Genomic DNA, 144,179 nt, shown 5'->3' with positions numbered 1-144,179 from the left:
GTGGTTGCAGCAGGTTTTGAACACTTCACATGACCCTCAGACACTGTGACCGTCATAAATATGAATCAGTTGTCAAGCATCTGAATGTAAATCACAAGACTCTGGAGATGCTGCAACATTCCAGCTGATTGGCACTTTTTCTGGGCTCAGAAGCACCAGGATCAGTGCTGAGCTCCAGCTGGAGCCTGGTGCTGATCCTGGCACTTCCACTGAGCCCTGACAGCCCCGAAGAAGCACTGATACTGGCGCTTTTGCTGAGCCCTGCCAGCCCTGCAGCTCCAGCCATCTCTCGCTCAGGCTTGTGCGGTTCAGCTCATTCCCCTCCCCTGCTACCACTTTTCTAGGATGCTCGCGTACCACCTGCCAGATGCCAATGTACCACAGGTGGTACCCGTACCACTGGTTGAAAAGCCCTGTTATAGAGAGCCCTAAACCTCCCAGAATGGTTAGAGCCAAATTTGGAGTCCTGCTCTAGCAGTTTTGCCAGTTTAAGGAAGGGAGTTTGAAGGGCAAAACTCTAGAGTGTCTAACTCTTTGAAATACTCAAGATCTCTATTTGTTGTTCTTCAGTTGCTAAGTCATATCCAGCTCTTCACGATCCCATGGATCACAGCACATCAGGCTCCCTGTTCTTCTCTGTGTCCCAAAGTTTGCCCAAATTCATGTTAATTGTGTCAATGACACTAACAATGTCACCTCTTAAAACTACTAAACCCTCTTTCTAAACTTGGCCCTGACCACCCCTCCCATTTTTGCAACATGATCCTAATGTAAAATCTAGGTGCTATTCTTGTGCAAGTCAAAAATGACTCAGCTAGCCTCATCAATGCAGAAACAACTTCTATCTAACATTTTCATCTATTGATCATTGAGAAACCATGAAACTCTAACATTCTCTAAAAAGCATTTTGATGAGGGGGGATTGATTGAAAGTTTAATTGGTGAGAAAGCTGATAAATCTGAATGAACCTGTTTACTCTGTTCTAAATGGGGTCTCAGTTCCTCTGAAAGATCAGCTAGGAGTTTTCCATGATTTGGGGCTGATATTTGTAGTAAATCAAACCAACCATAGTGAAGAACTATCTGCAAGCATGTAAAATTTCACAAACATTAAGATCTATCTTACTATGAGTTATAAAACATTTTTATTCGTATCCCATTATTTGTGCAACTTTGCCTTCAAGAATACACTTGTCCAGTACAGTATCTATCCATCATTAGTTAAGGAGGCTTATGAATTTAATGAGTTTTTAAAAAGTACTGGTTTTGAACATGGAATTGTTTTCATGTTTAAAGATTGATGGCTAGTTACTACTGTTGCTTTACTAAGTGATATGCTTTCTTAACATTTAAATTTCTGATACTGTAAACTGCTTTGGAATATTATGTTGAAAATCAGCATGAAAGCATCAAAAGCCTACTTTTTCCAAAATTCTTAAAGTTGCCCAGCTGACTCCACTGGAAATGAATGACGGCACTTCCACTCAGCCACCAGTTTCACTCCCCAAGCCCACAAAAATACTTTGAACTTGATCTGTGAATATCTCTGCTTCTGCCCATTTGAAATGTTGAGAAGGCACACAAACCACTGTCCCACTTCAAACTGCTGCAGAGCCTGTAATTCCAACAATCTACACAAAGGGGGAAGAAAAAGAACCAGTTATCTGCAGATTGGCAGATCGACTGGTTCTGTCTTTAGGGAAGAGGAAATTGATTAAACAGAAACCAGTTTTACTGTGATGGTTTTATCTGATCTAATTAGAAGTTACTAAGTCATCAGCTAGCATTTTTATTACAGTAAGTGAAATATAGGAGTTAGAAATAAGTGGCATACAGTCCTCATCTCAGGACAGTAATGGAGCATGATGATGATGATCATAAGTTATGAAGGACATAAAACAGGTTGGGCACTTGACTGACCTGTTTTTATGACTTTTTTGCAGCAGTTGTTAAGCAAATCACCATATTTTTTTAATTAATCCATGAAACTACTTAGGTTTCTTTCTACAAATGATTCCATTCAAAATTTCAACACTAGAGGGTGTTTTTGTGCTATCGTACCACAGAAGCTTGGACATTAAACTTGTACATTTTAATGTACCATCTTGTTTGGTTCTCAAAAGATACTGTATTATGTATTTTGAACAGTATATTAGCTTTCACAGCTCAGAAAACAAAAGTGCCTGCATTCCAAGGTAAAACACACATACCTTACTCTTTCTTCCTCCAGTTTTCTCAACATCTCGTCACGGCAAAGGACATTTAGAACAATTTCTTGCTCCAGTTCCTTAAGTAAGTTAAGGTTAAATTCTTGGGACATCTTCTCTTCTGACAATCACAAGACAATGCAATGCATTGTTCTTTTTAAAAGTGGTAAAAAAATGTAAGTGTATATTCCAGAGAAGCCTTTGTTTTCACAAACTCATTATCTGTTTAATACATCTGCTCTTCTTATTAATAGTTGTCTGCTTCCTCCCATGAAGAAATGAAATTCAGGCTTCTAATCTTCTGGAGATAACATTAAATTGAAAAAAGAAATAAATTAATAATTCTGGTAGAAAACTGGTGTGGCATGAAATGTAGTTTATCATTGCTCAGTTTCTCTGCTTATACATCGTTGTGCAATTTGTTACGGATAGCTTTCAAAAAAGTATTTAATAGCCAATTACAATAAGCAAACTAATAAAAGGTACATGGAATTAAGGGCTATTTCCTAGTTTCATGTTCTGTCTGTCTGTCTGTCTCTGTGTGTGTGTGTGTGTGTGTGTGTGTGCGCGCGCGTGTGTGTGTAGGGGGGAAGAGAGAGAATTACGCTTTGCCTATGTCTCTACAGGCACATAAAATGGCTTTGCATATGCAATTCTGACTGACCACACCTTTCTCATAAAAATCAAGAGGATCTCCTTTTGTTATTTTCAGCAATGTGCACTCATATTGCATCATGGATATTGATTCATGAATTGATGTCCAATAAATAGGAAAACCGCGGCCATCATCGTCAAGCAAAAACCAGGGAAAATTTCAATTATGTGACTTGAAGAAAGAAATAATAACAGAGATCAAAGGAGGGAGAACTGTCTGAAAAAAATCACCATTCACCTGGAGTTTGCGTATATGAGAAATAAACCTCCAGGCGACCATGTTTTCTAGGGAGCTTAAGACATGCAGTCTCCAGGACGATCATTGGTTGGCTCTAGGGCGGCAATAGGTTCCTTCAAACCTATTGGCCGCCACCTAGTGGCCAGCAGTATAAGTAGCTGCGTAGAAGCCTTGGTTACTAGTTCAGTTCCTGTTATCCAATAAAGCAATGTTCCTGTTTGAACTCTCTCGTCTTGCCTCCTGCTTACAAGAAACCCAGTACACAACATTTCCTTTGAAGGATTTTGTCTTCTGAATTTACTAATAGCTCTCCCAATATTATTAACAATATTTATGTTAGATTTTGAATGTTAAATCATTAGATCTGAGATTGATGGCATGGTGGTTAAGGCACCAGGAGACTGTGAATTCTAGTCTGCCTTATCCCCAAATCCAACTGGGTGACTTCAGATCAATCACTTGTCCAGAATAGTATAAGGTCTCCTGCTTGGTCCCTTACGACCCTATTATTCTATGTTCCATGTGCTTTCACTTAGCCCTAGGAAAGAGGCAAGTGCAAACCACTTCTGAAAAAGCTTGCCAAGAAAACTGCAGGCAGTCACCAGGAGCCAAAGCTGACTCGAAAGCACTAAACAACCCCAAAATAACAAACCCAAAATAAAAACAGATCAGACAAAATTCCATGAAACTACTTTTTCCCATTAATAAAGAGTGACTTACCTGTTCCTTCCAAACCAAAAGAGAGAGCCTTGCTTTATTGAATAAGAGCTTGTTACCACCTTCTCATATGATTCGGTCTTGCTGAACCAGAGTTAACATGGAGTTTTCTCTGTGTGCTTTACCGGATTGTCGTTCAGCCATCTGCACTGGAAATCACCATTACTAATACAATTTGCTCTCAAAGAGAGGCTCAACAGGTTTTGGAAGAAGCCATTCACTCTGGGGAAAAACAGCTGTTCTCATTAAAATGGATCTGAAACGTCTAGTCACTGAACAGGAAGAGTAATAGCAGTTAAATGTGATACTGACAGTGTTTCCTCCTTCTTCCTCTCTAATATTAGATGTGTGCAATACTGCAAACCTCAGTTTCCGCAAAGCTTCAGAATAAGAAACATAAAATTATGTCAATATGCCATTTACAAGAAAAGATTGGGGGTGGGAGGGGTTTCTTGACAGGCAATTAGGCAATATTGCAGTATTGTTAATGTGGAGGTGAAATTGCTTTATTTTGCTGTGAATGTGCATAATAGCCTACTTTTAATGGACAGAAGGATTTTATCTTTGTTATACGACCAAAAGCAAATTCATCACTCATCAAGAACAAGCAGCATCTTGTTATTATTTCAAAACAAATATGGGACTAAAAAGTTCCATTTAGCTTATGAGTAGATTTTAGTGGGATATTGTTATTGGTACGTTGTTTGTAGTTATGTTAAAAGAGAGTTAAAGCGCATTATGAATTTGGTTAATTTTATATTATGCATAATTTTTATTTAGAATATGATTATTGTAACTATAATCCTGTATTTAGCTCTGGGAAGTGGGGGGGGAAGTGGGTGGGTTTGGGGTGGGAGGGATTTGGGGATATATTGTAAAATTTTGTTTTTGTAAAACTCTTTAATAAAAAAAAAGAACAAGCAGCATCTTAGCTGGAGTCTCTATCTTCAGTGTCTATAATCACCTATATGTCTGTTTAAGAACCCTGTCCATGTTTAAAGAAAATACCTTGGAATAAATGGGCTTTTGCAGCATTTCTCTTATTAGCTCAATGATCCATCTAGACTAGCATTCTGTTTCTCACAGTGGCCAGTTCACACTGAATCTGGAGATTAAAGGAGCCACCGTGACTGTAGGTCCATTTTGTTGATATGAAGAATCACAGCTTTCCCAGAAAATAAACTTCTTGGTTCTTCACTCTCATATTTCCAGTCATATATTTTTCATCTTTGCTGGTGAAAGTGATTCATATAGCAAAAAACGTTCCATATATTCTTGGCAGCCAGATGGAGGAAGGTTGCCATTGCTTTCTGGGTTATTTTTTCAACTTCCCAGTCTAGACTATAACTTTAGGATTTCCTGGTTTACATTATTCTTCATCCTATTATCAATCAGGCTTGGACTTTATCATCTCTTTGGGATCAGCGTTTTGAATCCAGTCAAAATCTACTTATGAATTCTAGGTATTCTGTAGGGATATCCCTGCATTGTGTGTTTTTTTGAAGGAGATAGTGCCAGAACCAGATAAGGGCTGAACAAGTCCCTTCAGGAAAGATTTTATTGTAATGTATTTCAGAATAAGATTTTTCCTGTAAAACAGTCTGTTCTGTTATACTCTTCATCCACTTCTACTTGTTTACCATATGATAATCTATCCATGTACTATGATGCTGTAGAATGGAATGGAATGGAATGGAATGGAATGGAATGGAATGGAATAGAATAGAATAGAATAGAATAGAATAGAATAGAATAGAATAGAATAGAATAGAATAGAATAGAATAGAATAGAATAGAATAGAATAGAATAGAATAGAATAGAATAGAATAGAATAGAATACTTTATTTGGCCAAGTGTGATTAAACACACAAGGAATTTGTCTCCAGTGCATAAGTTCTCAGTGTAAATGCAAAGCAATAGTGCAATACTAATCATAATAAATGATACCAGTAAGAGGGGCTAGTAGAGGAGATGAGAAGGATAATAATAATAATAATAATAATAATAATAATAATAATAATAATACAGCCACACAACATGGGTGAATAGACAGTACTGTGAGGATTAGGTGTTCAGCAGAGTGATGGCACAAGGGAAAATTGTCCCTGTTTCTAGTTGTTTGGCCTTGAGGAGTTGAAACAGTTTATGGCCAGGATGTAAGGGATCTGTACTTATTTTCTCAGCCCTTCTAACCCATGCAATATACAGATCTTTTATGGAAGGCAGGCTGGTTGCAATTGTTTGTTTTTTTTCTGCAGTCCTAATTATCCGCTGGAGTCTGTATCTGTCCTGTTTAGTTGCTATACCAAATCAGACAGTTATAGAGGTACAAATGACTGACTCAGTTCCTCTGTAAAACTGTATCAATAGCTCCTGGAGCAGTCTGAACTTCCTAAATTGACACAGGAAGAACATTATTTGTTGTGCTTTTTTTAAAAAATGATGGTTCTAATGTTAGGTGTCCATTTTAAATCCTGGGAAATTATAGAATCCAAAAACTTGAAGGATTCTACTGCTGATACTGTGCTGTCAACTATAGTAAAAGGAGGTAGAATAGAAGGGCTCCTCCTAAAATCCACTGTGATCCTAATATACTCACTATTCTTTCCCATGACATGTTCCTATTTAAACTGTGCCAATCTCTTTTTGCATTTAGCTCTGCCTAGACCAGGGGTGGGACGCGGTGGCTCAGTGGGTTAGGACGCTGAGCTTGTCGATCAGAAGGTCGGCAGTTTGACGGGTCGAATCCCGAGTGCCGCGTAACAGAGTGAGCGCCTGTTACTCGTCCCAGCTTCTGCCCACCTAGCAGTTCGAAAGCATGTAAAAATGCAAGTAGAAAAATAGGGACCACTACGGTGGGAAGGTAACAGCGTACCGTGCGCCTTTGGCGTCTAGTCATGCCGGCCACATGACCACGGAGACGTCCTCGGACAAACGCTGGCTCTTCGGCTATGAAACGGAGATGAGCACCGGCCCCTAGAGTCGGAAACGACTAGCACGCATGTGCGGGGGAACCTTTACCTTTACCTTTTAGACCAGGGGTAGGCAATCTTGGCTCTTTTACGACTTGTGGACTTCAATTCCCAGAATTCCTGAGCCAGCATGTTGAAGTCCACGAGTCTAAAAACTAGATTAAATTCAACAATCACAAAAATTAAAAGTACAGAATAGAATAACAGAATTGGAATGGACCACGGAGGTCTTCTAGTCCAATCCCCTGCTCAAGCAGGAGATCCTTCCTATGCCATTTCAGATAAGTGATTATCCAATCTCTTGTTAAAAACCTCCAGTGATGGAGCACCCACAACTTTTGAAGGCAAGTCATTCCACTGATTAATTGCTCTGTAGTACGGCAGCTCTTCCCAACCTACTGCTCCACAGTTGTGGACATTTTGTGTGTTTGTGCTTTGAGTCATTGTTGACTCCTGGCAACTACTTGGACAAGTCCCTGAAATTTTGCTGGCCAGATTTTGCAGAGACGGCTTGCCCTTGCCTCCTCCTTAGAGCTGAGAGTGACTGGCCCAAGGTCACCCAGCTGCTTCATGCCAAACGTCTTAGAACTCAGGGTCTCTCAATTTCCAGCCTGATGCTTTAGCCACTACATCAATCTGGCTCTTCTCAGTTGCAATCTATAATGTTTTTAACACCTGTAACAATACACCCCATTATCATTGACTACGGGAGTTAGAAGTCAATATATGCCTGGAGGGCACAAAGCTGGCATAACCGGCTAGATCTGGAACAGACACAACTTTCAAGCAGCAATTACACTGATAATTCCATAAATGGGGCTGATTGTTTTTGACATCACTAAAGGAACAATATTATTACAGATACCAAATACATGGCAACTTTTTATTTGTACATTAAAGGTAAAGGTTGCCCCGCACATGAGTGCTAGTCGTTTCCGACTCTAGGGGCCAGTGCTCATCTCCGTTTCAAAGCCGAAGAGCCAGCGCTTGTCCGAGGACATCTCCATGGTCATGTGGCCAGCATGACTAGACACCAAAGGCGCACGGAACGCTGTTACCTTCCCACCGTAGTGGTCCCTATTTTTCTACTTGTATTTTTATGTGCTTTCGAACTGCTAGGTTGGCAGAAGCTGGGACGAGTAACAGGCGCTCACTCTGTTACGCAGCACTCAGGATTTGACCCACCAAACTGCCGACCTTCTGATCAACAGGCTCAGCGTCCTAACCCACTGAGCCACCGCGTCCCTCATTTGTACATTATCTAAGGATAAATACAGAACCTTGACCTAGAAGCAACTTCTAGTGACTATGTGGATAAATTATTGTTTTCTTCCTAGATGGTATGCATGTGAGAGACTTTATATCTTCATCTCTTCCACAGCCCTTGGATCTCCTGATGACTTTTTCACTTAGGTATCAGCCTGGCCTGATTCTATATACTTTTTTTTCAATATCGTTTCAGATGGCAAATGCTGCTATATTTTGAGTTGTAGACCTTAGGAGTGCACCAAAATGCAGCGGTGAAAATCATGCTCCCCACCTTTAAGTCTGGTCACTTTTTGTCCACGACTGTTTTGGATTTGCTTCGCCTCTTCTCACTGATGGTTGCACATCAGTGTTTTTCCAACTAGGTAAATCTCAAGATGGGTGGATTTCAGCTCCCAAAGCGTTGAAAGTCCACCCCCCACCACCACCACCCCGTTTAAGATGCCAAAGTTTGAAAAACCCGGCTGTGCACCCGCCACCCTCCCACCTTGGAAAGACGAGGACTGAATGTGAAAATAGGAACCGTTTAATCTCTCTCTCTCTCTCTCTCTCTCTCTCTCTCATTTATAATTTATTATTTTATTATTTTATTATTTATTTATTTATTTATTTATTTATTATTTATTTATTTATTTATTTATTTATTTATTTATTTATTTATTTATTTATTTATTTATTTATTTGGACTTATCCGGCGGTTGCGAGCAAAGCCTGCAAAACCCCACGTGAGACAACACGTCACAATCCGAAAGGGGAAGCGGTGACAGAGCCCGCTCGTGTCCGCGGCGCAACCCGCGAGCAGAAAGCTTAGCCCAGCCACCGCCCCCCCCCACCTCTCCGGGCGTGCCCGTCTGCATCGCCTGTGATTGGCTGGACGTCTCAACCGCAGTGCGCAACCGCAGAAGGAGGAGGAGGAGGAGAGGAGGAGGGAGCTGGTCGCGTAGCGGCAACGAACGCGCCGGGCTTGGAGCCGAGCTGAGTCAGAAAGGAGGACGATGGATGAGCTCCAGTCTGCCGAGGAGGTAACGCGTCTCCCGGAGCAAAGGGGCTGTCACGTCCCGGGACCTTAGCTTCGTGGCAGGCCTGGCTGCAACAAACCTTCGGGAGGAAGAGAGGCTCCGGCTGGCTTCTCCGGTCGAGACACGCCCCTTCCCCATTGTTGCTCCTCTTCCCCACCTTCCCAAAGGCGGCGGAGAAAGAGCCCGGTTCGCTTCCGGGCTTCCCTGCCTGCGCGCTGCTCTTTCCCGGCTTACGCGGAGGCGATGGGTTGGATACAGCAGCGTTTCCCAACCTTAGGAACTTGAAGATGCGTGGACTTCAACTCCCAGAATTCCCCAGCCAGCTATGCTGGCTGGGGAATTCTGGGAGTTGAAGTCCACGCATCTTCAAGTTCCTAAGGTTGGGAAACGCTGGGATACAGACTCCTTCTGCGCGGCTCCTGTTAGAATTCAAGAGGTGTTTTTTTTTTAAAGAAAATTAAAAATAAGTCCTCCCTCCCAATGGGTTAAGCTGGATGGATGCAGGCGGTCGGGAACCCGTTGGGGTTGCAGCCGTGGTTCCTGCCAGAAAACGATTCTTCCTTGAATGAGAAAAATAGCCCTTTTTCGGTGAACAATTGTCTGCGCTGTTTGATTATTTATTTTGAAACTGATTTGCGGGGCTTTAAGACGGCCGCCCATCTCGTAAAATGATTTCTAGGCAGCCCAGAACAATCCATAAGAACAGGACTGAAAACCAGAGGTTTTGGGTTTTTTTTTTCCCCCTCTCCCCCTTGGCAGAGCCAACATCTTCTCAGCTCAACCCTCATCCTAGGTGAACGATTGGGAGAAGAACAGGGTCTTCACAGGCCTCTGGAGGACTATTGTTCTGTTGGCTGATTTATTTATTTATTTATTTATTTATTTATTTATTTATTTATTTATTTATTTATTTATTTATTTATTTATTTATTTATTTATTTATTTATTTATTTATTTATTTATTTATTTATTTATTTATTTAATATACCGCCCTTCTCCCGAAGGACTCAGGGCAGTGAACAGGGCAATACATGTTAAAAGACAAAATACAAAAATTAAAAGAGATTAAACAAATGCCCACAGCTCTTACAACAGGTTAAAACACATTAAAAGTAATAAAAAACCCAGATATTGCTGTATCTGTCATTGATATGCTTAAGGAAACATGGAGCATCTTGCTCCTTGCTTCTTTGGGAGAGGCTAAGAAAGTGATACAGCCCCTAGTAAGTCAAAATAAGCTGTAAGTACTCAGATCTATGATCCTATTTCAATTGAACTGAGTGAAGTATTTATTTGAGTGGCACTTTTCAGTTTTGCATCATGTAATTTGAATATTTCTGCTTTATTTTGAAAGACTGCATTTGTTGTGGACGAAGTAAGCAACATTATAAAAGAGGTAAGCTTATTTGGCCTTATATATGAACACGATCTTGCATCATTATTACATCTCCTGTATTCCTCAACCGAGTTGTTTTTAAGAAAGTGGTTCTGCCAGTTAACTGGCTTTATTAATAGCTTATATTTTCATAATGCCAAACAACTGTGTCTCCATTCAAAAGAAAAATTTATCACTTCTACAACATGAGGAATAACTGTTTCACCAGGATTTAAATATAAGACCACTTATTAATGGGAATAATAACTTGCATAATCATAGGAATATTTCTTAGTAAAGTGTATGAGTGTATATGTGCACACATAACAGAATAACAGAGTTGGAGGGACCTTGGTGTTATCTAGTCCAACCCAGGCAGGAAACCCTATACCATTTCAGACAAATAGTTATCCGGTCTCTTAAAAACTTCCAGTGTTGGAGCATTCACAACTCCTGGAGGCATGTTGTTCCACTGATTAATTGTTCTAACTGTCAGGAAGTTTCTGCTTAGTTCTAGGTTGCTTCTCTCCTTGACTAGTTTCCATCCGTTGCTTCTTGTCCTGCCTTCAAGTGCTTTGGAGAATAGTCTGACTCCCTCTCCTTTCTGGCAACCCCTGAGATAGTGGAACTTGCTTCATTAAACTAGACATACCCAATTCCAGCAACCATTCTTTGTATGTTTTAGCCTCCAGTCCCCCAATCACCTTTCTTGCTCTTCTCTGCACTCTTTCTAGAGTCTGAATATCTTTTTTCCATCGTGGTGACCAAAATTGGATGCAGTATTCCAAGTGTGGTCTTACCAAGACATTATAAAGTGGTATTAATACTTCAAATGATCTTGATTCTATCCCTCTGTGTTGGCTTTTTTGGCAGCTGCAGCATGCTGCTACCTCATATTTAAATGATTGTCCACTAGGGCGCCAAGATATCTCTCACAGTTGTCATAAACATGACAAAAAAAAGTGAGTTTGCCTAGCTAGTAGTTTGGCTCGTACATTTTGAAGAAGCTGCAACTTCCAGATAATCTCTAAAGGCTGCTTTGCATTCCAGCCAAATCATAATCAGGGCATCTTGTCATTACCAGGGCATCTTGTACCAGGTAGGACTGAAACCTGCACACTATCTGGAATTGGACAGACCTCGTTTATGGTTTCCACTGCTTTTAAAGCAGGAATTATAAGCCTGGAGGAACCCACCACCACCAGTCACAGATAACCTCCTTTAGAAGAAACATGATCCTGACCAAAGTTCATTCATTGAATGCATTTGTTCAGCGAACTCTGAATCCATCCATAATGGTAGCAAAGTCCAGGTTATATTTTAGCATATTCCATATGCTATTCCAATTGCGGTACAATTTTTGCTATTTCACTTGAGACATTTCGAAGAAATTATAACTTATCTCCATAGTAGTCCTAACTGTAAAACCACTTTCAAGTAATGCTGTGGAGTTCTTAAATGAAAAAAAAATCCATAACAATTTTTTATATATATATGTGGAAAATGTGTAAATGGAGATGGACTGCTGTTTTAACTGCATCAAACTCCCCCCTTTGGGGAGCACCTTTATCTTCAGGAATGGGTTTTCAGGGTTTAAAAGGAGCTGCATACAATGAGATAGGAACCCTTGGGTATACCTTCTAGTAACATTTTAGGTGGACTTTAAAGCTCTGTATTTCCTTCTCCTTTTCTGTGGAGGAGACAGCCAGGCAGCAACAACCCAAAATAAGTGAAAAAGGGGAAATATTCTAAATGTCAGGAAAATGTTCGCTTCTGACTTATTTTTGATGCTTGCATAATGTTGGTTAACATAAAATAACTTTAGGGACAAATACCTATATAGGTTTTCTGAATCCCAGCCAATGTTTATCTTTTGATGTCCTAAGAGAACTTCATTCATAACAATACTACTATTGTTTGAAATGATTAAGCATATCCAGCTCAGGGCTTTGTCTCATGTAATTATTTTTATTTATTTATTTAATTTAATTTGTATACCGCCCTTCTCCCGAAGGACTCAGGGCGGTGAACAGGGCAATACATAATAAAAACAAGATACAAAAATTAAAAATTATTAAAAAGTAATTAAACAGCAATGCCCGTAATAAATTAGTACAGATTAAAAGTTAAGACCGATTTATAAAACCCAACCCATCCCATCAGGCCAGGCCAGTTTGTTCAAAAAGGTAGGTTTTAAGATCGCGCCGGAAGGAGCGGAGATCAGGCGCCGTCCGGAGCTCGACCGGAAGATGGTTCCATAAATCCGGCGCGCCCACAGAGAACGCCCTCCCCCTGGGGGCCACCAGTCGGCATTCTTTGACCGGTGGCACCCTGAGGAGGCCCTCTCTGTGGGAGCGTACTGGGCGGAGGGAAGTTGACACCGGCCGCAGGTGCTCCCCAAGGTATTCCGGACCCATGCCATGTAGGGCTTTGTAGGTCATTACTAACACCTTGAACCTCACCCAGAAGACAACTGGAAGCCAATGCAGCTCGCGGAGCAAAGGTGTGACATGGGAGTGTCGGGAAACTCCCAACACAACTCTCGTGGCTGCATTCTGTACCAGTTGGAGCCTCCAAGTGGTCTTCAAGGGTAGCCCAATGTAGAGAGCGTTGCAGTAGTCCAGACGAGAGGTCACGAGCGCGTGAGCCAATTAGACTTGGCCTCTAACTTAATTTGTAACCTATTGAATCTAGATAAATAGTGGTAGGAATGAATTGGTTTCCATGCTTGTGGCTTACTCAGGCAGAATAGGCTATTTTGCCCTATTTAATTCCAACTTCAGGAAAAAAATTGTTAGCAACTTTTAACTATAGAATCTTTTTTCTTCATATTTAATTTTAATTTAATTTAATAATATTTATATACCGCCCTTCTCCCTGAGGACTCAGGGCGGTTCACAGGGCAGAATAAAATACTAAATACAAACGTTAAAACAAGATTAAATAATTGCCCATATTAAAACAGTTGGAATCAAGTTCTAAAACACCAAGTTAAAATTAAAACACAAGACTAAAAACCCCACCAATCCCCATCAGGCTAGGCCGGCTTGAACAAACAGAAACGTCTTGAGATCGCGACGAAAGGAGCGAAGATCGGGCGCCATCCGGAGCTCTACCGGTAGCTGATTCCACAGCTCCGGAGCGCCCACAGAGAAGGATCTCCCCCTGGGGACCACCAATCGACATTCTCTGATCGGTGGCACCCTGAGGAGGCCCTCTCTGTGGGAACGCACAGGGCGCAGGGAGCTTGATGCCGGCAGCAGATGTTCCCCAAGGTACTCCGGCCCCATGCCATGAAGGGCTTTAAACACTGTTACCAGTACCTTGAATCTCACCCGGAAGACAACTGGCAACCAATGCAGCTCACGGAGCAGCGGTGTAACGTGGGAGTAACGGGAGACTCCCAACACAACTCTCGCGGCTGCATTCTGTACCAGTTGGAGCTTCCGGGTGGTCCTCAAGGGCAGCCCCATGTAGAGAGCGTTGCAGTAGTCTAGACGAGAGGACACGAGCGCATGAGTGACCGTGCACAAATCATCCCGGCTAAGATAGGGCCGCAACTGGCGCACCAGGCGAACCTGGGCGAAGGCCCCCCTAGTCACAGCTCCTATATGGTCTTCCAGGGTGAGCCGTGAATCTAGGAGGACTCCCAAGTTGCGAGCCCTATCTACGGGGGGTAATAGTTCACCCCCCATAGCCAAAGGTGGAACATCCGAATAAACCCGGGATGAAGGTATGCAGAGCCACTCAGTCTTGTCGGGGTTGAGCTGGAGTCTGTTCCTCCCCATCCAGACCCGAACCGCCTCCAGGCACCGGGACATCACGTTGAGGGCATCACTGGGGTGGTTTGGGGTCGAAAGGAAAAGTTGGGTATCATCAGCGTACTGATGATACCCAACTCCAAAGCCACGAATGATCTCACCCAGCGGTTTCATGTAGATGTTGAACAGGAGAGGCGAGAGGACCGACCCCTGAGGAACTCCACAAATGAGAGACCTCGCGGTCGACCTCTGCCCTCCTGCCAACACCGACTGCGAACGTCCCCGGAGATAGGAGGAGAACCACTGTAAAACTGTGCCTCCCACTCCCAATCCCCTGAGACGCCGCAGCAAGATACCATGGTCGATGGTATCGAAAGCCGCCGAGAGGTCTAATAGGACTAGAACAGAGGAATATCCCCTGTCCCGAGCCCTCCAGAGATCATTCACCAGCGCGACCAATGCCGTCTCCGTGCTGTGCCCGGGCCTGAAACCCGATTGGTACGGGTCTAGATAATCCGCTTCATCCAGGACCAGAGGGAGCTGATGCGCCACCACACTCTCAACAACCTTCGCAAGAAAGCGAAGGTTGGAGACAGGACGAAAGTTGTTTAATACAGCTGGGTCCAAGGCAGGCTTCTTGAGGAGAGGCCTCACCACCGCCTCTTTCAAGACGGCGGGGAAGCAACCCTCACTCAGAGAAGCCGATATAACTGCCTGGAACCAGCTGCGTGTCCTCTCCCGGGCTGCATAGACCAGCCAGGAAGGGCACGGGTCCAATAAACACGTGGTGGTGCTCAGCCTCCCCATGATCCTGTCCACTTCCTCCGGAGTCACAGAATCAAACTCCTCCCAGATGATATCGACAAGACCGCCAGTGTCCTGATCGTCAGACTCTGCCCAGTCAGAGTCCAGACCGGTCCGAATCCGAGCGATTTTGTCCGACATATGTGTCTCCTGCAGACAAATTACATCATGATTCAGCTTTCTCAGATAATGACAAATCTTTTTTTTTAGGAGCTTTGATTCCATTTATATTCCATGTCATAACTTGTAATCCATACTTAGGCAAAAAGTTTGACAAACTTTTTAGCTGGGGCTCCCAATTCAGTGTCTTCAAGTTATTGCTGTCCGTGTAAACCCTTTTCCTCCATATCCATTAAGTCTTATTCTAGTTTCATATTTCGTAATAAAATCCTTAGCCTTTTGGACAGAGTTTAGTCTAAACCTTTGTTGATGGAAAGTAAAAATTATATCTTCCAGTTTATGCCTTTGGAATGGAACCTTTTTGTGCCTCAAAGTTTTTGTTAGTATAGAATCTATGTAGTTCATTATTTTAGCGCAGATTATAGTTTGGCTAATAGTTGTCAAGGTACCAGTGTCATATTTGCTAATCCCTTGTTGTAGCAACTGCCTTAACAATTCAGAGAAAGTTGAGAACATGCCTTGTTATGCTAAGCATTACAGTACAGAAAGCACAAGGCATCCCTTTTAAAGTTAAGTTATAGTTGATAATTTACTAAGTCTAGGAAAATAATCTCAGACACAGTCATTTCTGTGATTTCCCAGGCTTATCAAATGTAAATGTTTCTTAGTAATAGTTTATTAATTTTAAAAATCCTTCAGGGGGAAAAATACCCCTACCAACTAAGGCTTGTTAATATGCAGTGAATGACTGTCAAAGACTCTACACACTAAATGCGTAGACATAATCTCTATGTAAGCATGCCCTGACAAGACCCATTTTATTTTAAGAGGGGATTAATTGTGGCTGATCTGCATTGAGACTAGAATAGAAAGGTTTAATTTCATTGGAAGAGAATAAGAATAATCCCATTTGGGTTGGTGCAATAGGTTATGCTTTTTTTTCCTCTCCCCCTGCTAAGGACAAATAGTTGTTTTTTTTTAAAAAAAAGTATTAATCTTGTTTGTTGCAAAATGAATTACCGCCACACAAGTTAAAACGAAAGAGATGGCAAGCATGATAGAAGGAAGAGAAAGAAAGCAAGGGTTGTCCCCCTTCAATAGAGTGGGGGCCATCGGGATCTTGGGAGAATCTCATTCTGGGGACAGGGACTGCTACAGACAGGGCATGCTTCTGGGGTCCTTATAGATGACAGTGTTCAAATTGCTAGGCAAATATTTGGGAGACAGCAATCACTCAAATAATCAGACTCTATGCCATATAGGTACTTTCATAACCAGACAAATGGAATTGTTACTAGTGGAAGCCTGTTTAGGGGAGGTAGTGCCAGATGGTGGAATGGGATATAACTCACTGCATTCTAAAACAAAAATCTCTTGCATAAGCTTCCTAATTGAATGTGGGGAAATTCAGGAGTTGCAGACAATGGAAGGGTTAAAGGAAAGTTGTTTAACTTATCTTTCCAAATAGGAAAAGAGCAACTGAATTCTGGGGACCAAACTCTGAGGAATCAATTGAGAGGTGAAACCCCTCTCAGGCCATCTTTTAATAGAAAAAGAAAAAAAAGAAGAGCCACTATTTTTGGTTTTGTACAGCATTGTTTATGCCCAAATAAGCATGATGGGTATGCAATGATTATATGAATCCAGGTAATCCACTATTTTTGCCTGCTTTTTTCAATTACGTTGCAATTATTTTTGTTCTCGAAGTTTTAACGGCAGTGCTGTTAAGATATTATCATTCTATGGGTTTCCCCCCCCCAATGCCACGGATATGGAGAGTTCATCCTCACAATAAAAGTTCGTGGTTGTATGTCTTATCAATATTTGGATGGGTAGGGATATTACTCATCTCTTTTTGTCAAAAATGAATTAATTGGGGAAAAGTTTGCATACCAATTCTAATTTCTGAGGCTGACGTGTGAATTTTAAAATAGAACTATAGGAATTTAGTTATCTATATTTAATCTGTAGGCCATAGAAGGAACAATAGGCGGCAATGCATATCTGCACAGCAAAGTAAACCAATGGACTACAACTGTCGTGGAGCAGATTTTAAGTCAGTTGACAAAGCTGGGGAAACCATTCAAATATGTTGGTAAGTTAATGCAATCTTATCATGTACTTTTCAGAAATGCTTTCAAACAAAATTAAAGTGGTGGGGAGATTCTAATAGTAATTAGTCTGAACATTTGTGGTCATGCCACGTGTACTCTGTATCCTTTGCAAAATCAGGTATAATTGTGTTGCATAGACAAATGCTTTTTTTCTAACAGTATTTTGTCTATAATTTATAGTGACCTGTGTGATTATGCAAAAAAATGGTGCTGGACTTCACACTGCAAACTCTTGCTTCTGGGACAATGCCGCTGATGGTATAAAACTCTTTCAAAATTGGTGTTGCTGAACTTTTTTACAGAAAATTTGTGTAACTCTGGAAGCTCTTTCTTTTGGGTAAAATAATTTGCATTGAATTTACAAACTTGATTCCAGTGCATTCACCTGATCATGGCTCATGGCTGTGATGACTTTACTCTCCCTTACTGTTCAAAATAGGCGATACAGTAAACTGTAAATGGGTGTGCTTCCAAACAGTTTAAATAGCAGTAGAGTTTGTCTACAAGTACTACTTAAACTTATGAAGAGTTTTGCCATAGACGTAAATCCCTGGATTAAGTATGGATGCACTAATCTATATCTTGTGTTTATGTAGCTCACCTAACTGGTTGTTGTTTTTTGTAGGAGCCTGCACTGTAAGATGGGAGAACAAGACTATGTACTGTATTGTCAGTGCCTTTGGACTTGCAATATAATTGCCTTGAAATTCTTCTGACCTTGTCGTTGCTTTAAGTCCAGTAAAACTGTGAATTCGGTGAATAACTAAGAATTCCCCATTCTTTCTGAGGAAAAACAGAAATTTCAGTACTGTTATATAAGCATGATTCCTTCTTCACAGCCAAACTCTGTCTTAACACTTTAAGGACTCTTTCTCAAGGTGCTAAAACCTGAAATTTGCTGCAGTTCTAAAGCTTTACTCCACCTGTGTGGATAAGACTGATTTTCACTCTAGATTTGTTTGTTATTAAATTATTGAAGCTCTGAATATGCGTATATTCGTTCCTAAAACTTAAAAATTTAGAAATGAGGAAAATATGAGCACAGCAGTGACTGACCTTTGCTGGTTTTGGAAGTAAGCAAATTGGGGCCAGATTAGTATTTGGGGTCCCCCATGGAATTCCCTTAAAAAAAAAACAACAAATGCTACCAGTGTGTACATGTGATCACCAGGAACTGAGTTTGATTTGGTATCTTTATCCTAACTTAATAGTCCAGTATTTAACATGCTGAAGTTCTGAAAGAGTATCATTATTCCCTAATCCCATTAGCTTCCTGGGTATTTTGTTTTGGCTGGCATTCCCCTGTAAAGCCTGTAAAGAAAAATCAAAGAAAGGCTAATTGACATTGATACAGAAGTTCAGTATAAAATTTTATTATGAATAAATTGAATTTCATGATTTTAATTTGCACTATTTCTAGTACTTACTAAAAAAAACCCTTTACATTAAAGTGAGTGTTATTTTTATGCTGTGGGAAAATTCTATCCCATATTCCAAACCTCATAATTGCAAGCAGCCAGATTCCCTGAAGCCCGGCGATTACATATTACAATAAACCATGCATATCCCTTCTTCAAGCAAAATTAAATTTACAAATAAATGTACTCATTAACATAGCCGTTTTGAAAAAGCACTAGCCACATTTTGATATAAAATTTTCTATATTTGCCTTGTTACATCTGTTTAAAATAGTACTGAAAGGATTTTTCCATATATATATTGGCACAAGTGGAGCATAAGACAACAAACACAACAAAAGAGCCACAGAGCTAATGTGCAATGATTGCACAATTTCAGGTAATTTTTCCCTCAAATTTTGTATCAAATGTGAACCTAAAGCTTGATAGCATGTATTTCTGAATAAACATGCACAAAATCAGAATTAAAATCACCATTAAAATAATTGATTTTTTTCAGCATACCTACTAACCTTTCCAATTCCCAGGCATGTTATATACATAATGGTAACTTATGCTGCTCTTGTTGGTACTGAAAAAGCCTCAGTTTTATCCTTTTCAAATATTTCCATGAAAACATGTTTTTTTGATGGGCCTCACTAATAACAAAAGTTAAATCTGATTGGCTTTATGGCAGTGTAATATGACATTATCTCCCTCTCCTATACAATCTGCTTTCTGGTTTAATCAGGTTATTCTATCCAATCCTTTACTAAAAGAGCAGCTGCTTTCACTAAAGGAAACATGGCATTGTCAGAGGACATTTTAAAACAAAATATTCAGGCTTGGGAGGGGGTAAAATTCCTACTGCTAACATCAGAATTATTGGAATCCAACTAAAAACTGAGTACATTAAAGGGATAGTCTCGTGTTCCCATAATGCTTGGCAGCCATTTTATAATGAGAACTACCCTAACCCCCCAAACAACAAGAGACCTATAAGTGAGGGTAGTATTTAAAACCCTCTCCTTTTACTAATAGCTCCCTAGCTTCTTACTGGGAAAATATACTGGTATCCAAGTGACTGAAGTAGTTCTCTCCCATTATTCCCTTAACTAAAAGGGTGAAATAGATCCTGTCTCATTACACCATTATATACTGCACATGCAAAAGTATTCTGTGATTAATAATATGCCTGAAAAATAATCTCAATTTCCAATAAGGAGTGAGATACAAAAAAGAGCAGCAGCACTCATCTTTGTTGGATTTTCCAAGGTAGATGTCATTCTGTATGTTTTGGAAGTTTCCTTCTGAACTTTCCAAAACTTAAAAAATACCACATATGCAATAATACACTTGTTCTTTGCAAAAGGTTTTAAAGTGATCCCCATTGCACTTGCCTCTTTTCAAAGATACAGACAAAAAGAGAGGGGAAGAGATGCCTAATTCATCCCGTGCAAATTACTAAATTATTTAAAGAAACCAATCCACGTAAATACATCAGAAAACTTTTAACTCATAATACAAGTTTACAATTTATAAAATTATGTACAAAATAAATGGCGTACAGGTAGTCCTTGACTTACGACCCCAATTGGGACCAGGCAGTCTGTCACTAAAGGGGTGGTCATTAAGTGAGTTGTGTCCAATTTTGACATCTTTTTTTGCTGCCGTAGTTAAGGGAATCTGGATTTTAAGTGAATCATGCAGTTGTTAAATGAAACCAGCTTCCCCCATTGGCTTTGTTTGTTGCAAACTGGCTGGGAAGATTGCAAATTGTGATGACTGCAACAGTTGCTAAGTACAAGGACCAGTCGTAGCTTTTAGTGCTGTCGTAACTTTGAATAGTCATTAAATGAATAGTGTTAAGTTGAAAGCTACCTGTACCACAATTCTAATCCCTCATAGAGATTTAAGAAAGTGCTCGATTTTCTTGCTGAGAATGCCTCCTTAAAGTAATAAATCCAGGATGGATAATTTCTAGTTATGTACTTAAAAATCAAAGGTCAGACAAACATTTTGCAAATAGGAAAAAGGATCAAAACATTTAGGAAATAGTATTATGCTTGCTAGACATTTTCAACTGGCTGAAGTGGTGCAAGCAAATTCAGTGATATTCAGTTTACAGCTACATTACTAAGTGAAAAACCAAAGCTGCCAGAAATTCCCAAGGTCAAATGAACTTCAGGGGCATTGAACTGAATATACAATTCTAGAGAAACATCAATGAATTCAGGATAAAATAACTTGCGAACCACATTAAATAAAACTTGGACATCTTAGTGTTGAATCTAATGCCATTTGTCAGCAAGATACTGCTGGAAAGAGTCTACTTGTAGCTTTCCCTGTCATCAACTTCAAATGTGCCCAGAGAGATTTAAGGAAACCTCCACAGCAAAGCTGGGATACAGAAGGAGGAACAGATTTTCTTTTATCCTTTTGCACAAATTGAATGCAAACCTTAGAAAAGCAACTGAAAATAACATAAAACAACATATACTTCAACAACTTTTCATGAGTAGGCAATACAAAAAAGAGGAAGATATTCTGTCTTTATCATTTTACACTATAAGCTTGGCACAGTTAAAATATTACCATAAAGGAAAACTGGATCTTTCACATATACCAAAGACATGATTTACAATAGTGCACAGTATAGAACCGAGGTGATCACATAATTTTACATGTGGGATGTTGAACTGCAACCCGCACTTCATCTTTTTTAGATATCTGTTTTGAGTAACTTACAAAAATGAGTTTATCATTATATCACTAGCTTTGGGTTATTTCAGTTTTTATTACATTCTTGGGTATGTCTGGGATCCAGTCCCTGCATGCCTATTAAAGCATCCCCTTACTATAATTCCTTGCGTGCATTGAAAGACCATCAGATTTGCATGTGATAGAGCGGAGAATATTGTCTCCCCTCAGCACAAAAGGAAGTGCTTTTTAATTGAGGCCCTGGAATTAAATCATTAGGCTGCTCCCGAAGCTTAAACGTAGAACAAGACCTAAAGCAAGAAATGACTAAAACGTGAACTTTGGGAACACATTTAATTTTAAAAAGGTAAAGGTTCCTCCGCACATGCATGCTAGTCGTTTCCAACTCTAGGGGCCGGTGCTCATCTCCGTTTCAAAGCCGAAGAGCCAGCACTTGTCTCCGTGGTCATGTGGCCGGCATGACTAAAGGCCAAAGGCGCACGGAACACTGTTACCTTCCCACCGGAGTGGTCCCTATTTTTCTACTTGCATTTTTTACGTGCTTTCAAACTGCTAAGTTGGCAGAAGCTGGGACGAGTAACAGGCGCTCACTCTGTTACGCGGCACTCGGGATTCGACCCGCCAAACTGCCGACCATCTGATCAACAAGCTCAGCGTCCTAACCCACTGAGCCACCGCGTCCCTCATTTAATTTTACCTTTAACTTAAACAAGGCTTTAATTCTTAGGTATCATTCAGGTTTTATTTCGCAGGTGATAAGAGCTTCATGTGTTTTAAGAAGGTTACTGGAGTGAACGAGAAGGAGGAAGATGTACTATGAAAGCACAGAAAATAGAGATCCATAAGGTTAATCTGATGAAATTAATTCATAGAATCCTTCTAGATGTAAGAGTAAAAGGTATTTTTAGTGCAATGTTAACTGGTATCCTCATTTCAGTTAGCACACTGAAGTTCAGTAGTTTATTTTTCTAACAAGGATCAGAAAGTTGTAGAAGAGGTTATTTTATTTATGTTAGAAGCTGAGATTAAAAAAGTCTTCAGAAATACCATTCAAGACAGTTGCAGTTCAAATCAAGAAATCGCATCATAATCCCCAGACACTTGCTGTTTGCTGCAGAGCTCTTCATTCGTATTCTATATGTACAATAGGAACAATGGTACTCCTTATGATAGCCCGCACATAAAACAGCGATGAAGCAAAGGCCATTCTAAGAAAATGTCATTTGACCATATTTTAATCATATAATTCTTCCAGAGTTTTGTAATCTGAATGCAATTGTTTCTGTGCAAATCTGAAAGTTCTACCTAACTCTGCCAAAGTAGTGTTCAATAAAAATAAATCAACCACCATTTTGGATCCTGCCAGGTTATAAAATGAGCAAGTGCTCATTTTACTAGTCATCATACTGAAAATTTACTGTTTGTTTCTAAACTACAGTACTTAATAATGTTCGATTTATTAAAATATTCAGAACATTTTTTCTGAAGGAAGAGTATGTGATTGAAGTATATGTTCCCTTCAAAAATACTAGCAGCAGAAGCCTTTGCTTTGAATTCAAAATTGCCATGCATTTAAATGTTAGCATTATTTTAAGATAAATCAGCTTTCAAATAATCCCTTCTCTCAATTTGTTTTGTTTTCTAAAACAACACAACTACACTGGTGTCTCAGAGAGAATGAGCTGCTGTGGTAATCAATTGTCCACAACAGAGAACAACAGGGATAAATGTTTGTTTTATGAATTCAAGGCCCTGGTTATGTATTGAGTTATTATTGGGAGTTCCGAAGTATGTCATCTCTGCATGCCTGTGGTAATATTCTGCTCTTTTCTCGAGAGCCAAGAAGACCAGCCCAATTTCCACCTAACTTTGGAATCTAGAGATGTCGGGAGATGGTGCATTGTCCTGATGCTCAATATGCAACTACAAGATAAATTACTTTGGCATTTTTAAAATGCAAAGTATTGCCGCCATTTAAATAGTAACGAAGCACAGTCATAAATAGTAACGAAGCATAGTAATTAAAACAGCCTAATCAAGAAACAATCAAGAAGAAAACAACACTCCCACCAACACTGACAGGGCAAGCCATATATAAACAGAACAGATCCCCACTCCCCTTTAGCACTGAAGATGTTATCTAATTGGGCAATGAAATGTCTTCAAGGGGGGAAAAAAACAAGCTCAGAGAGCATCAAAGACTCCACAGTTCAACCCTGAGCTGCAAATATTCTCTTATATTAGTAATGAAGGAATTAGGAAATCCGGTATTCAGTTGTTAATCCATAATAAGCTAAGACTCCCCCCAAAACATAATTGATTTAATAATCTGATTCCACAGCATTCCATCCGTGAATGCATCCTTTTGCTACTGAGTTTTACAAGAGGGGAGTGGGTAAACCACAAGTGTCTTAAAAATAAATGTTACTAAACATTCATTTCTCAGTCCCATCCATTTTAGTTTTGTAAACAGAAAATGACTGGAATAAAGGACATACTTCCACCAAAAGCAAGGTTCAGTTGACTATAGGAAATATAACATTACTCTTGTTCCATATTCTTGGCTGTTCCTGTGCAAATTTAATCACTGTCCGATTCTTCTTTGAATTTGGCTCTGATAGCCTGGCCATTCTGAAGTGGCATTTCTTCATAGTCACTCCTGTCCAAACATATTGAAGAAATGATACTTTAACACAAGCAGCAAAAATATTACAATTCCATACCATTTAAATTCTGGAATTCACTAGCTGAGCTCTTTCCAGGGAAGTACGCAAACTACATTCCTTTATTTGCTTTCAGCCTGTTTGGAAACTCCCATTTTTGACGCTTTTAAATTTGAATTGTATTAGAAGCATGGTATAATCAGTTTAATTTTAATGGTGTTTGTTTAAAGCAATATTTATTTCAAATTTTGCAGCATCAAAAACAGATTCCAGGAGAGTAATAAAAATCCTGAAAAAAATGAGCCACACAATTTTGACAGGGCTCATACACTCCACAGCTACTAATACTGCACTTGCCTGAAAATGGATAGCTTATAAAGCTAATTTCAAAGATATCAAACTCGAGACAAGAAAAAAAAATCAGGTACCAATCGGCATAACCCAAAAAGAATCAAGGTTAAGATTGGCTAAAAACTGACTAGGATCAGCCATAAAATTCCCAAACCTTTCTTTCAACCAATCTAACTGACTATTTACAGTATTTTTTTTAATTTTACAATATTTACAAGCTACATTTACAGATCTAAATAAGAAAATTGCTATTCTGCCTTATACAGTTCTTTGCTTTCAACAAATTTTGGAGATAATTCCACTGGCTTACTAGCTGCCTGGTGAACTTCGTAGATTTGCCATCTTTTTATAGAAGTTTTATTCCTTTTTGGGCAAAAAACCACGCACAACAGCAGTTTAACAATTTATGCCTACCTTTGCCACATATTCATTCCAGAAGTACTTCCTTATCATGTTTTTATTACAAAAACAACTTCCGGGACAGGATAGGTTTTTTTAATATAGGAAATGGAGAGGTCCGACAAAAAAGTGACAATAGGTTTTATAGAACATTACAGAAACAAAGTGGGATTGGTGACATTATTGCAAGTCTTACCCATAGATAACATCGTCATCTGAATCATTCAACATGGAAAAGGCTGGGTTGTCTTTCAACTGAGACTCTGAAAGATGTTTTGAAGGATATAATCAATAAATGCATCTCTCTTCCCCAAAGGTCAGTCATGTTATTAAAAGCCATTGAGATTCAAGGTGCTGGTAATGACCTATAAAGCCCTAAATGGCTTGGGTCCGGACTATCTAAGGGAACACCTGCTGCCGGCATCATTTATTTTATTTATTTATTTATTTGATTTGTATACCGCCCTTCTCCCTAAGGACTCAGGGCGGTGAACAGTGACATAAATAACAGAATGCACAAATACAGATATTGAAAACAAATTAAACCCTAATTTTGCTTAAATGCAGAAGATAGTTACCTTAAAACAATAATTACAACAGAACCCGTCAGACCAGACCGGATTGCTCAAACAGATATGTTTTTAGGTCGCGTCGGAAGGAGCGAAGGTTGGGAGCCATCCGGAGCTCAACCGGTAAACGGTTCCATAGGTCAGGCGCGCCCACAGAGAACGCCCTCCCTCTGGGAGCCACCAGACGGCATTCTCATGTTCCCATCGTCCTGTGCGCTTCCACAGGGAGGGCCTTCTCAGGGTACTGCCGGTTAATGAATGCCGGCGGGTTATTCCCAGGGGAAGGGCGTTCTCTGTGGGTGTGCCTGCCCTATGGAACCAACTACCTACGGAACTTAGGACTGCCCCCGACCTTCGCTCATTTCACCGGGACCTGAAAACTTGGCTCTTCGAGCTGTTTGGCCCAGACTGAGGTTTTTTTTATTTTAATTGGGTTTTAGATTTACTTTGGGGGCTTGAATTTAATTAATTGCTTTAATTGATTTTAAATTTTGTATTTCATGGTTTTAACTGCCTTGTAAACCGCCCTGAGTCCTACGGGAATAGGGCGGTATACAAATTCAATAAATAAATAAATTCAGGTCTCTTCTTCCTTGTCACTCTTTGGTGCCAACTGAGTGAATATTAAATCCTCCTCTCTGCTTCAGTTTTCATTTATTTATTGTTATAGGTTGGAATTGGGCAATCATTTGGTGTAAAGGGAAATGGGCATCTTACCTTTGTTGATTACTGTAGAGTGGGGAGGGTCACACTACATATGTTGGGACTGAGATTTTAGGGATAGTTTCGGATTTTGCATCTGTTATCAAAGAACGGTGCTACTTTTTTAAAGGGTCATTTTTCCCCCTCACATTCCTAATCTCAAAACACCTGGAAACTGCCAAGTTCAGATTGCCTAACAAATTTAGTTCTGGAAGGTATAATAAAAAAATACCTGATATAACATGAATGCCTACAAAGAATATAATTTTACTATGCACTGCACCATTTGGTACTAAACTTCATAGCTTATCCATAGGTTGGTCAAACTGCATTTCAAGCAAAAAAACAAAACAGAATTTTGCCAAAAGAAGTAACAGAAATTAACTTACCGTACAGGGCATTTTTTGATGGTGAATACACAAAGGCTAACGTGTATAGATAGAAATTTAATAAGCCATAGAATGATAAGAATTCTGCAGGTGATAACTGTCAAGGATATCGTTACTTATGAAACAATTCAACATGTCATCAAGATCTAAAGAACCATTCAAACAGCTGAATGAGCCCCATTTTATATTCCTCACCCAACAGTGATTTACACATTAAAACACTGAGTAAAAAGCCAGCCTCATAAAAACATTTGTACACATTTCTTTCCTAAGATCTTTTACAGCAGGGTCCACAACTCTGGGTCCGTGGACCGGCACCAGTCTGCGGCATGCCAGAAACCAAGCCGTGCAAACAAGTGACGCCCCATCCATGGGATGCCGGCAGCACATGAAACCACACCCTCTCCAGTCTGGGGAAAAAACCTTTCTCCATGGAACCTGCCCCTGTTGCCCAAAAGGTGGAGGGCTGCTGCTTTACAGAGGTTTGCCAACTTCCCACCAGCATTTAAAGCTACATTTGTTTGTGTTGCCCAAAGGGTCTTCCCTGTAGTTGTAACTAGCCTTTGGAAGTCCTGACCTTGGAAATTCCCCTAACCTTCAGTATGAAGATCTTCATCACCATGATGAAAAACAGATAAGCAAACAATCCTGAATTGCTAGGTTTTAATCTTTGTGCATATCGGTCTTTTTATCTGACATGCTTTAATTTTTAACTTTAATTTGTATTGAATTTTAAACATTTTTTAAAATTAAGCTTTGAGCCAGTAAGATATTTTGAGGGTAATCAGTGTATTCAACACATAAATCAAGTAAGAACTAAATGATCAGGAAGACTTAACAATATTCCTTATTATTTTAGTGACTCAAATGACACATTGCACAAGAATCTAAATTTATATACGTGGAATGTCTATGGAGATTCTCAGTTATCCAGGCCACGGTTGTCCCAAACGAGCTGTTCAAAAGGCAACTGGACTTTCTTGGGTGGGGGGGGGGTTTCTTCAAAAAAAAAAATTCACCTGTCATTCAAGAAGCTTTCCTGGGTGAAAACTGAAGAAACCATTCCTCACCATTCAGCCAGAACTGAAAAAACTTCTTGGATGAGAAGTGAAATGTCTTCAAGGGAAAAAAAACAAGACAGTCTAATTGCTTTTTGAACAGCACCTTTGGGATACATACATGGAACTGGAGAATATTAACTGTGGGCTTCAGGGTAATAAGGATGCTTAGTCACTGTTGATTTTAGAGACTACATAATGGACTATAAAGCCCTACCATTTGACAGAAACTTTGAGCAGGATGTCACAGTAAAAGGATATAATTATGATAATGGCTTGAAAGCTCAGCCACAAAATTGTCCTGAAGAACCTGTGCTCCAAAACGCAAATAAAATATAGCAATGCTGGAAGAAGAAAAGAAATGAAATCAAAGTTCATTCTGGATTTTTAATTCCAAGATCAATTAAATAAAAATCCATATTTAAAATTAATGTTAGGAAACTATTTCCCAAGTAAGCTGTGGAAAATTGCAAATGGGCCAATTACAAATATACGCCTCCAAGATTTATTATATAAGTGCCCAAGTAAAGTAGGAATAAGTTATATAAGACATCAAAATAGTTTATGGCAATTATGGGGAGGAAAAAGGTTGTGTTTAATCTTGTAGGATTTCTTACACACAAAAAAAACCTACATTATTGACAGCTGACTGCTGTGGTGTAAAATTTGCACAGTAAGAATGTCTAGACAGATTGTTTTAATTCTGTTCATTGAGTTTCTTCATTTTACCACCAATACCACCACTTAAAAAGAAAATATTACCAAAGTGCACTTTCTAGTACAATGGTACCTTGTAAGGAATAATGCAGTTAGTCACACTTCATTGGATCAACCTCCCTTTTCTGACATAAGCAGATACAGCGGTACCTTGGTACTCAATTGCTTTGAAGCTCATTGAATTTGGTACTCAATGCATTTTGACATGAACATTTTGTCCTGTGGCTTGTGTGATGAGTACAAACAGGACAAAATGTTTGTGTCAAAATGCATTGAGTACCAAATTCAAGAGCTTCAAAGCAATTGAGTACCAAGGTACCGCTGTATCTGCTTATGTCAGAAAAGGGAGGTTGATCCAATGAAGTGCATCTAATATCTTGCACAACATCTTTCATATTTCACAGAGTATTAGGAATGTGCAAAAAGCTCTAGTCTGATAAATGTCAAGAGATTGTATTTTCCTTCCAGACTAAGTTGACCCAGCCATTAAAGAGTGGGGGTGGGTGGGTAAGGAGGGGTTGAGTCAATTTAGAGACATATAGCTTCCAAAACAGGAAGTAATTTGTGTTTCAAACATGGTCCATCCCCCCAAATGGAACATTTGGCACACTTTTAGGTATAACTGAATAATATCTTCAAACGAATAATATCTCACCTAATGATAAGCACTACGAATGTCAGCGCAGTCAAGAATTTCAACCTGAGATCTGAGAAAAGAAGAGCAAAGAGTTATTTGACAAATAACTTTCTAGAAGAAAGTATCTTTCTAGAAGAACAACACATCATCCAAAATCACAGGTGAAGAATAGAGCTTACCAACGTAGGGCATATTCCGAAGCTCTGAGCATGCCCGGATTATTAGAAATAAAAGGTACAAAATGTAGACTGTCGCCACCACAAGGAAGAAGATTTTCATCCCCTGTTACAAAATACATTTAAAACTGTTTTAACATTATTTTGATAGCATCACACTTCTTTTCTCCCACATTTGTGCGTTCTACCAGGAGTTGACAACTGTATTAGGCATTGAACCCAATCCTTATTTTTACATGATTGAAAATTCAGGAAAGCACCAAAGTTTGTAAGATTAAAATAATCCCTCCCCAAGGACTTCAGTGACATCTTGACCATTTTAAATTTTATTTTCAGTTATTGGGAATGACTTAAAATGGAGAAAAGATGAAAAAAAATAGCGATTGCCTTTGTAAAATTGAGCAGTACTCTGGAGTTAAATGCACAATTCTTAAAAACTCATAGATAGAACTTCTTTTCATAGGAGTTACTTATAGTATTTTTGGGGGGGGGAAACATAACTGGCAATAAATAAGAGAAAAAGGAAAAAAAGAAAGCAAAAGATATATTAGAGATACCAGAAACTTACTGGGGTAAATAAAAAGGAAAAATCTTGAGAATAAATCATAAATTTAGGATCCAAATAAATGAAATGCTTACATGGCTCAATTTAGCTATATTCAAAGTAGATTGCATGCACTGCCAGAGAAGTAAACCAATTTTTAAAAATCTTTTTTTGCAGTAGTAGCTTTGAAAATAAACAAAGTTTAAGCTCTGGTACAGTTCTCCCTCATACATACAAATAATTTTAGATGTGGAGTAAGCAATTTTTTTACACAGTTAAATAGACAGGTAAAAACAGCTCTATTTTCAAAATCATTTCCTATGCAAATCCAAAACTGCTTTATGCTAACACACCTGAAAGTTATTTGTGTCAGTCTCATATTGGTATGTTGGATCGTGTAGTTCATTGACCCTAAAAAACAAAACATGCCATGATCATTAATCTAAACATTTATCTGTAACAATCTAAAGGATATGATTTTGATATAGTTGGCTTTTTATTCTACCAAAACTTTTAAAATATTTTCTAAGATCTCTTTCTGGCCTTTTCAAAATTAATACTTAGATCCCTTTTCCATTTATTGGTATATTAGTATTCATTCCAATATTATTGCTGTCTCTAATCTGAATTTTATAAATTGTTTTGAATTAGGAAAGGGATAATTGGTGTCTAACAAATAAAAAACAAGTAAATTACTTACGTCTGCCATATGCCTAGCGTAACAGAAGCCAGCCACAGGAGACCAACAATAAGGAATTTGGGAAAATAAAAGGTCATGCATTTCCTTTCTCCCTAAATAAAATGGAAAAGAGAAAGAAAAGGTGACAACCATATTGGATTTGCTTTACAAATATCAGTTAAAACTCTATAAAATATTTTTATTTAAAAGAGAGCAAGAGTTCTATTGCTTCTATATTGATGTTAAATGCAAGAAGAATGTATACCTCCCAAAAATTCTTTTTTCCCTATTAATAGCAGAGGAAGAGGTCAGACTGAAGTTTAATTATTCTTTGAGGAACAGCTGTCAAATCTCTGTCAGTTTCTTTGGAAAACACAACTAATCGATGCCAATGTTTCCAAAATCTGGCAGATCTCACTTATGGCTGCAGATGTTCCTCTGCAGAGCACAGAAATTCTGCAAATTGTTGCATACTTTTTGGAGAGAAGTGTAAGTATTGAATCATTCAAACGTTTATTTTCTTTTAATGTGTTTTTTAGATTCAGGATTGTAAAACTTGGTATTTTTTTCAGAAGGACTTGCAGAACGGTGATCAGTGTAGTCAGCCACCTGACTATGGTACTTCATATTCTAATAGAAACTTGGTGGAGCAGTGGGCTAATGCCTCCTTAAGTAACACCAGCTGCCTGCAATTAGTGCAGGTTCGAGTCCCACCAGGCTCAAGGTTGACTCAGCCTTCCATCCTTCCGAGGTAGGTAAAATGAGGACCCAGATTGTTGGGGGCAATTAAGCTGACTTTGTAATAATGCCGCTTGGGGGGGACCGAAAGCCCTAATAAGCAGGCATATACATAGAATGAAGGCTATTGCTAAGCACATTGATTTGTGCTTTAGATTGTAAGCCGCCCTGAGTCTTCGGAGAAGGGCAGGATATAAATGGGATTAAAAAAATGTTATCATTTATGACACACAGTTTTCAGTGTGAGCTCTGAAGAAGGAATCAGCAAGTAATCAACTATGTAATTAACTTGACCAAGGGCAGAACCAAAACAACAGATTTACACAGCCAAGACTCTCAAGGCCTTCCTTCACTAAAAGAAGGCACATCATTTGTTACCCAATGAATAATGGAAATTCTTTTGGGGTTGCTGGCCACATAGAGCTAAATCCAAAATTGTGTAAGTGGATTTCCTCTTGAGCAAAAGAAGCTTTCATCTTCCTCCTCTTCTTCCTCCATTGCTTATTCCATATTTTTTATTACACTTATTCTGAAGATTGCCCCAGTATCCCAGAGGCAATATACAAGGAGCTAAGGATAGAATTCTGTTCAGCAGTAATGTTCATTTCATTAGCAAAAGACCAGCATTCAACACCTGTTAAGTACCACATGTTGCTAAGTGAAACAAGCAAGTTTCACAGAAAAGTTTTAATGACTGGCTGGGATTTGGGATTAGGAGGACCCTTGTTCAGCCATGAAGATCAGTAGATATTTCTAGACCAACTGCCATCTCTTAGCCTAGTTACTTTGCAGAGTTTGTAGAAGAGATAAAAATTATACTTTGTATGTGTTTAACAAAAAGAGGATTATCACAGAGCATAAACCACATTGAAATATTATTTATTCCTGTCATAACAACTGTGCTAAATGAAAGACCCAACTTTTCCAGCAATCTTCACTTACATTGTTCAAGAATATGTACGATTCCCTTTTATAGGCAACCAAATTGATTGCTTACTACAATCTGCAGCAGTAAATTTTATTGCTTAATTTCACGCAATGTAATTCAGTAATTCCTCCATTTCTTTCCTGAGTTTCCCACCATTTTACAGGAAGAATGATCCTGTTCACTTTACCCATTCCACTTTCCTAATCCCATCCTTCTTTATTGTATTAATTGTAAAAAGCTCTAATTACTTTTTTTAACCGTTGCATCATTTTGAAATGCAGAGTTCAGAACTTTACTCACAGTCCAAAATCAGTCCTCACCTGTACTCTGATCCCGTGGTAGACACAAAGCCAGAACAGCAGCAAGGCACACAAGAACAAAGACTGAAAGAGGTCATCTAGCATTCCAGGAAACCAGCTGTTGATTAGGAATGAGAGGGGGAAAAATGGGTCTGTAACAGAATGGGAGAGGGAGAGAGTCAGTAGACATCATTGTTCCTACCCACAAGAATATTCTGCCTTTTCTACAGCACACAAGACCTAGATGTTACTAAACCATATCCGCTCAAGCCAGCCTAGCCAATATTGGTGTATTGGCTATACAGGTAATACAACATACAAGACAGGTATGCTGGAAAATACAGATCAACACATTTGAACTCTGTGCAATCATAATAGTCTAAGAAAAGAGTGTGAAACATGTGCTAAGTATTTTCTATATGGTATTTCTAACATACTTTGTTATGGATTTAAAAGATGTGCATTCTAAAGGCAATTTACTGAGAAAACATTTGCTAAACTTCCCAGCTTATTACAGCAGAATTCAACTGAAGATGGCCAGGAATTGGAATTGAGCAGGAATTTTCAAAAATTGGACACCAAGCATGGAAACAAATATTGGAAAATAAGACTACCAAAGAGGACCAATTTTGTGTAGTGGTTAAGACACCAGGCTAGAAATTGGGAGTGTGTGAGTTCTAGTCCTGACTTAGGTACAAAGCCAGCTAGGTGACCTTGGCCCAGTTACTTTCTCTCAGGCCTAAAAAGGAGGCAATGGCAAACCATTTTCAAAAAAAACTTGCCAAGAAAACTGCAGGGCCTAGTCCATGCAATCACCAGGAGTCAACACTGACTCAAAGGCACAGACACAAATAAAAGACTAATAAAGGAATGTAAGGTAGTTAGATTGTCATCTCTGTTTCAAGTTATATGTAAGGCTACCTGCCTGATGCATCATCGCTATTGGTTCCTTTTGCAGAAATGATCGTGCACCAAAGGCCATGCTTGTGCCTGGAGAAAAACTGGAAACTTCCTAATAGCTACCTTGAATTCTAGAACTCCTTCTTAAGCAAGACATCAATCTCCACTCAAATTGGTATGTTATTTGTTACTTCTGCTCATTTGCAGAAAACACTGTGCAGTGTACAACAATATCGAAAATGAAGGAGTAGGCAACCTCGGCTCTTTTATGACTCATGGACTTCAACTCCCAGAATTCCTGAGTCAGCACAGCTGACTCAGGAATTCTGGGAGTTGAAGTCCATGAGTTATAAAAGAGGCGAGGTTGCCTCCCCCTGGGATAGCCACACTGATAACAACTACAACTCTGATGGGTCAAGTTTTCTTGTTTTTCTAAGAAGCCATGTTTTCAAAAAAAAATTCAAAACTGTAATGGGAAGGCACCCCAGAAATGGAGGGCTATCACCAATTTGAGCATAGGCTCCCTGAACATTATATTTTAGAAGAAATGGCTTTTTGCCAAGCCCTCCATCTTCCAACACTTCTTTTTAATTAGAATAAGATGGTGGCCTATTTCACTAATCAGCTTTTTTGCTGTTGAGCGATAGCAGAGGTTAACTTGGTTCCACATATTAAAGCTTTTCAGCTACTTCAAACACTCTTAATTGTTTTAGTATTAAACAGAGGGAACAATCATGCAAAAGATTTTTTTTACCAAATCTGAAAATGCCATCAGATTATGCCGATCGGCCAAGCCTTATGTTTCCAAATGATTTCAGTTGGAATTTTCATAAAGTCGGATAAACCCCCCCCCGAATCCCATCATATCAAAATATGATTTGAATAAATACCATTATAAAGTAATAGCAGGGGGAGGAGGATTGACATCCACTTCTGCTCTATCCCCCAATCTCGCATGGAGAACTTGCGCAGGGAGTGAGCAAAGAGACACTGCAAAGAAAGGAAGAAGAAACTTGTAACAATTATGTGGTATCTGTTCAGCATAAGAGAAGGGGTGCAATTTGAGAACATGTGCAGCATGAGTGACTTATACACCCAAAGCAGAATTCCTGATTGTAGAGCAATGACTAACCATAAAATCTCATGGCTACATCTTGCTAAGGATAATGGGAGATAATGGGAGAGACCCATAACCAAAATCTCCAACCAACATGGCCAGTAATAAGGGATGTTTGTAATAATCAGTAGTGTTTGAACATCACAAATGTAACCACAAAACAACCACTAAGCTGAAACACAGGTCAAGTGTATGTGCTGCATCATCTATGAAGACGACACACATGATGTAACAGATTTCTTCTATTACATTATTTTCTTCTCTTATTGCATGTATATTGTCTCATCTTCAACTTTGATCATTTTTCTTGCCTCCCTCACTCGATAAAGAAATATTTTCCCACAAGATTGTTTAACAAAAACCTTCCAGCATCAAGCAATTCTAATCTTTTGGATCAAGGAGAATAAATAGTAAAGCAAAGCAAGAGAATTAAACCAACAGCAGGTGTACCTAAACAGATACTGATTTGTCAAAGACAGGCAAACATACCAAAATATCTTATCAAAAACTAAGCAGAAAGCTGATACTCACTGTCACTATAAAAGTAAGAACCACAAAGACAAATCGGAACCAGATTTCCACCTGGGAGAAGGCTGGGTTATAAGTTTTCCACTGAAAAAAAAAGATGTCAGAATATTAACCAAAAACTTTGTGAATAAAAATACTTTGCACATTCAATATTCTTTTCCCACTGAGTGCCCTTCAAATGCAAGTACATGTGTACCTTTATTATGGTAATTGATCAGAATACAAATCATAGCAGATGAAATAACATAAAAGAGTTGGTGATTAGTTTATTGATGTGATCAAAGTATACCTAATTTTACAAACAGTATAATAAAGCTTGGCCATAGAAGTAGAATCTTTCCAATCTGGTAATAGCTGCATATAGAATAAAATTGGAGTTGCCTGGTTATTTGATTAACTGGGAAGTGATAAAAATGGGTCCTTGCATCCTTATAAAAAGTACACAATATTGCATGGTCTTTGGCAGGGGTCTCCAAACGGCAATTTTAAGACTTGTGGACTTCAGTTCCCAGAACTGTGCCCATCTTCACAGGGGCACAAACTAAGTTCATGTGGAATTTGTTTCTATCTTCCCTTAAGAACTGCCATAGGGTGTACATTAAAGCATGATAAGGTTAGTGCCCTCTGGAATTTAGGCCTGGTTTTGTGGTGTAGTTGTCTTACTGTACTGAAAAAAACAGGTCTGACAGCTCAGGAAAATCTTCCTGGGTAGGGCAGATTGATCCATTTGGGCTTCCAGATCTCAAGGAAGTTGCTGAGTCATCATCTAGAAAGACAGTTAATTCTCCCTTCAGCAAGAGAGAATCTGCTACAATGAACCAATAAGGAGGAGCTTTCTTCACAGAGAGAAAAATGTTAATCCACACATTACAATGCAAACGTTATTTTGAGGAGATCTGAATCGTGTGGACAGAATTAATTTCCCTTCACTTGTCTACTGTTCTTTAGATGCAGTGGATTACAAATCCCTGGCAAATGAATTTTCTCCTGAACAACAGGCAAAATCTAAAGTCCCATCAACATTTGGGAACTCACCGCCATTTGTTAACTCCTCCAATCCTATTTCAAACTAAGCTTCAGAAATACAGCTCACAAAATTAAAGTATAGATAATAATACTGAATGGGCCCCAATAGGAATTAGATTCTTAAAGACTCTTTCCACTTTCTACCAAATTCTGAAATGTGCCTAGAGAATTAAAAAAATAAATAAATCCCCTGAATATACCAGTAGTACCTTTGGACTGCTTTCCTTCCTATGATCTGCTTGCTGCTTTTTTACAGTCCATTTCACTGTGAGGCAAATATATCATTATTTAGACAAGGCTAATCTATCTGATTACCCAATTCTCTTTACTGCTCTATGTATTTTAATTAACTGTTTTATTGCATCGGTCAGAATTTATCATATTTCAGAAGAGAAAAAGATAAGAAAATAATTTTCTCAATTCCTCTTTGCAATCTCCAATTCCATTCTCCGTGCTCTCCAGTAGCTTATCCAATTTACTTTTTTTTTGTAATTACACTTAGCACAAGACTTTTTTTCTTCAGATCAGCACTTTACAGTTTGTCTTTTTTATGCAAGTCATATGTCTGTAAGTCATATCAGATTCAGAATCAAGTCAACTGTAATCATGTTTAGTATGTAATCTACTTCTATTCAGTTTTTTTAAAAAGGGATTTCTTCCACTCCTTAAAATCAATGCCAGACAGATATTTGCAATTCTCTGCCTGGTAGCTTATTCAGAAAGATTTTATAATTACTGTCAACTGCTTCAGGATTTTCTGTAGAAAATCAACACAAAGGGACTTCCATATAAAACTGAACCTATATTTTCTGCTTACTTTTACAATTTATACTTACTGTGAAGTTGTAACTCTTGATCTTGATCTCAGGAAACTTGTCAAAGGTAACAACAACATTATAACGAGTGAAATTCAGATAACCAAGATGAACCACGATAATTTCATCACAATCCTGTGAATTGTGACATGAAAACTGGTTAGTAGATTAATAATAGCCTTAACTTCATTTTGATTTGGAAATGTGTGAATAGTTCTAAAACACATACTGTTTAGGTACAGCCTCTTATTTTTTAAATTGTTACTGACAAAGAACTCATCTATATAAAATTACTAATAATATTTTTTTAGAATTTCTACCAAACATACTGCCATCACACCTCCTAGAAAGGCAACTTGTTGAATCTGTGATTACCCATATACACAAATAATTAATTTATGAGTTTCTCTAACAGGTAAATTATTTTACATCTACTTCAGCATTTTTTTAAAAAATAATAAATTTTATTGTGCTTACCTTAGCACAGTTGAATATCCTTGTCCGGTTGTGAGTTTCTCTATTATAGTACCGTACACTTCCATTCTTTAGTACACCACGTATTGTAACTGACATAATAAAGCTAATTTTCAAGCTATCCAATTTGTTATCTGAAACATTAAATCAAACACCTGTGACTGAACTTATTTTGAACCATGGACAACCTCTCCCTTTCAGTTGCATGGGGAGATGCTCGAAAAGAACTAGGAGAGGCCATGACAAAAACTATTTTTTTTGTTTTAATTAAATATAGGTAATAAGATGACTTCCAAGTATATAATACTTTCTCCCTTCTCCTACGTTAAAAGATTCAATTCATTAACAACTTTAAGAGTTCCTAAGAAAACCATTTCCTAGGGTTTTAGAGCTGCACATCACCCAGGGCCTCAGACTGTGTTCCCCTCCTATAGGAGAAATCGTGCAACATAAGAGAGAAAAATAAATCAGGAAGGATGAAAACACATCAAGAAATATCAACAGCAGAATCAATCCAATCAGCCACAGGCTACTGAAACTAGTTCATGTTGAAATATGCTTCCAAATAGGCACCATATTTTTTTAGGCACTAGCAACCCTCTTCTATGACTTACGATAGCTTTCTTCAAATAGATGTCCTCCAGGCATGTTGGATGACACCTGTAATATTCAACCAGCACTAGGAGAACAATTGGCTCGGTTAAGCTGATATTTGCGTGATATTTCTGGAAGCAAGGTTCAGCCCGTTCACATATTTCAGATCAGCAAACGTGCTCGTTAATTCCAGCTCTTTTATTACTGGATCTTTTACATTTCAGACATCTGGAAATGTATCTTACATACGTGAAATGTGTCACATGTTATCTGGAGAAATTTACTTTGCTTATTTTTTTTAAAAGAAGGAAAAAAAACTTAACTAGATAAGGCAGATCAGAAACCTAATCTGTTGTGGCAAAAGTGATGCATGAAAAAAGAACTTACGGTAATAAGACAGCAATAAGTCAACATCTTTTCATCTCAAATGGCTATTATTCATTTTCTAATTTATATACCTATTCTCCTAATCTTTTTATGAAGGGCTTTTGAATATATATTTTTAATGTTGCTTCTTTGTATGAAGCAGTCTAAGAACGGGTGACTTCCTTTAGCAATACACCCAGTTTTGTTTACAGGAGCTTAATCCATTGGCTGGTTAGCACTAAATTAATCTTCAGGTAACTACTTACTATTGATTTATTTACCCTCTATCCTTTTTAAAAGAATATACAATGATGTGAAAATTTGTTATTTTAGCCTTTTAAAAAAACATTTGTGAGATGAACAGGTATATAAATTTGATAAATTAATAACTAATATATATATAATGATACACACTGTAGCATGTGTATGGTACATACAGCAAATGCTGGCAGTTACATGTACCTGATGTAGCAAAAGAAAATAACGTTTTGCAATATAGTCCATCTTCAGGGGAATTTTCCTCAAAGGAAAAATGTATTTTCTTAGTTAACCCAAACTGCAGAAGCAATATAAGCCATCTTTTCCTGGCAAACTGATTTCAGTAAGAAGATTTTTCTGATATATGTTCCACAGCTACAAAAAGTCTTGGTACATACATTGCCTAGTCCAGGGGTAGGTAACCTTGGCTCTTTTATGACTCGTGGACTTCAACTCCCAGAATTCCTGAGCCTGCATAGCATAGCCAGCTCAGGAATTCTGGGAGTTGAAGTCCACGAGTCATAAAAGCGCCAAGGTTGCCTACCCCTGGCCTAGTCATATCTTGACATCAGTAATGGGTAATGTGCCGCAATCTGTTTCTTGCTAACACCCCATTTTTATTGGCTTCTTGATATATACAGTGGGGGAGGCAGGATTATCAAGCACCTAAGACACTGTGATACAAAACCAATGTGTCAGATATGACTCTGTTTTCTCCATGCTAAACCAAAATGGGACACAAACACTCTATACCAGGCATGTGCAATCCATGGCTCATGGGCCACATGCAGCCCCAGACAGCTAATAATGCAACCCTACAAAATAGTAAACTTTTAAATTGTTATGTGATTTATGTATATTAACTGTATTATATATTTTATATGTGGCCCAAGACAATTTTTCTTCATCCAATGCAGCCCCAGCAAGCCAAAAGGTTGGACACCCATGCTATATAGCAGGGGTCTGCAACCTTGACAACTTTAAGATTTGTGGACACAAATCTTAAAGTTGTCAAGGTTGCAGACCCCTGCTATATAGCATGGGTGTCCAACCTTTTGGCTTGCTGGGGCTGCATTGAATGAAGAGGAATTGTCTTGGACCACATATAAAATATATAATACAGTTAATGTACTTAAAGTTGTCAAGGTTGCAGATCCCTGCTATATATACCATTCATAGGTATATATGTAAGTAAGATAATGCAGCAAAACAGCAATACACAACTAAACTAAAAAAATATCCTTACCAGAACGTTGGTCCAAGTGCACTGTACAGGTAAGCCAGAGTTGTTGATTATAAGTAGATACTGGTGGCGAACTTAAAGGAAATGACTTTGTCTAGAACAAAATGGAAGCCAAAGGTGCAATCATGTGAAATCTTCCCATTAAAAAATCATTCTAGTGGAAGCATAAGCTAGTTTGCTTTTTAGCCGTATCTGTTAAGTACTAATAGTACAAATGTTACCCGATCCAAGTTCATGGAAATGTTTTCAGAAATATAGGAGCATGTATTAAAAATACACCTCTGACAATTAATAGCATTATCCAAATGTAATTCATTAAAAGAAAATATGTTATTTGTGCACTTCCTCGACCAGAGTGGCTGGGTGATTAAGACGCTGAGTTGGAGGTTAGCAAGCCCATGTTCAAGACCCGAGTGGAGCCGTGGTACAGGGTTGAGCTCCCATCCTTCGCTCCAGCTCCTGCCAGGGACATGAAAGAAGCCCCCCCTACCGGGCATCTCCCAGACAATGGTGGTGTCACTGGCTAATCCTTTCAACCTGGAAGCCCTTTGGTGCTTCTGACACAAGTGCTATGCTATGCAATTTATAACCCTGTCAGTTTGGAAAAGGTTTCTTTTTTTAAAAAAATAGTTTTATTCATTTATAACATAAAATGTGAAATTACAAAAGCAAATAGTAGGGGAAAACAGTAGCAAAAGGGAAAACAAAAAAGGTATGGAGAAAGGGGGGGGGCATTGACAAAAGGCATTGACTTCCGACTCTCTGTTGCAGTAAAATCAGACATTAAAATCAAATCTCAACTTTTTACATTTCTATGTAATGAAAGGGTTTCGTTGTTTTGTCCTTAGCCACGAAGCATATTCTGATCCCTAAGAAATCTTAAAAATCTGCATTTCATTAAGAGAAAGGGGCTAACAGTTTACAGATAATCTTTAGCTTACAACCACAATGGAGACCAGCAAGGAAGTTGAGTCAGATCTAATTTTACAATCTCTTTTGCCATGGTTGTTAAGCAAATCAGTGCAGTTGTTGAGTGAGCCATGCAGACATTAAGTGAATCCAGCTTCCCCCATTGACTTTGCTTGTCAGAAGCCAGCTGGAAAGGTCTCTGATGACAATCACATGATCCTGAGACGTCATAAATATTGGCTGGTTGCCAAGCAACCGAATTTTGATTACATGACCATGGGGATGTTGTGATCATCCTAAATGCCAGGAATGGTTGTCACTTTTTTCAGTGCTGTTTAGTGACCACTGTTTGAATGGTCACTAAATGAATGGCTGTAAGTGGAGGACTGTATTTGGTATGGAAGCAGAAGGAACAAGGTAACAGCTATTACCTTGAATTATAGTCTGGGAGTCAGTAGGAAGTGCCTTGACCTTTTTGCTACTGAACCACTGAACGGTTGTGCAAGCCGTAGACTCAAGAGAAACCCGAGACCATGGTTAATATTATTCTGAATATAAGAAATTGTTGGAATGATACCTTTTTATCTACAGTATTTGTAGAACGGTTAAAATTGTCTATAAAGTCAGAACACATCAAATCCAAAACCAAGGACAACAAGACTTACCTTTGAACCATTATTCATCGGAGGTATTTCTGATATGCATTCAATGACTCTGGGACCTGAACGATACATAAAGGCACAGAATTTAATCTACGAATGGCTGTGGAACTCTGGGAGTTGAAGTCCACACATCTTAAGGCTGATGACATGGAGAAACATTGCTGTAAAGCTATCAAATGTTTTGGGGTTTTTTTAAAAAAAAAATCCAAAAGCTTTTAAGACAAACACCTCATTCAGATAAGACCATGGAATATATTATGTTAAAATTGCAGGACAGTTGAATCCACTTCCCATGAAAGCAAAAAAAAAAGAAGAAGAAGAAGAAAGATTTTCTAGCTCCTGAAAAACCCGTCTGCCTCACCAAAGGAGAGAATTTTGCACCTCCCTGTAAAAGCAAACAGTGTGTATCAGCCACTTGGGCATGCCAGCAAATCCATCTGCCCCAGCTATTGTGCAAAGGTAAAGCACCTACATCAGCATCCACTTCCCCAGGATAACAAAGGTCAGGTTCACCCTTCCAACGTGACATCAAATATCATCTATGTAGCCCTGGAGGGCAACTATACTGAAGGAGTTTCACCATCAAACTGCAGAGGAACTCTGCATGCTTTACTTGCGTTTAGAAATTGGGTGTGAACAGGCTACATTTAAATACAGTACTTGCATTTTATTCAGACACCATTTTCTTATTCAATGTCACAAACAACATTTACAGCAGGGGTCCCCAAGCCCTGGTCCGTGGGCCAGTACTGAGCCGCGGCATGCCAGCAACCGGTCCGCACAAACAAGCAAAGCCCCATCCGCAGGATACTGGCAGCACACAAAACCACGCACTCTCCGGTCCGCGGAAAAACCTCTCTCCACGTAACCTGGTGCCCAAAAGGTTGGGAACTTCTGATTTACAGTATACAATATACCACCACGACTGCACCAGAATTTCCATTGCTAAGTAAGGCGGTTGTTAAATGAGCCCTGCCCAATTTTACGACAGGTTTTGGCCATGGTTAGTAAGTGAACTGCCCTAAATACATGCAAAGCCTGTCAGGTTCATCCTCAGTTTGCTGCTGAAACTCTTTCTGTTAAGTGAATCATGTGGTCATTAAGTGAGTCTGGCCTCCCCCATTGATTTGGCTTGTCGGAAGCCGGGTGGGAAGGTTACAAATGAAGATCAGGTGATCCTGGGACGCTGCGACTTTTGTAAATACATGTTAGTTGCCAAATGCCCAAATTTTGATCATGTGATCATGGGAATGCTTTGACAGTTCTAAGTGTGAGGACAGGGTTGTGAGTCCCTTTTTTTCAGTGCTGTTGTTAACTTCAAACGGTTGCTAAACAAATGGTTGTAACTTGAGGACTATGTGTTTTCAATTAACTACACAAAGGGCATTTGAAACTCCCCACTAAAAAAAAAAGCAAACCACAACTTGTGGTGATGAGACTGTTCTACACCAAGTTTCTACTTCATTAGAGGCATTCAAGTACAACTGAGACCAGAATTTCTGTTGTTAAGCAAGGCAGTTGTTAAGCAAATCACACCTGAATTATTATTATTATTATTAATAATAATAATAATAAAGTTGGAAGGGACCTTGGAGGTCATCTAGTCCAAACCCCTGCTCAGGCAGGAAACTCTATACCATTTCAGATAAATGGCTGTCCAGTATCTTCTTAAAAACTTCCAGTGTTGGAGCATTCACCACTTCTGGAGGCAGGTTGTTCCACTGATTAATTGTTCTAAATTTCTCCTTAGTTCTAGGTTGCTTCTCTCTTTGACTAGCTTCCATCCATTGCGTCTTGTCCTGCCTTCAGGTGCTTTGGAGAATAGCTTGCCTCCCTCTTCTTTGTGGCAGTCCCTGAGATATTGGAACACTGCTATCATGTCCGCTCTTGTTCTTCTCTTCATTAAACTAGACATACCCAATTCCAGCAACCATTCCTTATATGTTTTAGCCTCCAGTCCCCTGATCATCTTTGTTGTTCTTCTCTGTACTCTTTCTAGAGTCTCAACATCTTTTTTACATTGTGGTGACCAAAACTGGATACAGTATCTGGCACAGTTAATTACACCATTGCAGTTATGAAGTAAATCATGTTGACATTAAGCAACTCCAGCTTCCCCCATTGACTTGGCTTTCAGAAGACAGCTGACAGGGTTGCAAATGGCAGGACACCAGATGCTGCAACTGTTGTAAATACATGCTAGTTGCAAGTGCCCAATTTTGGTCACGTGACCGTGGGGTTGCTGCAACTGTCATAAGAATGACAGTCACTTTTTTCAGTACCATTGTAACTTTAAACTGTCACTAAATGAATGATTGTACGGAGTGCAAATTCAAAACGGGGGAGCACATTTGCACTCTTTGTTCTTGAAGGTCATCAACTATCACTCCTCTTAAAACATTAGTATCTTTCAGAACAGGTAGTCCTCGACTTACAACCATTCATTTAGTGACCAAAGTTACAAGGACACTGAAAAAAGTGACTTATGACTGTTTTTCACTTATGACCATTGCAGCATCCCCCAAGGTCAAGTGATCAGGATTTGGACGCTTGACAATTGGTTCATATTTATGATGGATGAGTGTCCGGGGGTCATGTGATCCCCTTTTGTGACTGTCAAGGTAATGATTTAGAAGCTAACCAGCTGATGTAATGTATGATGTAATGTTGGAAATGACTCAGCAGGGTCTAATGTCTCTTTAAGAGCAGTCAGGGTCTGTTTCTCTTTAAGAGCTTTGTAAAAAAAGGAAGGCTCCGCAGATGTATTCTCTCTCTTCTGTATTCCTGCTATAACTGTGGTGTGTTGGAACCTGCTGTATTAACACGTGTATGTATATTGTTCCTGGTGTACGATATTGTAGATAGTGTAAGATAAACCACCATTTAATATAGACCACTGTTTACTGTGTTTACTCCTGGGTTACCTCAGCGCAATAAGACAGTGCATGCTCTGACAGTGACCCTCTGACAAGCAAAGTTAATGGGAAAGCCAGATTCTCTTAACAACTGTGTCACTAACCTAAGAACTGCAGTGATTCAAATTAACAACCACGGCAATAAAACTTGCAAAATGGGGAAAAACTCACTTGCTTAGCAATGGAAATTTTGGGCTCAGTTGTGGTCGTTAAGTCAAGGATGATCGATAATGCCTAATATTCATTTACCATTTTTATATCGAGATACAAACATGGAATACCTTCGGTGGTTTCACTGTTATAGTAATCACAAATGCAGCCCAGGAACAGAATAAGAAGCAAGTAAAAAAAATCTAGAAGAAAAGGTGAAAATCTTACCTGCAATGCCTATTAAGACTGTCAAGCCAAAACAAATGAAGAATACTACAAAGACCAAAACAAAGTGGCGCTTGGACAGAGTATATAATCGCATTGGAGCCAGTCTGTCAACAAGGAGATAAAAAAATAAGTTACAGGTAAACTTTATGTTATCGGTGGTGGGGGTGCTTTTTTCTTCCAGACAAACAATTCCAAAATTAAAAGATAGAATTTCTATCTAATATATGTGGTCATTAATTCATATTTTTAAAGATTTTTAGACATCACTTTGGAAGGGTTTGTATTAAACAGTAGCATATTCTTATCAAATATGTAAGTCAACCTTCTTGGAAGTGTATGCATAACTTATTCCTGATTTACATAAAGCAGGCTATGTCTTAATGGTAAGGGCTACATTTGATCCAATTTGTGTCCTTATCATTGTCCCTGTGCATAATCAGAAAATGATACTCAGATGTTCTTGAAAGAATCAGAAAGCAACATAAAACCACAGAAACACACAAACTTCTGTTTCTGTATTTCCTTTATAATGTGCTGATGTTTACTTGAAGAGAAATTTAGAAGACACCCCCACCCAAGAAATTTTGAAAGATCCTAGATCTCTTCACTTACTATGCCTTCAGATGCCTCAGTAAAAGGCAAAAAGATTCAGCCTTCATTATAATGGCTGGTTCTTGCATGATAATATAATGTAGCCAACATTTAGAACACATTTATATCTAACCTTGCCTATCCCCAACATTAATATGGCTTTGGGACCAAGAAGTGACAATGTTTCATTCTGCATTCCAATACAAAAAAGGAAATCAACATTATGTGTCAATCCACAAACACTTTTTAAAAGCATCAACAATTTTAATAAAGACATAAACACAGCTGCTCACAGTGTTTCAGACAGGAAGAGGAGAAATCTTTCCTGGGGCCTTGTTTCTAAAATTAAAATCGACACACCTCATAACTCCCAGTGAAATTACATCTCTTGACTTGGCAGCTCTTATTCCAATTATAAATGCAACAGGTTACAGTTTTACATAGGAAAGCTATTACTTTCTGATTATCTCATCACATAAGTTCAGTCTTATCGTTTAAATCCTATATGGAAGTTGGAAACAAGCCTGCTTTCCATCAGCTAAATCAACTTTGTTTCAACCTGGTGCTCTCCAAAATTGTACTATATAGATGCGTGAACTTCAACTCCCAGAACTCCACAACCCGCATGATGGATTCTGGGAACTGAAGTCCACACATCTTAAAAGTTGCTGAAGTTGAGAAACACTGCTAGAGCATCGATTATGGGAGCCCATCAATCTGGACAGTATCACCAAGAGGGAAGATTGGACCGGAGCTACCAAACTGCTCTTTCCGACCCTTGGTCTGAGCCTAATTTCCTCCTCAACTTCGGAACCGGCCACCAACTCCGGGCCGTATGTTCCAACGTAACCGGATCACATCAGGCTGGGAAAGGCTTTACAAAGTCTGGCTTGAGTTACGCACAGTAGGATGGGAACAAAATTGCTAAGCCAGCGCCGTGCGATCGCCCCTCCTTCCTCCCTCGACTATACCCCCTTGGCCAGGGGTCTTCAAACTTGGCCCTTTTATGACTTGTGGACTTCAACTCCCAGAATTCTGGGAGTTGAAGTCCACAAGTCATAAAAGGGCCAAGTTTGAAGACCCCTGCCCTTGGCGGTCAAGGCACCACGCTTCCCAAGGAAGCCCCCCCCCCACGCTCCCTTTCCAAGAGCAGCCCCTCTCCAACTCACAGCTCCATGTCCAGGCTGCACATGCGCACCAAGGCTCCTTCACCTTGCCAGCATCTCGCCTTCAGCCGAGGGGCCACTCCACTGCCACCTGGCCCGGTGGCGGCACCGCCCGCGAGCCGCTCATATCACTTCCGCGTGCGTCACCCGGCGTCCCAGCCCTGCCTCCTGGCCAAGGGAACAGGACGAGGAGAGTCCCGCCCCGCCGATCTTTGGAGGAAGGGAGGGGGAGCAGCCGCGCGCTGCCAGGAAAGATTGCCATGGCTGCCTCAGCCGGGCCCTTTGAAAACCTCTGAGGGACTGGGTCGGAAAGACTTGCCGAACCTCCAAACAAAGCTCAGGAATCCTCGTTTCCGAGGCTCCTCCTGCTTCTTTGCCTTTAAAACAGGGGTCTTCAAACTTGGCCCTTTTATGACTTGTGGACTTCAACTCCCAGAATTCCTCAGCCAGCAAAGCTGGCTGAGGAATTCTGGGAGTTGAAGTCCACAAGTCATAAAAGGGCCAAGTTTGAAGACCCCTGCTTTAAAATGATAAAATCCGCCTCGAGTTGGTGCAAAATTCTGGCGGCTGACGTTCCTTGAAAATCGCACAAGCTTTCACACGCCACACTAAATTCCAAAACAAATAATCCGGAATAACAGCATCACAGAGTTGCAAGGGACCTTGGAGGTCTTCTAGTCCAATCGCCCTCTTGCTCAAAGCAAGAGACCCTACACTATTCTGGACAATTGGTTGTCCACTCTCTTCTTTAAAAATCTCCAGTGATGAAGCACCCACAACTTCCGGAGGCAAGTCATCCGTTTCACTGGTTAATTGTTCTCACTGTCAGGAAATTTCTCCTCACCAGGCTCAAACATAACTGATGGACTAATTTCATTGATTATATGCTATTAAGTGGGTGACAGCTCTTAACAACCAGATTGATTTTGTCCATGACACTCTATACCCAACCCAGTCCTCCAAGCACTTCAAATGGCACACCCATTGCTCCTGAGTCCATCCAACTTGATATAGGTCATCCTTTTTTTGCCCCTTCCATCTCCCTCATCATTACAATCTACTTTTCAAGAGAGCCCAAAGTGTGACAAACTGAGTGTGGCCATTTGTGCCTCTTTGAATTGATTTGTCCTGAGACCCACTTGCCTGTTTTGACTATTTGTGATATTCTCGGGGGTTTTCCAACATCAAAATTCCAAAGCATTGATGCTTCTTCAAATTCTTCAAATTCAAATTCAGCCTCCAGAGGTGGTGAATGCTCCAACACTGGAGGTTTTTAAGAAGAGACTGGACAGCCATTTGCCTGAAATGGTATAGGGTTTCCTGCCTGAGCAGGGGGTTGGACTAGATGACCTCCAAGGTCCCTTCCAACTACTACTACTACTACTTCCTTCTTCTTCTTCTTCTTCTTCTTCTTCTTCTTCTTCTTCTTCTTCTTCTTCTTCTTCTTCTTCTTCTTCTTCTTCTTCTTCTTCTTCTTCTTCTTCTTCTTCTTATTATTATTATTATTATTATTATTATTATTATTATTATTATTATTATTATTATTATTATTATTATTATTATTATTATTATTATTATTATTATTATTATTATTCCAACTTTTGCTTCACAGGGGAAGCAGTTCCCTGCCTGACTCTCATCTCTGTAGATAAAGATACATCCGAGCATTCACTGATGTTGTCTCTAATGTGTTGCTGTTTGATTACTTCTATGTTTTGTTTTTATTCCTTTTTGTTAGTCTGTGACTGAAGTAAATATGATACTTATCTCTGAATATCTTTTCCAAGGCCTTCTTGGCTACTCTAAGTGCTAATCATAAAAAAGCAGAAGTTAAGGATCGTGTCAGCATCTTCATTGTCAATTCTAGGACTGTTTTTTTTTTAATTTTGTCATTAATTTGGCCTTTAATTTTCAAGTGTGCACCTTGATTTTTATCAAAAGAGGTTCATTTGCATTTTTTTTCAGCTTTCAGAGCAGTATCATCACCATATAGTACATGTTACTTAAGTTTCCTCTTCTAAATTTGAAATTGTGCTTTTCCAGTTTTGATTATATGCCGTCACGTCAGTGTCAACCCCTCAAAACAATAGATTTTTTTCATATCTTCCACCATGCATTCATCACTTTGCCACTAATTGTCCTCTTCTCTTTCTTCCACCTTTTCAACATGACAGCCTTCTCCAGAGAACTAGATCTCAATATTATTCAACATTTTTTTAATAACCATGTAGTTCCTTAATTCTGAATAGAGTTGTGACTACTGGATGGAGCTGGGCATTTTCTGGCTGGATGCCCTTCCTGACACCTTTATTCAGCATATAATGTTGAATAGATAAGGGGATGCATACAGTCTTGTTTTAATCCTATGCCACCTGGAGCCCATCTCTATTGCCATGTTCTGTACATGGCATGGTTTCTGTCCTGTCTGAGGTGTTGAAATTAAATATTTTGGGATTCTTATTTTCCTAAGGACTTTCCACAACTTCATATGGTCAACACAATCAAAGGCCTTTCTGTAATCAAGAAAGTCAATATTAATAGCAATACCAATAGCATTTAGGCTGATATACTGCCCCACAGTGTTTTACAGCACTCTCTGAGTGGTTTACCATGTAAGCATTATTTGCATATTTTCCCTAACAACCTGTCCTTTTTCAATCTCTTGTCACTGCTGCTTTATATGGATATGGCTTAGAGTGATGCATGTACTAGTTGGGTTTTGTAAACTATGATTTCTGTTTATCACACTGTGTGAAACATGTCAGTGGAGGTTATTTAATAAACCATCATTAAGCCAAGGTTTAGTGCACTGCAAACTTGTCCCATGTCTCTAATGTGTGAAAACCTCCCGCATTTTCACTCCTGGTGATTTAATGATAATGTAAATCAACTCTAAAGGAAGGCTAAAGCTACTGTTATTGAGATGGGCTATAAAAACAGACCTTTGTGATCCCGGTTGTGTTGTGTCTCCTCTCCTCCTTGTACTTCAATGGATTTTGATAATATTCAGGAGCCTGAACTGCTTCTGAATATCATCAAGTCTTAAAATATATTTCAGGCTCTTTTGCCTAGGACACGGTTCTTGCATATATCCCTCAAAGTCAGCTTCCTTACTCTCTGCAATAGCTGCTTAAAATAATTGATTCTGAGGAAGTCGAAAGAAAGTAAGTAGACTCTTTAGGGACTGGGATATCTTATCAGACTTCTAATCTCAAAAGGTAAGTCGGCCAGTACTGCATACTGTTGCATACTTAGCTGAGAGGAGGCTGAGGTACCACTTCCTTTTTTCATCTCAGGCAAAGTGCATCTACTGTTTCCCCCAAAATAAGACTTGGTCTTATTTTTTAAAAAAAAACATTTGCCTCCAAAAGAGGCATCAGGTCTAATTTCAGGAGGTGTCTTTTTCACAGTTTCACTTCGTGGCAGTGCCAACAGCCCCACTCAGCTGGCCCACTTCTTCTATGGCCAAAGGAAATGCCTCTGCAGCTGAGAATGGAGCTCTGGATTGATGCTCGTGCCCCCCCCCCCAGCCTGCAAAGGCCTCTGCAGCCAAGAACCGAGCTACGGATTGAATCTGTAGTTCAGTTCTGGCCTGCAGAAGTCTTTCTGGACAGCCTCCGACCGCAAAATGCAGGCTGGGAGGCTCCACAGAAGAAGTGGGCTAGTGAGGTGAGGCAGGTGTTGATTCATGAGAAGCCTGGCTGCAACAGTAAACGGGTGTGGGGTGCATGGGGAAGCTCCACTCTTCCACCCCCACCCTAGCTTGATTTTTAGGTGTGCACCTTGCTCCAAAACTAGGGCTGATTTTTGTGGTAGGGCTTATATTAGATCCACCCCCCAAAATCAAGCTAGAGCTTATTTTGGGGGTAGGTTTTACTTTCAGGAAAACATGGTACGTCCTTCTAAAAACATGACTATACTTTGGCCAGCATTATTACTCACAAGTTCTAGTAAACATATACAACAGCCAATACAGATGTTCACTGTATTAACATTCTCAAGACTGAGCATTGTGGGGGGTTTTCTTTCTTAAAAATATTATAGCGTTTGAATGTTATTGGGGGAAACCCCAACCCTCACCCCCAACCTTTCCTGTACCCTAACCGTAATTCCCATCCCCTTACCCCCCTCCTTAACTCTATAAAAACTAATAAAAAATTTTCAAAAAAATATAGCGAGATTTTGTTTTTTTTAAAAAAAATCAGGGGCTCACTGAGTGGGGAAATCAGGACCGTGCAATTAATCCATGTCACAGTTAAATCTAGGAAGCAATTAAATTTTATTATAAATTAATATAAGCTAAATTTTATTTTACGGTCTTATGATTAGGCATAAAAATAACTATTGATTCACTTTTAGTTCCCACCAAGATGATTGTTAATGAATTTGGTTGAGATTTTTGCCAATGGAAGTGGAACTTTTTCTTCAAATCAAATATTCCTCCCCTGGATGCCAGTGAGAGACCAAAGAGGAAGAGAGAACTTTATCTCCATCATGACACCTTGGAAACTTTTGGATAAGGTTGGCTTCTTCAAGAGATACATTCTTAACTGTGATCCTATATTAATTGAAATTGCTTATTGGGATACACTATATGGTAGGCAGGTTGAGCAATTCTGGTTTTCCCGTATCATTTTCTGTCACATAATTTCTATGTACTTATTGGGAAGTTAAACCCCAGCCTTGAGGATATGCATCCCTTCAGCATAGGCAAGCACAGACAGAAACCTAATCTGGGGTTATCATCCAAACATTTAGACAAAGAACAGATTTTTTTCCAATCACCATCAGGATTCAAGAAATGTAAGGCAGCCTTCCCTTCCCTGACAAAGGGAATCTTTTAAATCTTCACTCAAGACCACATTCCCAAGAAAACAATTAACTCAGCTGGGAGAAATCAGAGCTCTTTCACAGACAGCCATTTTGTAACGAAAGGGAATTGTTCTCATGATACTATATAAGCCAAAGCTGCTTTTCTAAGGTTTACATGAGGACCCTGTTGCAGGCGCCATCTTCCACTCCCCCACCCACCCCGACCGAGGAGGGAAGGCTGCCCAGAATATGAAAAGCTCCCTGAGCATACGATCTTGCCTAAATCACCCATTGATGCTTGAGAAGCTCGCTGATGTCAGGCTAGTCAGTCCCCCTGGCCCACAGGCCCAACTGTTCATGCGCACAGTCCTCTTAGGGAACATTAAAAAGCTCTTGCTCTCAGCCTGGCCTTTACCGAACTGGTGTCCCCCAAATGTGTGGAGATGAGCAGGATGCGGAGAGTTAATGATCCATCCCATCTGGCGCCCCAAATCGAGGGAAGCATCTTTTGCTTCCCTTCCGCCAGCCTGCGGGAAGATTCGGGGGATGCAGCTAACTCAGCACCGTTCCCTCGCTCTCTCCTCTTACCTGTAGTAACGGTCATCCTTGTAAGGGGTGAGATCCTCTTTGATCTCCTTATAGGTCTCTTTGATCCTTTGGTAAATGTGCTTGAACTCGCCGCAGAGCGGGTTTTCAAAAGCGGGATAATCGGCCTCCATTCCGCACCCTGATATTAGAAAGCTCTCCTGCTCCAGCCCCTTGACGTCCCTCCCTTCCTTCGCTCAGCCATGAAGCCCTTTTAGTCCTGTGCCCCCCAAAGCTCTCCGGGCTGCCGACAGGGCCATCGAAGGCCACGGAGACGATCCGGGAAACTAGCGCTTGGAAGAAATCCGCCTCCCTCTGTGCTTCTCCGTCTGCCTCGGTCGCTCCTTCTCAACGAGCAGAGCGCCGCCACTGGCGCGGAAAGGAGTTTCGTGGAAAGCTGACGCTCCATCTGCACTCCCTTTGGGAGCTCGGATTTGTCGCTGGGGGAGTGGGACTTTGGGAAGGCTGGCAAAGGCCGCCAAAACGGAACCGGCAAAATTATGCTCACCTTTCTCTCTTCCTTTCAAGCCTTAGGATTCCCGAACTTGGCAGAATTGGGGAGGGATCAGCACCAAGGATAGCGCCGGGGAATTCTGTCTCGACGCGGAGGAAACTGGGTTTCAGAGTCGAGAGGAGGACGCCCTTGTTTGCCCCTCACCCTCCCTGGAAACACAGCCACACGAGCATTAGCCTCCCATCGCAGCCTTTTCAGTCAATTGTTGCTGGTTTCCTGTTTGTTCTTCAGTCTTGGTTTGGTTTACCCAAAGAAGTGCAGTTTCTGCCATTACTGGGATAGTGCCTTCCTGCCGTTTTCCAGAATTTAGCTGTAAAGACTGCGGCTCGGTTGCTGACTAGGATGGACAGGTTAATTAGCTAGGTAACATTAAAGAGCCTTGGTGGAGCAGTGGGCTAATGCCTCCTTAAGTAACACCAGCTGCCTGCAATTAGTGCAGGTTCGCATCCCACCAGGCTCAAGGTTGACTCAGCCTTCCATCCTTCCGAGGTAGGTAAAATGAGGACCCAGATTGTTGGGGGCAATTAAGCTGACTTTGTAATAATGCCGCTTGGGGTGTGTGTGAAAGCCCTAATAAGCAGGCATATACATAGAATGAAGGCTACTGCTAAGCTTGTAAGCCACCCTGAGTCTTCGGAGAAGGGCGGGATATAAATGGAATAAAAATAAAAATAAATAAAAATAAAAATTAACATGGGCTCAACTCTTGGTGATTACCTGAGCTAAAGGTCTCCCTCTCCACCACTCTCCAACAATAATTCCAAGGGGAGTGCTGTAATCTTGTTAGTAATCATCCGCCTCTTCCTCATTATCTTCCATCCTATTTCCTGTAACTCGCCAGACATAATTGTTTTCTTTTAAAAGATGCTGTCAGATCTCGTGTCCAAAAGATGGAAACTTTTGTCAGCTGATCATTGCGTCAAGGAACTGTGTGTATGCACCTTTAAGTTAGTCTGGTAAACCTGCCTGCACAAGTCTGCAGTTTTCTTAGCAAGATTTCTGAACTGGTTTGCCTTCAGTTTAAATTATCTTGTTTTTCATTGTCCACCTTGAATTAGCTCATCTTATGTGCTTCCCCCCCCCCTTAAAAAAAAAGACTGCCATATCATATGGCATATCTTTATACCTCTGTGGCTCTATTCTTCTTTATAAGATCTTAAGCTAAACTTTTATTGTGTAAGGAATTAGTGTCATGGCTCAATTATTTACACATTCATTTACATTACTTACACTAATATTTTACAATCTGTATTCCATAGAGCAAGGGTGTCAAACCTGCGACATCACGTGACATGTCGCGATGTATAGCGACTTTTTCCCCATTGCCGGCAATGGGTTAGGCGCGGTTTTGGCATGACGCATACAGCCCGCAGGCTGGCAGTTTGACACCCCTGCTATAGAGAATGTGTGCATTTCACAAGAAGCTATTTGCTCTTTAACTGCTATCCCTTGCAGTTGTAAACAGTTCAAAGGGTGTTTTATCTATAAATGCCATATTTGACAAAGGGCCAGCTGTCTGTTGAACCTTTAGTACCTATTGGGGACAGTTCCTGAATATGATTCTGTTGCTCTAGAAACCCATTTGTAAAGGGATCCAATACAGTATAATTTAAATAATTAATTTTCTTAAAATAATTTTTGGTTCTCATTTTTTGATGTTGTATTTATTGACATTTTAAAATACATTTTCTTGCCATTTGTTGTTGGCATGGGAAGTGAGTGTTCTATAATTATATCTTCTTCTTGTGGGATCTTTCCATAACTTCCTGATTTCCTTTTGCATGTATACTGAATGTGCAATGTACAGCTTATTTTTTGAGTGGGTGCATTACACGTCAGGTCTTGTTGGCGCATCTATTCTTCATTGATCTGAATTTCATTCATATATTTGACAGCTATAATTCAGTCTGTTCCACAATCTGCATCTTGCAGTGTTATATAGGAATGGACTGCCCTTCTCCATCTTCCATTTCCTATCACAAGTAGTCCTTGTCTTATGACTGCCATAGACCCCAAAATTTCCATTGCTAAACAAGACAGTTAAGTGAGTTTTGTCCCATTTTATGACATTTCTTGCCAGTTATTAAGTGAATCACTGCAGTTGTTAAGTGAGTAACATGGTTGTTAAGTGAATCTGGTTTTCTCGTTGGCTTTGCTTGCCAACAAAGGTGATCACATGACCTTGGGACACTGCAACCACCATAAATACATGCCAGTTGCCAAATGTCCAAAATCTGATCATATGACCATGAGGATGCTGCCACAATTGTAAGTGTGAAAAAAGGTTCCCCCAACATCAAAAGGCCACTTTTTTGTGTGTGCTGTTGTAATTTCAAATGGTCACTGAACAAGTGATTAGTGTAAGGCGAGGACTATCTGTACACAACTGATTTTACCCCACTGTTGTGAATCTGGTCATGTCCAGAGGTACAATTCACTTGTTTTAATGTCATTGAATGCTGTGCAAATAACAGCAGATTTTCAGGCTCCTTAATTTTTAATGCAAAATGTCCAGTCATTTTTATTATATGCGTTCCTAACTGTATTGGTTATACTCCTATTAAATTTTGCACTGTAGCTCGCTTTTAGAAATCTTTTGATGATACACTGGTACATTAATTAAAGGCGAAGTTACCAACTGTACTTTACAAGTAGTCCTCAACCTACGACCACAATTGAGCCCAAAATCTATGTTGCCAAGTGAGTTTGTTAAGTGAGTTTTGTCCCCCATTTTACGACTTCTCTTGCCATATTCGTTAAGTGAATCACTGCAGTTCTTAAATTAGTAACATGGTTGTTAAGTGAATCATATTTCCCCATTGATTTTGCTTGTCAGAAGGTTGCAAAAGATCACATGACTACGGGACACTTCAACCGTCATAAATGTGAGTCAGTCGTCAAGCATCCAAATGTAAGTCACATGACTGTGGGGATGCTGCAACGGTCATAAGTGTGAAAAATGGTCATAAGTTATTTTTTCCAGTTCTGTTGTAACTTTGAACTGTCACTCAATGAATTGTTGTAAGTCAAGGACTACCTGTATCTTACCTTTTTTATAATATTGCATAGTCTTTACTTTTGTATTGCTTTAGTTTTATATCTTCTGTAGATATTCTTAACTTCCATCTTTTCAATGCAAACTGCCAAGATTCTTTATTTGATTGCATGGGCATAGAAATGTTGGAGTTTCCCCCCTCAAAAACTAAGTTTCGTTATAAGAAATCTGTAACGAAAATTATTCTTTCCTTAGAATGATTTCGAGAAGTTTTACTTCTGACAAGCCCTGAAAGAAAATGCTTATTATGATTTACCAAGTTCTTTGAAAATGTAGTACTCTTAGATATGCTTGAATTATACAATAGTTTGCCTCTTTTGAACAATGCCCATTGTTTTGAAGAAATTACATTATTTGAACATGTTGAAACTTGGAAACAAGGAATCTGTTTGTCCAATTATATCACAAACATTTCCACTTCTCATTTTTATTATTTGGGTTTTTATGATATTCGTAGATTTAATTCAGGATTGGATTCTTTTCTGTGTCTTATTTTTGGTGAGAAAATCAAATAAGATTTGCATTTATGTTAAGGCTTTTTATACCACAATAGCAACATATAGCAAAATGATCCACTTCACCTGCTCTTAAGTTTTTTAAGAGTAGGTGTCAAGTTTTTGTTCCTTGACATTAAACCTGATTCTAAAAAAAGAAATCTAGAACTAATACTGGCCTAGGAGGTAAGAATATGCAGGGTTACAACTCTCTGTAAGAGAAGGAAACTGGCCATTATCCAAAATTTGATTATGACAAATTATCATTATAAAATTTCTAGGTTGAAATTTTGCAGGAGTGTCATCAGGTTTGACCAGTGGAGAGGTTAGAATGGACCATGAAAGTCCATTTAAGTCATTAGGACTAATTAGCTAGCATAAACATTCAAACTTTTCAGTCCACATTAAAGCATCAGAAGATGAAGGTAAACTGCTCAATAAGAGGCAAAACCACATCAGAGATTCTCTAGCTTGCAAAAAATTTAATAAGCAACACCTGGACAATTCTTACAGTTTCAAATCATCAAGGATATTAGGGCCACCAACCCAATCTCAATGTAGACAGTCAAAAGTTGGAACAAATCACATTATTGAAGGGAAAACCACTTAATGCTTTCTAGGTACCTTCTCCACAATCTATTACACAGAGCACATAACAGGAGAGGCAAATCAGGGCATGGTTCATAATTACAATGAAAAGCAGATCTGAATGGAAGATTTTTTTTAAAAAAATGAACCAATTAGTTCAAAGGGCCATTTAAAAATATCATAGGTGCAGCAATCATTAGAGAAATGTTTCTATTTCTTTGCAGAACTGAGAGTGTCATGCAAGTTACCCATGTTTAGGAAATCTACATTATCTAATCACGTACTGTTGTAAAAACATGGAGAAAACTGAACCCCAAGATGAAGCAAAAAAAAAATCCACAAAATCCCCATTCCTCAAATAACAACACAAAAATAAAGCAAATAAATTCAAAAACATTTATCAAAATTAAAGTACCTGAATTATGCATTTTATTAACAAATGCATTTTTCAACAAAGACCACAGTGCCTCAACCAAACTATATCCCCATGCAATTCTGTAATACAAAAGTTGTATCTACAGCAAACAGCAAGTTTTAAAAATTCTTCACCACAAAGAAGAGGGGAAGAACAAACCTGGGGAGAGGGTGGACACAAAGTGGAGAGAGAGAGAGAGAGAGCATAATTTGAAGATCCTCCTAATTCTTCAGTATACTTCAGTCAGGGATCAGTTGCATATAATGTATTTGGTTTAGAAAACCCAAACTGTACCTGTATATAGATCTGAAACAGATTATATTCCCTCTGTACTCCTGTATTATTTGGAAATATTATGCAATAAAGGCCCACAACTGCAACATAGAAAGTTGTCATTAAAATTATGTCTTAATGGTTCAGTTCTTCCAATTGTAGTTTGAAACATTTGACTTGAAAAATTCTTGTTATACCACTGAATTTCCAACAAGCTCTATTGCTACAACAAGCAGGGACCATCAGCTGAATGATTTAACTGGCTGCTTCTTAGTTCGAGTGCCCGCTGGATAGAAGTTTTCTACAAGCAAGAAAGACAATTGTAGTAGTACATTGGTCCTAAATTGCTGGAAGGAACAGAAGAGGTAGCAACCATTTCTCTTGTCTATCATATTATTTCTGTCATAGGAGTCGCCTGATACAAAAACTGATTCTGATGTTATTTTTTTTCTTTCTTTAAATTTATAGATGCACATGAGAGCTGGGTTTTTTGTGTGTACAGCCAAACACTGTGAACAGGACAGACAAAATACTTCACTTGTCTGTGATTACCTGCCATGCCATTAAAATTATTGGCAAACAAAGGTCTGTATTTACATAAATAGTGAAAAAAATCTTGACAGAGAAAATGAGCAATGGCCAACTGTGCAGGCATGTTATTTTATACCTAAATCTCCCTAGGTAATTGGCAAAGGTGACCACTAATTGCATGCTTGATAATTATCTCACTGCTAGAATGATTCAATCAAGTTTAAAGGCATTTTCCCAAACTCCCAAGAATATCTTGTATATGCATGTCTTGAGCCAGCTTGCTAGTCAGTCAGATTAGAGGGATCTATTGTAACTCTACCAGAACCCATTACTGCAAATAAAATGACTCAAAATCACTAGATTTAAGAAAAGTCTTGTATCCAGTGATGAATGGAGTTACCAAAGTTACTCAAATAAACCTAAGAGTTGAGCTTAGTGCTGAAGGATTTCCTCTAAGTATCTCCTTACCAGTGCTCCATTTTAAGATATTTGGTCTTTCCACTTTCACAAACACAACAAAAACAATAACACCAAAATACTTCTAATTTTTGTATATTTTCAAAGTCTTTCCTTCCAATAAAATGTTTATCATAAAACTCAGATTCTATATTCTCATGGAAATGTATAAATATTATATAAAATATGTGGATTTTTTTTCCAGATTTTTAATCCCACCTTTATTATTTGTATAAATAACCCAAGATGGCAAATGTATCTACTATTCCTTCCTCCTTCTATTTTCCCCATAACAACTCTATGAGGAGAGCTGGGCTGAGAGAGAGTGACTGGCCCAAAGTCACCCAGCCAGCTTTCATGCGTAATAGAAGACTAGAACTCCCAGTCTTCTGGTTTTTAATCTGGTGCCTTATCCACTTGACAAAATAAAGTGGAGGAAATTATCACAGATTTTCTTGTAACATTACGTAGAGTAAGAAAGAAATTATAAAGCTTGTAGCAGTCCAATAAAACTTTGCCTTGTACAAAGCTGTGTTCCTGTTCAGCTACTATATATGTAATATTAAACCATTGCTGTTAATAATTTATTTTGCAGGAGTGGTTCTTTTTCTTTCTTAAATATCAACTCATAGAAAAAAGACTTTAGTAGTCCTGCATTTGCTTTATTCATTTGGGATGGGAGTTGGGATTCCCAGAGATTAGATTGGCTCATAGTTAACGTATTAGGAACTCATTCTATATTTAAAACAAAGATGTCTGGTGAGCCTATTCCTCATTCATTAAGTCCCAATGGCCTTATTCATCATCACTTCAAGTAGTAAGTTTGACTAACTAGATTTTGCCCTTCCTGCAAGCCCTAAGGGTGATGCTAGTTCAAAATTACTGTGGGACATTAACAAGTGGCTACTTTAAACTATATATAGAATCCAAGATCAGATTTGGAACACTTATTGAGTGCTGTGGATAAATGTTGAATGCAATTTGTTGTTCATACTTTACACATGCCTAAAGACTGGCATCCAAAAATTGCACTACAATGGATACCTCCTAGAGGAGGGGTAGGGAACCTTGGCTCTTCTATGACTTGTGGACCTCAACTCCCAGAATTCCTGAGTCAGCATGGCTGACTCAGGAATTCTGGGTGTTGAGGTCCACAAGTCATAGAAGAGCCAAGGTTCCCTATCCCTGTCCTAGACAAAAGAGGAAACTTAGCCAGCCTTGGAAAACCTAATGCCAAACACTTAAAGATCTTAAGATTATTAATGTCTCTTGGGACAAAGCTGAAGATGTTGTGAATGATCAAAATCACTGCAAATCATTTACTGCCCAATGAGCTCTGCACAAGACCTGATGAGGATGATGATGACTCAAAATGTCAAATGCTGACACCAGTTCTGAATATGCTAATTGTTTCTGGGTTATCTACCTACCTACCTACCTACCTACCTATCTATCTATCTATCTCTCTATCCATCCATCCTATTTCTAAACCACCCATCTCCCTCAGGGAAGAGTTCCGGGCAGTGTATTTGTTATATTTGTATGAAGCTATATGTTTTCATGATGAATGGTCTATGATGCTACCAAATCCCACAGGTCAAGAAACACAAGAGCCTTTAGAAATGGAGCAGCATATAAAATAATATATACATTAAGATTTATATAAATAAAAATAATCATTTCCAATTAAAGGTTTCTTGTCGACCTAAATGTAATCCTCAGTTTCACACAGTAAATAAAATACACTGTAATTGTATTTATTTATTAGGCATTTCTTCAAACCAAGCAGTGTTGGGGGCAATATCCAAACGCAGTAATACTGAAGATGATTTCTTAGAGGGGAATGGCCATTGTCAGTAAATCCAAATGAGAGGGTATTCAAAATAGTCCCAGAATATTATGGCGAATTTTACTGAAAATATCAGTCATTAAATCTTTCAGGAATTTCTTCAGGGGCAAAATCAGTGTTTCTCTACCTTGGCAACTTTAAGGTGTGTGGACTTCAACTCCCAGAAATCCCCAGCCAGCATGTTCACTGGAGAATTCTTGAAGTCCACATATCATAAAATTGCTTAGGTAGGGAGACACTGCCATAGATTGACTGAGAATATTTAGGCATGGAAAGATCTGTAGAAAAAAAAGCAACATGCTATTGGAGAATGGAAAATTGTGGCAGTTTGCTAAGGGGAGATGGTTGAGCAGAAAAAAAAAATCTGTTTTTATTTTTTTGACGGCACTCCCAAAATGTGCAAATAGCCAAGGAAGAGGAGTCTGATTTTTGGGGGGACAATTAAAACAACATGTAACTCTTGTTTTAGGCTTAATGCATCACATGTACATGGATCAAAAATCTCCAGGAATCTGTTTCAATGTCACTGCATCTCTGCCCTGTCAAAGCTTCTTTCCAGCTTATTTTTAATCTGTTCAAGTCATCAGAAGTTGCCCATCTCTCCTCTCGAATTAGAACTGGGAGTGGAGCAGGACAGCAAAGCGATGAAACCTGCAGCTCTCCAACTTCTATTGGATCTTGTCTTTCATTCTTAACTGGTAATCCTGCTTACTGATTCATAAGATTTGGATTCTAATAGTGTTGGATACACCATAGATTTCTGACCTACAGTCTGCCTAACTAACCTCTTTATTGTTTGTGAGAACTGACTTAATCTCTCTCCAAATATGAGGAAAAATATCCAGCGTTTAGGACACAAAACTGTTCTTGCACCAAAACCTGTTGCCAGGATGGTGTTTTCCTATTAATAAAAATGTGTGATTTGCAATTGGTGTTATTTACAGTTATGAATGTAGAAAGATGGACTTTCTACAGTCATACATTCTTTTATGGTATCATTAAATTCTTTTATGATATCATTAGATTCTTTATGATATCATTGCATTCTAAAATACTTTTATATGACTCAGAAGCCTTATTAAAAAATCTCTTTTCCAAGAACAACAATCATCTGCTCTACAGACATCTAACAAAACCGTAGTTGTTAGAAGAGACACATAAACCTCTTGATTGGTCAGAATGAGGATCACTGTTTCATTCATTTATTTCTTTTATCAGACTTACTTCTGAGCTTTGAACAACTTGAAACATAAAATTTGAGCGTGTGAAACCTTTATTCTTCAATAAAGTATCTCTTTGGGATCTTTGCTCAAAGAATGCAGCCACTCTTGTGTCTTGAACAGCTGCTCCCAGTATTAGAAGATCCCTTTCACCAGAGACCTGTACCAGAAAGAAGAAATGGGCAAAATTTCCCCTGGGTCAAGAAGAAAGGACAGTCTGGGCCTAGATACCTTTGGTTCCAAGCAAAAACATCTAATTACCTTTGGACAGGAAAATCAAAACAAGAAAGGTTGGAGGACAAAGCTGTTAGTACATGGCTCGTGTCTTGCAGGAAAAGACAAGGTTAGGAATGATTTGAATCCACTGTATGGGGACCAGACAGCCATTTTGTTCTGCTTCTTTGTCTAATGAGTGGTTCCAATAAAGAAATATGCTTATTCCCCACCACCACTACTTCCAAATACCTTTGCAAATACCATGATTGTCTAGAACAACATGGGAAGTTGCCAATTTATACTTTTGTGTACTCTGATCATCCCAAGTGGTTGCATTAAGTAGAGAATGCAGCATCCTGAGAAATGACCCTTTAGCCTAGAACTATTATTTTTGCAATTTTAAGCCTTTTCATTCTAAAATGGAAATAATACTGGATAAAGCTGCAGAAGCTGGAGATAATGCGGAACAACCAGCACAGATTCAGCTGGATATAAACCAGGAACCTTCTGATTTACAATTTAACATCCATCCTTAGTGGAATTCATACAGCAAGAATATCAAAAGAAGAGAAAATTTACTCCAGTGTAATACACTAGCTTTGATCTTATCCTGGTAGATATCAAGTTTTGCCCGTAACAGTTCAACAGTGATCACAATATTGTTTGGATTGTTAATTTATCTCAGCTTGCCTTCCTCCAGTGAAACCCTAGACAACCCCTTTCTACAGTCTGCTTGTGTGCATCCATTCTTAAATCTAACCCTCGCTCACATAGCTACCCCAATCCAAACGCTGGATCCTGATCTGATTTTGATTAGCTCAAAACAATCAATCTGACTCATTGCCTATAATTCGCAAAAAAAAAAAGTTCCAGTTTTTGCCAATAGTCTTCTGGATTAGTACTACAATGTTGTGGAACTCGCAGTTGCTGAAAAGTTACGTTTTTATTTATTTAGTTTGTAAACATTGTTAAGTGAGGATCAGCAGATGTAGCTCTTACTTAAATGCCACACCAAGTCATATGTATCCTACATTCATACAAAAAATCAATACAAATATTTCAAAACAACATGTATCTGCATGCCTCCTTCCCTGGCCTCCCCCCCCCACCCCCTAGTTTTTACTGTCTGGTACAGACTCATAATCCAGATCACAGATCACAATGAAAAAGGGGGGGACCCACTAGCTTCTTCAACACAGCATTTTTGCAAACTACTCTCAAAGTAATAGCTTTTCTTTTGAAGAATATTTTAGAAATTAGATATGGATTTCCAACAAATCTCCTTCATGCCTACAGTGCTCAGCTATCTGGGAAGAAAGACATGTTTTCAAGTATATTATAGCTTTCTTGTTCTTTTTTGCTGTTATATTTGATGTAAATAATACCAACTAGTCCAACATGGGGAGGGGGCATAATTTCTGTTTTAGACAGAACAGAACAGCATAAAAGAAAGAAAAAACAGGGAGGGAGGGAGGGAGGGAGGGAGGAAGGAAGGAAGGAAGGAAGGAAGGAAGGAAGGAAGGAAGGAAGGAAGGAAGGAAGGAAAATCTTTTAAAATCCCTCTATCATCTTACATTAGCTATTTTTTTGCAGCAAACACAGAAGAACCATCACAAGTCAAAAGCCACATTTTCTCAGCATAATACTGAATAGATCTCATCCTTCCCTTGCCCCCCAAAATCAGCAAAATATTGATTCAAATAAATTTAACCCCAAACCAAAGGGTCTCCACCCCATCCCCCCAAGTGTTTAAAGATGATGCCTTCCTTCGGGCACTTGTAGACTTTTCCAGTTGCATTTCCACCTTTCCTCCCAGATTCCTTTGTGCAACTCTATTAGACCTCCACTCTGACATTTCCTGGACTGGCCCTTATGAGAAAGCTCCATTGGGTGGGGTGGGTTTTTTTGTGTTGTTGTTTGTTTGTTTTTTTGTAATCCTCTCTAGGCTGTTTTTCTCTTTTCATTTCAGACGTTGAGTCACATTAGCCAAAGCTACTGCAAAAGCCTGCACCGCTGAAAATGGATATTGAAAGTCCAAGATATAGGCATTGCCATCAATCCGTCCAAACTGCATGACCTGAAAGATTGAGGGAGAGGAGGAAGGAGAAAAAGAATAAAATTAGTGGCTAAAGAGAAAGAATAAATAAGTCAGATAAAGGAAGAAGCAGCTCACAATCCTTTGCCTTCTATCATGAATTATGTTTATTTTTATTTAATTGTTGCCCTTCCTTAGTTTATAAGTAACTTGAAGCAGCAAACATTCCTAATACTGCTTCTTTCTCCTTCTATTTTTCCCCTCACAGCAACCCTATGAGATGGATTGGGCTGAGAAAAAGTGATTGGCCCAAATCATCCATACTTGTAAGTCATAAAATATTGTTCACCAATCTCCAGATTGTGGATTTGAAATGCCCCAGCCAATGTGACCTCTGCTAAGAATTCTGAGAGTTGAATTCTACATATCTGGATGAGGAAAGTGGGCAGAATTCCCATACCACATTAGCCCAAAGTCAACCAAGCCATATTAGTTATTTTATTTGTATTCATTTGTTTTAATCTTAAATCTTGAAGCTATTTACAATAAAGTTTTCTATTTCAGCCGAGTGTGAAACTCATTTTAAAAGCCAGAGAATGATTTTTCTCTCTCTTAAGAAAAAAAAAACTGGCTTAATTTTGAAAACCGCTTTGTGTCCGTGTTTATGTACTTTCTATTACTAAAGTATGTAATATTGCAGCTCTTATAAGTGATGAAAAACAACAGTCAGAATTTCAGAACATACACTTCCTTCTTAACACTTCTGTTCACACTGTTGTTTTTTTGTAGCAGAAATGCTTATATGCCAGACTGGTGTCAAGTCTTCATTATGTAAATTATGCAATTTGCATCAGTCACATATTGTCTCCTGTTGAGTTATAGAAAAGCTGTAAACAATTGGCTTTTTAAAGGAGATAAGGTGTAAATTGGGAGCCACCATTATGGGTTGTGATTGGTTGCTTAATATTGCTCAGTAATCATAGTTTCCTTTGTAATTGGCTTGCTCCTATGAGGGTCTGTTGTGTATGTGAGGATGTTTTGTTATTTTAATCTTCTTACTTGAAAAAAAAGGTTTCTGCTTGGAGGGGAGCAACAATAAAGTCTGAGTATTATCAATAAATATGATATGACACAAATGACATGATTCATGTCATTTGTGTGATGATATCATAAGGCAAGAGATGTCACAGGGTCTTCCTCCCAATGCTTATCATTTCACTGTGGTATTACTCAGAGACCATAATAGTTTCTAGTAATTTGGCTTAGTAATTTTTATTACGGAAAATATCCAGAAAAAATAAGCAGTTATTTTACCTTCCACTCTCCTCCTGGAACAAAACAGATTTATATAGTTTTAAGACTTCCATGCTACCAAAAAATTGCAGGTATCTCAAACAGAAATGTAAAGGTGGGAAATTATTGCTGAACTGCCCCTGACCTTCGCTCATTCCGCTGAGACCTGAAGACCTGGCTCTTTGAGCTTTCTGGCCTGGACTGAGAGTATTAACTGGGGTTTTAATTGTATTTTTAATTGTAATTGGGGGTTTTATTTCAAGGTAAATGTAATCATTTTAATTGTTTTTAATTTTTGTAATTTGCTGTATTGTTTTTAAAAAACCTTGTGAACTGCCCTGAGTCCTACGGGAGAAGGGCGGTATATAAGTCTAATAAAATAAATAAATAAACTACAATTCTTAGTAGCCCTAATTAGCAAGGCTAATCATGAGGGATATCAGAATTTGAGGTGCAGTTACATCTTAAAGGGCTAGAGGTTCCCTAGCCATGATCCACACTTATTCCCATCAGGACTTAAACTTCTGGTACAAATCTCACTCTAGGATCAGCATTACATGTGTGTGTGCACGTCTCATTCTTTGCAAGAAAACAGGTGAACTGTTCAAGAGCAGTCATATGAAGCTTCACCTGACATATATGTTAAAACCAAACACAAAAAAGATTTTCCATTTTCTCTTTGTTAGCTTACCTGTCTTCCTTCCAGCTCAATTTGGAAATTCTTTGCAGATTCTTGAGTCACTCTCCCTCCAAAGTCCAGCTGATAGACCTGGGTTGCCTCATTCCACAAAGGCTGTTTATTTGCCATCACATACACAAAGCCCTGGTTTCCCAGCCGCCCATCTTCCTTCTCATTTGCTTTCCGACATTTAAATTCATCCAGTTCACTGGCTGTCCTCAAGTTTCTTTTAGTTTTCCATCCCTTTTTACTGCCTTGGCTCTGATTCATCAGTTCATCCCCACTAATAAACAATTCGGGCTCACTTTCTGAGCTGTCCTGAAATTCGTTCATCTTGTTCAGTTTTTTTGACTTCAGCTGATCTTTCTGACTCTTGAGTTTCTTCTTCTCCCTGCCCAATCTTGGGCTGGCTATCAGTGAATTGAAGTCAGTCAATGTGGTCCTGGCCTCCTTTTTGACTTTTCCCTCTGTGATAGCCTGCATATTTCCTTCCTCTGCCCGGCTATCCAGTCGCTTGCGATTCTTCTTCCCAAACTTGTCTGTCCTCTGAGGAATGGGACTTTCAGTCAAGGAGAGCACTTCTTGGAAGTTATCTGCTGTCTCTGCCATCACATCAGAGCCCACATGACCTGGAGGCTCTACCGGTGGTGGAGACATTACAGATTTGTCCACCACAAGAAGTGCCTTGGGTGGCAGAGCATTCTGGGTACTCTGGACAGAAGGTGGGCATGTGCTATAGGAATTCCATGGATGCAAGGCCATTGGTGGCAGCTGTAAACTTGAGCAAGTACTATTTCCAGGATACATGGGAGGCAAAGGGCAGTATGAGAGGTTTGAGGGATAGGCTGGCTGAAGAACAACAGATGGCTCCTGTTGTGCAATTTGAGATGGGGCCAGAGCTTCTTTGGGAGAACAGGTGACCTGCATTCCTTGAAGAGGAGGAGGTGGTGGTGGAGGGATACTATAATTTCCCAAATATGGTGCTCCAACACCATAACTCATCTGGAAAGTGGCAGTGGGACTGGTTGGAGATTTGGGAGAAACAAAGGTTGCTCGGGATATATCCAAATGTTGAGCTTGGCCAATGACTAGAGGGTTGGGTTTACCAGGGTTGGGCAAAGTATTATGAGCTATCCTTTCTTGAGGAACCCATATCTCCTCGCTCACCATAGGTTCCCATTGATACGGAGGTGGCCTTTTTACAGCAATGTTAGGTTCTGCCATGGCTACAGGGGCGTGGCGTGCTGATTTCTCTACGGGGCAGTGTTGAGAAAGAGCCTCATCCTCCATGAAGGCAGAGTTTACGTAATCGGTCCGCTCCCGAGAATTGTCAAGTGGGTTCAGTAAATTGTAAGAGGATTGGGAGGCCAAAGGTGATGTACTGGCTGAGTGTGCAATGACTGAATTGTGCTGAGAGCTGCTCCCTGTGGTTACATCGGGCCTCATAGTGCTGATGCCTGATGTGCCACTGCTTGCGTTGATATTACTGATGTTCCCATTTCCATTGTTCGTGTTGCTGCTACACTGGCTGCATGTGTACAGGGCAGTTGGCACTCGCTGCTGGTACTGGGCTCCCACGACGTTGCTCTTCAGTTTCAGTGGGAACTGCAAGGTGGCCCTCTGGCTGTCCACCAACTGAGCCATTTTCAGGGCTGCCTCCCTACTATTTCTCCGCAGTGTAGCATGGATGATGCTATTGTCCAACCTCTGCGTGATACCCCGGCCTTGAGATAGCTGGGCTGCAATTTCTGGATAAGGGGGTGGGTCCCCTGTTGGAATGGAGTAACGAGGAACTGTGAGCCTGTTCAAGGTGGCACTAGTACATGGCTGCTGAATCTTCTTCTCTGATGAAGTAATCCGCAAAGTGGCAGAACTGCCTGGCCCGGGCAAAGTGTATGTGTTCTGGGCACACACCATCCGGGTTCGAGGGCGGCACACCTCCTCGACATTCCCACTGCTGTCAAAGGTGGTGATTCTCTCATAGCCAAGAGGGGTCTGGTAATGGGCTGCTGAATATAGAGAGAAATCACCTTTTTTCAAACAGAGATCTACAGGAGGTTGTGGAGGTACTGGAGGAGGAGGTGGTGGTGGAGCTGTGGTAGGAGCCGCAGGTATGGTTCCGGGATACGGAGGAGGAGGGTTTATTTTGTTCAGTTGAATTTCTTGGGCAGTGCTGAAAACAGCTGGGTCTCCTTCAGCCACCTGGGGAATGGGACGCAAAGCCTTAGCTTTTTGGAAGTGTTCATGGTCTCTGTCCCCATCTCTGTGGTCCACAATTGCCATCTGGATGGCATTCTGGGGTGGCAAGGGTAACTGAGGTGGGACCTGGAGGATACGTCCCATTTCTACTCCTCCAAAAATTACTTGGCCTGGGCTTGAGTACCTGCTTGGGACTGAATAATGGACTGCATTATCAGCCATGTGGTCTGCTGTTGCCACAGCTGTTGTCTGATTTGCAAGGACATCCAGTTGCACATTCTGATTAGCTAGCAAAGACTGCACCAACCCTATGCTCTGAGTTGGTGACATTGCTTGTGCTGAACTGTGAATAGGAGCAATTGGGATGTTTACGGTGCAAGGAGGATTATTCTCAGGAACTCCTGATGCTCCAGTCACTGTCATATAAACAGATAGTATTAGATTATGATATTAAAGTGTTTCTTCTCAATAAATATATTAGACTTATAATATCAGATTTATAGTATGGTTTACAGATTAACCTATCCTTGTCATCTCTAGAATTCATTTTGTTAATCTACCACTTAGCAAATACTTTGATTTACTCCACCGTTGAATTTACATTGTTACTCAAATGAATGCATCTGTGTAATATTATCATCTTGTCATGAGAGGCAAATCAAATAGCTGGCAAATATGCTTTACATTCTTCCTGCAAAGCATATTTACTCCCAAATCATAACAAATATCCTGGTCTAAAGGGAATCTTGGTTGGCTAAAATTCAGTTGAACCTTGGTACTAACTGCTTAGTATGGTTGAAAAAAGGATAATGTGAATTTGCCCAAAGGAGAAGGCTAGAACTGAATATAAATAAATCCTTATTAACAATCACCTACTGTTCTTTTATAGTGTGGGGGGAAAAAGAAGAATCTGACTAGAAATGAGTAGTTCCCAGGCTGCAGCAAACCATTATGTCAATAAAACAATATATCTTCTTCCCAAGCCATCAAAAGAATGCTAAGTATTTAACAACTCATAAACATGGGACCAAACTTTCTAGTATTCAAACCTTAGAGCGTAGACATCCATAAAGGTTTTGATTTCTATGAGCTGCTGTGGAGAAATCTACGTGTTTAAGGCTTCCATTTATCTAATAAAGAAACTAAATCATGTTTGTGAGCCATCTGCCAAATAATCCAATTCTTGAATAAATGCTTACGTGACTAAAGAGCCTTGGTGGAGCAGTGGGCTAATGCCTCCTTAACACCAGCTGCCTGCAATTAGTGCAGGTTCGAGTCCCACCAGGCTCAAGGTTGACTCAGCCTTCCATCCTTCCGAGGTAGGTAAAATGAGGACCCAGATTGTTGGGGGCAATTAAGCTGACTTTGTAATAATGCCGCTTGGGGTATGTGTGAAAGCCCTAATAAGCAGGCATATACATAGAATGAAGGCTACTGCTAAGCTTGTAAGCCGCTCTGAGTCTTCGGAGAAGGGCGGGATATAAATGGAATTTTAAAAAAAATAAAGAGCCAAGATTTACAGATCAGGCAGGTGTGAAGCCAGACAGTCTGTTTAGATAAAATTAGGGTCTTAGCATTCCTTTGATAAATTTGTAAATTTAGTAAAGTGAGTAGTCATATAATAAATTGTAATTTATATTATTAGAGCCAAGCAATTATGAAAACACAATAATAATATAACCTCAGGATTGTAAATGCACCTATCCACCACTTTAATCTCAATAATCTTTAAAAAAATAAAATTGTACTAGACATGAAAAAATGCTAACATTAAAGACACTTGAATATAATTTGGAAAAAAAATACTGATTTGTTTTTTTCCTAGTTTCAGTTTCATTTTGATAAGGTCTTCAATAACCTGAAATGATGGGGTATCCAATTTACACAGCATGTAAATATTTTTCTATAAAAGCAAGAATTCATCTGTCTTCCTAAAACTTGGAAAAATAAAATGAACACACAAAAATCTAAAATTTCCTGGCAATATTATTGTTGCTTAATCTCCGGATAATTTGGCAAGAGTTGTATTCAATCAAGGCATACTGATTTTATCATTAAAAAATGCTACTAACTTTTCCAGGTCTGAGTAATTGTTATTGCAAATCTTTGTATCATATTAAAACCTAGCCTCAGAAAATTTGCAAATTTGCAAATGATGTAATCCTAGTAGTGATGATTAAATTCCCAAAATCGCTGTTAAGTTCCCAAAAGTCCTAATTAACAATGGTTGGATCTCATCGGAATCCAGTTCCTGCATAAATAACTAAGTCAATTAATTAACAGCATACCCACATAACACACAGATTAATTATACTTTCTTGTTTACATGTATAGCCTGCCAACCTTTCTTTGCCCTCTTGGGTTAGTTCTTAATGTTATTCTTCAGAATATTATAAGAACTAGAAGCTCCACCACACTATCGAATATATCTCCAGCTTTACATTTCTTATAGGATCTTGGCAAGACAAACTAGAAAGAACTGACACTGCCAAGAATCCAAATTCTATCAAATTGCATAATTGATAGATGCCTTGTGCAACATCATCCAGCTCCTGAGGCTCTTCCCTCACTCAGCCTTCATCAGATCTCTCAGCCCAATAAGCAACATAAAGCAGGAGGTTGATAGTGGGAGGAATTATCTGCACTGGTCAGGATTCAGTAAAGGCTTCTTAGGATCTGTTAAGTCCCTGAAGGAAGCACTAAAATAGATTATCAGTTTTGGAGTCCATGGCCTTGTTACAAACTCTAAAAGCAAGGAGTGTGCTCACAATGTCTCTTTATGACGGCCTTTATACATGCTTTAAATCACGTTAATAGAATCGTGTGTCCCGAGCTCTTTATTTCCAACAGAACCAGAGTTTGTGTACTCTGTAAAGGAGGTAAATATTCAAGTTCAATCTCACCTGGCAAATCATCTTCATCTTCACTAAAAACATTGGGATTGAAAACAGGTAGGTTGATATAATCAGTGGAAATCTTCCGCACTTCTGGGAGATAAATGGTCATTTGCCTTGGCTGAAGATGCAACAAGCTGGTTTTATAGATAACTGCAGAAAGGATACCAAAAGAGGGAGGAAAATAAAAATCAAAAACCCCAAAGATGGAAATAAAAAATATTGAAAATTTCAGGCCATAGACTCAATGAATTAACAATCACTACACTTCTGATGTGGGTGAAGCGGTCCTGTGAATAATTCAACAGGAACTGACATGTCACCCAGAAGCCTTTAGAGATTTTGAAGAATCATTTCAGATCATTCACAAGACTAGTCATCTCCCCAAATAACTACAGTGAAAATCTGTTCATAGTAACTTCATCGCCTAACATGTGATTATCAGAATTATCCCTTCCTGCCAAGATATAGCAACTGGCATCAAACCATAAGACAAGACAGAACATGACAAATCCCTGAGTAAATCTGGACAACACGTTATCAATTTTTAATGCAACCAGATGCTTCTATTCTAAAATGTTTTTGTTGCCTGTTCCATTAGTTAGACATTTACTATTTCTAAAAAAAAATGTATGTGTTTTTTCTAAAAAAAAAAACACCAACAACCAACCTGCTTGGTTAGAAAGAACTGAAATGAAGGAAAAAGTTCAAGACTAAATTTTACCTGCACCGAGATTGGTTGGTAGGAACGCAGCCAAGCCTACAATTTTAAATTTGGTTCCCCAGATATTTGATGTGACCTGAGCAAGGTAATTGTACTGCAATGAAAAGACATAAGAAATATATATATATATATATATATATATATAATAAAAATAATTTTTAGAGCATTTATAAACATTATTTTAATCAGGATCCAATCTGAGTCAGTCACTGCGATCAGAGATTTATTCTTCCAAGCTTTTGGACCTGTACTGGAGCCCATCTTCAGAGAACTTCTCTCACTCCAAAATGTGTGCACTGGGTTGTTCTATGCATAGTATTTATGTGGTGCTTGGTTGTGTGTGGCCTTTCAGTTGTTAATGGTTTAATTATTTCAATCAGTCCTATAAGACTGATTGGAATTATTATTTCCAGAATGTAAAATGGGGCCACTATTTAAACTGAAGGTGAAGACATTTTAGATCAGATATCAGATTAGAACCATTATCTAAATATAAATTTCAGCTGCTATGACCTAGCTCAAAACAAGGAAATTTTTTTTGTGGGAATGCAGGGTTCTTCACGGAAGATTATTGACTAATTTATCATATTAGCCCAGTCTGAGCTGATTGACAGATGCTTTTGGACTTCCATGTCTAGGCCAGAGAAAGTTGTGATTGGCCCAAAGTCATCTAACCAGCATCCATGTTTAAGAAAGGATAGAACTTCAGTCTTCCTGTTTCTAGTCCAGAATATTAAGCCTTCTTGAGGAACATTTTAACTTATTGGCCACCCAACGCCAGTGGACTCTGGGCTGATATAATGCTGGTAAGTAATAAAAAGCTATGAAATACCTGAGTGATGTCTTCCAAAGGAAATTCTCTACGGGTTAAGCTAGGTGATCCTATGGAGGGCTTCCTTATTGGCAATCTGGGAGATCGTGATATCTCCTGAGCAGCTCGTGACAACTTTGGAGACTTGCGAGCTTCTATATTAATTCTGTAAACAAAATTTCAAAAAGTTACTGATGCACAAGCAGATATGCTCTCTGTCTCTTTACAACACAGTAGTATGGATTAGGATTAGGATTTATTAAATTTATATGCCGCCCTTCTCCCTAAGGACTCAGGGCGGCTCACAACAATAAAAATTAAGAGACATAAAATACAAAAATTAAAAAAGAATTAAACAATGAATATAAGAAATACGGGACAATTTAACACAATAAAAACCAAATTAAAAACCATGGTCAGTCCAGGCCCTCTTGTTGGAATAACCATGTCTTCAGGTCACGGCGGAAGGACCGAAGGTCAGGGGCCATCTGCAGCTCCAGAGGCAGGTCATTCCAGAGGGTCGGCGCACCCACAGAGAAGGCTCTCCCCCTGGGGGTCGCCAGCCGGCATTGCCTGGCCGACGGAACCCTGAGGAGGCCAACTCTGTGGGAGCGAACTGGGCGATGGGAGGTTGATCTACGGCCTGCTAATGTGATCAGCAAGTTACAAGGAAAGAGTTGTCTCTGGGAGCAAAGGAAGGGCAAAAATTCCTCTTTTCTCCTTTCCTTTCTCCCAGCAAAAGGATACAAGCACAGATTCACATTTTCTATCAGCACGAGGGGTTGAAAATCAGTGCATTTTCACTGCTTTTAACAGAAGAAAAACCATAGTGAGTGAAAGAATGGGAAAATGACCAAACTTCCCGGTTCCTCTCAAGACCAAAAAAAAAAGAGGGCATTCCTTGTGCTGCAGGAAGCAAAAAGGCAGTTATTTTATTTTTCCAGTGAAAAAAAAGTTGTGCACGTGCTTCTATACACATATGGATACGTTTTCAGGATCGAGTAAGAAAAGGAGGAAGGTTACTTACAGACATCCTAAGGGACTAGCTAATCTGCATTATGTGCTACTGGCTTTAGCAGGAGTTTTTCATGTGAAGAAAATAGTTATAGCGTAACAGCATTTTTTTCTTTGCTGGGTAACATTCAGGTTCAAATGCAGAACAGTTTTATCTCTACATATCAAACATGAGCATCAGATTTAATACTCTGTGAAAACTATTCTCAGGTCAACAGAGGTTAGGAGAGGTTTAGGTAGGGTAGTGTTCTGTAACAGGAACTTTATGGCTGAAATACTGAATTTTCAAGAAGGATAATGTCCTTTTCAAAATAATTGATCCGGAACCAGTCAAAGAACCACTCAGTTCAGCCCAATAGAGATCAACAAAACTATAAAGTTCAGTAAGCAGAGAGGAGAAAATTTCTCACAGCAGAAAATTATTTAAGGAACAGAATGGAACCAACAGCGAAATAAAAACTCTCTTGGCAGTGACGATGAACTGTGGGCAATCAATGTGTCAAATTAAGAGCAAAGGAAGAAAAAGAAAAGAAATGTGTCTGAAAAAGAACAGAAAACTTCCCAAGTCCCTTGTCACATTTTATGTCTCAAGCATCTGAAACATTACTCTGGTAGTTAATCACAGAAAAGAATTCTAAGGTTCTTAGCAAGCTTTATATGAAAAAAACCCCAGCATTTTTTAAATGGCCAGTTTCTTATGTCCTAGGAATATTTCTTTTTATTTTAATTTTATAGGACACCATCTTTGCATATTCATATACATAATACCGTAATACATTTACAGATGGATACGTATGCATATGAATAAGAATAATATATTCATATACATATACATAAAATTCATATACAGCTGGGAGAAAAATATTATTTATTTATTTATTCGGTTTATATACCGCCCTACTCCCAAAGGACTCAGGACGGTTTACAAGGCAAAATTTAAAAACAATACAATATAAAATTAAAATTAAATTACATTAAGTCTAGCCACAAAAAATTAAAACCACAATTTAAAAACATTAAACCCCTCAGTCCAGACCAGATAGCTCAAAGAGCCAGGTTTTTAGGTCCCGGCGAAATGAACGAAAGTCGGGGGCAGTCCGGAGTTCCGTTGGCAGTTGATTCCATAGGCCAGGTGCACCCTCAGAGAATGCCCTCCCCCTGGAGATCGCCCGTTGGCAATCCTTGACCGGCGGTACCCTGAGGAGGCCCTCCCTGTGGGAGCGCACAGGACGATGGGAAATTGAGGCTGGCAGCAGGTGCTCCCTCAGATAATCTGGGCCCATGCCATTTAGGGCTTTATAGGTCATCGCCAGCACCTTGAATCTCACCCGGAGGGCAACTGGAAGCCAATGCAGCTCGTGGAGAAGAGGTGTTACATGGGAGTATCGGGAGACTCCCATCACAACTCGCGCGGCTGCATTCTGCACCAGCTGAAGCCTCCGAGTGGTCCTCAGGGGCAGCCCCATGTAGAGAGCATTGCAGTAGTCTAGCCTGGAGGTCATGAGCGCATGAGTGACTGTGCGTAGGGCATCTCGGTCCAGATAGGGCCATAACTGGTGCACCAGGCGAACCTGGGCAAAAGCCCCCCTGGCCACGGCTCCTATATGATCTTCCAAACTGAGCCGTGAATCCAGGAGGACGCCCAAGTTGCGGGCCCTATCAACGGGGGGTAACACCTCACCCCCCATAGTTAACGATGGAAAAGATTGGTTAGTCTGAGATGCCGGTATGCACAGCCACTCAGTCTTGGCAGGATTGAGACAAAGCCTGTTTCTCCCCATCCAAACCCGGACCACCTCCAGGCAATGGGACATACCTGGGAAGTTTGGGTGATTTACTAGCACGAGTGATTTTTGGAGATTTTTTCCCAGCCCAGTCATCACTCAGTTCAATATCGCTGGAATCAGAGCAGTTGCAGCTATCAATCATGGTGGAAATCAAGCTGTTACCATAGACTTCATCTATTATATAAAAGGGGAAAAAAGGAAGACAGAAGCATTCACAGATCAGATCACAATTATAACTCAGTCATCTATAGCTTATTCTATAAGTAGTAACTGCTATATAACTGCAATACGGAACACTCTGAAATCAAACAAATAGTGTTCAGTTATCTGAATTGGCAAGTATCTCTTCAAAATTGAAAAAAAATGCTTTGAGCAGTTAATGATATGTCCTTGCCCCTTCTGTTAGGTCATAGAATATTATAATAGACTACAATTTAAAAGACAAATTGAAGTATAACAGTTATCTTAAGTTAATTTAAAATAGCTGATAGGAGAAATAAATAGCATGACTATTCTTAAGCAGATGAACTAGTTTTATGGATTAGCAGAAGACACTTTTCTGTATGACATCTCAATATTTGTTCCGTGAACAAGATATGAAGTTTAAGGCTCTTTGGTACTAGACAATAGCAGACCCACTGTAGAACTACTGTGCATCTTAAAACAAGCTATTTCTAATACAATACATGATATTTGCATAATACTCTGCTGAACACCTAAATCCCACAGTATTATCTTATATTTTCCCATGTGGTGTGACTGTATTATTATCCTTCTCATCTTTTTTACTACTTTCTCTTATTGGTATCACTATTATGATTATTATTACTTGTTATTATTGTTTTGTATATACACTGAGACCTTATGCACCAGAGACAAATGCCTTGTGTGTCTAATTACATTTGGCCAAATAATGTTTCTATCCTGTCCTATCCTATTTCCATGCACAACATCGCACATCAAGTAGAACTGGAATACAAAAACAGCCAACTCATAACTCTGTACCTGCTTTTCCATCTGTCTTAGGATCCATGATGACAAACTCAGGCCTGAGTTTACTAATTCGACGTCCTTTCAAGATAGGCACCAGACCACCTAAATATTCTAAATACAATGTATAGCAAGGACCTCCAACTTCCGGGTCATCTTCTGTCCGCTTCATTGTACAGTGAAGCCTTTCATTGCCAGATGTTGGGTAGCTAACAAAATCTCGCATGTTGTTAGGGTCTGGAATAGGAGGCTGGATTAAATGTAGAATAAAAAAACAAGTCATACCAGTCATTCTCCCACCACCTATCTATCATCCAAGAACACCTGCTCAATTTTACTCTGAATTTTGCACGTACTTCAAACTAATATGATTAAGCATTTGGCCTTATTCAGTTGTAATGAAAGCTTTGTTGTATGCCTATGTGTAATAAGCAACAGTGATGTTAGATAAGTGGAGTTTTTTAAAGTACGGTAGTTCCTGTAAAAACCAAGCACAAAGGTTTTACGATTCAGCTAAGAGATGAACTACATTAATGTTTATGCAGGCTACTGAACTAAACATTGCTTTGATTTCTTCTTATGAGACTTCGAATCTACGCCAATGAATTCATGGAAATTTCTCTCAAGTAAAGGCAGTGAAGAGAAGTGGCAATTTAATCATGGCCAGTAACATCATAATATCTGCAAAACAGGGATGTCAACTTTCTGGTCTGGTTTTTTTGTTTTCTTTTTGTTTTCTTTTTTTGGGGGGGAGGGGAAAGGGCATTTAAGGGGTAGAACCAATGTCTTCATTCAAGCCATAAAATAGTTTTGCTTGCTACTTGAACACCATGGGGGGGAAAAATCAGTCCAATCTCGGTTATTATTTTTTAAAACCTTCCCCGACATGCAAACAGGTAAAAAAAAATAGATCCCCCTTATTGCAGGAGTGCTCTGAGCGTCACAATATGGCTACTTGGAAAATGCATACAAGTTGTAGGTCATCCACCAGTGTTGTCAAATATTGCTGCCTTAATTTACAATGTAATTCTGTACTTCATTTTTTAATGTCAGCTCCTTCTATAGTTTAAGTTTTACCTATCTTCCACTCCATACTATACTTCCATTCCATACTATACTATACACACACTATAATACTGATGTTACCTAGACTAGTATTGAAACATCTGCAAGAAAACAACCCAGCTCAGAGCGCACCAAGGATCCTACATACTAATTTTGACAGGTTTATCACCCCACCATTTGTTTACCTTGATTGTTGGTGTAAAGGCAGTGGTTAGATATGAACAAAGCCGAGGAGGGAGGATTAATTTACTGATATCTTTGTCATCCCGCAAAGAGCTGGCAATTGTTTGTTGGCACAGAAGCTGTAAACTGGACACTCGGTGCTCTATTCGGACAACATAAAGGGCAGGGCCAGAAGCCATGAGCAGACGTGAGTCTCTATGACCCCAGCAAATTGAGATTATGGGACGCTGTGTAGAAAAAAAAATTTTTTTAGACTTTTCTGTATCAATCAATCATATTTTAAAGATTTTTCAATAGGAAGTATTTTATTATCCGCATGCCTTTCCACATGATTCAGGCCTGAGATGCATGTTCAAGTGTCTATGTTTTTCTAGGATTCTATTACTCCTAAATAAGGGACATGGTGGCTCAGTGGGTTAAGATGCTGAGCTTGTCGAGCAGGTCGGCAGTTTGGCGGGTCGAATCCCGAGTGCCGCGTAAAAGAGTAAGCCCCTGTTACTCGTACCAGCTTCTGCCAACCTAGCAGTTCGAAAGCACATAAAAATGCAAGTAGAAAAATAGGGACCACTACGGTGGGAAGGTAACAGCGTTCCGTGCGCCTTTGGCGTCTAGTCATGCCAGCCACATGACCACGGAGACGTCCTCGGAAGAGCGCTGGCTCTTTGGCTTTGAAACGGAGATGAGCACCGGCCCCTAGAGTTGGAAACGACTAACACGCATGTTTTACCTTTACCTTTACCTTTACCTTATTACTCCTAACTGTACCAATCTTCAGTCGCTAGGATAGGATATTAGCCCACTACTGGAAGCCTTCTTATCATTTCAATCTTTTCTTCACTATTTTATTAACAATAGTTAAATAAGTCACAGTGATTCTATATAAATTCATTCCTATCTGTACTATCATGCTAGCAATTTTTCTATATGAGAATATATGTCTTGGGGTTTTTTTTCACCTTCCTGATGTCATGCTTTTCAGCATAACTCTTACCTGTACAGGGGTCTCCAGAGTGTAGATGTGTTCTCCATGAATATTGTAGAACTTGACGAGTGCACTTTTCAGAAAAGAAGCAGCGTTAAGTTCAGCTAGTTGGCTTAGTTTTTCCATGCCTGCTACAGCCAGCAAGTCTCCTTGTGTGCACCACTGAGCCACTACATCTAAAGGCACAAAACAGCAGAAATTTAGCAAACAGTTCCTCTCATAGGTACATACATAGACCCTTCTTCCCCATAGGAATGTTTAATAGGGTTGCCACTAATTAAGAAATAAGCAAAGCAATATATGAATGAACATTATGAAAATAACAGTAACAGTCCATCCTCCTTAATTATTTTTCCTGTTTCATCCTACGTGTTGGGGCAAGCCTTTCAGCCTCGGTGGGACAATTTTCAAAGTATTTCACTTGACAGAAAGGCTGGCTGTAGATATCATGCAAATTCATAAGTCATGGTTGGCAAACTACAATAGCTGGGTTCATGAATCAGGCTAGGTCACCCCCACATTGTGACCTTATGTTAGCATGAAGAAAAAGGATCATGGAAAAGATATACATTTGACTTCATCTTAGTTACAGTTAATTAAAACAGCTAATGTTGAGTATACTCCAGCTGCATATTTCCCACTTCTAACACTTTGAAATTTCCTTCGTTAACAACTTTAGATAGTCTGAGGGGAATAGAGTCAAAGATTTTGAGAGTCTGAATAACTGCGCTGAGTCCAGGATATTGAGCCAACAGACTGTTGGGGGTACAAACAATAACAAAACTAGCGACCATTTTACTTGAAAAAGAATCCCATTGTTAAGTTTTCCCTTTGACAGGGTAGGTGTCACTACCGGTAGCAGAAAATTTGCAGACAGCTGCTGAGCTTCATGGGATAGATGCTGTCAAAGCAATCAAAATTAAAGCAAACAAGAAGCTTCCCTTTTGTAGTACCTTTTAACCCTGAGTGGATGATGGTAGGAGATAAGTCATCATAGTTGTTCATTAAGCTAATATCTCCTGATGTGAAGCTGACAGTGAGAAGCTGTTTGGTGTTCTGAACTAGGACTGGATATACCGCTGGACCATCTGCAAGACAAATTAGAAAGAAAAACAGATGTTGAAACCAGATTTCCAGTTCCACATTAAAGTCCTGATAGGATTTCAAACCTCACTCTAGATGTATTCTGCTAAGTTGTGGAGATCTGAAAGCCAGTATCATAGAACTGGCACTGTTCTATGGAGCTAATTCAAGCAACCTACTCCTACTCTTCTGTGTGAGTCAAAACCAGATCAATGGGAACACACAAGGCTTCATAAGAATGTGTCATATTAGCATAATCAATAGAAGTAGGCTTGAACCAAGTTCACCCACTGCTGTGACTCAGCATCATTTATACACTTGCCAGCTTTATTCTTCTATGGCAGGCAAATGGTACTGTAAAGCAATCCCAGAATGAACCTCCTGTCCTGATTTATTATAAATCAGAAGTTTTCCAATGAAGGGAAACAAACCAAGTTGGGAGCAGAAGCCTGTTTTCGTAGATTCATCTGGCGATGCCATAAATATTGGAGTTTGCATGCTCAAAATGAAAGCTAAATCCTTGGGATTTTTTTTTCTGTTTTGCTTTCTCTCTTTGGCCTTGGGAGAGAAGTTGTTTTCTTTTACTTGATAGGGCATGGGCAAAATAAGGCACCTTGATTTACAGAAAAGAGTCCTTTCAGCTTGACAGTTCATGGAGGTGGATTGGATGTGTCTTGATTGGCCACTTTGTTTTGCTAACAAGGCTTCTGACCTCAAAATGGAAGCCTCTGTTGCTTACGGAAGTGAAGCATTTGTTCCCCTCCCCTCAAGAGAAGTGGGATACTATTTTGCCAAGACACTTCAGTAGACCTCTTCTAAAAAGTGCATAGTTCTAAGGGCCATCTTTTAAATTTGGTTTCAATCAACTCCTTTTTCCAATTCATATAACCAGGATGCAATTGATATCTTTATTATAGTGGTGAGAGACAGGGGTTCAGGCTAAAATATAACCCCCTTCAAAATTCTGAGTACTGAAAGGCAATTACTTAAAATAACCTCTCATAGCTTCTTAGCTGGAAGGGACAAAATATAAAGTAATCTGGGGATGATTCGCTCAAGAAACTTTGATTTCAGAAAGGTCCCACAGATTTTGGAAGATCCTCTTTGGGGTACCTCTAAAATAAATGTATCAGGAAGAGTAAGAAACTGTTTTAAACTGAGGAATATGCTATTTTTCTCAGGATAAGAACGTCACAACTTAAGCCCAGCTAAGACCAACCATGTAGTTGGGGCAGAATCTAACAATTGTTTCCACCTATCTAATGATATCATCCTACCCTTACATTAAAAATGACTAAATTTTGCTATTCATTAATTTTTGCTAGGATTCTGAGACCACACCCATGGCTTCAGGGGCTGCACGTACTCCAGCTTTAATTGCTTCCCTGGTTGAAACTAAGTTGGAATAGTCTAAGGAAGGCTGGTAGCTAGAGATTATCTCTTTCTACTTCCTTTTTGATAAACAAGGAAATCTGGTAATTAATAGCAGTCAAGCTTCAGATTTGCTTATGAAATAAGTACAGTACTTGCCCTTTTGAAATTCATGCTTATTGTCTTGTGTCTTGGTTCTGAGAATAGAAAATCGTGCAAGAACTGATAATGTGAGTTAATCTACTGTTCAGTAGCTTCAGACAAACAATTCCTTAGGTTTGTGCTTTTGACTGGAAAATGTGCCTAATTAAGCAAAGTATGCACGCAATGTACAATGTGCAAATACAATCCTCAGCAATGTTGTGGAAGAAATGTAAAAATCTAGTTAACATACAAATTATGCCATTCTGTTTGCAGATGTCTTAAACATTTAATGCTCTTGTTTGAAAAATAATGCAAAAATGTTTTTATATCACTAGAGTTATTTAGAAGAGGAATCAGATTGCCAAAATATTACTATATAAAGAAGATATGTGAACTATAAGTAAGAATTTCATTAAAAAATATAAAAACAAGAATAACTCTCTACATGTTATATCTCAGTAACTGATGTTCAGCAGCATATAGCCTTTGATCCTGGTGGAATCAAAGAAGTATGATTCCAATTAGTGACTATTGATAATCTGATCTTCTCCAAGTTTATTCTATTCCCCCTTAAATTCATATAAATTAGTGGCAATGATACTTATGAAAGCAAATTCCATAGTTTATACATTTCTCGTCTAATATACTTAAGGAGTTCTACAGAATTTGGAAACCTTTTCACTTGTTATGAAGATGTGTTGACACCTGAAAATAAATCAGAGGTCTATACAGTATCTCTTTTTTCAGCTTTGTTGATCTCTGACTATGTGACCATGGATTATAACTGAAGCCAGAGTGCAAAAAGTATTGGTATATATGTCTGCAGAAGGCATGGGAGGGGAAAGAGATAAAGCAAACATGCAAAATTTGAGAAGATACTTTTAATTTATAAATCTTCCCGAACCTGGGACTTTCCTGGTAGGGTTGAAACACAATTTCCAGCATTTCCAGCATACTACAGTCCCAATACATTTGGAGGGCACTAAGGTGGAGAAGACTGTTCTATAAGATACCACTGTATAATCAGAAATGCATTACAATATGCAACTAGGAGGTAGATGAGTCATACAGAATGTAATGGTAATTTAGCGTCACTGGCAACTTAAAATTAAACAATTCTTGCAGTAAAAAATTATTTAGAAGAGATGCATTTGGAGAATACTCCAGCAAGGATGTGAATATAAATATATAAATGTTGGAGCACTCAATACATTGCTTTACCATCTCAGTGAGAAGCAGAACAAAAACATACAAATACCGAACTGAAAAAAAAGTGACCTTGTGGTGGGGAATAATCATCTGAATCTGTGTCACTCTCGCTACTGTCTTCCACCAAGAAACTTGGGTAATTCCAGGACATACTAAGGATGCCATCAGACTCATGAAGAAGAACATGTGCCAGCATTCGGCCATGGCAATCCATAACAATAACTTGACCATCAGCAGTACCAAATAAGACCTAGGAAAAAATATACCATCATTAGTAAAAGTACAAAAGAACCAACGTTTAAAAGGCTGGAATGACTTTTGACAATCTTATAGCTCAAATCATTTTCAGATTGTAAAATGCTGAATAGTCCACATTCCTAATGGATTCAAATGAAGTGCTGCAAGAATCATCTTTATTGGCCTCAAATAAACTCATCACTTGAAAAATGCATATTCTCACTCAAGTCTATCCTATGATAAACAAATTTGCGTTGCCAAGAGATAATTTCTCTTCCACAAACATTTAATATTTCCCCTTCTGAAGATTCTTTTTCCTCTTTACTGTTTGTCTCCTTCAGAAGAGAATATCTGTAGATAAGACTTTGATGTTACCAAACTAGGTAACATCAGGGCTTTTTTTCCTCATAGAACGCTCAGAACGGAGTTCCGGCACCTTTTTTGGATGGAACCTTGTAGGGTAGGCAAGGCGGGTTGTATGACATGGGTGAGTTCCGGCACCTTTTTCTTTTACAAAAAAAGCACTGGGTAACATCATCAGTGCTAGTACAAGGTCCCCACAAGTGTCTTCTTTCCCATAGAAAGTTTCTCTCTCCCTGTTTCTACAATATTTAGCATCCTGTTTTTGTTCCATTTCTCTCTCCATTTCAAGATTTGGCCATCCTGTACCCTTTTTCCCAGGATGCCACATTTTGACTTGGAAAAGCCTTCCTGCATGGAATCTAAAATCTAACAATCCAAAACAGTTAGTTAAAGGCATACTCTGTGGTGCTTCTATACTTCTGAACATTTAGTCCATCCCTTTACGTTGAAGATAGTTAAACACTTTAGGCAAACAGAGGCCTGATAACAAAATATTAAGTAACTGGACATAAGATGTCTGATTTAGCAGCAATTAATAGATTCTGGTTTTTAAGCACAATAGAAACCTGACCAGTTAGCAACCAATTGTGCATCTCCCTGCAGGAAAATTTATGGGAAATAATCAAGTGAAACTAGAATGGAATAGGAAAGCTACAAGCTAAACAATCATAAAGAAAGAAAAGTTCCCATCCACAGTTACTAAATGGATAAAGCAGTTTTTATTTTGTTTTTTAAAAGCAATTAATATGCCTCATGCCTCATACAATATGTCCCCATCAAGCTTCTTTTGTTTTCCAATGCACTGAGAAAGCTATGATTTGCACATTTTCACTGATTTTAGGATATATATAACATACTGCACAAGAGAGGTCACATGTGGAAAAAATACACAGGCAAACTTAAGTCACATCATCATCCGCTTTCATAGAAGTTTTCACAGGTTCTAATATAGATTTCATTTATACTGAATTTTGAAACCTAAATATATTCCAGAGGCTGTTCAAGGAAACTAAAGGGATAGTATTCTGTCTTCTATATTGTAACACACTGTTCAATACTTCCTGTAGTGTAGAACAAGCAACATTCATTATTTATTGCTAAAAATGCTGAAGGTTTCTTCAAAGATCAGTTATGTCATTAGCAATGCTCAATTAACAACACCAAAGAATTATTAGAGAGGCAACCTGGTATAGTGGTTAAGCATCGGGCTAGAAACTAGGGGACTATGAGTTCTAGTCCCACCTTAGGCATGAAGTCAGCTGAGTGACCTTGGGCTAGTTACTCTCTCTCATCCTAGGAAAGAAGCAATGGCAAACCACTTCTGGAAAACCTTGCCAAGAAAACTGCACTAGTCTAGGCAGTTGCTAGTACCTAGACTCAAAGGCACACACAAAAAAAAGAATTATCAATCAATAGTTGTTGCCAGGGCTTTTTTTCGTCATAGAACGCCCAGAACGGAGTTCCGGCACCTTTTTTGGATGGGACCTTGTAGGGTAGGCAAGGCTGGTTGTATCACATGTGTGAGTTCCGGCACCTTTTTTTTTTACAAAAAAAGCACTGGTTGTTGCTATTATTAGCTTGATTTGTGTGCTCTTATTGTTTTGATGGATTGTTTTATTGCAATGTTTTGAACAAGCAATACTTCATATTTTGGCGATCCTAATGACATACTGTAATCTTGTGCGTAATTCTGAAGGAGTGATGATAATAATAGGGTTTACTTCTAGGTAAACATGCAAAATGTTTCACTGTGCATTTATCCAACCTTAGAAAGCAAGAAACTAATAAAGGTATTAGCCGGAATCAATCCTGAGAGGTATAATTTTGGATCTACATCTATGCTCCCTTCTGAGTCATCTAACCCTGTTACAAGGGTACTGTATAATTAGCATGCTTGCAGTATTGTAACTGCCTTTCTTTGAGCCTGATAGGTAGACAGAGGTGTATTCAAACAAGGCTTCTACTTTCTCAGTGACTTCTGCACTAAACTGGGGGTACTGACTCATGAGAGGTTTTTAATCATCATTTTTAACTGTACTGTACTAACTCAGAAAGTCACCAAATGTGAGATAGGAAGTACAGTACAGCTGCCAGGGGAGGTGGGAAAAGCCCATTCAGGACCGCTGGGAGAAAGGCTTTTGCTCATAATCAAACTCTATTTGGGAAGTGGCTTTTTGTGAAAAACACTAAATTACCTTTCTTTTGTGTTGTTGTTTGGTTACAGATACTATGCCAAAAACTATAGAACAGGGGTGTCAAACTCGCAACGTCACGTGGCGTGTCACGTGACGTATCACGACTTTTTTGCCATTGCTGGCAATGGGTCGGGCGCAGTTTCGCTAGGATGCATCCAGCCCATAGGGTGGCAGTTTGACACCCCTGCTACAGAGGAATCTCTATTTCCTTCAGTTCACCATCTGAGTGTTTATTAGAAACTAGACTCCTCATACATTTCACAAATCCATAGTAAGAGGTGAGGAAAAGATAAAGCATTCCTTCAGTCAGAGTGGCTGAAAGGATAAGGCCCAGGTTGAAAGTTGGGACAGGACGGTTCTCCTGTTCCAAGTCTCTACTCAATCAATAATCCAGTGGGACATTCCAGGATACATTTAGAATATGCAATAATCCAAGAGAATATAGATCCATTCTGTGCACCTACAGTATATTCCAGAAATCTCTGCAGTATGTGGTTCTTTGATAAATTAGTTGATATGTCTAACCCATTTATTTGGCTTGAAAATATTTCTCAGAGAAATTTGAAAACTACTGAACTAACAAGTGCACTAGCCATGTTGGTATCTTAAGCAGTGAAATTTTGGAATTGCTATTATTTTAAAAGCTAAGTTTGTTCTTGCCCAGCCAAGAGAATGTTGTCCTCCTGTGATCAGAAAAAAGTTTTATAAGCTTTATCTGGTTCCAATCCAAGTGCATCTATCAATATCTCATTTGCCATCCCTGTCTCTCAAAATCCACTGCTTTTTCTTCACATTTTGCACTTGAAACGAGCAGCAGTTTCAAACAAACATGGGTACCTGTTGATTCAGGCAAATGTGGATGGCCAATGAGCAAGTCTATTAAGTAAGAAGCATTCTTCTGGAATCACCCTCCAGTGCTATGCACATTCATTCAGGTGGAAACCCTGCTCCAAGCAAATTATTCCTCAGTAAATGTGCACAGGTATGACTCAGTGTATATTTGTGCCATTCCACTCATCGTCGAAAGTTAGATGAAGGAAGGACCTACTTGAAAAAAAATGGGACTAAATATATAAAAATATTCCCCAATCTGGCACCCTTCTAACAGTACACCAAATTGTAGTTCAGTACACCTGGAATACACTAGGTTGAGATAAGTTGGAATAGAGGGAGGTTTTCACATTCTGATAGCATCCTTCTATTTGTAGCTGAAGAAATGACAGTTTAATGTAAACAGTTAAGGAAAAAGAAAGCTACTCCAGAGACTAGCTTTACTTCTTTTTCATTTCATTAATCATATCGTGCAAGCTCATAAACATCAAGCACGGAAGGAATGAGTGTTCTCTGTTTCAATAATTCATAACAATTTAAAAGTCAGCGTTAAAATGTTTCGACGTTCTAAATATACAAAGAAAACCATTTCCTGTAGCCAGTCCAGAATGTGAGACACTGGAATAATACATGCACAAAAGAACATCAGCAAACAGAAGTCATTATATTGAAATAAGAAAAATGACACAGATAACAACACAAAAGCTTTCTATAATAATTCAAAATATTATGTGTGGGTTGGTCTTTTTGTTAAAACTGAACTTTCTAGACACCTCCATTATTGGTCATTACAACTGCTCTTTACTACAGCAATTAAACTCTTGCTGCCGTTCTACACATATTAAGCATACTGTCTAATTCATCACAAATGCTTTTTTCTATTCTATGTTTATTTGCTATTCTATGTCATAACAATTAAAACGCTGTAATTTACATTGGAAGAAGTACTATGTTTGAAATTGCAGCTTAAAAACTGACTTTAAACATAGGAAGAAAACCATTATTTCTTGCTACTATCAGTACAAAAAAGGGTCCAAAGTCTCTCAAGGGAATATAAAGTTCGGGACAGTCAGCTGATATCACTGGTCATGATATTTTAAAGGCTCTATCAAGGAGAAGCTTATAGTGAAAATATATGAGGAAAATTAGACCGCAACCCCTCATTCCTTTGCACAACAAAATTAAATGATTTTACATATACGATTTAGACATAGATTTTACATAACACATATTTTAAGAAATTGAGACATCAGTTTGCTCATTCATTAAAGCTCTGAAAAGTCAACACACTCTGCTTCTGCATTTTGAATCTTCCCAAATTCTGTTGTGCTCAAAATAACATTTTCTCTATCTTCAACTGCTCCTTAATCTATGATCAAGTTGAAACATCTGTTGCACAGAGGCTATTCTAAAGTATCTGGTTTTGTGTCAAAATTTCAACAGCAATTTTCTCTTACATTTATACAGGCTGCAGCGCATTTTTAAGAGATAATATTGTATAAAAGTAACAGGAGCCAGAGAAGTAAGGATGTATTTCACTGATTAAATCTGACACTAATACCAAAGCAAGCTAGCAAATTTGTGTTCTGAGCTTAACATTCTCAATCAATTGAGAGCTAGATAGAATTGAATCTAGACAGAAGTCTGAAGTCACCAAGAATTTTCTGATCTTGTATCTAACAAGATACAAATTGGTTCAGCCAAACAAATGGGAACATTTTTTTCTCAGTCTCAGCATCAAAGTGAAAAGCTAACATACCTCTGTTAAGAGTGATATAAATATAATATTTGATGACATTTGCAGACATAATGAAATTGTTGCCATTATAGGTGGTCCTCGACTTATGACTATAATTGAGCCCAAAATTTTTGCTGATAAGGGAAAAAGTTGTTAAGTGAGTTTTGCCCCATCCTATGACCATTCTTGCCACAGTTGTTAAGTGAATCACTGCAGTGATTAAGTGACTCACACGGTCATTAAGTCAATCTGGCTTCCCCATTGACTTTGCTGGTCAGAAGGTCACAAAAGGGAATCACATGACCCTGGGTCATAAATATGAACCAGTTGCCAAGTGTCTGAATTTCGATCATGTGACCATGGGGATGCTGCAATGGTGTGAAAAGCAATCACAAGTCACTTTTTTTTCAGTGCTGTTGTCACTAAATGAACTGTTATTGAGGACTACCTGTACACACTTATGTTGTGATCAATCAGAACACAATCAATCAGAATAGAGCTGGAAGGGACCTTGGAGGTCTTCTAGTAACGTCCCCTCCTCAAGCAAGAGAACCTCTACCATTTCAGACAAGTGGCTGTCCTGTCTTTTCTTAAAAACCTCCAGTGATGAAGCACCCACGATTTCTGGAGGCAAGCTGTTCCACTGGTTAATTGTCCTCATTGTCAGGAAGTTTCTTCTTAATTCCAGGTTGCTTCTCTGCTTGATTAGGTTCCATCCATTGTTTCTTGTCTTGCCTTTTGGTGCTTTGGAAAACAAACTGACCCCCTCTTCCTTGTGGCAGTCTCTCAATACTGGCATACTACTATCATGTTCCCACCTAATCTTTCTTTTCTCTAGACTGGGCATACTCAAATCCTGCAACCATTCTTCATGTGTTTTAATCTCCAGGCCTTTAATCATCTGAGTTGTTCTTCTCTGCACTTTTCCCAAAGTCTTAACACCTTTCTTTGTAATGTCAGCCATGGCATTTGAAGGATGTCATTACATCCTTATATTTGTTGCCCCTGTGGATTCCCATGACTAGTATTGTATTTATACTTCTTTAAGCTATCTACTGTAGACAGTACACTTTGGAATGTATGAATTGATTTTCAAAGCCTTTAAAATAGCACCTGGTCTGAGTCCACCAATATATTTGCCAATTCGCCTACAACTATGAGTTAATCTGCTGGGCTCAAAGGGGTTGAAGTGCACTGTCAGCCACACTGAAGAAGATAGTATTGCCATGGCTTGACTAAATATGTTCACAAATCTCAAGCAACTTCCAACATTCTAAACAGATCGAGCTGATGTATACAGGAGGGTTTATAAGCACACCACTTGTATTATCATGAAATATTTTTTCATATACCTGAGGAACCCAAATAGATCCAACGCTTTCCTGTGTTATGTATAGCAAAAATCAATAGTTAACAATAAAAGACAGATGCTATTCTTGCTTTTAGGGGAAAATTACCTGTTGATCATCAGGTGTCCATATGCCACAGGTGATCTGACTCTCCAGGTTAATCTCTGAAGACCAATGTCTTTGTCCACTGACCGATCCAACCAGCACAAATCCGTCTCTGTAGGATATAAGTGCTTGTGTTCCATCATGGCTCCATGTAAAATCGCTCACCTTAACATATAAGATTAGACATTATTTTGACTGTGTATTCCTGCCTTTTTTAAAAGCGCACAACACAGAAAAATAAATACAGATTCAATCCATTAGCATCCATATTCTCTGAGATCTCTAGTTCACAAGATCATCAAATTTCTCTCAAAAAAAGCCCCACAAGTATGGATCTTCAATGCCCATAATTTTGGCAATGCCAACATATTATATCATTTTATAATTCAAGTTTTTAAAAAATCTACCCATATTCTCCAGATTAAATTCATCAAAGATAAAATCTGAACTAACTAGAATATGTAGGTGTGCACTTAATCTTTCGTACTGAAATTTATGAGATTTAAAAATGATTAACATTTAAGTATTTTAGATTGCTTTACCTTTTTTAAACAAATGAAGATGAAATTTGAATTTTATACTAAACTATGGTTTAACCATAATTTACTGAATACATTGGGGTTTAACAAGACACATGACAGGTATCCCTGCAATGCTCTGAGCTCAGGGCATCAGCCTATTCAAGTGGGTAATTAAAATCCTGCTCTTCGCTATATCCTTCAGGGAACAAGTATTACAGTTATATTCACGTTATAGGTATCTTATCCAGGGAGTTTACATGGCATAGTTTTATTTAAATTGTTGAGTTTTTTAAAAAAACAACTATTGAAAATTGAACTATTTTGGAGAGCTGAATGATGTTGCTATATCTATAACAGTATATAACAGAGTTGGAAGGGACTTTGAAGATCTTCTAGTCCCACCCCCTGCTCAGGCAGGAATCTATTTTTATTTTCTATGATTGTTATGATTGTTTTGTTGCTCTGCTTTTATTGTTACTATTTATATAATTATTGGATTATAAAATTGTAGCATGGATGTGTTAAGGTGTATGATATATTCTGTGTAAGCCACTGAGAGTCTTGATTGTGGCAGTATAGAACTAAGTTTAATAAATTAATTAATTTAAATGGTGATAATTAGTGCCTTGGTTTACCAATTAGTCGTTGTTCTACTATGCTAGAATCTATAGCCTAAATACCATAATGAGAAATAAAATTTATGAACTCACTCTATGTTCCTGGCCAAGAAATCACAAACATATGCTAGGATTAGCATTAGAGTTGCATGTAATGTTACTTGGAATAGTAACTATTTAAAATTGAAGTAACAAAGGATTCATTGGCATTTGAATTATTGTTTAGAGAAAAGTTATCAATGACTTGTAGGTAGATCCATAAAGACAGAGTGGAAATAGCATAAGACTCCAGTACACTCAGTCTCTTGCTCCACTTGTCCTTGTGGTAATTCACCCACAAGCATTTGTTTCAAATTGTATTCCAGAAATAGCATACTGTCCTTTTGCTACTTGCCTCAGGGAAAGCTATAGAAAATATGCTAATTTTACATGCTTTTCAGTTAAAACATTTCTCTGAACAATTCCATTTTCCTACTTTCTCCAAGCAGTTTTTCTCCCCTTTATTTTTTCCCCCAAAGTCAAGACAACTCCCAAGGCCAAACCAAGTGGTGTTTACTAACCTGTGCTCCACGATCATTCACAAGCTCCACAGACCATCTGCCTTCATACTGAATCCAAACAAATATTCCACCATCAGCATCACAAGTTGCCAGCTTCTGGAATGGTTCATTCCATCGAACAAGAACCACCTAATATTTGAGAAAACACATTTCCCCCCCTCAAATTTTATTTTGGATGCCAACAGACATTTATTAGAATTTCAGTTATTATGAAGAATAAATAAATATTAGGTTTTAAATTAGGATTACAAAAATTATAAATCTTCACCATAAAAATTCTGCCAGTGAAAAAGCAACTAAGAATATTCATTAACACAAGTGTAATATAGTTCGAATCCCGAGTGCCGCATAACAGAGTAAGTGCGTTACTCGTCCCAGCTTCTGCCAACCTAGCAGTTCGAAGGCACGTAAAAATGCAAGTAGAAAAATAGGGACCACTGCGGTGGGAAGGTAACAGCGTTCCGTGCGCCTTTGGCATCTAGTCATGCCGGCCACATGACCACGAAGATGTCCTCAGACAAGCGCTGGCTCTTCGGCTTTGAAATGGAGATGAGCACTGGCCCCTAGAGTCGGAAACAACTAGCACACATGTGCGGGGGAACCTTTACCTTTAATATAGTTCAACTCTCTCCAACACTTTAAAATGGAAACTAAAGAACTTTTTAAATATGTAGCTTTTTCTCATCTCAATTATTTCTTCAGAACTTTAATCAACTTCTTTTGTTAAGTCCAATAAAAGCTCCTTATCCAAGTCAATTTCTTAGCTTGTTATTCATATTTCCAATTTAGTTGTTTTCTGCTTCAGAGTCCATTTTTCATTACTTTTGCAAATTCTTTATGTTCTGATATTTCTGATTCTGGCAAAATTTGTTTTATCTCTTTACCTTGTAAATCTTCCAGGATGTTCTCGTGGACATCACTAATTTCTGCTTTAATATCATTTGGACATAATCTATTCATAGAAGCATACATTATTGCTAAGATTAAAGCTACTGTTTTTTGTCCCCCATTCTTCAAAAATCTCCTGAAATATTTTAAAAGTCAATGTGTCAGTTTGCAAATTCCAAGGCTGACCAAAGACAAGCGTCAGGCTTTTCATTTTTTTCTCCTTTCCCTTTCAGCCTGGAATAATCAGTCCCCTCTAGTGTTCAATTTCTGAAATCATAAAGTTTCTGTTTGGACTTAGGATAGACTACACAAATGGGTTCCCATGAAGGTGTTAGTTATATAATTATTTCCAAAATCTTATCGACAAAAATCCTAATATTCCATTTGTAAAGCAAGGTGTGGACGACCTTGAGGAAAGCAGGGAAGAGATATTGCCTAGGAAACAGATAAGAGAGTCAAGATCCCCTGGTGGCTTAATGGTACAAAAGGAAACTTAGGAAGGATCTGCACTAATAGATCAAACACTTAAAAGTGTTAATAGAGAGTGTATATGTTCCAACTTGTCAGGTTCTGTTAATGTAGCATTACCATAAAGTAGAATTAGTTCATCTAGTTGTGTTTCCCATCTGGCCTAACCGGGACAGCTGACAATTACTCCAAGTTTGTCTGGGCCTTTGTTTACAAATTAATAAAAAAAGGTAAAGGTTCCCCCGCACATGCGTGCTAGTCGTTTCCGACTCTAGGGGCCGGTGCTCATCTCCGTTTCAAAGCCGAAGAGCCAGCGCTTGTCCGAGGACGTCTCCATGGTCATGTGGCCAGCATGACTGGACGCCAAAGGCGCACGGAACGCTGTTACCTTCCCACCGTAGTGGTCCCTATTTTTCTACTTGCATTTTTACGTGCTTTCAAATTAATAATCCACACTTAACTACCATAATTGGGACTGGAATCTTGGTTAAGTTTCTCTGCTCAACAACTGCAATCCCAGCACTCCTGGTTGCAGTCATTTAGGGATCTACCCTTTAGGTAGACCAGAACAAGAAAACATCTCCACAGGAGGGCTGAAAACTATTATACTGATTGGATTTAATAATTGAATCTTGCAAGTCTGACTGTGATAACTGTGCAATGATGGTATTGCTCCCACTTGAACAGGTGTGTCTAGATTAAGAGCTTAATTTAAGAGCTGTGGTGGCACAGAGGTTAGAATACAGTATTGCAGGCTAATTCTGCTGATTGGCGACTGCCAGCAGTTTGGCAGTTCAGTTCTCACCAGCTCAAGGTTGACTCAACCATCCATCCTTCCGAGGTCGGTAAAATGAGAACCCAGATTGCTGGGGACAATATGCTGACTCTGTAAACCACTTAGAGAGGATTGTAAAGCATTGTGAAGTGGTATTTAAGTCTAGGTGCTATTGCTATTACTAGATGGTGGTTGTGGCAAAGACAGAAGATCAGACCCACAAGCACTTCATTACAGATGACCAGTCCTTTCCCTGGTCATCCATTCATTCAGGAAGCAGTATCTTCAATATGCAGATGATATTCAATTACACATCTCCTTCCCAGGTCAGATGGGAGAGCTGGGGGAAAAACATGAACAAGTGTCTGGAGGCTGTCAGGATGTGGATGGGGAAGTGTGTGCAGAAATGTAAAACTTATATCCTTTGACACTTACATCCTGTGACAAACATGCATTCCTCATAACAAAGTACTAACATCTTACAAGGAAAGTTTCTTGCGAGTTTTTGGGAATGTTATTAATTTAAAGAAAGTCACTTCGCAAGCACCTCACCTTCTTTCATGTTTCACAGTCTTTACTTGAAGAGCATTAGACAGCATGCCTCAATGTAGTGACATATTCAACACCCCCCACCCCCACCCCATTTTATTGTATTTGAAAACTGTATTCCTGCTATATCATTAATTGGATTTCACAAAATTGTCAGAAACTGAAAGCTATGCAGACTTATATCTGTCCTTCTTTTCAAGAGAAACCAACCATGGCAACACCTTATACCTATGAAGTGTTCTGCAAGTGGGCTGCAAATGCAGACTGAACAAAACCATTCTAGTTGTATATAATAAGTTCAAATGCTGGATTGCTTTATGTAACATAATTTTTCCCTGTTACTCAGTCTCTGCCCATTGGATGAAATGCTTGAAATGCTTGATCAAATCTGACAGCATATATCCAGGGCATCTACAACAGTAGCATGGAAAAAACCTTGTGTAGCAAGAGGAGAATCCAGCACATGGGTTGGGATTTGTTTTCATGCTGGGCCAGTTCCAAAATATGTTTCTAATTGAAAACCATTTCATCACCGACAAGGGTCTTGAAATAAGATTTTATGATGTAAGAGTGAATGAAACGAACAAAGATTTCATTTCAAGCCTCAATTTTCTCCAAAAGAGACAGGGAGCACAGTTCCAGTTACAGGAGCTGCTGGATTTGGCTGAGGCTGTATATAAATGGGCAGCTGATGCTCAAGAAGGCAGCAGAATTTCATGAAGCTGTCACTCTCCTTTCATCCATTCAGGTGGGCTTTGAGGCACAATTGCTTGCTTCTATGAAAATACAACTGATGGTACACCACTCTGTCCTTGAATGGGTAGGGCCTCCTTGTCCCTTGCGTTAATCAACTCCCATCTTACCTCCAGTTTTGGTGGATTGGGAAGAGGAATATAAAGTGGAGTATATCCTAGGTTCTAGATGCAGGAGATTAGACAGAGATTGTGTGAAACAGAGGCAGATGTACACACATACCCAACAAAGTGGTTTGCCAGTTGCACTTGAAATTTCTGCAGAAGCTTTGTCTCCCTGAACTGCCAGACTTTCCAACAACAGGAAGAAGGTTCCTCATTCCTCTGCCTCACAACTTGCTGCTTTAGACTTAAATAAGTCTGGGGAGTGTGGGCCACATTCCAGCTTTGGTGGTGTCTTCCATTTCAAACTTGTCTATTGACCTTGCATAGATACCTGGCCCATATTTGCAGGGGAGTAGAGGACATTTATGAAATGTGATATAAATGGATTCTGACAATATCACTCTCTGTGCTTTTAGAGGTGTGCGGGGGGTGGGGGGGTGGGGGGGATGAGGCTGAAGGAAAGATAGTGTGATGGAATGTCTATAACCTGGTTATAATTTGATTTTATTGGGAGCCACCCAGAGTTGTCTGAAAGATGGGCAGCTACATAAACATTTTAAATAAATAAAAACATGCAGGGCAGAGCAAAATGTTACTGGAGGGATTTGGATCGTTTACAGATTTTAGTTCAAGGGAGGGGAGAGAAATCAGATAAAGAGAACAATTCTGCCTTATAATTGATATAAATATAATGGGAGCTGAAGAACTGCTTTGACAGGCTGTCAAAATTCTGTTGAATGACCGTACTAGCTTTGTTCTTTCCAGAAATCCAAGTGATTGTTGTTCCTTGGGTTTGCCACCTTTGGGCTTGACCGCATCACTCTCACTCAAAAATGCATTTACCTCTGCCTGCATCCAGACTCCTGACAGCTCTATGGCCACTTTCACCAATCAGTAGGGCATCTAACCTCTAGGTAGCAGAGCTAACAGCACTGAGATCCCTATCGATTCCCTCAATATCCACAGGCTCAAACCAATCTCAGATAATTTCTCAGGATGAAGGCTCTGTCATCTCAACGTGGTTTGCCCAGCTGGCATTTTTTAAACAAAATTATTTTATTCAAATACAAATAATACAAACATAACACATATAAATCTAAATAAAAAACAGTATAAAAAAGTACAAATACTACAGTGCACCCACACCCCTGGAGACCATTTTTATTCCCTATATTTCTTCTCATATAACAACTAACAATATATAAGGTTAGGTAAAGGTAAAGGTTCCCCCGCACATGCGTGCTAGTCGTTTCCGACTCTAGGGGCCGGTGCTCATCTCCGTTTCATAGCCGAAGAGCCAGCGCTTGTCCGAGGACGACTCCGTGGTCATGTGGCCGGCATGACTAGACGCCAAAGGCGCACGGAACGCTGTTACCTTCCCACCGTAGTGGTCCCTATTTGTCTACTTGCATTTTTACGTGCTTTCGACCTGCTAGGTGGGCAGAAGCTGGGACGAGTAACAGGCGCTCACTCTGTTATGCGGCACTCGGGATTCGACCCGCCAAACTGTCGACCTTCCGATTGACAAGTTCAGCGTCCTAACCCACTGAGCCACCGCATCCCTAACAATATATAATATATTTCAATTGTGCCCTTTTCCCCTCCAAAACAGCATATATTCTTGAGCAGGTTTATCCCCTTTGCCTTCCACCAAGACTGTTTTTATAAAATCATCCCATATTTCATTATAATTATACACATACATTCAACCCCAAGCAAATGTATGCTATTTTACCCAGTAGAGTATTTGGTAAATTCATCATTATGGTCCAGCAGACAACTGTCCTGCTCAGTTTTTAGTCACTTTAAACAGTGCTGATGAGTAATACTTTCCTTTTCTTCAAGGTTCCCTGTTGCCTTTCTAGAACAGTTTCAACCAGTGTAACTTCCTAAAGATTCCCTTTCTGAAGGAAACAATTTCCTGGAGCTGAGCTTAGCACTTGGCTTAATGTAGACATCCATCTTTCAATGGGCTGCTAGGCTTTTGAACGGGAAATAATTTAATAAACTTTATGCATTGATTGACTTGCGAGGCTGGTGCGTTGTGCAATTAGCTCACATGGTGTAATAAGATGGAGGGTTTGTGTCACTGTAAGTTGGGGGTGGGGGCCAATCTCAATGTATACATGGTTGTACTTTGACAATAAAGGTTCATTCATTCATTTTGCTGCCGCTTTTCACCAGGATGATGGTTTTCAGTTTCTAGTCTAGCCTAAGGATTTCTTGATGCTGTAGTCTCCAATCTAAAGGCAGAGCAGATATGAACCTATTTGTTGTTTTTTTTCAAGGCAAGGCAAGGTGGAGTTACCTGCTGTGAGTGTTGACTCACATGTTTTGCAGATTAAATATAAAACTCCGATGAAGAAGAATTTATCTTTCCAGACTTAATTATTCACAGGGATGGTAATTTTTTTTTTAATCCCATTTATATCCCGCCCTTTTCTGAAGACTCAGGGCGGCTTACAATCTAAGAAGCACCAGTGGCGTAGCGTGGGTTGTCAGCACCCGGGGCAAGGCAAGTAATTTGCGCCCCCTAACCCGTGGATTTTAGCACTCGAGTCTCTTCCACTAGCTCAGGAATTCTGGGAGTTGAAGTCCATGAGTCATAAAAGAGCCAAGGTTGCCTACCCTTGAGTTAGGTTCAAGGCAAAAAAGGGTCTCTGGAGAAGAGGGAAAATGCTAGTTTAAAACTGAAACAAGGCAACTTTAAGGTGCCTCAGCTGTGATTTAGGATGAGACAAAGAGAGGACATGGCGTTGAAAATGGTTAATGGGGCATGTTTGTTCCACTCTTAGTGGATGTCAAGATAAACCCCACAAGAGAATGACCTTACAACAGATGTGAATAGGCTTGGACTACGTTTGTAGATTGAGTGCATACATCACATGGAGCGATGATGGGCTTCATCAAGATTTATGATCCCACAATTGGCTAGTTTTCTCCATCTTGTCCTAAACCCTGGATACCAACCACGGTTTATGGCTTAGCATGTGGTGTGGGGTGACCCAACATGTTAGGCAACAAACAATGACTTCCAACTTACAATGCCTCAGCTTCCCAAGGTTATTCCAAATTGTCCATATTCCAGATTGTTGCCTCCTGCAGACCCACAGTCCAGGCTACCCCTTTCCTCCCCCTTTCCCCTCCCAACCCGGGCTCGCTCGATGTCCTGGATTTCAAGTCCCAGTCATCACCAATTCGTCCAGGGTCAATCAAGGATGAGGGATGCTGTAGTCGAACGTACTGGGAAGTCTCTGCTTACCTGGGAATGAATCTCACGGAACTTGCTTCGGCTACTTCTCAGCACGGAGGGGATTGGACTATAAAGTGACCTTATTAAATTCAACACGGATTCGAGAGTGGGTCTTGTCAATTTCTCGGACCTACCCCCCAAAGGGAAAACTCTGAAGTCCCGTTGACTAGTCAATTTCAGGCAGATTCCTCTTCCCAACTAGGACTAGGACAAGCGCCGTTCTCTTCCTTCCTTTTCTGGCAGAGATTTCAGAAACTTGGCGCTACCTGGACTTCCGTCCCTCTCCAGTCACCTTCCTCCTCTCCTCAATACCTTCCGGACAAGGTACATTGCCCCCCTCCCCCTCCTTACCCCACAATAGAAACCCAGTGAAACCAATTGCCCAAAGATAGCGGCTGTCTCAAAAGTGAACTTCCACGGCCGAGGGGAAGCTCCTCCGAATTCTCAACCTGGGAGCTCCCGTTTGTCTTGGTTAAGAGGAAGTTCAAGATCAGGGGCAGCCGCCGAGTGATTTTGAGAACCGCCTATCCGTTCCTCTTGCTTAAATGGAGGGTGATGGATTGGTTATTTAGATTTAACACCGACGCCTTCATTCAGGCCCCGTGAAGACAGGCGCGACCCGGCGAGTTCACGACTTCAGCAACCGGGTCTTCTGAATCTAAGAGAGATGGGGGGATCTCATCTTTACCTTTACCTCCGGGAAAGGAGATGGGGGCGGGAACTGGGTCGGGGGGGGGCAGGCTTGCAGGTTGAGAGCCAAGCGGAGGAGAGCCGCGGCGGGAGAAAGAGAGGGAGGCGAGACGCCGCCAAGCCTCCCCACCCCCACCCGAGAAAGGAGGCGATCCGCAGCCGCGAGAGGACGGGATCCCGCTCTGGCTGGGCGCAGCAAATGCGGTTGCTTTCTATGCTCCGCCCACTCGCTCGCTCCTCCGACCCTCGGTGAAGCAGAATCGTCCCCCTCCGGCGAGCTTAATGGGCGCCCCCCCAGATGTTGCGCCCGGTGCGGCCGGCCCCCCCTGCACCCCCCACGCTACGCCACTGAGAAGCACAAATCAATGTGCTTAGCAATAATTGTAGTTATGAAAGAAAAAGAAGTCTACTACTTGGAAGAAAGGCTATGTCTGATTTAGTCAAAATATTAAGTACAGACACATCACATTGGCAACAAAGGTACATCTATCAGGGCTTGTAACTTGTCCAAGTGGCTTGTAACCCACTTGTGACATATGGATTTGAGCATACACTTGACATTTCTATTTCTTACTAGCTTTTTGTCAGTAATTGAACTGCTATTACTTAACAATATCTTGGGAGGCACATGTACATCTTTACCTGTTCACATGTTTTTCATTCTTTTTTTGTGAACTCCCGGGAATATTTCAAGGTTACCTTGACTAAGAAAAAAAAATCAGTGCTAAACACAACCAAATATAGCCTAGAAACCTCAATAGTGGAACAGGCAAATCTATTGTGTTCTAATACAGAGTAGCAAATTCAGCTTAAGAAATAAAGATAATACAGTATTTCAGGAGACTAAAAATAAAAGAATTTACTGTCTCTGGTCATTACATTGGGAAAAAAAGTATTACTATCACTCTTACACAATTTTGTCTTAACCCATCAAATATTCCTTAACAAATAACTCAGGGCACATCATAACGCATGGTTGACCATAACGGAAATATTGCATGTGATCCTTCTTGCACATGTTGTTTTTACAGTCAAATGCTAAATTAATTATTTGTTGAGAAATACTCACCTTGTCCTTTTAAAAGTTGCATGGGCTTTAAAATGTGTTTTAAGATTTTCTCACTTCTATTGCTAGGATGTGGAATGAGCAAGTGAAAACTATAAAAACCATCATTGAGTCACAACAATGTAAACCCACTCTAAAGATTACTACATCTATTAAATATAAATCAGAAGCTGTTCAATTTTGCAGCCAATGTGGCACTGTAGAAAGAAAGACGAATAAAGGTTAACCAACATTTAAAGAGCTCTTTAGTTATAAAGGTCATCGCTAACACCGCAATTACCATCTGTTATTGTTATTAAGGCAACATGGGAGAATCCGAAGCAGATAACCCCAAGCCTCTTCTAGGAAAGGCTAAATGCATAAAATAGTAAATAAATTAATAATTAAGCTATAATCATTTTATATAGTACATCCCGGGTTTATTTATGACATTGTCTAGAATACTATTTCAAGCTACATCAAAAATACAAATCTCTTTCCTAGAGCAAAATTCTTTCATTCTGCTAAGCCTTTCGTTGTCTGTAAGTTAGTGTTTCATAAAGACTTTTAAAAAGCAACACAGACAAATCCTGACAAAAGTATAAGTCATGTCTTGTTGCATTTTTTTAAAAAAAAAATTCTCAGAACAGTTTTATTGCGTGATATATCTTTAAACAATGAGGCCAATTTAATCCCTGCTTTAGCCATCCATCCCTATCTTGTCTGTTTCACCAACAGAAATGCCTCTTTTTATTTATAAAAGAATCACAGAAAGCATGTTTCCCAGCCTTAACTGGAGGTGGCAGCATTCAAAACTGGAATCATTACCGGTAGTATGGTAAGCTTATACTGTATGTTACTCATCAGCTAGGCTAGGGAGTGGAGTAGATAATTGCCCTCAGAAGTAGAAGCTATTACCAGAGCACCAATCGTTAACCTATAGAAAATATTTAAGATAAAGGTATCTGCAGGAAGTCACAGCTTTATTACTGTATGGATGTTTGAAGGGGGGAAAAAAATCAAACCAGGCCAAGTAGGTTTTTTTTTACTACAATAATGATCTTCCAGAGCAAGAAAACCTACTGAATTTATTTGCTTTTTCAAATGTCAGTGCAGTCAAATACAGCTTTTATTATATAAAATGCATGTCATCATTATCAAAGCAGTACCTTAATTGCACTTCTGTGTAAGGCAAGCCATTTTTTTCTTGAACGGTATTACTGACTAGTGTAAAAATATACTCAACTTTTCATCGTAAGAAAAGAAGCAGCTATACTTTTAATATTTGTAAGTGGCTGCTAAATTCTTAACAAAGCTGATTTTCTAGAGATAACTCTTCAGGATGGGCATACAGGGTTATATTGCAATGATTTTCCTACATATGCCTGACTGGTTTAAAAAAAAAAGAAGACAGCCTTTAGACCTTTTTGTGTTAGAATACAGATCAGTGAACTGATCATCTGCTTCCTACCAAGCCTTTATCATTCTTTCTTTTTGTTGTGTTGATGCTTTGTAGTAGCTTTGAAGATAGTCTCTGCAAACTTAGATTATGAGGTTATTTTATAAAAATCAACCACTTTGGGGGGGGCGGGGGTGGAAAGGGAGGAAGAAGCACTATTTACATAACAATAAATATTCCCTATGTGCTTTGAGTGTGTGTGTGTGTGTGCGCGCGTGTGTGTGTGTCTGTGTATCATGGAAATAATAAAGCAGCTAATAACAGCTATATAAAAGAAAATCAGCAGATATGAAGCTCAAATTGCATGTTATAGGCAGAATTTCAGTCGAATCAGAAGCATTTCTACTAATTGGGAGAATATCTGAAGGTAGAGTAAAGAATACAGTTACAAGAAAAAGTATGTGAACCCTTTGGGATTACGTGGAGTTTTGCATGAATTGGCCATAAAATGCGCTCTAAAGGTCATGTAAGTCACAACAATAGAAAAACACAGTCTGCTTAAAATAATACTACACAAACATTAGCTGTTGTCATGTTTTAATTGAACATAAGATGGAAACATTCACAGTGCAGGGTGGAAAAAGTATGTGAACCCCTAGCCTAATGACTTCTCCAAGAGCTAATTGGAGCCAGGAGTGAGCCAACCTTGACTCCAATCAGTGTGATGATATTGGATGTGTTGCTGACAGCTGTCCTGCCCTTTGAAAACACACACCTGTTTTGGGTTTACTGGTCTCAAGAAGCACTGTCTGACGTGAACCATGCCTCGCAGAAAAGAGCTCTCAGAAGACCTACAATCAAGAATTGTTGACTTGCATGAAGCTGGAAAAGGTTACAAAAGTATCTCCAAAAGCCTTGATGTTCATGTGTCCACGGTAAGACAGACTGTCTACAAATGGAGAAAGTTTAGCACTGTTGCTACTCTCCCTAGGCGTGGTCGTCCTGTAAAAATGACTGCAAGAGCACAGCGCATAATGCTAAATGAGGTAAAGAAGAATCCTAGTGTCAGCTAAAGACCTACAGAAATCTCTGGCACATGCTAACATTTTTGTTGACACATCTACAATAAGGAAAACATTAAACAAGAATGGAGTACATGGAAGGACACCACGGAGGAAGCCATTGCTGTCCAAAAAAAATATTGCAGCACATTTGAAGTTTGCAAAAGAGCACCTGGATGTTCCACAGCACTGGCAAAATATACTGTGGACAGATGAAACCAAAATTGAGTTGTTTGGGAAAAACACACAACACTATGTGTGGAGAAAAAAAGGCACAGCACACCAACATCAAAACCTCATCCCCACTGTAAAACATGGCGGAGGGAGCATCATGGTTTGGGGCTGCTTTGCTGCCTCAGGGCCTGGATGGATTGTTGTCATTGATGGGAAAATGAATTCCAGTGTTTATCAGGACATTTTGCAGGAAAACGTACGACCATCTGTCCGCCAACTGAAGCTCCGCAGAGGATGGGTGATGCAACAGGACAATGACCCAAAGCATACAAGTAATTCAACAAAACAATGGCTTCAACAGAATAGAATACGCCTTCTGGAGTGACATAGTCAGAGTCCTGACCTCAACCCGATTGAAATGCTGTGGCATGACTTTAAGACAGCGATTCACACCAGACATCCGAAGAATATTGCTACACTGAAACAGTTTTGTGAAGAGGAGTGGTCCAAAATTACTCCAGATCGTTGTGCAGGTCTGATCTGCAACTACAGGAAACGTTTGGTTGAGGTTATTGCTGCCAAAGGAGGGTCAACCAGTTATTAAGTCCAAAGGTTCACATACTTTTTCCACCCTGCACTGTGAATGTTTCCGTCTTATGTTCAATTAAAACATGACAACAACTAATGTTTGTGTAGTATTATTTTAAGCAGACTGTGTTTTTCTATTGTTGTGACTTACATGACGTTTAGAGCGCATTTTATGGCCAATTCATGCAAAACACCACGTAATCCCAAAGGGTTCACATACTTTTTCTTGCAACTGTACTAAAACTAACCAATCCAATTGATCAAGATTTCTTTAAATGGTTGAAAGTCCAACTAATTACTTCATGTAAATGAATAGGAAATGAATTGTATTACTAACATGCTGCTTCCCAACAACTATAGAACATGTATTCTCTTGCAGCCTCTCCAAAAGCAAAGCAAAGCAAAGCAAAGCAAAAATTGATTCTAAATGAACTTCCAAATATATAATTTTTCAGCTGAAAAGATCTGGCTTGCTTGTGGGTAGTTTTCTTTTTGCTATCTGTTTTTGTAAAACTAGTATTAGATTCAAGAGTCATATTTCAGCATCTCTAAAATGAGGTAACTACCATATGGCTGTTGTTTGCTAAACTATAATCCCACCCACCCCCCTCAAATGTTGACTGAGATTCTGGCAGCTCTTTAACCATTTGATCTAAAATATAAACAAACAACTCCAGTAATCATCCATCTGGGCTTTTAAAAAACATGTGTGTTTTCTAAACCAAATCCTCTGTAGCCACATAGTGTAAGTGTGAAGCAAGATGGTTTCAGCACATCTGATACTCCATTTGAAGGAATAGGGAATATCATTGCCCTAAAGAAGTTCCAAGTGACATCTAACAGCATTTCTGGATCTGGACCAGCACAGAAGCAGGCATATCAGAGATGGCTGTCTTCCCATCACTCCTAGCACCCTGAACATTTCAGAAAATAATAAAAACAAGTGTTGGAAGAAAAATCTTCACCAGGGTCCAATCCAAGCCGGGAATAATCAAAATGGAGACTGCTTTAGAAAGAAGGTTGTAGTTTATTGAAGAGGAGAGCCAGACAGAAAAATGGCTCTGGAAAAACTGACTGACCACATGGAGCAGAGTGGTGGGCTTTTATACCTTCTGGGGCTCTTGAGGTTGTTTCCTGTTTCTGTTTGAGGCTTTGTATTTCCTGTGTCATGTACTTCGACCTGAGTCTGAGTGTGCCCTTTTGGTATTGGTGAGTTAATCCTGTTATGTCTCCTATCCATAGAATTTGGTTGGGGTTATATGGATTTTAGGTGCCTTTGTCTTCCTAATTTCTAGCTTCCTGGCTCCAACCTTCCTGAATGGATTACTGAGTTTGCATTTCTAAAAGCTGGCCTCTGCCTAGGGGCTGGGGCTGATTTCTGGGGGCTGGTTTCTGTCTTTGTTTAAGATCTTCTCCATTATTCCTTTGGGGAAATATATTCTGCCTTTTTAATATTCCCCAAATTATTTCTTCTCTGGCTTTTCCCCACATAAGGCAGGACTACATTACCAGACCCTCTAGCAGAATCTGATGCCTTTATCAAGTAACCAGATGAGTTAACTAGATCCTTGGTATCCTAACAAGTACAATAGGTAATCATGATGGCAAACTTCTCTTTAATTGAGTTTGCCTGCTAATGACTAAATGGACTCATCCATATGGTTGACAACAATAAAGAAATTATTTACCATTTCCTTCTTCTGGAATTTTTTTTAATAATAATTTCCCAGTCTAATCTGAAGTCCTGAGATTTTCTACTGGTCTCTAACCCAAATACTAATAAATTCTGACCCTTATTTAGTTTTTCAAAATCAGTCACTATTGGCTAGCTAGGTGCTGCCAACTGCTGTAGGAATAACAATATGTAATCAACTTTGAAAGCACAAAACCAGAGGTCAGGTAGAATAGTTGTGATTAGATGTTTTTGTACATTTAAAAAAAGGTATGAAGGGGAACCCAAGTAGGAATGAAGCTACTCCTATATCTGTGCTGTTTTCCCAATCTATCTGTTATTAGCTGGGGAGTGGGGGGGGGGTTAAAATATATGTTTGATGTCTCCCTGTATCCCCAGTTAATAGGAACCTCAGTCAGGGACACCTTGTTGTTTTTAAGCCGAAAGGAAAGGGGGGGAAAATCTAACCACAGAACTTCCATATCCTATTCTGTGAATTTCTACTCTCGATTAGTTGGTGAAGGCTATATCATGGGGATCCTAAAGGGGATTTTGGCTGTCTTTTGGAAGGACAGATACTGAAGCTGACACTCAAATACTCTGGCCATCCAATGAGAAGAAAGGACTCATTGGAGAAGATCCTGATGTTGGGAAAGACTGAAGGTAAAAGGAGAAGGGAACAGCAGAGGATGAGATGATTAGTGTCATTGATACAGTGGACATGAGTTTGGGCAAATGCCGGGAGACAGTGGAGAACAGGGGTGTCTGACGTGTTATGGTACACGAGGTCATGAAGAATCGGACAAGACTTAGTGACTGAACAACAAATATCATGGGGAAACATTACAATTTCTAGCCACTTCAGTTTTGGTTAGAAACATCATGCTTTTTGTCCATCTTCACTTTAATCAATTTATCACATTTCCTTCTGTGATTAGGCACCTAAATATTCACAAACTGAAATCCATTATCCAATAACTAATCTAGCAAGCGAAAGAAAGTAACAGTTTCCCACTGTGAGTTAGATGCCACATCATAGTATGAAAACCTTAATATTTCTTTTGCAAGCCAAAGGAAAAACAAAGGTAGATCGACTTACCCTCTGGAGTTACTATTAAACTGATGAGAAAAGAATTTTTTTAAAAAAAAAACCATAATAGTTCTGCAATAGTTTTGTTTCTGCCAACACATTTTTTCTTTTATTGCACATTCTACCATATTTCATTTGCAGTTTTGAACCACATGAATGGATATAATTTGTCAATTTTTCATATTGAGAATTGTATGTGAAATATATAATTATTCATCATACCACTTAGCTTCTTAGCCTTGTGAGCAAATGCAGAAAATAAGAAAATCAATGAAAAAAATTAATGCTTGTCTTTGCAATGGATTAGAATCTGCATTTGGTCTAGGACAGGGGTTCCCTGGAGTGCGAAAACTTGAGTTTTCAAAGTTATAGTGTATATGTATAAATTGTTGCCGTTATTTCCAACTTTTGTTAAGGGGTGCGAGAATATACCAGAAGCATTCTAGGGGTGCGGGGGATAGAAAAGGTTGGGAGCCCTTGGTCTAGGACAGGGGTAGGCAACCTTGGCTCTTTTATGACCCATGGACTTCAACTCCCAGAATTCCTGAGTCAGCATAGCTTACCTACCCCTGGTCTAGGAGGAGAGACATGCTTCAGGTCCCATTAAATATAGAACGGCATCTGTGGAATCCAGAAGAGAGCCTTTTCTATCATGATACCCACCCTGTGGGATATCATCCCTCCAGATGTCAAATTAGCCAAAACTCTACTGTCCTTTTGCAAGGCCTTAAAGACATGGCTGTGCCACCATGGAAGCATAATGAAACCTGTAAAGGAGTTATACAAATAAATGTGATGTAATTGTGAGCCAGGCACCTCAGTACCCATATTGTGATCATATGACCACAATGGTGGCTGGAACTTCAGGAACCAGTCATATGTCCATTTTTTTCAGCACCATCATAACTTTGAATGGTTGCTGAACAAATGGACATAAGCCAAGGACCACCTGTATGTTTGAAGTGCTACACAGCTGTGAAAGGAATTCTTAATAGGAGATAGAATGATGGAATGAATCATGTTTTCAGAGCAGGCTTTTATCATTTAATTAAAGAAAAAAAAGAATGAAAAAGAATCAATAATTCCAGCTCTTCAAACTCCAGGGAAGAAAAACTGACAGTGAAACAAGTTAAAGAGGTATTCCATGACATAAATCAAATCCTATCCTTCAATATTTCTTCAGCTAGGATTAATAAAAAGAAACAAAATGAGCAGTTAAATTTATCACAACAAAATGCCCATGAAACCAAGTGTGCCATGTGTACACACCTGCCAAAAAATTCCAGTAGGAATTTCAAGCCATGCTTGGCCATGATAGGACTGTACATGCCAAGAAAATTGGGAGTCTGTAGAGTCCTTGGTGCTCTCTGGGCCTGGTTGTTTGCTTGCATGCACTTCATTACCTGACTAGGTATCACCAGTGCTAAATAGTATGAGGTTTGTTCCCTGTAGCTTGCCCTGCTACAGTAGCTTTCCCTGCTAGTGTTGGTGGGGATGTGATTTTCTTCTTGGTAGTTCCTTGGGTATTGTTTTCTGCTTGATTGTTTGTCTGGTGTTCATCCTTGCTTATCTGGATGTAGGTTGCTGGGTATAGGCAATCTTCAGATTGACAGAACTTGGGGTAAATAAGAGATCCTCTTTCTTTTGAAATCCATTTCTTGTTGGCATTGTTTGCTGAGACTCTTGGTCCAGAATGTGGATAAAACTCTCTCTCTTCCCCCCCTCTCCCTCCCTCCCTTCCTCTCCTCCCCTCTCTCTCCCTCACACGCATGCACACATTTTTAATATTTGTATTTTAAAGTATAGTAGGAAGTGAAGAACTAAGGAATTAATCTGGAGGTTGGGGCAGTGCAGCAAAGCTTGCAGTGGCTAGGATTTCTGTTTAGTTTGGCATAAGGCACACTGGGATCAGACACCTACTTTGAACTTGGGTCCATAATTGTTGGGATCTGGGAATGGAAATGGGCTTCAGGCTATGGGTAGCATATGGTGAACCATTCTTCTGGCTCCTGAATACTTGGGGAAGGAACAGTTGAGGAAGTGTTGAGATCTGCTCTGAAGAGTAAGTATGGTTAATGGAGTGGATTTCCATGAGTTGGTGGTAGACTAGGAGGCGTGTGCGAAAGCATGGGTTCTATGGTCTGGAAGCTACTCTTTTAAATCATATTTTGCAAGGAACCCAGAGTCTTTTGAAGAGGGGCAGCTGCAAAAGATCTAATTAGTAATATGCAATGCTTAATATTCTTTTATAAAACCAGATTGTGTTGGATGGATTACTGAGAGTAATTTATTCTAAGGCCTTCATGCCAAGTCTGCTTTACAGGTTTTGCATCTTGTTTCATGATATCTCTCCTGAATAAACTTATCTGAATCCTTCCACATTTCTCTATGGTGATAACATTTGGAGGTGAATAATTAATGTTGGCTTTTGTCCAGTAAGACTGGGAATCTGTTAAACAAAATAATAACCAATATAATTTGAATGTATGTGGCATTATTAACAATATTTCATCCTATTTTTAAACATCTTCTTGAAGCAGCTTAACAAAAAAAAATATCCCTCCGGATTATATGCAATAAATCAAAGACTGCACTTCTACATTTGAAATTGGGTGATTGTTTTATTTAAAGTATTTATTTTATTTGGAAGATTTTTAATATGCCACATTGTTTTCATATATTAAATTGTAATAAGATTTGTAATACATTGTTTTAATGCATTTCCCCTGTGATGAAGTATAACTATGATTTACAGAGAATGAAGTACAGGTTCAATTACTTTGTTTGAGTTTTATGATTGAAAAATTAAATAATTTGGAAAAATATTCTATAAATGAGGAGTATTCTTTATAGAGATTTAATAGGCCTATATCGAAGAAGATCTAGTAGGCCTGTATGTAAACAGTGATTTCCTATTAAACAAAGGTTTTCAAAGTAGCATCACACAGATACTGCATAGATTTAAGGTTACTTTTCCACTACTCTACTCTAGTCTCTATCCCATGAGTTTTTGATTTATACTCTATATAAATCTTTGAACAATCAAAGATTAAAACAAAAACAAAACATCTGAAAGAACTGTACTGCGTTTGGCATTCAAGAAAACACTACAACAGATATCAGTTAAAATCAGTTAAAAAATAACATTAATAAACAAAGCCAAAACTATTGTCTTTATCCCTTATTCCATTTGCTTTCTATGGTATGAATCTAGACTTTAAATCTGTAAAGCACAGTTTTTATTCTATTTTATGTTTTAAAATACAATGGAAAGATACCTGCACACATACGCATGCAGACACACAAACACCAGTCAACTTGGTATTTTAACATTAAAGAAAATACATAGGTTTAGAAGTACGGATGAGCTAATTTATGGTTATGTGTATCTCATATCTTCTTATAAAATAAAAAAAATCTGTTTCGCAAAATCGAAGGACATTCTATCAGCATAAGTGGAAGTGCAAGATGAAACAAAAATCACCTGCATGTTTTAAAGGAACTAGAAATAGCATATTTTTTTAAAAAAATCCTGTTTTCTATACTTTTAGAAGCATCACCCAGTTACTCCCTAAGAGACGAGCAAAGTGTCCAATTGTTACTTGTACACAGAATATGAAAAGACCTTTTTATTTTTTCTTCCCAAGGCGCGCACGCACACACGCACACGCACACGCACACACACACACCTATCCTATAAAAAGATTCACCTATGACTGAAAATAAATTTATTCCAGGTTTGTGAGGAGTTATTTTGCGAATCATTTTTGGGCCCTTAACTATTCAAGTGATGTATTATAATGTAAGTCAGTTTAATCAAGGCAATATCTATTCCATATAACATAGATGAGAAATTCAGCTTTCGTACTAAACTTTCACCTAAATTTGACATTCTGGTGACCTTTATTCTTCCATGTTTTGCCATTAAATGACAAGATATATATCTCAAACAAGTTACACATAACAGAGAGACCACAGATTTCCAACTAATTAGACTTCACTAGCTCTCTCCGGGATCTCATTGTATCCTGCAGAAATGAATGCCAAGTCATGGCTGCAGAAATCAATTTCAACAAATGAACAGAAGTTAAAAGCAAATTAGTTCTTCTGTTTTACTCAGCACACTAACAATTTTGGTTTAATTCCTGAAAATAGAAAATATGCTGCATGTAGACAGGAGTCACTGGGAAGACATATGCCTAACCTCACACTACATTTTACTCTGACAGATTGATTTTCTAGGCACAGAGAAATCAACAAAAACTGTGGTTAAATTGTGGGAAATGGCATATTAAAAAACAAATGTGCATCCCTCCCCCCAAAAATCTAAGAAGATTGCCACAGTCTCTCTATGATTAGCAACTATAAAACTTGATTATTATATTTCTTATAGACCATGATTAATACAAAATCAATATTACACTGGAACACGACAGTTCAGGCTCTATATCTAGTAAAGTTAGCCATCCCAAGGCAGTATGTTGCTTCTTGATCTAGTCCCCAGCACTTCCTAACCCTAGATATAAACAATATCTATTTATTCACAATGCAAGTACCCCTAGTGAGTAACCAGCCATCATTTTAACCTATCCTCATTCTCAGCCTTCCTTACCAAATTCCTCATAACTTTGTCCCTCTAAATTAAATTCATAATCCTTACCATTTAGCCCAATTTCAGACTGAGGTTCTCAAGTATTATAAGCTGTTATGCATCTCATACCTTTCCAAGTGCAGGACACGATTCTCACAACAATAGACACAGACCGGTCTCTTTAATAAGAATGGCAGAATATCCTAGATAGAGATCACACTTTGCCACTTTCCTAGAAGTCTGAAAATTCAAAGGTGCTTTAAAAGATCATTCAGCTTCTCCAGAAGAAATGGATAAGGTGTTATTATCAATTAGGTATAACTGCCCACTTGGCTTTTGTTTCCTACTAAGAAAACATATACCGGTATGCATAAGGAAGAACTTCACCAGAGCTATCCATGGTTCTGGACTACAATTTGACATACTTATTTTGATTGCCTTCTGTTTATTTGACTCAACCTTGTTCATCCACATCTGACACTTCCTTTCTAAATGTGGCTCTTCCCAAGAATCTTTTAAGCAGTCCAAGCAGCCATGGTTTTTGTTCGCTTTTTGCCTTAAAAAAGGAAGCAGAAGCAAGCTGCGATTTTAACAGAAGCAGCAGCAAGGGTGTGAGCCCAAAGGTTCAGATATAAGAAGCAAGTTAAAATCTGACAAATGGAAAAAGAAGCTTCTCAGAACTATATGAAAATTGCCCGCTGGTGGTGTGCTGTCCTTTGGCCATTTCTGCAATCTACTTATTCAAATGTCATGTTGTACAGTTACAATTCATTCTTATTAATAAAATGTGTTTGCGTCATGGACAATCTGCCATCCGAAGCAACCATCATCTTATATATATATATAATAAAGATCACCACCTTCCACTTGCCAGCTTTGTCAATACGCAACAATGAGCTTCAGTTTCTTCCCTTCTTCTGCATCTCAAGTTTTAAACAAACTAGAATTCTGCTCAGGCAAAAATGTCTGATATGCCTGAGAGGAAAGGAGAAGGTGTGCATATTACATAGTGAAGAAGCAATGCTTCCCATTATGTCTGGGCAGGGTTTATAGTCCTATATAAACTAAAAGCTCTAAACCAGGAGTGTCCAAACTGCCAGCCCATAGGCTGGATACGTCAAGCTGAAACCGCGCCCACCCCATTGCCGGCAATGGGGGAAAAATCGCAATACATCGCAACATGTCAAGTGACATTGCAAGTTTGACACCCCTGCTCTAAACCAACCATATATATAAATCACATCTACTTATATAACCATGATGTCAACGCTGTTAACATTGCATGTTCTTACTTTGACAAAAGATGGAAATGCAGCCGTTTTTCTCTATTGCTTTTAGAGTTAGTTGATGCTGGGAGGGGGAATGTGGATGAGAGTCCAGCTAGTCATAACAATAACTCAGCCGTGGGAATCCAAGGTCATTGGGCCCAGAGTTGATAAGAGTTTTGGTGGGCTGGAGAGCTGGGGAGAAAGCCCACATTTCAAGCTAATTGGGAAATGTGATTTATGACTATTTATTGGAGGAGGGAATTGTGCTTTGATACTTTTCATACAGGGGAGGGGAATTTAGTTTTTGCAATAGTTGTTTCTCTAATAAAAGATTCTTTAAGGTAAACAATGCCTTGAAGTTCTTTTGAAGAGTTTCATCTGTCGGAACCATGACACATATAATCATATTTATTCTAGTTTTCCATCTAGCTATCCTTGAGATTTGCTATGACATCAACTTGCAGAATTCCTAGGAATTCCAGTCTGAACACATCTGAATGTTGAACATATGCCTATTGCCATAAAAATAAAATTCCATTACTTAAAACCCAACCAGGTTTCATTCATGTTGCCTCTTCTTTTAACATACTTTTCAGTAATACAAGTAACAGCTTCTTATCCCATTTACAGTGGACATTTCCTTTGCACTTTTAGTTAACTATAGTTCAGTGTGTTGCAAACCTTCGTGATAAGTTAAAGAAGCCAACTCCAGAAAATAGGTTTTGAACTTATGTTATTTTAAATAATTACTCTAATGTTAATCGTAGTTTAACTTTTCAACCAGCCCTCTTTAAAAAAAAAGAAAGTTATAACACCTAAAAATATAGGAGTAGAACCCATTTAATTGTACTTGACTTCGTATGTAGGGATAACTCTTAATGGGCGAACACAGCCAAAGAAAACCATCAACCCATGTAACTATCTTAACGGCATTCCAAGTGCTGTCCTTTATCCACTTTGTGTGTTTTGATGATAGTGTTCTACTTCCTAGATTGAATGTTAGCAGTTGAGAGTTTACTCACCTCACTGTTGTGGCCTCTTAAATTAAAGTTGATTCGTTGGGGTGTGTTTCTGTCCTTTCTGCAGTGGCTGGAAGTGAAGGTAACGCCTACTACTCCCCTGCCATTTCCTGTGGCCAGCCAGCCTTCCTCGTAATATCGCCTCCGGCATACAGGTTTCTCCTTTTCACTTTTTGGAACCCTGCCTTTCCATGAGAGGCAGAGGATGTTGGAATCGCTGAAGAGAACAGGCCCATGTTCCACTGCTGCGTACATGCTTTGTTGTATTTTTTCCCTTTTGACGTAAGAAAGTACTATGTCTAGTGCAGCAAATATAAATAGATCTCTTTGTAGTTGTAGTTTCTACTGATAGGACCAAATGTTTTAAGACAGATCAGAATCAGGAGGTGAGGGTGGTGTGTGTGTGTGTGTGTGTGTGTGTGTGTGTGTGTAGCAGAAGAGAAGATCAGTTTTTATAAATATCCACCAAATGCATAGTGAAAAATTTCCTTATAAAATATGATGACAGTTGGCTAAGAAAATGTAACACTTAAAAAAATGAAAATCAGTCAGGCTCATCTTGATTCGGAGTCAGTGGAGTGAGGGGGTACACTTGTCCTTTGGAGAAACAGCTACCGCAGCAGAGGAGCTCAAAGAAGTGGCGAGCCGTCTTTTTGCTCAATTGGACAGAACCACCATGCGGCCTGAGATTTCCAATATAGCATCACACAATTCCAGAGACAAAAGTTTGCAGAAGTGTAGGTTTTCAAGTAACTTAAGGCTTTAAAAAGATTTCCTCCAGTCGGACTTGCAAACATGGTGCGTATTCATTTATCTTTCCCCAAATCCACCCTCTGGCATGTTATTCCCACCAGACCAAAACATCTGCTGCTAAAGCTGAGAAAGATTGCATAAAGGGGAGAGAAAAGGCACACAGACTGTGCAAGACCACAAGCCAGAATTCGGTGCAGCTAGCAATGTGCCAGGCCAGATGGAAAAGCCCTTTCTAAACTCAGCTGCTCACTGTTCCACCCAGACCGTTCGCAATCCGAAGGAAGTCCCATTTCTTTGGCAGCCGGTGGCATTCCTGCCACCTTCGCAGGTGACCCAATTTATTAAGCTGCCTTGCCTGCTTTCTCACAAATTGTTGCCGCGCACAGGCATAAAAGCAAAGGTGTCTTTTCATTTAGCAGGTGTTTTCTTTTAAAACTTTTTTAAACCTTTCTAAAAGTTTTAAAGCAAGAAAGTTTGCCTGGGTGACTTATGAAGCCTTCTCCAAGACAGAGGGCTGTTGACTTTCTTTTTTTGCTGGAAAGTCTATATCCTCAATGCTAAAACACGAATCAGAATTAAAAGCAGATTGTTTAGTTTACTGATCGTGTGTTAAAAAAAAAAGAAGGCAAAATGGCCAGTTCAGAATAAATGTTGGGCTAATAAAAAAAAACCTTCTCCACGTTGCTTCGTTGGTTCTTCAACAGGCTCCTTCCTTATTGGGCTTCCTTAGAGCTCAAATGCATCATTCTAACCAATGCATTTGTGGCAGTGGAGTGTATTTTTAAAGTGTTCCAAAAGCTTTGAGTAATGTTGATGATCAAATATTTATTTGTATTTGTACCATGTTAGCAAGGAACAGATAAGGAAAAATAGCTCCATTGTCAAATTTAATACAAGCATGAAAACCGAAGGTCAACCTTGAGAGTCTTCCCACTGCCCCTTAGCTTGTTCTTCTTTAATCATTACTGTAAAATTATCTGTCACTTCTTAATTGGCAAACGTATTAAATCCAAGTGACTCCAATTCTAATACAGCAAAAGACGTGATAATTTCACATAATTCCTCCTCTGGGAATGACAATATCACTCTATTTGCTGCTCAAACTTTATCACTTTCTTAGGTGTTCTGGTGCCATTAACTCTCTTCAGAGACTGTTTAGCTCTGTTTACATTTTGCAATTCTTTTCTTCACTTGCTGCTGATCATTTGGGAGGCTGACCACTAGCAGCAGATGGTACTTCATGGATTTTTGGTCCTCGTGCTGTCAGGTTGCTATGCTGGTGCTTGCGATCACTTTCATAAATCGCAAAAATGTTGACGTTTGCAACAACCAATTTGAATGGTTGCAGCAATAGGTTTGTAGGTGTGTATAAGGACCCACACAGAGACACATATGTTATTATAATCACACCTTCAAATTGGTAACTGGACTAGATCTGGCTTCACCATTTAACTATGGCAGTTGTCATTTCTCACTCAAGGTCTGGATTCTCTGGATGCTTTCAATTCTGTAAAATAAAATAAATAAATAAATTACATGCCTGTCAAAATATCAGGGGACAATGCCAATCGAGTAAGTCCTCGATTAGTCATATTCACAGGTCTAAATTTAGGATTTTTGTGAATCCAATATTTCATGCTGATTTCAAAAAATGGCAAACACACTTAACAAAAAAAGAGCATAAATTTGGTTTTTTTGGATAAGGAGAGATGGATGGAGTATGATTAAATAGTGAAGGCAGTGAAATATAACTAGCTTTCAGATAATTTTTAGGCAAAAAACATGCAACATTTAAGAAAGGTCAAAAGTTCCTATTTTTGTCTTTTCTCCCCATCCCTCCAAAATACATTTGAGGAATTGCTAACATAAAATTCATCATTAGCTCCCCAAATATTAAAATCATTTCCATATTATTTGAATTTAAGCATAATATTGGAAAATCGAGTAAACTATTCTTTAGATACAATATTAGTAGCTTACACTACTCAGTTTTTATTACAGCAAATACATTGGCTGAAATGTGCTTGGTATTAGAGCAGGGGTCGCCTGGCTGCAGCATGCCAGCAATCGGTCTGCACAAACAAGCAAAGCCTCATCCATGTCTGATGGAGAAGTGGACCATTTTCATAACAAATCAAAGATATACGATTGGGCAAGGTAAACACCCAGTGGGTGTGGGTTAAGGAAAACAATTGTTAACTAGGCAACTTTTCACGCGGGAACACCAGACCTGGTTTTGCTTCTTCAGTTCCAAATCAATAAAGTTTATCTTTAATGGCACTTGCAGATTACTTGATTTTGAGTTTGCTAGCCAGATGGTTGACAGACAGCACAATTCAGAAAAGGAAGACAGCTTGACAGAGTGCTACAATTACAAGAAGCTCATGGCATTCATGTTTTCCCCGTTTGTTTTTCTCCCTAGGCTAAAGGCAAGCCCACAATACAAAAGTATTGAAGTGGTATCAAAGTTGTGATAAGGAACACCAGTGTGAATGAGGAAAGGGGGGGATCAAGACAGTTAAGAAACTGTAAAAAGCTTAATATAGAGATGTCTGTATAGCTTGTTAAGCTAAGGCCACTGTAGTTATTAGAAATAAACACAAATTATTTACCTAAAAATACTGTACCAAATAAACTTCCCTATAATTTAGAACTGTGTACAAATCTGGAAAACCCCTGTCCCTTATCCCCAACACACATACATGTGCACCTAGCAGACTAATGGTGCAAGAAACTGTGAGAGATAGTTCCAGTAAAGTGAGAAAGAAACAGATAAAACTAATCCACTGCAATAATCACATGTTCAGTGGTCCTACCACTCAAAGTGTTGTTCCTTGCATCTATTATAAATATGGTTTTCATTTTACAGCAATAACACTTTTATGGGGAAGGAACAAATCCAATGTTCTAGATTCAGGCAATTGCTTTTTTTTTGGAAGCATCACTAAGAGCTGGTTGCTAATTCCTTGGTCCTGTATCAAAACCAACTGGCACAGCACCAGAACCAGGTGACAAAGGAACCATTCAAACCAGATGATGAACCACCTAGCTCAGACATGTCAAACACAAGGCCCGGGGGCCGGATCCGGCCCGCGAGGTGATTTCATGTGGCCCGCGAAGCCTTCCTGGAAACAGTGAGGGAACGGCCCCCACTGCCTTGGCCCTGGCCCAGAGACCCTCCTTCTGCCAGAGACCCTCAGATCTGTCCCACTCCTACCCAGGCCCCCACAGGCACCCTTGATGCGAACAATGTAGAGCTGGCCATGCCCACCCAGTAGGCCATACACACTCTAGCCATGCCCACCCAGTAGGCCACGCCCACCCTGGCCATACCCACCCGGCCCCTTGAGGGCAACCGCAATGCTGATGTGGCCCTCAGTGAAATTGAGTTTGACACCCCTGACCTAGCTCAACTGATGGATCATAGCTAGCTTCCACTGACTGTCACACCATTTCTATCTGGAATTGTAGCAACAATGGTGGCAAAAGCAACTTCAATCACCACTTTATGATCCCCTTCATTCTTTGCCTGACAAGTATGGTGGAAGCCCAGAGAGGCTTATGATCTTTGTAATTCAATACAAATTGTATCTCCTGGAGACTCTTGACCCAGAAGATAGAGACTATCAATCATTGGATTTTCCAGACAGAGGCAGATCCTAAAAAATTCAAAAGAAATTCATGTGCCCTGCCTTCTACAACAATTCCACTTGTCGTATCCCCCTTTTGCTTCCTTAATAGCTTTTAGCAGGATCCAGAAATATAGCGTTAATCCTTAGTCCTGAAATATGAGCGTATATCTCATTGTTCAGTCTTATTTTGCTTTAACTCCTTCTGTCAATGTATATTATACAGCGGCCCCCAAATTCTTATTTACTGATATTTTATATTTCCCCAGGCAGCTTGCATGATTGCCAAGTTTATATGCTGCAAAGCTTGCACATCAATAACTTTGACTCTGTTAAAATAGCAATGTTACTTGGAGTTGCACTTTTGAAACACTGTAATCAGGTACACACCTAGGTACTGATTTTGGAAGGACGCCCGCTTTCTTACTAAGAATTTTAGTATACCTCTTTGGGTACTGCATTATAAACCATTATATGTGAAGCATTATATGCTGCAGATTCATAAAAGAATTATTCTAGTACATAAAGTAACAGTAAAGTTACCTAAAATTTTGAAGGCGGCTAATAACCTAAAAGGGACGCGGTGGCTCAGTGGGTTAGGACGCTGAGCTTGTCGATTGGAAGGTCGGCAGTTTGGCGGGTCGAATCCCGAGTGCTGCGTAACAGAGTGAGCGCCTGTTACTCGTCCCAGCTTCTGCCAACCTAGCAGTTCGAAAGCACGTAAAAATGCGAGTAGAAAAATAGGGACCATTACAGTGGGAAGGTAACAGCGTTCCGTGCGCCTTTGGCGTCTAGTCATGCCGGCCACATGACCACGGAGACGTCCTCGGACAAGCGCTGGCTCTTCGGCTTTGAAACGGAGATGAGCACCGGCCCCTAGAGTCGGAAACGACTAGCACGCAGGTGCGGGGGAAACTTTACCTTTACTTTAATAACCTAAAATGGCACGTGGCAATGTAACTATACTGTAATTTCCTTAAGACTTTAAAAAGTCTTAAATCTTTCTCAACCCACTTAAAATGTCTCTCTATATAGAGAGACATTTTAAGGGGGTTGAGAAAGATTTAAGACTTTTTAAAGTCTTAAGGAAGGCTTTCTAGGTGCCTTATACTGCAATTCCCTATAATCTCAGCCAGGTGGCCCTTGGGATTTATGTGAACCAAAGTAAAAGCTGTGTCTGCATTGTATTAGTACTTCCCACTACTAGTATATTCTCTTTCCAAAAGCTAAGGAAAAAAATCCACATAAACAGTGAGGCTCTAGTGATATCCAGGAGAGAATGTATGTGATATTAATGTTAACTACTTTCATGTATTGTGCCCTATTCCATGCTCAGTTACACACAAATGCAAACTAGAAATTACCCTGGAGTTAAAGATTCACAACAATAATATGCAGGTGCCTTATTCTTCTTAATTTCTCAAAAGGTAATTGTTTCTTAAGAACATCTTGCCGTTTATTCAAGACATTATTCAGTGTTTGCACTTGAGATCTCATTTGTTAATAATTTATTATAAACACCCAGAAATTATTGAGAGTTGAGCAGCAAACAAGTTTAATAAATTGTTATTACAAATTGGCATTATTAAAGTTCAAGGATGCAAATCCCACTACCCTTAATATACAACACTAGGTTGCAATTCTAGAGCCACACTTTTAAGCACTGAACTCTATGGGATTTACTTCAGAATAGATATGTATAAGATTATATTGATAGAAAATAAATGTTGGTTTAACTGAAGAGACTATTTTCCACATTATAGAAGTAACAGAAGTGGTTGCTACTTATCTTCTATTGGATTTAAAAAAGAAAAAGAAACAAAGGCAGACTCATAAGAAACTGGACAAAAAATCCACACAGTTTTTCAATTTTGAAAATAATGGATTATATTACAAAGTTGAATTGAGTTTTAATGTTGGTTTTAATATGGTGGTCAGATTGGGGGTTTTTTTATTGTTCTTCCTATTTTAGTTGCTGTGAACTGCCCAGAGTTACATACTTGGATAGCTATACAAATGGAATCAATGGATGGATGGATGGATGGGTGGATGGATGGATGGATGTAGATAGACAGACAGACAGACAGACAGACAGATTTCAAAATGGTTCAAAAGCCGTAAGACCTTTATAGTTTTTATAAAAACTAAATCTTATATGGTGTTTTATATCCTTATGTGACTATTGGCCCAATATGTCCTGCTCGATACCAATTTATCCCTCACTGAAAACACTGTGAGGAATCATCTGTAGGTTTTTCATGTACTGCTATCATATTGATTACATCCAACATACATGTTCTCTCACATGCTCTTTTCATCTAAATCCAGGAAAAATAATTAATTCTAAACTACTATCTAATGATCAGCAGCTGGTTCTCCAAATTAGCTAGAAAGCAGGTACAAAAATAAGGATTTAATTTTTCTTAAGTGAAATGTAACTTCACTTGAGTACTCCACTCTTGGTGTGGAAGCCAAAGTTTCAGCACTGGCCTGATAAATTTAGTACGCCAACCGCATCCATTCCTAGAGGTTCAGAACTAGCCATAATAGTGCACTTTCCGTTGGTATTCTGTAACATGCGCTATACAGTATAGCATTTGAAAATGTTTAGAAACCTCAGGGGCTCCAGTTGCACTTATATTATTGATTGATATCAATTCTAGAGCTAACCCTTCTGCTTCGGTGGATACTGTTCAGGTCTTCCAGGTTTGGCTTATGATCACTGTCTCAAAAACTCAAAGCCCTGGAAAGCAGCCACACTTAATTCACTTTCTACCAAAACTGAGGCACAACCAATTCTTTGGAATACACAGAGACCCAGTGAATTGAAAGTAACAGCAATATTTTACTGGCTGCAATATACATTTGCTCTTTTTTACATGCACACACACATGCGCGCGCACGCACACACACACACACACTCATCCACACTTACCTACAACCTTCTCAACTAGGCTGGCAGGCACTAGCCAGAGGGATGGAAGCCTCCAAGTCTGGATTCAAAAAAAGACTCAAAGAATGGGCAGGCTTCCAGGCCCCTTTTATTCCCCCAAAGTCCTTGCTTTGATTATTCACAAGATTGGCAGGTACTCTTGCCTTGTTGGTTTTCAAGTCTGGTAGATGTTCATGGGATTTGGGGAGGGTTTTCCCAAGTGTTAGGGTCAACTTCTTTTGTCTGGTTCAAGTGACATTTTTTCCTGTGTTTCCTTAACAACTTAGCTCCTTCTTATTTATTTATCTCCTGAAGGGATCTTTTAGACAAGATTCCTGGCTTTTTGTCCTCACCTGCTTATATGTCTGCTTCATTTTTAATTATGGCAGCTTCAGCTTTCACTGTACCTACCTATTTATGTTAGTTCAAGGTGAAGACAGGATGGGATAGCTTTGAAATTCTTCAGACCTGCTCATATTTATAAAATGCCGTAGGTTTCGAAGAAATTTTGTACCATATAGTTAGTCATCAAAATTTCTTCATAACTTAGATCAAAGATTTTTTAAAAAATGAGCGTATCTGAATAATTTCAGTTATCCCATGCTGTCCTACATCAAGCTACCTTTCATTATTTTCAAAGACCAGTTTGTAAGTGGTTGTTGCCTGTTTTGGTCTCCAAGGAACTCACATATGAGAGTTGAAGGTAGCAAGGACCTAAAACCAGAAAAGATTGTTATTTAAAAAAGTGTGTGTGTGTGTGATGTAGATGCCCTTCAAATCCTTGTCTATAAAATGAGTGGCAGGATGTTCATTCACATATAAGGGTAGAAGAAATAAACATAAGCTTTAAACTGAAGCTAATTTTCATTATTGTGGGTTCTTGCAGCCAGTGAACTTATTCTGTGGCTCCTGTGTCCCTGTTCCAGATCCAGCAGCCATAATGGCAGCAGCAATTACACTTCTTGTCTGACAAACATGATGTGTTTACCACTTTCTTTGCTCAATGTGTTGTGAACATATCACAAATACCTGAGGATATTCCCATGTCATGCAGGATTTATAATTGGCCTCGACAGAGGAAGTGGCAGAACTGACAATCCCTCCTCTGCCGCAGAACAGCTCAAACCTGGATAACCATGCCAATTTCTTCTAATTTTGACAATCTCATCAAACGTGTGACAGACAACTGCAAAATGTGTCACCTACAACAGGTTAAGTACTTTGCATGAGACTATTTTCTAGACTTGCAGTTGCTAGCTAAAGATGCCGGCTGGATTTTTTTTTAAAAAAAGATTAACTGACTACTTTAAAGAGGAGATATTAAATGAAACAGGACCTCAGAGACTGCATTAATCCAATTCTACTTGGGGATCAATGGAAGACTCAAAGAACTGTGGTAAAGTACATGCGAGAGAGGAAATGCTGCTATTATAATTAATTTCTTCTTCTTCCTGCCCATTCAGTAGAAGCTTCAAATATTGAATTTATGCAGCTGGGAGTCCCATTTTCCTGCTCATTTCAGCATACGTGGGATTCCCATCTTAGAATGCTGATTGTGGTGATTTGTTTAGGAAGGAAAGGAGAGGAGATTCTGCTTTTAATTCTGACTGCATCATAAACCTGGGACAGATTCCTGGAAAATGCTGCGTCAGAAGCAGAATTAGTTAGCCTAAAAAAATTCTTGATGACGACTTGCAGAGAGCACCATCCAATTATCTATGTCCCCAAACAGTGCTCCTACCTTTTTTTTTGCCAAAAAGGTTTCCTACCATCTTCTCAGAGTCACCTCGAACTGTGAAATGGGTGACAAACAAATGTAATAACAACAATAGTAATAGTAATAATAGTAATAGTAATAATAAACCTATCTTTAACCAGTAGTACAGAATCCATTGTTATAAGTTCCTGAGTTCTGTAACTCTTAGGGATCACTAAATCTTCCCCTCATTTCTGCACTGTCAAAATAGATGCAAAAAGCACCTACAGGTATTTTTACAAATCTGGATTTCAGAGGAACTTAAATCGGGCTCACATGATAGAGGGTATAGAATAGTTGACTTCCAGTATGGGAAGGTTTGCTGTGCCATCATGTTATTCATCATGTCTGGAATCTCTCCTAAGATTTATGATTTCTACCTTTCATGGCCCTTTTAATAAGTTTTTAATCATATGTTGGGATAAAGTACTGATCTACAGTAGTATGATGATCCTGCTATCTATAGTGCACAGTTTCAGGCAATTATTTAACTTTGTCCATACAGTGCTAAGTTAGAAAAAATGAATTTGTGGTCTGCCTGTCTTCAACTAGTGGGTTTACTACATTTCCTCGGGACATGGAACATATCCTGGGGTTTGCTAATTTTAATACATTTTGTCTCTAATTTTGTTGCATTTTTCAGATTGCTCAGTCACCCTATCAAGAAGGGACTTCTTTAAATGGAATTTTGACACCCCTACTCAAATAGATTTTAAGTCTAAACTTCTGATTTCTGTATTGTTACAATCCATACCAGAATTTAGAGAGAGCTTGCTCCAGTGTGCATACTTTCTAAACATCTTCTGCTGGCTAAGCAGAAGGATGTTTTTAGAAAGGAACTTTTAGCCATCAAAGATGCATTTCAAAGACACTGAAAGAGTAGGTTTATCACCTACTAACAACCTCACAGAGGGCCAGCCTCAATGAAGACAGAGGTTTTCCCCATCCCAAGACCCATCCCAAGCCTCTCTCTGATGATTCACACCTGACCCATCACAAGACCCTCATTTGACACACCCACACCTGAAGCCCTTATCAGCAGAAGAGTACTGAAAAAGGTATCTCCTAAATGCAGCTGAAGATGTTACCTAGCCTGGTAATGAAACTTTCAGAAACTTATAATGGCCTCACATTAGAACAAACATCAAGGCCTTTGCTTCTCCCTGCCACATGCATCACTGCACCAAACCTCTAATCAGCAAACTGGTCAGGCTGCTACATCTTCTTTCCTCCCCACAAGTATCTTGGGACATTATTTCTCTGAGCTTTATTACTGTAATTACCTGTCAAGCCCCTGGGTACCATATTACTGATGGTACATCTTTTTCTTAAATGTCTCGTTTCATCCCCAGTTGCAGCCTTCCCCATTGCACTTGAGACAGCCCATCCATTATTCACCAAGTTTTCAGAATCCCAAACTACCCAATCATCTCGTCTCTCAACCAACAGCCTGTTTGGGGGAAATGCTATTTGAACTACTGGATGCTACAAAGTGCACTGCACATCCCAGACTAAACTGAGTGGCAAGAAGTCCATTATAACATACGAGTGAGAAAAAGATATATGATTTAGACCCTAGGGGTGTTATAAATAGAATGCCCTGGCTGTTTCATTCTGCAGAGGTAGAGCATCTTCATTATCTTCCCCATTATTAAGGCTTCTTGTGCCTGCAATAAAAGCAACAGATCTATCCAAGTCTTGTCCTTGACTCTTCTAATGTTAGCTCCTAAGCTGAGTTTCTAGAGGGAAATTATTGCCACATTCTGAGTGAACCTTCAACACTACATAGACTGAAATCTGACATATTTATATGCAGCATATTCTCAGCCATGAATAGTACTATGCTATTTGTTGAAAATGCAGTTAAAAATTATATGTTGCAGACTATGGATTTTAAATAATGACATGGATAATAAAGCACCATTATTTAGATATCAATCCTGAGGACAAGGAAATATCCTTTCTGCTGATTAATCTTCTAATCAATCCCTCTGGCCTGTATGTCATCATCAAAGATAGCAGGTTTCTTTTTAGTATCACTGCACCATGAGAGCATCTCCATGCAAATACTGAGAATGCCTGGAGAACTTCTAGTAAGCTAAGATGTCCTGGTGATACAGAGAATATTACCTCTAGTATAATTAGCCCTATAACGTTTTGTGGCAATATCCTGTCATTAAATCTTTAAGTATTAAGCAAATCATCTGATTGTATAAGAGAAAATTGTACTGCTATTCCACATTCTCTTACCCTAGTAATAAAGTACCTACTATTTTTAAACCAAATGTTCATAAAATAGGGAACCATCTGTATAAACAATATCTAGTAAGACATTGGTCCATCCAACAAGCATAATAACTTAGAATTTGGGGAACCATATTTCCTAGTGGATAAAAAATGCATTCTGCTTGTCCAAAAAAGAGGAGCTTTCCATCATGAAAATGGTATTTTTTTAAAAAAAAACAAAAAACAAAACCCACTGGCCCTATTATAGGTAGTTCTTGACTTATAACTGGTTGTTTTACAACTATTGGAATTTATGATGGAAAAAACAAAACAAAACACCATCCTTTCAAATGAATGAGTTTGCTTAATGACTATGGCATTTGCTGAATGACTGTCATGATAAAGGCCAGAAAATTACTTCTGGTCACATGGGTGCCTTGACTTACAACCGTAATGACTTACAGTTGGATTTCCAGTCCCAATTATGGTTGTAAGTTGATGACTAGCCATAGCAGCAATTAAGGGAGGCTTTGCACATTTAAAATACAAATAGATTACAAGGATTTTTAATGATAATTTGAATAGGTACTTCACACTTAGAAGATTAAAAGACTTGACCTTATCTGCCCATGATAAACAATTAATGCCACTTTGGGGGGCACTAAAAAAGCAGTTACTTTCCAATCATAAAAGAAGCACTCAGCAGCAGAGTTTTTGATACAACACTCTAAACACAAAATGGTATGAGAAATATTCCAGTCAGACTCTACTGGGAAGCATGTTTCTCTGTTATGCGTTTTAGAAAACTTAAATGAATCACTCAAGACCAGCAAAGGCATTCCAAACTAACCCAGCAGGAAAACCCTATTTATTTTGAAAATACTTCAAGATCTTAAAAAAAAGAAAGGAAAAAAGAGAAAAGATACCCTACCCCTTATGCCTGATTTTCAGAAAAATATAGAGGCAAAATGGGGGAACTTTGAATGCATCCAAAAGAAAGAGAAACTTTATATTGTCTTCCCTTCATCAAATTCCTCTAGCTAATTTTTTCAAATTGGGTTAAGCCAGAAAGGGGAGAATGTTTATGAACTTTCCCTTTGATTAATATTTTTCAAAGGAAACAACCTTTATGACCCTATGTTCAGAAAAATAATTATCCTCACTGCCCCCAAACAGCTGGAACCTATAACTAGCATGCTAGCTTCCAGGACATGTTAACTATCAACATTTACTCTGGATGAATCAGCCTAAGGCCCGTGAGGCTTGCTTTGTCTGGATCTAGTGCCATATGATAAAATACATCAAATCCAATTCTTACATTTTAAGCATAAAAGAAGGGTTAAGAATTGCTTTTATGAATAGCTACTCTGTACTGCTGTTTACAAGATTTATAAATGCCTCACTCCAAAGGCTTAGAAAGGTGACTGTGAATAATTTGTGGTGACAAATGTTATAGCTTGGTTTGTTTTATTGTCCACTGAAATAAACAAATATGAAAAACACCTTCACAATACTGCTTAGACACACAGAACTGATTTTGTTCAAAGCTCCCTGGTTTATTTCTGCAATTACCTTCAGAATAAATAAGGTTTCTTAGATCAAGTTATGATATGAAGGAGATGCAAACCCCTAATAGATATTTAAAATATATGAGAAACTATTTGTATGTGTGTTAAGGTTATCTAGTAACATACCAGGAATTAAATCAGAATGCCTGAGATATGGTACTTTTTCTAAATGACATGCTTAGTTTCATAAATTACTATCACAGGGGACAAGTGATATATAACATGCATCGTGACAAACACTGTTGCTTATGCATCTGCATCAGACTGCAAGTATGTATGGGTGGCATTTGTTTCATGGCATCATTCTGCATGTAGTTTCATTTTAGTATAATCTTGATTTGTTATTGATGCCCATGATTACACAGATCCATTTCCACATTTTCTTAATAATAAGGTACAGTAATCAGTTAATGGAAATATGTTGCATAGAATAGATGGCAAATTTGGTGCTGTTATTTTTCAGATAGCAGATGTGAAAAGTTTACAATGGGAAAAATATTACTACACAAGATAATTTGGTCTTTCAGTGGACTTTGTCTCACACACACTGCTGATTCCCCAAGGCGCTTTTTTACGAGGCAACTGGACTTTCTTGTTTTTCTTTGAAACCATTTCACTTCTCATCCAAGAAGCTTCTTCAGCTCTGACTGGATGGTGGGGAATGATGGTGATTCTGATAGGATAAGCATTATTTTGCTATATGACAATTGTGATGCTATATGATAATTTTCAGTCTGTTAATTCTCCTGTCTTTGATATAGTGAGGGGGAAAATTATTTGATCCCCTGCTGATTTTGTATGTTTGCCCACTGACAAAGAAATGATCAGTCTATAATTTTAATGGTAGGTTTATTTTAACAGGGAGAGACAGAATAACAACAAAAAAAATCCAGAAAAATGCATTTCAAAAAAGTTATAAATAGATTCAAATATTGTTTTTGTTCCATACAAAACATTATGATAATATTATCATGTCATAAACAAAATGAATCACACTTTTTAGTTTTGACCAGTAGTCATAGTGCCTTCAAACTGTAGAGGCTGACTCTTTTTCAATCAACTGTTCTTGAAAAGATTTCATCTTCTATTGCAGGGGTGTCAAACTCAATTTCATTGAGGGCCACATCAGCATTGCGGTTGCCCTCAGGGGGCTGGGTGGGTATGGCCAGGGTGGGCATGGCCTACTGGGTGGGCGTGGCTAGAGTGTGTATGGCCTACTGGGTGGGCATGGCCAGCTCTACATCGTTCGCATCAAGGGTGCCTATGGGGGCCTGGGCAGGAGTGGGACAGATCTGAGGGTCTCTGGGCCAGGGCCAAGGCAGTGGGGGCCATTCCCTCACTGTTTCCAGGATAGCTTCACGGGCCACATGAAACCACTTTGCGGGCCGCATCCGGCCCCCGGGCCTTGTGTTTGACATGTCTGTTCTATTGGAATCATTCAGGCATTACTGTGGTCCAGATGATGTCAGAACTTTTGCCATCCTCACACTATGAACTTTACAAGGAGCTCAGCCAACAATGTACCACACATAACTATCTAAGATTATTTAGGATTATCATAGCATAGTATTTGCCTCCCAGTAATTCAACATTTTATTAAGTGGGGGGTACCCCAAAATGTTTTTCAAATAAGCACAAATCTACACCCTAGTAGAATGGTCCAGGGTCATTCTGTTGGATCAGCAAAGAGTTATTGAAGATCCCAACTCATAAACAGTGAAAACTAAATTTGAGAAACTCTTTTAAGTATTATAACCTTGCAAGTTCTGATTAATCATTGGTAGAATAGACAGGTGGTCATAATGTTGGGGGGGAGCAAAGTTTCATGATAAATCTGAAATAAAGCTTCATTGTTTGCAATAATCACAGAAATACTAAGGCCTCGCCTCTAGATAATGACTGGCTTAGCTGTTTTTCCATCTTAATCTTGCACTTTATTCTCTTTAGAAATCGTGGTAGAATGTATATTAGATTGAGTAGCTACTAGACAATCAGTGAACTGGGTTCTCCTCCTTTTTCTGTTGCATATGAAAACAAGAAAGTAGTTGGGTGATTGAAGAATACAATATGTGGCTGATAAGCCATCCAGTCATCTGTAACAAAATCTCAAGCTAGCAGAGCTTCTTTGCATGAGCAAAGAAGATAAAGAATAGGAATGCTTCCTGACAATGTGAGTTTGTTAACATAACAAGCTCTTTGTCATTTCCACTGGCAAGCAAGGAGAGCAATATATGTTCCCATGATTCCTGAATACCACACGTAGACCAATGAGTTTTTTCAGTTCAAAGTTCTGTAATGCTGATGAGAATTCCTATAACTGGAAAGGAGCTAGTAAGACCACTGTCCATTCCTCTGCTCAATGCAGGAATCCAAAACTTTTTGAAAGTTGGTGACCAGCCAATTCATCAAGTAAAAGGAGTTTACACCTCCTTTTACAATTGGTTCTGGGGCAAATATTTTATATCTCTTTACTAAGACTTCCATGGAAAACGAAATCCAGCTTGAGAAAAGTATAATCAAAATGCTCTCAAAAAAGGATGCATATGAGTGGATTATTTTAATTTGCCCTTTAATGTCAACTGTGAGGGAGTGCATGGGCACAAAACTCCCAGAGGCCACATTCTGGGACAAGTTTCATTTACATGAGCAGTACAAAGTGTTTGGGAGAGATAAGAAGTGCCTATTAACCCTCTATGAAGCTTTTTATTTTTTTGCTCAGAGTACACAACTAGCAAGTCCACCTCGCTCTGCCATTGCTCATCAAACACTTTGCTAGGGTATCATATACATCTGTTGCGGTTTTCTAAGTAGATTGTATATCTTACTCATCCACCAAGAAAGTACTATTCACCCAATGTCATGGCAAGGTGAAAAACTGGCTATGTGCATGAGCAATGGACAATACTTGGACGGTATGCTGAGGCCAACCTCTCTTTATATAGGCAGAGCCCATCTGCAGGCTCAAAGGGCTGGATTATGGTTATTTTATTACTTATTATTTATTAAGCAAATGTATATAGGTGCCACTACATAACTCTGGATGGCTCACAAGATTATTATTACATTTAATATTCTTCCTCTTCATATATATGTAGCCCATGGTTAATAACCATTCATTCAGTGACCATTTAGATACAAAAGTGTCCAATGAAAAGACTTATACTCAGTCCTTGAAGCTGCGGCCATCTTAGTGTCCCCACGTTCACATAATCGCTATTTGGGCACTTGGTAACTGGTTCACGGTTACAATGGCCATAGCATCCTGCAGTCATGTGATTACCGTTTGTGATCTTCTTTACTGGCTTCCCAAAGGGAAGTTAATGGGAAGCTGGCAGGAGGTCACAATGGGTGATCAAATGACATTGGCCTAACGACTGCACAGGGTTCATTTAACAACCTCAACTGGCACAGCAATCGTAAGTTGGTACAGTCATGTGATGTCGCACTTTATAACCCTGTCACTTAGTGATGGAATTCCCAGTCCCTATTACCATTGTTAATCAAGGATTACCTGTACCTATTTTTTACTTTCTATCCTATTAAAAATGGAACACTAATTTATTTTATTTATTTATTTATTTTAATTCCATTTATATCCCACCCTTCTCCGAAGACTCAGGGCGGCTTACAAGCTTAGCAGTAGCCTTCATTCTATGTATATGCCTGCTTATTAGGGCTTTCACACACACCCCAGCGGCATTATTACAAAGTCAGCTTAATTGCCCCCAACAATCTGGGTCCTCATTTTACCTATCTCGGAAGGATGGAAGGCTGAGTCAACCTTGAGCCTGGTGGGATGCGAACCTGCACTAATTGCAGGCAGCTGGTGTTACTTAAGGAGGCATGCCAATTTTGGGCTATTCACTGCTTGAGGCAACCATATTCAGCCTGGCTTACCAAGCCAAGCTAGATGTTTCTGGTGCTTTTCAGACTAAAAAGCCCATCTGAACAAGAGAGAAATTGAGAATCTGCACCAATTCAAAGGAGGACACCTAAAAGAACCACACATCAATCCATATGAAAACTGGTTAAATTTAGAATCTCTGCACCCAAGGATGTTTTATAAAGCAGCCTTTCTAATCCTGATACCTCCTGATGTTAGATCTGTTTCTGTAATCTCTATCATAACCAGAGGCAATGTTATCTGAATCTGAAATCCAACCTTACTTCACCCTTATGGCATTAAGAAATCTAGTGACCTGGTTGTTCTCCCAGGCCTTTTGAACAAGCTGATTGTAGAACTTTATTTTTGTTCTTTTGTTTGTCCTAATTTGATCTAGTTTTTATTACTTTGCTCTTCTTTGCCTGTTGTATTTTTATATGTATTTATGTATACTTTGGTAGTTAGCTCCCCAAAGATCTATGAGAATCAGGCAGCCTATAAATTAAACAAATAATTGAAAGACATTATATCAGGAAGTCTGAATTAAACATAGTATGTTTAATAAGATAGTTTTCTGGTCCTACAACTCTTGAAGAATTCTGCTGCTGTCCTTTCTTGTTCAAACTCTGCCCTAAATATCATCTTGTCTAATCTTTAAAATTATTTTCCAGTCCTAAGCTTTTTCTTTTTCTAGTCTCTCCATTTTAGGCATTTTTGATGTCCAATTGACTATTCTTATTGTCTCAGGACTTATTTCATCAACTGTTCATCTCCTGTAATGCTGAAATATAAACTTAATTCACACTTTATGCTAGGTTATGAATAACTGTGAGTTATTAATACTGTGAGCTAAGGAGAAGGAGGGTGGAGGAGCAAAGTAGCTAAGCCCTTGCTGATTGCACCCTTTTTGCTTTTAAACTGCCAGAGGCTGCTGGGAAAAGCTACAATACTGTGAGTTAAGGAGAAGGTGAGTGGAAGAGCAAAGTAGCAACCCGCGCACCGTTACATATAACTAAAAATCAAAAATAGTGGTGGTACATTCAGGGCAAGTGCATCTGAGATTCCTTTCATCTCAGCATATCTGGCTTAGTTCAGTGCAACACTTGTTTTGCAGCTCTTTCGCAGCACTCTTTTCAAACTGGGAAAGTGTCCTATCTATACACAAATCACTCTACAAGGACAGATTATTCATCTAGGGTCTGTAGTCTGTGCTCTTCAGGCAGAAATTAGGTGTTCAGTTCAGCCCTCCTACTCTACTGAGCCTCCGCGCTATCAGCCCCCTCTACCGCAAAGATCCTGCAGGAGAAGGGCAGTGTGGACAACCGTGGGATCTGGCAAGGTGAGAGCTGTGAACCATAAACCCAAAGCTTTCGCTGTGTCCCTGCATAACAGATACAGTGCCCTTGCTGACCTTAATAGGGACATTAAGGAGACAGGTAAAGGTATCTGTGATAATAACTCAAATAAGCAGGGGATCGTGGTCCAAGATGAAAAACTTGTTTTTGACAGGGAGAAGTGTGAATCCGGCATTACACACCAGTCATGCAAGAACAGAAAGGCATCCAAAAAGAGAAGCCACCTTCTGGTTGGTGATTCAATTATAAGGGATGTAAATTTAGGAAAGGACACAGAGGTTTTGAAAGAGGTCAGGTGTCTTCCAGGTGCTACTGCCAGTAGGGACAAGAAGCATATTTCCAAAATAATCAAGAATGCCAGCAAGGACTGTGATGTGGAGGCTATTGTACATCTTGGCACTAATGATCTGTCCCAAAAAGATGTACTCTCTGTGCAGAATGATTTCCAGAGCTTGAGGCAGGAACTCAGCAGAATAGACTGTAGGCTCACTTTTTCAGAGGTCTTACCAGTGTATAAGGAGCAAAATGGAAAAGGCCAGCGTATAGCAGAATTTAATATGTGGCTAAAGGAGTGGTGTAAAGGAGAAGGCTTTGGTTATATTAGTCACGATGTCTGTAGCTGGTCCAATGAAAAAATGTACAAAAGAGATGGTCTGCATCCATCGAAGAAAGGGACTGAGTTACTTGGCAATAAATTCACAGCTTTTCTGGAGGAATATTTAAACTAAACAACGGGGACAGTGAGTTAATTGATACAGAACATCACTGTCCCTGGCAATCTAAGAAAATAGGGGAACTCAGGCACCACACAAGTTATGTAGCAAGTGAACACAGGGTCAGTCATAAAGAACTCAAATGTCTATACACCAATGCACAGAGTATGAACAGTAAGCAGGGTGAACTAGAAATTCAGGTAAATAAGGGCGGATATGATATTGTTGCCATTACGGAAACATGGTGGGACAAAACCCACAAATGGAACACACAGTTAGAGTAATTTAAATTATTTAAAAGAAACAGACTAAACAAAAGAGGAGGTGGAGTTGCTCTATATATAAGAAATAACTTTATCTCTACAGAAATAGAGCACAACAATGATTAAAACTGTAAACTTGAATGTATTTGGGTCAATATAAAAGGGGGAAAAATGACATTGTCATAGGTGTATACTATAGGCCGCCCAACCAAGCAGAGGAAATAGATGAATGTTTTGCTAGTCAGCTAACTAAGGTATGTAGGAAGCACATCACAATAGTAATGTGGGTCTTTAATTACCCTGATATCAACTGGGAGACAAACTCTGCACCAAGTGGAAGATCAAACAGATTCCTGACAAACCTAGTAGACAACTTTCTCTCCCAAAAAGTAGAGAAGGGAACCAGGGGATTAGCCATATTGGATTTAATTCTCACTAACAGAGATGAAACGATAGAAGGTGTTGAAGCCACAGGAACCTTGGGGGGAAGTGATCATGCAATATTGGAATTCAACATTCTGGAAGCACAAGCAATAGAACACAGTCAAAGTAGAGTCTTGGACTTTAAAACAGCTAATTTCAATAAACTTAGAGAGACCTTGGGAAGAATTACATGGATGAGAATCCTAAAGGGGAAAACAACTAAAGAAGCTTGGGAAATTTTGAAAAGTGAGATAATAAAGGCCCAGTCTAGCACAATACCAACAAAGAAGAAAAATAACAGCTCTCAAAAGAAACTAGCATGGCTGCATAAAGAACACTCTGATAAATTGAAAGATAAAAAAGACAAGTATAAGAAGTGGAAAGAGGAGCACATAACTAAGGCAGAATATCAGCAAATAGCCCTTGCCTGCAAAGATGAAGTGAGGGAAGCTAAGGCTCAAAATGAACTAAGGCTTGCGACCAAAGTCAAAAATAACAAAAAAGCTTCTTTCAACATATAAAAAAACAAGAAAAAAGTTAAGGAAATGATTGGTCCATTAGTGGGGGAAAGTGGCAAAAAGGTGACAAGCAACAGGGAGAAAGCAGAACTATTTAACTTGTTTTTTGCATCTGTCTTTACACAAAGGGAAAAAACAGTCCAACCTACCAAAAACAGTGTCATAAAAAAACAGAATAGAAACAAAAGTTAAGATAGGCAAGAAAATGGTAAGTGAGCACCTGTCCAGCCTAAATGAGTTCAAATCACCAGGACCTGATGGATTACACTCCAAGGTTCTCAAGGAACTGGCAGATGTGATCTCAGAACCACTGAACTATATTTTTCAAAGATCCTGGAGCACTGGGGAACTACCAGAGGACTGGAAGAGAGCTGATGTAGTTCCCATCTTCAAAAAAGGGGAAAAAATAGATCCAGGAAACTACAGACCTATCACCGTGACCTCAATACCTGGGAAGATTCTGGAAAAGATAATCAAACAACAAATCAGCGAACACCTTGATACAAACAAAGTCATCACTAAAAATTAGTGGACCAGAGGAATGCTGTAGATATAATTTACTTGGACTTCAGTAAGGCATTTGATAAAGTAGATCACAACCTACTAATTGATAAGATAGAAAAATGTGGGTTAGATAGCATCACCACCAGATGGATTCGTAGCTGGCTGACAGGCCGTACTCAGCGTGTGGTCCTCAATGGAACTGCATCTACATGGAAGGAAGTGTGCAGTGGGGTGCCCCAGGGCTCTGTTCTGGGCCCAGTGCTCTTCAACATCTTCATCAACCATTTGGATGAGGGGATAGATGGGGAACTCATCAAATTTGCAGACGAGACCAAGCTGGCAGGAATAGCCAATACTCCAGAAGATAGGCTTAAGATACAGGAGGATCTGGACAGACTCGAACACTGGGCGCTATCTAACAAAATGAAATTCAATGGTGAAAAAAGCAAGGCTCTACATTTACACAGGAAAAATCAAATGCACAGGTATAGTATAGGTGGTACCTTGCTCAATAGTAGTAACTGTGAGAGGGATCTCAGAGTCCTAGTGGACAATCACTTCAATATGAGCCAGCAGTGTGCTGCAGCTGCCAAAAAAGCCAACACAGTGCTAGGCTGCATTAACAGAGGGATAGAATCAAGATCAAGTGAAGTACTAATACCACTTTACAGTGCCTTGGTAAGGCCACACCTGGAATACTGCATCCAGTTTTTGTCACCACGATGTAAAAAAGATGTTGAGACTTTTTTGTGTATATCATAAACTGTTTATTTTTCTCCAACAAATTTTCTCCTCCTATTTTCCCAACAACAACAACCCTGTGAAATAAGCTGGGCTGAGAAAAACTGACTGGCCCAAGATCACCCAGTTGACTTTCATGGCGAAGGCTAGACTAGAACTCACGGCCATCCACTTTCTAACCAGGTGCCTTAACCACTAGACGAAACTGTAGTTATATAAGTTTCTACTTTTTATGCAAAGTGCACAACACCCTTTGTAAGCTATTATTCTAACTGTGATATGGAAAAGTCCAATCTGTAGATGACTTTGATATGCAGCTGAAACTGAAACCGTATTTCATTGTTTTCCATCAAAAAAGAAGTAATTCAGATACTAAAGAAGATGTATACAATCAATAATACCGGTAATTGAATTCTAAAATGTCTGAAGGTCACCAGTTAGGGAAGGCAGTTTTATAGATTAAGAGCCCATACGACAAACAAAATAAATACCTACAAAGAAAATAACAATATTATTTTATTATATTATTCATATCTCATCTCACAGTTAAAATGTTGTATACCTTTACCAATTTAAAGAATCTATTGTCATTGTAAAAGTGATTCTGTTACAAATCACAAAAGAACCAATTTATCTATATGTTACAATGTTAATTAAAAATACCTAAAGAAGAAAGGGAGAACTTTAAAAGATAACTGGCATCTGAAATCCAGATCCGCGTTATATGTTTCGAGTAAGTTTCAATCAAATTCACAAGTTCCATCTATATTTGGTTTTAAACTAAATCATCCCATAATCTGGTAAAAAGAGCAATTCTAGGGCTTGTCACAATGGATGCTATGATTTACTTCCCAGGAAAGCAGAATGTTTTAAATATAAAATAATACGAGGTATAGTTTCATTTCTATCTGCTTTCTTATTGTTCTTGTGTGCCCCTGCATGTACACACACACACACACACACACACACACACACACACACACACACGTTAGTCAGAATACAGCTTTCCCCTTCTTTGCCCATTTAATTTTTGCTTCTGAAATCCTGAGAGGTAAAAGTAGAAACCCTTCCTTTTTTTAGGATCCATTACTAGTAGAAGCTCACTTTGAATCAGAGCTACATTTTCTAGTAATCCACAAACATTCTCCCTGCCGGAAGAAATATCAGATCAAGCAGTTGCACAACCCAGAAAACACAAAGCAAACATCGAAACGTGTCATTTTTTTTCCTTTCTCCCCCTCTTCCCCGCTGCACAAGAAAGGTATAATTATCTAAAATCACATATACAGATACTTGCAACTTACTAAGGGTCTTTGGCAATGAGAAGCCTCACAACGAGACACTCACTGGCATTTTAAAAGAGACTTGAGTTCTAGTTAGCTAAAAATGTAGTGATAAACGGGTGGTGAATGGATAATTTTGCAGAAAAGTTGGAACATTAATGAAAGGTGCTTCAATTTTACCAAAGACTCTAAATTTGCTTATGACACTTAGAAACTGTTAGCTCATCTCCCCACACAACACATTATCCAAAGAAGTTAGCTATTATTAACTTCTCCAGACTAGAATGCTCATTGTCTTGAACAATTGTCATTCTTTCCAAGATTGCAAGAGAAGCTGTGTAACCATGAGGGCTGGGGGTCGGGCAGAAACTGCCTGATCATTAACCTCAGGCTAACTTCTGTTTCTTGCCTCTTTAATACCAGTACATAAAATATATGAAGGATTTCTTATGACTGTGCACTCAGCATTTCCTAACCCAGCATCCTCCAGAGGTATTAATCCACAACTCCCAGAATTCTCAACAAGGTTAACCAACCCTATGTTACCCTGTACCCTCGCCTTTCAGCGTTTTGATATGCTGGATCACAAAGTGGAAAACCCCATTAAGATATGTTGTGTCATATAAATCCAACTAATGTGATTACTGAATATCTCAATGTGTGATGGAAACCTAAGAAATTGAATTCAGAAAACCATGAATCTATTAAACACACACACACACACACACATATACACACACACACACATACATACACACATATGAAAACCTATAGTAGTGGGATGCTTATAAAATCAAATTTTGTAAGCATCATATATAGAGAAGTAAAATGGTATAATGTCAAACATAAAATCAGCACATTAATAATATAAAAGTGAAAAACAAACCTAATATAATCACCAAGCAGTCTAATAAAATACCAAGTTTCTAACATATATTAGGAATTTAATACTGTTAATATAAAAGATCAAGATAAATATAAATATAATACAAAAGAGTTTAATAAAAATTTAAAGAGTTTAAAAGACCACGGAGAACAAACAAGTATTATTGCCAGGCCAATTTCTCTGAGAAGTGTTCATAAACTCTGGAGTAAATTTGTTGGAAAGGTGACTTTGAAAATTACCTTAAGGCACAGAGAATAAGAAAAGTGAACTATCATGTTTTTCCACCTTCTTTTCTGAATGCTACCTTTTAAAGAAAGTATGAATTTACATCCATTTATTCTTTATGAGGATCATTGTAGTATTTATCCTGTTAGATAAAATAAACAAGTTAAAAGATAAGATTCACGCTTCTGTTGCTAAGCAGTGCAGTCATTAAGTAAATCACACCTGATTTTATTATCTTTTTTGCAATGGTGAATCACCACAGTTTTTAAGCAAATTACATAGTTAAGCAAAATTGGCTTCCCCATTGATTTAGAATGTTGGTTAACAAAGATGATAAGTCAAGGACACAGAATAAATTATATATTTTATTGACATCATCACGCTTGCTTGGTCATTTGGCTGACACTCCTGGCTTCTTTGATTGCCTGGCTTATAACATATCTGCTAGTTTTCCAAGTGCAACACAACAGACTCCAGAGAAAATTCTACATCACACAAATTCTATTGCAAACAGTAGGGGTTCAAAGAGAGCATAGAGACACACTCTTAATTGCATACAATGCAAGCCAAGGGAGAAACAAGTTAGCTAAGCAGGTGAATTATCTCTAACTAAGTGTTGCCAGGACTACAAGATAAGACTCAGTGGAGTAAACCATGTTTACTACAGTCAGTCTAAGACTGCAATTTACCATTACTGTACTGCCTACGGCCATATTAACCCTTGAGAATTTGAAACCGACAATTAATTGTATGCCATCCTCAAGATACTGTTGTCTTCCACAACATGGTGCTGAACTTGAACTGATGATTCCCCTAAGGGTCAGTTGTGTGAGTTATTATGGTGCCTTGGTGGGGAGGGTATGTTGCATTTTCTGCTGGTGCTTTTACTGGTTGCTTGTTGTTGTTAGCTGCAAAGTCGTGTCCGACCCATCGCGACCCCATGGACAACGTTCCTCCAGGCCTTCCTGTTCTCTACCATCTTCTGGAGACCATTTAGGCTTATACCTACTGCTTCAGTGACTCCATCCAGCCACCTCATTCTCTGTCGTCCCCTTCTTCTCTTGCCCTCAATCTTTCCCAGCATTAGGCTCTTCTCCAGTGAGTCCTTCCTTCTCATTAGGTGGCCAAAGTACTGGTTGCTATGCGTTACCTAAGATCACTCTGACAGATAGGCAGCCATATAATTTTTTTTTCCATAAATAAATGCTTTCTGCTTCATGCTACAATGTTGGTCACTTGATTTTTGGTGCAATGTGTTCTGTGAAGGAAGTTTTCATGTATGATCATTAAAGCTTCACAGCTTTATCTCCAGCTTTATCTATTATACACGCACAACATGCAGACACAATGCATACTGCTGCAGTGATTGCTGTTTACAATGGATTTAATATTTAAATTATACTTCAATATATTTGTACTCTTTACCACAAGCTATTTTCTTCCAAGGAGAAGAGATATGTAAACAGCCAATTAAAATGAAAACATAAATCTCTTTACACTGTTTTTATTCCGTTCTGGGCTACACACATTATTGGAACAGTAGTGTTTTGAAACCAACCAAAATTATATTTTGAAACTTCTTGACCACAGATGTTTGCATCTCAGGCTGGCGAACACTTTGTTGGGACATTGGAAGCTATTGGAAATTAAAAATACAACTAAAAAGTTAATTTAATGTGTTCAAATACCACCCCAACTGAAGGAGGGAAATTGCCATATAAAAAGTAGGCCACGCCAATTCTGATCTCATTTCCAAGTCATTAGCTATTTCTGGTCAGGTAAAGAGGAGAATCTTTATTATCCATTCTTATAGGAGAGAAATCCACTTGAAAAACTGTTCTATCACAGATTTGGCAAGGGCTACTTAATTATTAAAAGGGATGTGGTGGCTCAGTGGGTTAGGACGCTGAGCTTGTCGATCAGAAGGTCGGCAGTTTGGCGGGTCGAATCCCGAGTGCCGCGTAACAGAGTGAGAGCCTGTTACTCATCCCAGCTTCTGCCAACCTAGCAGTTCGAAAGCATGTAAAAATGCAAGTAAGAAACCCAAGGAAAAGTCATGTGTCCATAACTAGCCCAGAGGTTACTTAATGCTGAAGGATGTTGTGATTAACAACACAAGCTTAACTCTTTCATATTTGCATACAAGGTTAAACATAAAGGGTAGAGTTTGTGTTCCAGCATTTGCCTTCTTTATAGTCCTCAGGGGATACCTGCTGCCAGCATCAAGCTCCCTTTGTCCAGTGCGCTCCCACAGGGAGGGTCTTCTCAGGGTACCACCGGTAAAAGATTGCCGGCGGACGACACCCAGGGATAGGGCCTTCTCAGTGGGTGCGCCTGCCCTTTGGAACCAGCTGCCAGTGGAGCTTAGGACTGCCCCCCGACCTTCGTTCATTCCGCCGGGACCTGAAGACCTGGCTCTTCGAGCTCTCTGGCCCAGGCTGAGAATTTTAATTTTAATTTTAATTTTAACTGGGGTTTTATTTGTTCAGGGACGGATATAATTTTTTTAATTTGTTTTTAACTTTTGTATTTTTGTTTTTAATCACCCTGTAAACCGCCCTGAGTCCTTCGGGAAAGGGCGGTATATAAATGTAATAAAATAAATAAATAAATACCCATCCTTGGAAGAAATCCCATTTTAGGATCTTATCCAGGATATCTTTATAAGATTTGTTTCACTTTTCTTTTGTTTATTACATGAAATGAAACTTGTAAATTAAAGTGTGTGGATTAGCATACTGTGCAAAACTCATCCAACTGTGGTTGATTCAATAAACCATGGCTGAATAAACCAAAGTTGACCATAATGTATGATTCTACTTTTTAAATGGTGTTAATCTCAAACCTATTTAAGCATGATTTTGAAAACAACATTGATCAAGTTCAAATGAATTCACCAACAACTTTATTCACACATTACAATTAATAGAAGAGAACCCAGAAAATTTACCGGAGCTGTTTATACATCTCTTTACCTATACCTATATATCTACCTACATCTGTCTGTCTGTTTTCTGACTTACATTATCTATCTATCTATCTAAAAATCCACTACTACTGTCTTAACTTTTTTATTTTTATTGTTGCAGTTGATTTTTATTGAGCAATTCATTTTTTTATGGAAACAGTAGGGCACTAAAACTTCAACTGAGTAACAAGTAAAGAACAGCTATATACATCCTCACAGTATGGGGAAATGCAAATAGGACTGTTCAGTATTAACATCAATTTTCCGTAATCTAGTACTGTATCTACCAAATGGATTAGATGGATTAGCGTTCAATAATTTATTTCAGCTAGAGATTATGGGAGCTATAGTCCAACATATCTGAAAAATGCAGATTGAGGGGGGAAAAACCCTTATCTACTTCAATTTTTTTAAAAAAGCAACCATCACCATCATCTCCATCATGCCATAAGGTTAAATTCAGATAAATAAGGACTTCCTATAGTTTCACCTTCTCACTGTGAGAAGAACATCATGGGGCTGTACCTCCTAGTCTGTGGGATAGAGATCTCAGGAGATTTAAGGTGATAGGTGGAAAAAGCAGATGTAAAAAACAATTTTTGCTCTTTCTTTTTTGTTATAGTATATTGCTAAGATAATCTTTACACAGCATATGTATACGATAAATTCCTTATGTGCTAGAATCTCCAAAATAATCCTAACAATAATTCTATATTAGATCCCAATATTGTCTTCAGAGTGTGACAGACTTATTTAAAGCTATTGAGTGACTTCATGATTGAAGTGAGATATGAACTGAGCATATCTCATATCATGCTCAACTCATTCTCAATCATGCTGTTACCATCTCTCATCTTAGGGTTAAACCAAACTATTCATCTTTTTTTAAAAAATCAAGATATTAGAAAATACTAGACAGAAAATGCTAAGAAAAACCCCAGGGACACTATTGATAGTAGTGTCACACTCAAAGGACAAATATGCACTTCTGTGCATGCCAATTTATTGCACAGAGAAATTATGTATCATAATTATGAAATGGCTTATAAATCTAAAAAATGAGGCATCTAATAACTGTACAAATTATAGGGATGGATTTTGATCTAATAGTGCTTCTTAAACCTTATCCCTTAGCCCCTGAAAATTTTATCATTTCTCCTCTATTCATATAACTGAATGTGTAGTAAAAATGTGATCTTAAGAACTAGAAATTTCATTTTTATTCTTCATAATTCCTTTACTGCAATCATTATCATTATTCTTAAATAGCTTTTGCAGCTACAGTTATTTTTTTCCTAAATGTTAGTTGCAACCCAATTGGAAGTGATAAAGCAGAAAATTATATGGTACAGAAGAAAAGCTGATATACAAATTTGTGGAACATCCATGATACATTTCCAATTTATATACTATATATACTCCCTACTGGATGTTTTTCTTGTTGATATGAATTTTATTTTCTCATCAGATAGAAGTAAGAAGTAGAGTTCCTCAAGAATTGGTATAGATGATTTTTAACATGTTTGTGAATTATCTTCATCTGGGGTAAAGCAGAGAATTGGCAGACCACACTATACTATTTAAAGAGGTCTAGAAGCATCCCTTGACACTGGGTGAATGGTTAACCAAATAGCTAATGCAGCCAAAATCAGTTAAATATAAAATGAAGCATATTGTCCTTCCCACCCCCAAGACCCAAAACCTAATTTGACATATACAGTGATGGCTTCTGAGCAGGTTATAATTAACTGGAAAAAGATCTTTAGATCACAGTGGGTAGCACAGTGGAGATGCTGACTAAGTACATTCCACATTGTGGAAAATGTAGACTTCATGATAGGAGTCCTTAAGAAAGGGTTAAAATATAAAATGCCAATAATATAAGGAAAGTATACACAGAGTATAATTAACCTTGGGAATGCATTCCTATAAGATATGGTGATTGGCCATCAACTTGGTTGCATTTAAGATCGGAATATATAAATTCATGAAGGACAGGTCTAGCAAGATCTAATAATTTTGAGATTAGTGTTACCTCCCAGTTGAGGGAGGCTGCAGAGAACCAGTGGCTGAAGAGACGAATGTGTCTTCTCGTATTTGTGGGCACCATGAAAGAGAAAACATGCTGACTGGCCATGCCTGAACATGAGGCTGACTTATGAACTATTAAAAATAAAAAGGTGCTCTTGCCCAAATTTCAACTGTAATGTTTGGAATTAAGAATTTATCTCGCAAAGATTGCCTTTTTCTCAGCTTCCCAGCATGTGACTTTGTTCTTCAGATCACTCAAATCATTAAAAGAAACATTGCCCTCTAATCATGAAAAAATGCATTAAACTTCAAGAAAGTTCACCTTGACTAAATATGGCTTAGCATTTGGAAAGATTACATCATCATTTTAGCCATTTTCGCTTCCAATCCTGTATCAAAGAAATGGGGCCACTTTTTTTTAAGTGACTAAGCATATATACTTTCAAGGAAGATCAGGTCTATAGCAAGTCAGATAAACCACTACCATCAAAAGACTACAATTTCCCAACAGCCATGCTAACAGTATTCTAACAGTATGGACTTAATTGCATAAGGTTAAGCTGTCAGAATAAGTATTCTAAAAAAAATTCAAAATCAAGATACCAGAATGCCAAGAAACCATAGGTCACCAATTAAACTTCTGGATTAGCATTCAAGTCCTTAGCAAAGGTGCTTATTATTCAAATTAATCTGAGATGGAAAGCAAATTATTTCACAGCTAAAAGAAAAATGCTGTAATCATTTTCAGTGTGACAAGTGTTTTATTTATTTTACATTATTCTACAATGGGACTGACACTGTGATGGGGTAAGGAGATATAAAGCTCTTGTAATCTAAAATCTTAATGAGTCAGACTTTGAAAGGGTATCCTAATGGATCTGGAGAGTATTGAATCTGACTTATACAAGCACTTAAGAAAACTTATATGGCTCAAGAAAGGACATTTCTGGAATAAACAAGATTCATTATGGTAAAAATAAAGTTTCCTAACCCAACTAAATCATACTGCTTAAATTCTGGAGAATCTCTTATGATATTGTGCTTGGTGCTAAAGAGATGTTATCAAACTTCGGTCTGGATTTTTCACTCCACGGACCGGTGGCTATAATCAGAGGGTGGCTATAATCAGGTTTGTGGTTTTTTTTTAAAGAAAGTGTGCTTAATACAGTGGTTTTCCTCTAAAAAGTACAGCTATTCTCCCTGAATGACCTTTTCCTTCCTATTGGCTCCAAAACAGATCCAATGCAAATACACCAGACAACAAAAGTCAGGGAGAAGAGAGGGGGGAAAAAGCCTGCCCAGTAAAAGATCACCATGTGATCAAAATTCAGAAGCTTGGCAACTGGTTCATATTTATGACGGCTGTGGTGTCCCAGGGTCATATGATCAACTTTTGCAACCCTCTGACAAGCAAAGTCAATGGGGAAGCCAGATTCACTTAACAACCGGGTAACCAACTTAACAACTGCAGCGATTCATTTAACAACTGTGGCAAGGAAAGTTGCAAAATGGGGGCAAAATTCACTTAAATGTTTCACTTAGCAACATAACTTTTAGGCTCAATTGTGGTCGTAAGTCGAGGACTACCTGTATAAACAAACACCTAAATCTAAATATGACTTGCTTTGGGGTAAATCTGTTACAGGAGATACAAAAGATACAAAAGTGTTTATTTTCTTCCCCCCCCTCCCCACATCACCTAAAGCTCTTAACTTCCATACATTGAGCGGTGGCGGCCAGATAGCACTTTGCAATACTGGACGTCCATCCTCAAGCTGAAATCCAAAAGTAGGTTTTAAGACTCAACCTTCCTGAGGAGGAGACAAGGTGTTTCAGAAAGAGAGGATTCTGCTGCAAACCTGTTCTCCCCACCCACCCTCTTCATTTCCTTTTCCCTTCCCCGTTCAAAAAAGGGGGGCCCATTAGAGATGCTGCCTTTTCTTCAACATATCCTCCGGGATTGAATAGACCCGGGTGTGTAGACAACACACACACACACACACACACACACACACAGGGCGGGAGGGGAAGAGAGGAGAATGAGATCAGGCAGCCCATCAGCATAAAAGGACACAAATCCTAAACTACCAGACTCCCTGCGCACCACCTGTACCCCCTCCCATCCTTCCTGCCACCCCCACTCCCGGACCCCAGGCACTTCTTCCACCCACTCCTCCCGGCCAGCCTGCGTTTGCAAGACTCCACGCTATCCCGGACTCTTTTGCCCCACATCGCTTCCCTAATCATTACGTGGGTTCGTGGGGGGGGGGTGTAAAGGGAGAAAACACCGATAAAAAGCAAGAAAGCAAAACAGCCGCTCATCCTTCGCCAACAGCCGGAGCATCTGACATAAAGGCGAGGGGAAGGGGAGGAGACGGGAGTCGTCGGCTCCCACCCGAGAGTCTCCCGCCCAGACGCACGGATCCTGCATCCTCCGAAGGGGACGATGAGATGAAGGGAAGGGAAGGGAAGGGAAGGGAAGGGAAGGGAAGGGAAGGAAGGAAGGAAGGAAGGAAGGAAGGAAGGAAGGAAGGAAGGAAGGAAGGAAGGAAGGAAGGAAGGAAGGAAGGAAGGAAGGAAGGGAGGGAGGGAGGGAGGGAGGAAGGGAGATGGGAATGAGATAGAGAGAGGAAGGAAGGAAGGAAGGAAGGAAGGAAGGAAGGAGCGCGACAGAGCCCAGTTCCTATATAGCAACACCGAAGAGGAGTGGGCAGCTGCAATGAAGGTGCTGCTGCTGGTGCTGCTGCTGGTGGTGATGGGGGGTGGGTGGGTGGGGGGGAAAGAAATGAATGCCTTACCTCGCCAGCAGACCAGACAGGCAGCGCCAGCTAGTAGCTGCTGGAACTCGTCCGGTGAGGCTTCCGCCCTCCCTGCGTGCCTGTCGCTCCTCCCGGCAAGCCCAGCGTCCAGCGTCTGTCTGTGTCTCAGGCTCAGGTCGTGCAGCCGCCGCTGCTGCTGCTGCTGCTGCTGCTGCTGGGCCTGACACCCCTTTCACGTGATGCAGCCACATGACCCAACATGTTATTTTTCCCCCCTCCCTTCCTCCCACAACTCCGGCTCTGTCCCCTCCCCTCCTCTCCTCTCCTGTTCTGCAGCAGGCGAAGAAAGGAGCTAGCAAGCCGGACGTAGCCAAACGCCCGTGCCCTTCCCAGGCCAGCCAGTGGCTCAGACCAGAAACACCAAGGCCGGCGAGGGCTTTTGCACGCCCGTACAGAGGGGCCGTTTTCCTGCCTCGGCCTTCGCCAAGAAACGCTTCCTGGAGGGGGCTTGGGGGATTGGCGGGCTAGAGAGCGGTCGTATGCCGGGCTCATCGGGTTCGGCCTTCCAAGGCCTGTGCCTGGCACGACATTTCAGAGTTCCCGATTTCGTTTTTAAAATGAAAGAAGGCCGTTTCGTTGCTTTATGTGGCGAATCGGTGCATCGAAGATTGACCCTTCAAAAACGATGCGATTCAGCCTTGTTTATTACCTTGAACACCTAAGATCCCAGATAATGAGTTTTGCGTTACGTTTTTGGGCTATTGGGTGGCGATCTGGCGTTTGTTTTTCCCCAGGAGCAGAAAAAGTAAATTTAGTACGCTCCCGAACCCATTCATGTCCACCAGAATTCATCACGGGTGGTGGAAAACAAAGCTGTATTGTGCAGTAGGTCTGGAACTAGTCTATGGAATTATTCTACTCCATGCCTGTCTGGTTTTCTGTAGGTGAACTATATATTTGGGGGCAATTTTTTTTTTCAGGACAGTGTGGGAGGCTAAGTCAGACCTAGTTGCTTTTAGTCAATCAATCAGATGAAATCTGATCAAAGTAATAGTCATTCTGAGTGCCATCCTGGAGGAAAGGTAGGATATATATGTTTTTTTTAATTGTTTGCTCAATTCACCCAGTTTATACAGCCGCCCACTTGCCGGACAACTCTAAGTACCTAACAAGGATTAAAAACATTAAATGCAAAGAAAAGTGATCAAATGATAAAAGCACAATGAAATAAA

At 39.2% G+C, this 144,179-nt stretch overlaps 4 protein-coding genes across 4 annotated transcripts in view; 1 reads left to right on the top strand and 3 right to left on the bottom strand.

Moving 5' to 3' along the window:
- The window catches only part of SYTL3 (synaptotagmin like 3), a 30,661-nt gene extending 26,600 nt beyond the window's left edge, over positions 1-4,061 (bottom strand). Inside the window, exons 1-2 of the mRNA XM_081322730.1 lie at positions 3,820-4,061; positions 2,211-2,508 (exon numbers count right to left, since the gene is read on the bottom strand). Coding sequence (XP_081178856.1) covers positions 2,211-2,320 — 110 coding nt within the window. The 5' untranslated portion in view covers positions 2,321-2,508; positions 3,820-4,061. The remainder of the gene's footprint in view (positions 1-2,210; positions 2,509-3,819) is intronic.
- A 4,444-nt stretch (positions 4,062-8,505) lies between these two features.
- On the top strand, positions 8,506-18,234 carry DYNLT1 (dynein light chain Tctex-type 1). The gene is made up of 5 exons (XM_081336013.1): positions 8,506-9,077; positions 10,429-10,470; positions 17,106-17,229; positions 17,429-17,506; positions 17,874-18,234. The coding sequence occupies exons 1-5, from the start codon at positions 9,051-9,053 to the stop codon at positions 17,942-17,944; spliced, it is 342 nt and encodes a 113-aa protein (XP_081192139.1). The 5' UTR covers positions 8,506-9,050; the 3' UTR covers positions 17,945-18,234.
- Positions 18,235-18,599: 365 nt separating this feature from the next.
- TMEM181 (transmembrane protein 181) lies at positions 18,600-51,812 on the bottom strand. Its single transcript, XM_081335995.1, has 17 exons — positions 51,558-51,812; positions 44,401-44,504; positions 41,111-41,166; positions 39,540-39,630; positions 37,079-37,209; positions 36,623-36,736; positions 34,764-34,844; positions 34,006-34,105; positions 32,237-32,367; positions 30,272-30,363; positions 29,925-29,982; positions 29,031-29,133; positions 28,870-28,921; positions 27,759-27,841; positions 26,440-26,529; positions 24,976-25,042; positions 18,600-24,025 (listed from the first exon to the last, which is right to left on the bottom strand). The coding sequence occupies exons 1-17, from the start codon at positions 51,686-51,688 to the stop codon at positions 23,947-23,949; spliced, it is 1,563 nt and encodes a 520-aa protein (XP_081192121.1). The 5' UTR covers positions 51,689-51,812; the 3' UTR covers positions 18,600-23,946.
- A 4,267-nt stretch (positions 51,813-56,079) lies between these two features.
- Positions 56,080-143,170, bottom strand: TULP4 (TUB like protein 4). The gene is made up of 16 exons (XM_081314550.1): positions 142,987-143,170; positions 111,535-113,791; positions 90,145-90,273; positions 88,450-88,611; positions 81,698-81,878; positions 78,775-78,909; positions 77,831-77,997; positions 76,842-77,066; positions 75,607-75,841; positions 74,631-74,775; positions 71,822-71,966; positions 70,990-71,083; positions 70,275-70,418; positions 65,185-67,787; positions 60,954-63,242; positions 56,080-57,194 (listed from the first exon to the last, which is right to left on the bottom strand). Exons 2-15 carry the CDS (start codon positions 111,784-111,786, stop codon positions 63,126-63,128), a joined length of 4,734 nt encoding a protein of 1,577 aa, XP_081170676.1. The 5' UTR covers positions 111,787-113,791; positions 142,987-143,170; the 3' UTR covers positions 56,080-57,194; positions 60,954-63,125.
- Between the last annotated feature and the right edge of the window lie 1,009 nt (positions 143,171-144,179).

The sequence above is a fragment of the Vipera berus genome, assembly GCF_964194415.1.
Source record: "Vipera berus genome assembly, chromosome: 1".
NCBI classification, from domain to species: Eukaryota; Metazoa; Chordata; class Lepidosauria; order Squamata; family Viperidae; genus Vipera; species Vipera berus.
Note: the sequence above shows the minus strand (reverse complement) of the source record. Positions and strands in the feature narration are given on the sequence as shown.

Excerpts from the sequence above, each read along its gene's own strand:
- DYNLT1 (XM_081336013.1), top strand. The coding sequence starts at position 9,051 with ATGGATGAGCTCCAGTCTGCCGAGGAG. Across the intron at positions 9,078-10,428 it reads AGCTCCAGTCTGCCGAGGAG|ACTGCATTTGTTGTGGACGA; the intron begins GTAACGCGTCTC and ends TTATTTTGAAAG. Across the intron at positions 17,230-17,428 it reads GAAACCATTCAAATATGTTG|TGACCTGTGTGATTATGCAA; the intron begins GTAAGTTAATGC and ends TATAATTTATAG.
- TMEM181 (XM_081335995.1), bottom strand. The coding sequence starts at position 51,688 with ATGGAGGCCGATTATCCCGCTTTTGAAAACCCGCTCTGCGGCGAGTTC. Across the intron at positions 34,845-36,622 it reads TCAAGAGTTACAACTTCACA|TGGAAAACTTATAACCCAGC; the intron begins GTAAGTATAAAT and ends TTTTTTTTTCAG. Across the intron at positions 30,364-32,236 it reads ACCACGGGATCAGAGTACAG|GGAGAAAGGAAATGCATGAC; the intron begins GTGAGGACTGAT and ends CATTTTATTTAG.
- TULP4 (XM_081314550.1), bottom strand. The coding sequence starts at position 111,786 with ATGTACGCAGCAGTGGAACATGGGCCTGTTCTCTTCAGCGATTCCAAC. Across the intron at positions 75,842-76,841 it reads CCTTTACACCAACAATCAAG|CCTCCTATTCCAGACCCTAA; the intron begins GTAAACAAATGG and ends CATTTAATCCAG. Across the intron at positions 74,776-75,606 it reads TAAGACAGATGGAAAAGCAG|ATGAAGTCTATGGTAACAGC; the intron begins GTACAGAGTTAT and ends TTTATATAATAG.